The sequence below is a fragment of the Eublepharis macularius genome, chromosome 17 (genome assembly GCF_028583425.1).
Source record: "Eublepharis macularius isolate TG4126 chromosome 17, MPM_Emac_v1.0, whole genome shotgun sequence".
NCBI lineage: Eukaryota > Metazoa > Chordata > Lepidosauria > Squamata > Eublepharidae > Eublepharis > Eublepharis macularius.
This window is the reverse complement of record NC_072806.1, coordinates 31,032,448-31,159,222: the sequence shown is the minus strand read 5'-3', so window position 1 is coordinate 31,159,222 and position 126,775 is coordinate 31,032,448. Positions and strand designations below refer to the sequence as shown.

At 46.3% G+C, this 126,775-nt stretch overlaps 3 protein-coding genes across 3 annotated transcripts; 2 read left to right on the top strand and 1 right to left on the bottom strand.

The window, feature by feature from the left end:
- Positions 1 to 5,388: 5,388 nt before the first annotated feature.
- On the top strand, positions 5,389 to 16,336 carry RFLNB (refilin B). The gene is made up of 3 exons (XM_055002039.1): positions 5,389 to 5,620; positions 9,617 to 9,723; positions 12,890 to 16,336. Exons 1-3 carry the CDS (start codon positions 5,399 to 5,401, stop codon positions 13,218 to 13,220), a joined length of 660 nt encoding a protein of 219 aa, XP_054858014.1. The 5' UTR covers positions 5,389 to 5,398; the 3' UTR covers positions 13,221 to 16,336.
- A 2,468-nt stretch (positions 16,337 to 18,804) lies between these two features.
- LIAT1 (ligand of ATE1) lies at positions 18,805 to 22,683 on the bottom strand. The gene is made up of 3 exons (XM_055001939.1): positions 22,661 to 22,683; positions 20,040 to 20,235; positions 18,805 to 19,454 (listed from the first exon to the last, which is right to left on the bottom strand). The coding sequence occupies exons 2-3, from the start codon at positions 20,182 to 20,184 to the stop codon at positions 19,030 to 19,032; spliced, it is 570 nt and encodes a 189-aa protein (XP_054857914.1). The 5' UTR covers positions 20,185 to 20,235; positions 22,661 to 22,683; the 3' UTR covers positions 18,805 to 19,029.
- A 16,630-nt stretch (positions 22,684 to 39,313) lies between these two features.
- Positions 39,314 to 119,587, top strand: RPH3AL (rabphilin 3A like (without C2 domains)). The gene is made up of 9 exons (XM_055002055.1): positions 39,314 to 39,367; positions 60,783 to 60,895; positions 62,285 to 62,428; positions 66,239 to 66,368; positions 83,588 to 83,674; positions 97,576 to 97,750; positions 108,016 to 108,129; positions 112,370 to 112,552; positions 117,372 to 119,587. The coding sequence occupies exons 2-9, from the start codon at positions 60,819 to 60,821 to the stop codon at positions 117,404 to 117,406; spliced, it is 945 nt and encodes a 314-aa protein (XP_054858030.1). The 5' UTR covers positions 39,314 to 39,367; positions 60,783 to 60,818; the 3' UTR covers positions 117,407 to 119,587.
- Positions 119,588 to 126,775: the final 7,188 nt, after the last annotated feature.

The following is a 126,775-nucleotide window of genomic DNA, read 5'->3' as shown; positions in this document are numbered from 1 at the left end:
CTGCAGTGCTGTACAGCAGGCCTGGAGTTGGGTGGGCAAGCTGTTTTCCAACTAAGAGCCAAACTACAAGTGACGCCTAACACAGGTTGGACACTTGTCAGCTTCCCTCAAGTTTTGATGGGAAATGTAGGCAGCTTGGCGGAATGTTGGACAAGTGACAGTTGAAAAGTCCATTGGACAGCAGTCGGAGAGCCAAGCTGCAAGACCAGGACGCCTACATTTCCCATCAAAACTTGAGGGAAGCTGACTAGTGTCCAACCTGTGTCGGGCATCACTTGTAGCTTGGCTCTAAGTTTACCTTGGGAACAGCATTTGACACACACACACCCATCACCACAGTAGAGCATGCAAAGAATTTGGGGGGCTTTCTCTGTTGCAGTTACCTCTTGGATTTTGTACACCATTGTGTCATATGTCATTGTGTGTCTTGTGCTAGCGGGATTCATTGTCACACAATGTGATGAGATGGATGACAAATGGTTTTGACAAAGGAAGGGGGAAATTCATGGAGGAGCGGCCTGGTTGTGGCTGTGAAACCTCTTGTGTACAGAGCTCGGCTTCGGAATCTATTTCAAGATTTAGAGGTGGAAGCCCCCTTCCTTTTTTAAAAGATTTTATTTTTAAAAGAAAAGATATGGAAAATAAGTGCATAATAAAAGGTTATACAGGTACTAGATTGGAAATTAAGTTGAGACTTATACAATCCTATAAACCAATACATATAGAATAGTTTTGAGAGTTAAACAAGCAGTACATTTGAACTGACTGACAAAAACAATCTAAATTTATCATACCTAAGCACAGATGCATCATAATCCTTCCTTCCTTCCCTCTTCTTGGTTAGTTTTAGTTATGCAAACTTCTGTATCAGCTTATTTCTGCCTAAGTAATCAAAGAGGTCCTCCCATTTCCCCCAAAATGTGGCTGTCAGTCTATTGTGTAGATAGGTAGCCAGTTTAGCCACTGATGCGAAAGCCCTCTTCCTTTGACAAATCCTTGCCCTGGCTTCCTATAACCTGGATTCACTCAAGCGTCTTGTCCTTACTTTCAAAATTCTCCAGGGCCTCGCAGCCCACCCCCTTCCCTCCTCATCTCCTACACCCCAAGCTGGCCATCATGGCTTCTTTAGTTCCGCTGGCAAAACAGGTTTCCTACTGATGCCTTTTCTCCCTTGCTGCCTCGTGGACCTCAACTTGCCTGCCAGAACTCCTGGGAGCCCAGGCCTCCTCCTCACTGCCAAACTTTTTGGCACACTGCTTTTGGAGTTCAGATGAAGAGGGGAGCTCCTGTTCAGCCCTACCCAGCCAGGCTCAAGTTAAAGCACCTTCAGCTTAAAGATTGTGATCTCTAAGGGGCCCTAGCAGTCTTTAGGCCCTGGCTGTCTTCAGCCCCTTGGCCCCTTCTCCTCCTTCTCTTTCCCTCCATCTGCCTCTTGAGCGCCTACTCCGATAGACCTCAGTGTTTCCTAGATCCAGTTTCAGCAAAGCCGAGTTCCTGAGCAAGACGCCCATTGTGAGAAGAATGTGGAATTCCTGGAGGAAGCAGCCGGCGTTCCCACCAAAGCGCATAGCTACAAGCCACAGACGCCGCTGGCTGCTGGCTGGCTGCTTGCTTGAGGAGGGGCAAAGGAATGTCTCTGACGACGGATCGGGTTTGCTAGCTGTGGCTGGCAGGCCCAGATGCTTGCAGAGGGTGTGCTTTGACCCAGGGGGCCAGTTTCTACCCTGCCTGTCACCTCCAGAGTCTTTCCCAGCAGTCATAGATCCAGAGAAGTTAGCCGTGTTAGTCTGTAGTAGCAAAATCAAAAAGAGTCCAGTAGCACCTTTAAGACTAACCAATTTTATTATAGCATAAGCTTTCGAGAATCAAGTTCTCTTCGTCAGATGCCTGATCAGGCATCTGACGAAGAGAACTTGATTCTCGAAAGCTTATGCTATAATAAAATTGGTTAGTCTTAAAGGTGCTACTGGACTCTTTTTGATTTTCCCAGCAGTGACATTAGAAAGTTTGCAAAATAGTCAAGAGTAGGGTTGCTAGCCTCCAGGTAGTGGCTGGAGATCTGCTGGAATTACAACTGGTCTCCAGGCCAGAGAGATCAGTTCACCTGGAGAAAATGGCTACTTTTGGGGGTGGACTCTATGGAATTATGCTATGACAAGGTCCTTTCCCTCCTCAAACCCCACTTTCTCCAGATTTCTCCAGGTTTCACCCCCCAGATCTCCAGGAATTTCCCAACTTGGAGCTGGCAACCCTCGTCAAGAGTCCAGTAGCACCTTTAAGACTAACCAACTTTATTGAAGCATAAGCTTTCAAGAACCACAGCTCCCTTCATCTGATGCATTTCCTGCATCTGATGAAGAGAGCTGTGGTTCTCGAAAGCTTATGCGTCAATATAGTTGGTTAGTCTTAAAGGTGCTACTGGTCTCTTCATTATTTTGCAGCTACAGACTAAAACGGCTAACTCTTCTGGATTAGAAAGGTCAATCAGCATTGTGGAAACCTTTTTTAGTAGAAAAGGAAAATGGAGAGCCCAGTATGGGAGATGCAGCTGAATTGGCATGAGTTAAAAGAGCATGTTGTACGGAAGTACCACGCAGTGCATCCATACCTATGGTAAGTGAACACCACCGGCAGCAGCATCTAGTTGTTGTTGTGGAGATCTCAGTGCTTCTCCTGGTACCAACCAGACCCTTTTGTCATATACTCCAATGTTTAACAGTGAAAAATAGGGGCATGCTGGTAATCACCCCCCCACACCTGCTGGAAAACCAAAATTACTTTGCCATTTTTGCCCCTTCTACAACTGCACATCAGAGGCTCTTTGCTGCCTGTTGCTTGCAGAATTGATTTCCACCGCAGGGGCCTGCCTGACACTTTGAAAAGCCAAGCAGTGGCTCATTCTTTTGGTTAAAGCTACGCTTGAAAAAATAACAACTGGACTGCAATCTGTTCTCAATGGGTTGAAATGTACCACAGCAGCTGCGGTGGCGTGTGTGTGTGGGGGGGGGGCAGAGCACCATGTGCTACTTTAGTGTTGCACTCACACACCCAAGCCTCAGAATGTACTTTGGTATGCAAGGTAAAAATGTACACCTTGCGTGATTCACCCAGGACGGCCCCCAAGCTACGCCTCTGTTTTATCGCCTTGGCAAATGGCTCAGCTATTAGAGCAAACATCACGGTACTACTTTGGCCATGTTGCTTCCATCTGATGGTGAAAAAGGCACACCTCTGTTTACTCGAAACTATTGGCGATGGTGGGTGGAAGGTGCAAAGAGCCAATGAATCTGTACAGTCACCCAATTAATTATCTTTGATTGGACGCCGATAGGGTTTGTCATGGAAACAGGAGGCCACTTCTGTTAGCGGCATAGCATGCAGGTCAAGTGCAGGGTCTGCTTATGAGGTGGCCTGAGCTCTGAGGCTGCCTTTCCTAGTGATAAACAATTTACATTAACGTGCTGGAAAGAAAATCTTCACAGGTAGAAAAAAAAACAGCCAGGGGTAATTACCCAGGGGTAATTTTCAAGCTTTTTATAGGGCCATAATGGCTACATGGAACTAGGGTTGTGCACCCCCCATAAATTCAGGTTTCCTGATTTAGGTTAACCCGAAGCAGGAAAATGAATTACCCAAAACCCCAAGCTGAAAGCCACTTTGGATTCAGGTATTTCAATCGCTTCGGTATGCTCTGTAAAGATCGCTTCGGTATGCTCCGTAAAGATTCAGAGCATACCGAAGTGAGGGGGGAAGCTTTGCGTTGTCTTTCTCGCCTTGCAGCGCAAGTTTTTTTAAAATGGCGATGCTGGTGGTTGAACACCGGTCCTTTGGTACATAAAGCAGGTTCTCTCCACCACTAGCTACAGCCTGTTCAGGAACAAACGTTCTGTTCTTCTCATTGCCTCTTCCAAAGCCAAGCTCTGCTGCTGCAAGCCGTTTCTGGAGCTGAGGCCTGAAGCGCCAGTACTGAGTGGAAATTAGCCAGCAGTTCAGCGGAGGGGAGCCTCTGCTGGATAGTCTCCTTTCTCTTACTCAGGGCCTATAAATAGCTCAGGAACTCTGGATCGGAGCCGCAGGGGTCTGTTCTACCAGCTTTATGGGAAACCCTCCCTCCCGCCTGTCAGTAGGCACTGCATTCCTTGAAAAGCTGTTTGACCTTTTAAAAATTCTCTTTCCCAGATAGGTCTGCTGAGTCGAGAGTTCTGTGATTCACCCCCAAAGTGTGAATTTCCAGCAGCCCCCACCCCACCAGTATGGTTTGGCAGGCCTGGTTTTCGTTTGTGAATGCTCCCAATTGCTTCCCTTCAAGCAAGTGTCACTCCTGAAGTGGAGCAGAAAGAGACGGGCTTCCCTCCCGCCCCATCTCAAGTCTTTTAATAAATGAGTCTCAGAAGCAGGGGGGAAGCTGCCAGAAGGAGGGGAACTCCATGTTCTTCATCTCAAAGCATGAACTATAAAGTGCCGTAATGGAAGGGAAACGAGTTGAGCTCCCCAATCAGCCAAGAAGGGTATAATGTGTTAGTTCCATACCTACCTTCCAGGGTTGTTGTGAGGATAAAAATGGAAAATGGTGGGATCATGTATGCTGCCCTGAGCACCTAGGGCAGAAAGGTAAAAATGTGACAGGCTAGCATGCTGCAAGGATTGCCCCAAGAAATAAAAATGAATAGTTGAAGGCCAAAAGAGCCAGTCACAAAGGAGGGTGCCTGCAATGTCTCTGCATAAATGGGGTAGTTAATTCTACCACTGTAATGGGTGTGATTGGCTAAGCTTGGAGAATTATCCTATCTGTTGCATCTCTGCTTGAGTCTCTGCTGAGGAGAAGGGATCCTTTAAGGCACATGTAAGTCACTTATGCCTAGTCCTTTGGGGTGTGAAAAAATTGCATTCAGGAAAATGTACACCCCATTTTGGAAAAAATGTACGTGAATAAGTCTCTGTAGCAGCAGCGTTCACATGTATATCAATCAATAGACTGACAGGAAGCAATGTTGGTTGGCAGACCTGACAAATTCATACTGCATAAAACACGGGGAAAGAAGCTGATGTAGAAGGCGCCCTGGGACGACCCAGCTCCAGAGGAGGCTGCCTTCTGCGTCTCTGCATGCTGCTCTGGGCTCCCTGGCAAGAGAACGCGCTCCATTCCACACATCCCCTTCAGCTCTAGTTTCATGCCGGGGTTCGAGAGACGCCCGAACCAAGCTCAGGCTCTTCAATCGTCTTGCGTTCGAGCAAGCGGATTCCGGTCCTTTGCGCAGACCCCCGCCCCGGACTCCTCTGCTAGCGGCGGGCCAGCCCGGGGGCGGCGCCGGAGGAGGCGCCGGAGGCGGGTCCAGCCGCCCCAAGAGCCCGGGCTGGTCGGGCGCGCAGAGCGGCGCTGGGCTGCGCTCGGGGCGCGATGGTGGGGCGGCTCAGCTTGCAGGAGGTGCCGGATTTGCCCGACGCCAAGCGGCGCGCCGAGCGGCCGCTCGATAGCCCGGATTCCGGCCTGCCGCCCAGCCCCAGCCCCGCCAACTGGCTGCCCGCGGCCGGCGGCTCCGAGCGGGGACTCGCCAACGGGCTGCCGGAGCCGGAGCCGGAGCCGGCCGGGGCGGCGGCAGCTAGTAAGGCTCCAGACGGGGTGAGTTGGGGCACGTGTAGCCGGGGAAGCGCGACCCGGATTAGCGCGCCGGCCCGCTTATCCTGCAGGGGTGCGCCGGTGGAAGGCTGGCAAATGGCTGGGGAAAGGCTGCCCGGGCCGAGAGCGCGCCTGCCTCGTAGGAACGCCCCCCCCCTCCAGCCCCGCGCTTCTGCCGCGTTTAATGAGGATCTTTAGCGTGGGGATTGCTGACTCCGCACACGTTGGATAACACGCTTTCCATGCACTTTAGCAATCGTTTGGAAGTGGATTTTCTGTTTCACACAAGAAAAATTCAGTTCCAAATGATCTCTAAAGAGGATTGGAAGTGCATTATCCAACATGTGCGGAATCAGCCAAGGTCTCGGGCTGGGCATTGGTCTCGCCTTTACTTTTGGCTGTCCCCTTGACAGGTGCGTGGCAGGCACAGATTCGGCAGGACGGAGCAGCCTTTGGCCAGTGCCCCGTTTGGAATCCTTATGCCACGCAATAGAAAAGAGCCAAGAGTCCAGTAGCACCTATAAGATTAACAAAATTTGTGGTCGGGTATGAGCTTTGGTGAACCGCAGCTCACTTCTTCAGATACAGCTAGAATGTGAGTCCGTCTGTCCTAATATCTTGAAGACTACCACAAATTTAGTTAGCCTTATAGATGCTCCTGGACTCTTGTTCTTTTCTAGTGCTACAGGCAGACTAACACGGCTACGCATCTTGATCTATCTTATGCCGCGCAGGATAATCAGAAAGTAAGTTTATTATTTCTGCAGAACCTCTAAGCACTTCCCGTATATGTGATCCTATGCAACAGCCCTGTAAGGTAGGCCGAAATGACTTCATTGCGGTTAGAGGTGAGGCTGAGAGTCCTTTGCCTACAGCCAGCGAGTGAGCGTATGTGGCAGAGATGGGGTTGGAACCAGGGGCTCAAAAAGTTTGCCCTGCTGAAGTCTTACTCAAGGCTAGTCCTCATGTTGGGCTAGTTACCTCTTGTAGCTATTGTGCGGGATGTTGTTGGGCTACAATGGAAGGGGTTGGCCCATGCAGCTCCCCGTGCTTCAGTGGGACACTCTTTCCCTAAAAAAAAGGTGATTCTTACCTCCACCTTTCTTCTAAGTGTTATCCAGGGTGGGATCAGGAGGCACCTCTGGGTGTCCTTCCGAAAAGACAGCTTGTGACTAAGCATATTGGCATATTTCACACCCACCGCCCAAGAAAAGTGTGTGATCTTGAGGAGGGGGACTGTGAGGCCTTGCTGCATGCCAAATATGCCTGTTTCCATCTTCCCAAATGCTCTCCTGGGATTTGGGGTGTAGCAGCACTTCTGGGCGTCCCTTCCAACAGCTCCTCAGCCCAGTAGTATCCTGTTAGTAGTTACTCATGCTGGCAGTTGTTGTGGCTCGCAGGATCACCTTGGCTGGGTAGCGATTATGCCCCGTCCTACCCTCACATATGCTAGGACAGGAGCCGGAGAGTCTCTTTACACAAGACATCTTACATGGGGACGCTCAAGTGACTTACTTTCTGTGTAATCTTATTCTCAAGATCAAGGGTACCCCGTCCCCCTAGCAGTGCACATGTATCCACAATGGGAGAACAAGTGTAAAATCTTTGACTTGATCCTACTCGTGTAAGATGTCTTGTGTAGAGAGACTCTGAGGTGGGCAGATGGATGGAGAAGCCTGTTAACTGAAGGCCTGGGGCTTTGTCCCATAAATAACGCTGTCCACCATCAGATATACTGTATTTCCTCAAATGCAAGATTAGCGTTTCTTTCCCAGTTATGCCATCAAAACAAGAAGAAAAAGAAGGGAGTCGTCTTACATTTGCATATAAGTTATAGTTATATCCAGCAACATTTTTTTGGTATAAATTTCCCCCCTTTATATTCGGCGTTGTCTTCCTTTTGAGCACATATAGTAGACTGGGGCAGTTTTGAGAGTCTTCTTTTACTTGTTGGCTCTCTTGACTAACTGGTGCCACTCCAGATTAGTCTACAGATTCACTCATTAATACATTAATGAATCTGTAGTAGGTCCCATGGTTTGGATATCAGAGTTCGCAGGTGCAGTCCAAAGGCAGGGGAGAATTCCCCTGTCACTGACACTCGTTATACCCAATCTTAAGGGTAATCAGGTTAGCAGGAACTTCACCCTGTCCGTATCCTCCTATGAAACTCAATGGAGATTAAGAAGAACGGGGCACAAAAATAAATTACTTGTTTGCTTACTCATGTTTAGGGGAAAAGGGATATTTTGCTTTGCAGACCAAATGGCTCTTTGTCCTTTATTCCCCCCCACCCTTCTGGTCCTGAGCTGTTGTCCCAGATCCTACTCCAAATCTTCGGAGTCTGGCAGCTGCTAAAAATACCTTGACCCACATTCATTGGTGACAGTGCCATCAGGGTGTTGGGTGGGGGTCACCAGTCAACACTCCTCGTAGAGTGAGCAATATGGAGCGCAGAGGGGCACAGCTGTGGCTCCTAAGAGCTGTGGCTGTTAAGGATCAGGGCCCCAAGCTAGAGCTTGCCCTTGACATGCAAGGCAACAGGTGGAGGAGATGGCCAGAGGGGGCGGTGGCACGGGTGGGGAAGGGAGCGGCAAGGCAAGCAATGGCTATTGCTAATCCACCAGCTGCTTCATTTATGTGGAGCGGTTCAGGGATGGAATTGCAGGTTTTAGGAGCTGGGTTTAGATGGGCATTAGACAAATGCTCCCCCCCCCCCAAGATATTACTGACTCCTTGGTTGCAGCAAGAACAAAGATTAAAGGTGGCTTCTGTGCAACTTGGAAGACTGGGTCAGATTCAGCGGATGGTGAGGGGGCGGTCTAGAATTTGTTCCAGTCCTCTACCAGGACAGGAGCTGCTGTTGCAGCTCTGTGGTAATTGCATCTGTCCAAAAAGTTAAATCTGAGTTATGCTTCTGTTCGACCGCAATCTCACTTCATGGCTTTCAGCAAATTGCTGGGGGAGTTTTTCAGCCTCAAAAAAAGAAAAGTTTATGATTGACCTTACAGGGTCGGCTGAAGTACGGGTGCATAAAAGAGTATAAAGGACACCATTGAAATTGGTGTCCTTTGGGCCGTTTCAAGCATCCTTTTTGATGGTGTGTACAAGAGGACCAAAGCGTGTCACACGGAGACGTTCTGCAAGCACGTGGGGCTGGCCATAGCGCTTTGAGCATTCGCTCATTTGCAAGTTCAGATTTGCTTCACATAATGTGTGAAATGACTCAACTTCTGAGTAAATATGGCTGCCGGCACCTTTATATTCTCCTGTTGTCACTAACAGGAATAGTGCTTGCAATTGTGATATCATTGAGTACTTTTTAAGCGATATTTATTTATTTATGTCATTTATAGTCTGCCTTTCTCACTGAGACTCAAGGTGGATTACATAGTGTGAGATACAATGTTAAGAACGTTACCATAAACAATGTCATAGGGTAAATGAATACAAGTTTACAAAGACATAGCATTAGCAAGGATCCAGTATGGGGTTGAGGAATTGCTGAAACAGAACATAATCAATTCTAGGACTGACATTAAACAACATAAAGCACAGGTAGGATATAGGAGTACATATTTAAAGCAACAGATAATATGTAAGGCAACGTAGTGGTGAAATCTATGGTTTCTAACTCATTAGCGAAACATCTGGGATCCCTTTCCTACAATACCGCCCTCTTAGCTGAGAAAAAGGCCTTTTTGAATAATTCAGTTTTGCATTGTTTGCGGAAAGCCAGGAGTGTGTGTGGGGGGATCTCCTGACCTCCTCAAGCAGACCGTTCCATAGGGTAGGGGCCACCACAGAGAAAGCCCGTGTACGTGCTGCTGTTGATTTCGCCCCTGTACAGGCTGGCACCTGCAAGAGACCCTGGCTTTGCTTTCATTTCTGCCTTTTCTCCCCGATCCCTGCCCTGGTCCCCTTCATGTTTTCTGTTTCACCCTGGCCAGTATGTTGTCTGCAGTGATCCAGTTGTTCTTTGCTTTTGGGCTTTTGCAGAACTCTTCCTCTCCTAACCCTCCGCCTCCGGGATGCACTTCACGGTTGTGTCTTCTGTCATTTGGTGAAGGAGTGGAGTTTGACCCTTTACCTCCCAAGGATATAAGGTAAATATTGCTGGTGTTTTACAGCTGTGTGTGAAAGACCAATAGGTCTTCCCAAGACAGGATATTTGCTGAAACAACATATTTTGATGGTTTTGCATTGAACTGCAGATTAAAGATTACAAGATGATTCACAAAGATACATCCCACTGACATGAAAACCAATTTCATGAAGGCCTGTCAGGTTGGGAAGGCAGTGGCTCTTGTGTTACCTGAAGTGGTCTCCTTGCATAAATATGATTTTATGGGGGAATTAGCTAGCAAGGAGGACGGCTATACGAGAGGCGGTAACTGGAATCGAATCACCTGTGTCTACTGGGTCCCAATCCCAACAAGCCAAGCGAGTCTGGTGCTTCAAATCAATCAGTAACTTTTATTAAAGAACAGAACTTCATGCACATACACACCAATTACTGGGGGGAAATAACGACACACACAGAGTCCTAGGAAATACAGCCAGAGAGTTGGGTATAGAGCCAGAGGGAGTGATTATATCGACCTATCCTGGAGAAGGGGTCCAGTCTATGGAGGAAGAGAGTAGCTTCGAACGCCAGCATCCTCTGCCAAGAAAGCAAGAAGCTTGGGGAAGTGACCCTAAGGGAGAAGCCAGAAAGCTTGCACGATTTGAATGAGCCCAGAGCCCACCTTTATAGGTAAAATGTGCCCTGAGGTGGAGGAGAGTCCTCCTAGCAGTTAGGACAAAGACTCCAGTGGTTAGTTCCTGGGTTGGATAAAAGGTTTGATGGCTCTGGGCAATGGCTGCCAGGTGTGTGAAAGCAAATGCAAAGTGTGTTCCAGCGCTTGCACAAAGGAATAGTTTTCTGATGAAGTACACCAGAGCTAGGTTAAGTGTTTTTAGGGAGGAGGTGCATTGTGCCAAGAACGACTGTACATGCTTGTGAATGTCATTTGTTTAGCTCCTCAATCATAGACAGGAGATCTCATCACGGGAGGAGAGAAAGGAATGTGCTAAGTGGGGGTGACTCTGTGAGACCTTTATTGCTCTCGGCCTTCTGGAGCTTGAGTGGATAGGGAGACCAGTTGCATCACAATACCTCTGCATTCCAATGAGGCGTTCCTTACATGCCTGGTTCTCCAGGGCGGGATCTGACAACGGCAAGGGCTCGCTGGTGGCTGTGCTGCAGCCATTTTAAACCCCAGAGGCTTGTATACTTTTAATATCATGAGCAGTCATATAAAAACTGCTATTAAAATGGTGGAGGCCGGGCTGACTGCTTACCCTTGGTCATGGTATATGTGTGTCTAGAAACTGATCACCTTGCCAAGCTTACATGGCAGTTAGGTAAGCAGTTGACAAGAGGTGGATCTGCAACCTTTTTCCCCTGGACCTTGGGGCTTGCTAGCTTGTCAGTAACACTGCAGCCATTTGAAAATAAAAGAGAGAATTAGATCTCCGGAGCTACTTTTGAAATTCCCATCAGTTTCCAAGTCCCCGACAATAGCCCTGCAGAGAAGATGAGCACATCAAGTACCAATCCATATGCAAAAGAACCTCCTCAGGATACAGTGAAGCCTCCCGCCATTAGCATTCCACGCCCTGGGAAACTCTTACAGGATGACTCAGCCCAAACCCACCCCTCCTGAGTAGATACAAATGACCTACATCTTTTCCACACTGTGACACTGAGAGATCTCTGTCTTTCGGTGCTACACCTCTGAAGATGCCAGTCACAGCTGCTGGCGAAACATCAGGAACTACAATGCCAAGACCACGGCGATACAGCCCAGAAAATCCACAACAACCATCAGTTAATTACCTGGTGGGAAGCAGACCTTAGAGACCAACTAGATTTCCAGGGTGTGAGCTTTTGAGAGTCACACAAAGGGAGCTTTAGCTCTCGAAAGCTCACACCCTGGAAATCTAGTTGGTCTCTAAGGAGCTACTGGATGCAAATTCAAAATTCTGTTTGGCATTTGTAATTAATCACACAGTTTGTATAAAACTGATGGTTCCAACCCAAGATTCTGTGCTTTTCTAGTACGTCTTTATTCCATCCTGCTTCCACGGAGCTCAGAGTGGCACAATGTTTCTCTCTTTCTCATGATATTCTCACAACAATACTGTGAGGTTGGATTCGCCTGAAAGAGTGCAACTGGCCCAAGGTCACCCAGAAAGCTTTTGCACGGCAGAGTGAGAATTGAAGCAGGGACCTGGATAATCTGGCCCTCTTAACCACCATACCGGCTGTCAGTTATCAAGATTCAGTGGCACGCTTTGCTTGGAGTAACTGTGTAGGATTGCTCCGGAAACCTCAGTATTTCCCACTCATCTTCTCAGTGCCCAGAGAATTGGGGAGCACATAACAATAGGGATCCGAGTACCTCTCCCGTGTGAATAGAAACATCGACAAGTTACAACGCTGCCTATTAAAACATTGATACAGTTGTGTGTCCAGCAGTCAGCGAAAAGAGGCTGAAATGCACATAAGCCTGGTGGTAAAGAAGGAAAACTGTTTCCTGTCGCAGGCTGAAGAGGAAATGGGTTTTAAGTTACAGATTCAAGTCGGTATTTAAAACAGACTTCTGTGTTGTAAAAAAGTAGATTGGTTATTGGGGGTGGTAGGAAGCATTCAAATTTAAACTGTAGGTTGAATAAACATCTGGTGAGCTGGGACATTGCAAGGTCGTTAACTCTGCTTTGTAGGAGTAAGTTGAAGGTGAGATAGAATCGTAGGGCTGGGACTGAACAGATTAAATTAATCATTCGGTTAAGCAGGTCTTTTTTCTGGGAAAAGAGGTGGTGGAACTTAGGACCGCACAATGACGTCACTTTGGGTCAGCTGGAACAAGGGGGGAGTTTTTTAAAGTTTAAATCACCCTCAATGAAAAATGTCACATGGCTGGTGGTCCCGCCCCCTGATCTCCAGACAGAGGAGAGTTTAGATTGCCCTCCGCGCCACATGGCGTGGAAGGCAATCTAAACTCCCCTCTGTCTGGAGATCAGGGGGCAGGACCACCAGCCATGTGACCATTTTCAAGAGGTGCCGGAACTCTGTTCCACTGCGTTCCAGTTGAAAAAAAGCCCTGCAGTTAAGCAACATTCGTGAAAGATGTAGGAGAAATGTTTTGAGTAATTATGTAGTTTGAAGCCTTTAGCAATAAAAGATGCTAACCATCTTGCTACCTGCCTCTTATCATCCCCAAACAGGTACACCTCTTCGGTGAAATACGATTCGGAGAAGCACTTCATTAATAATGTTCATATGCCGATGGGGCTTGGGATGTCCTCTTGCAGCCAGACGGTCATCTGTGTTCCTGACAGCACATGGCGAAGCTACAAAGCTGAGCTGCACTTCGAGCCTCGCCCCAAACCCAGGCATTTCGCCAGCACCACCATTGTCTACCCCAAGCACACCAAGACTGTGTACACCACCACACTGGATTACAATTGCAAGAAGGTCGTGCGGCGGTTTTTGTCCAGCGTGGAGTTGGAGTCCACGGAGCGCTCTGGCAGGGATTACAACCTTGATGATTCCTGACTGTTCTCTTTAGCCATCTATTTCCATGGTCTCATTCTAGATGAAAAGGAGTGGCAGCTTTTGACTGTTTTGCCACTTGAATGAATTTCATCTGTAGCTACCTCTGCCCCGGTGCGTACCTTCAGCTGGAACAATCCTGTTGGCCTGCACTAATTCTTGTTCATAGGAATGTAATTTTTTTCCCCTCAAGGAAAAAGTTTCCTTTTTGATGCTACAGTTCTTATCACAGTTTTGCCTCATATGTGATGGAAAATAAGGAAATCTTCTCAAGAAGAAAATTAATTTGCTTTCACCGCCTGGGACATGGGATAGCAGCCTTTCGCTGAAAAACAAACCTTGAATTGACTTTGAAGTGGGGAAACCTTGATGGTTGTCTTGGCATTAAAGATTTTTTTGTTGTTGGAAAAAACTCTTCTGCTTAGAATATCCAAAGCCATAATTTATTTTTACTTGTCACATAACTTCACTCACTATGTAAAAGTATAAAACTCTTAAGTTTGCTGGGGCAGGCTAATCAGGGGACAGACCAGTTTTTGATGGATGTCGTTCTTTTAAATTTTTCCAGAAATAAGCTTTACACCTTCGTTTGTTTGTTCTTCCCATTTGCTTGGTTCTTTGAAAAATTAATTTTGATTAGACAGCCGTTTCAAGTAGTTTTGCATTAACCTGATACGCCTTACTCTTTATCTGTCTCCTTGCCTAGTTATTATACAGGATTTTCTCCTTTTCAGTTAATTTACTGATCTTTTGCCCAACTGTTTGCTGTGGTTCAGTGTACCAGAGGTTTTGTGTAGCCAGTTTTTATAAAACTAAAAATGATCGTGGGAACATCAGGATTCAGGAATGCTTTTTAAAAATGCACAATTTTGTGGACATAGCTCTTCAAAATTGCCATAACTATTTGCAGTAGCACTTTAAACACTGAGAGCAAAGGTGGGAGAATGTTAGACAGTCTCCTCTTTGACCAAAGGGGAAAAGTTAAATACGTGTTCTATAAACATTGCTGAAAAATAGGAGTGAGTTGTGGGAAAGTGTTCTAGGGGAGTGAATAGAATTCAGTTTAGGCGAGAGGTTAATGTAGGATTCTAGCTATGATGATGTGGGTGGAACACCCACAGGTGGGCTTCAGTTAAGTTGCTTCTTGCAAGTGGTAAGTGTTGAGAGGTATTTTATGGTTTCCTCTGCAGAGCCCCAAGGGGGAGGTCAAAGTTGTTGCATGATGAGAAAGGAAAATTATTTTAACTATTTGCTATCATCTCTAATTTTTGTTTTTGCTCCACCATATGGAGTGGGTTATACACACCTTTTCACCATCACCAAGCGAGTCTTGAACTGCTATTTCTACAGCCAAAACAGTACTAGTTTCTGGAAGCCATGAGTACAACTTGCAAAAAAGCTTCCATATTTTCTCCAATGCATGGTGCAAACGAATTGCTCGCTGACTGCAGAGAGTTTGATGAGTTACCTGTGGTTTTTGGACCAGAGCAAAAGCATTTTTTGGAACTATCCTGTATTTCACTGAGTTGGGAGGAAAAATTCTTTGCCACAAGGCATGTCATTCCTTGAAGAATGGCTTTTTAAGGGGTTACCAGAGATTTAACAGTCTGATTGTGTCCTTTCTTCTTGGAATCCAGCAGTTCTTGGGAAATGCTTAGAATGGAAGCGCTACACAAACACTTGTGGTACAGTGAATCATGTGGATATATGAAATTGTCTTATACCAAGTCAGAGCATTAGTCCATCTAGCTCAGTTTTGTCTGCTCTTGGCAGCAGTTCTCCAGTGTCTGTGGTATAGAAAGGTCTTCCCCAGCATCTACTACCTGAGGCCCTTAAGTGGGGTATGGCAATTGAATCTGGGATATCTGTTGTGCAAGGTGGTGCCAAAGCCTCTCCCAAGGGTTCCTTTTTAAAAAATAATATACAAAAGTTGCTTGGGAAATTGATGTGGGAGACAAGCGACCGCATTTCCCTAGCAGCTATAACATGCAGTGTGTGAGAATAGCAAAAGCATTATATGAAAGAGCCATAGGTTACATGATAGAGGTGCAACCAAGAGAGCGCATCTGTATTCCTGACTACCAAAGGGTTGTCTCAGATAAGAGTGTAGCTTTCACTGACCAGGAGTTAGAACTTCTTCACTCAGGCAGTTCCCATTTTGTTACCAAAGAAAGAAAAAGGGGAGTGCAAGATGTCCAGTATGAAGCAAGAATTTTCCTATGCGAGAGCAGTAAAGCATACATACAGGCCCTGTGTGTGGAATATGTTCAGGTTTCAAAGTCTTTGTGTTTTCTGCCTGCAAAACTTGAATGGGGGGGAGTTTGTTGAAGAATTGTTGATCCATTAAGAAAACATTGTGCTGAGTAATATTTTTAGAAGGAAGAATTTGCAGGATTTTAACCCTTTGGTCTAGTATTAAGTTTGTAATAGTAACACGTCACTATAGCAAGGTCTGGGCCAGTGCTCAAACTGTGCTTTTGTGTGGATTATCTTGCAGATATTTGAATGATCTCCAGCTGCTTCTGGGTGATACTTTAGCTTGCAAGAAATCAGTAGAGAACTTATTAAATAGAAGGGCTTCCCGGAATCACCTGGTTGGCCATTGCCGGAAACAAGAGGTTGAACTAGACCAGTGGTGATCAGATCCAGGTGTTCTTAAAGGGACGTCGGCCATGCTGTAATAGACACCTTGGGTCTGTTTCACCTGTAACTTCCTTTGACATCTGAAGTTGCCTCTACAACTGTTGACATGTTTCTTGGCATCACAGAAATGGAGATATTATTCTGCGATAGATAGAACATAGGATTCTTCTGGGCTTGCTTTTCTGGAAACTCACTAATAAAAGCCTCATACTTTCAAAAACCATCCTAGCCTTTGGTTCTATCAGTAGATTAACATGGTTGGTCTTAAATATTATCTTTTTAAATGAAAAAGTGTTTTAAAATGGCGTCAATACACGACAAAAAAAAGTTAACTTATATTGCTGCGTTCTTGGGAACACCTGGTCACCACTTTATGTAGATTCTGTGATGTAATTTCTACCACCCATGTTACTTTTAAATTTGCTTTAATTTTCTCTTTTTTAAAACTAGCAATAAATGGTCCATAATTCTGAAGAAGTGTTTTGTAGTCATTTATGCTTGTTGGTTGGCATGATGAATGCCTAGGTTGTCTCTCCCACTCTGTTGGTTGAGTGTGGGTGTAGATTACTGGCAAAGGAATAAACATATAAGAAACTGCGAACTGTGCTCATTTATCTTGTAAGTAAGTATTTTTTATGTATTAGGTTTTACTGTATTCTCTGCCAAATTTCTGGACAAGCTACTTTATATATAAAATAGGATATGAGCAGGGCTTTTTTTCAGCAGGAACACAGTGGAACAGAGTTCCGGAACTTCTTGAAAATGGTCACATGGCTGGTGGCCCCACCCCGATCTCCAGACAGAGGGGAGTTGAGATTGCCTTCTGTGCCGAGGGCAATCTCAACTCCCCTCTGTCTGGAGATCAGGGGGCGGGGCCACCAGCCATGTGACCGTTTTCTCCGAGGGCAACCCACTGAGTTTCACCACCTCTTTTCCCAGGAAAAAAGCCCTGGATATGAGCATATGGTAAAAGCTATCCGATTTATGATTTAGGAAGGGTTTTTTTTTAAGGATAGCCTAGTATTTTTGTGTACCAGTCTTTCTTGGAATTGCTTTGTTCTGAGGGCCCTGGTTCTGCTGTTTTCATACTAATATATTGCTGCTTGCTAACGTACAAGAAAAAAATTGAAAGTGAAGACACTGGAAACTAACCACTAATTCAACACTGAAAATGTCCTTATAGTTGTAGACTTTTCAGGGAGACGTTTGTGCTCAGAAGAGCCAACCAATGTGTAGCAGTTCGCGTGTTGAACTGAGATGGGAGAGACCTACCCTTGGTTCCTCTCGGCCATGAAACCCACGGGGTGACCCTAGATCAACCACACTGTCTGTCCACTTCGTATCTTTCTCTTTATGGCTCAGAGTTTGAAGATTATAAGCCCCACTTATCACAAGATGGTAACACAGTAAACAAAACAGTAAAATGAAGGCAAATTACTGCTGCATCAAATGAGGCCGGTCCAAATCAAAGTGTAGCATGCTTAAGAGACAAGAGCGGCACATCAATTGCTTCTGTTTACTCCATCATCTTAACCAGAAGGGTGTGACAAGAATAAATAGTTCTCAGCACCCCAGTTGGTTGTAATGGAAAGTTTGCTAGAAGCGGAATGAACTGTACAAAGGGAAACCCCACCGCAATAAGACGACGTCAAATAATAATTAACGTACTTTATAAGTGCTTACTGAAAGTGCTAGGTGCAAAATTCACAATATACTAATGGTTGTTAACAGAAATAAAGTGCCAAACATTTCATGATATCCATTTTCAATGTAACAGTAACAAAGTACAAAACATTTCATTCACTACTCTGTTTCCGATGATTACATATAGGTAAACTCATTATAGTCCATAAATCATTGTAATGTAATGTATTTTTGTTTCTTGTTTCTTTTCAGATGATCTTGATAGGCTGTTGGAACAGTTCAGAGAGACACCCTCAAGGACTTTTCATATCCACAGAAAATGGATATTACGAAATGTTTGGTACTTTATTCCTGTTATGTGAATTTTGCACCTAGCACTTTCAGTAAGCACTTACAAAGTACGTTACATTGTTATTTGACGTCAGTCTTATTGCAGAGGGGTTTCCCTTTGTACTGTAGATTTACCACAATACTCTATTTCTATTAGAAGCTGAATGAAAGCAATTTTGATCAGCACCATTCAGTGGGGCTTATAGGAAAGTTGTCTCAGGATGGCACCCCCATACTCGAAGGGAGCACCCACTGCACTCTCTTAAACAACAGCATGGGGAAATAGAATATCAGCTGGGCCGATTCCGCACGGCTTACCTGAAGCCAGGACGTTGTGGAACATGCCGGCAAAAGATTGCAACATCGCGTAAAACTCATGCGAGAAAACGCAATCTTTCGCGGTTTTGCTGGCATGTTCTGCAACGTCCCGGCTTCAGGTAAGCCGTGCAGAATCGTTACTTAGTGACAAAGCAAAGTGGACCAACCGTGGTTTTATACTGATTTTGTATCACAAACAGCACAGAAGAGAAGTATTGTTCTGGTGCTGGAGGCTTGAATGCATGTTTTAAAAAGGAAAGTATGCCTCACTCAAAAGTTTACCCTAATCTCGATGGCCCAGACTAGCCTGATCTTGGAAGCTGAGAAGGGTTGGACGCACATAGTACTTGGATGAGAGACCACCAAGCAATGGCAAACCACCGCTGTTCCTCTCTGGCCTTGAAAACCCCTTGGGGGTCACTATAAATCAGCTGCAACTTGACTGCACTTCCCATCCCTATGCCCTACTCAGTACTTTCAGTGTAGGTATATTTGAATAAAGCCATATGTTTAAGTTGCATCCAGGATGCAACAAATTCTCATATTTGTAACACTGAAGACTCCCGAGAGGTTTTTTCGTTTAACATTTATGGAAGGGGAAAGTTAGGTGGATGTTATCAAACTCTTTATTATCTAACCATCAATGCAGGGTTTGCAAAATTTAAAAATAATAGTATGTAGGTTTGGGATAATTGATAAAAGAATTCATAATTTCATGAACTTTGAAGAAACAATTAACCTAGCTGGGAATTAAACTCTTGTCTTAGCTTTAAAGAAGAGAAAGGGAGAAGAAGCCAAATGAGAGGGGTTGAAAAGATTTACACAGTTTCCTGAGAAATAATTGGAACTCGCGCAGCTTGCCTCTTCGATGCTTTGGTTATGTCTTAGAATTCTGTGAAGTGGCAAGTTCTGTCTTACCGAACAAGTGGTCACTGTTCAGATGGGCAAATTTACAAAGTTGTGGCAGATGCTTGAGTGTGAGGGACGGCTCTGGAGGCAGGCTTTGCTGGATGTATGCGCCATAGCGTTTCCTTCTGTTCAGTCGATACTGCCAGAGTCTCTCCTCTTCTGCCGCTGGATCGTCCAGAATTCCGTTCCATCGAAGACTCTCGTTAGACTGATCAGAGTTGCCTTCGGTCAACAACAAGAAGTTGGATGTGGAGGAGGAGAGCTGACGTGCTGTCCTGCCTGCAGTGTCTTTTGAAGCATCATCTTCTGTTGTCCTGTTGCTGCATAGATGGAGCAGTTCAGGCGAGGACAGAAACACAGGCTGCTTTTTGCTTTTGCCAGGTTGCTTTTCTGCTGTGGAAAAATGGTATTGGAGAGTGCACCTGAGCAATTTAAAATAGCATGGTAGGGGTGGGGTTGGGTTAAAACTAAGCGTATTAAAATACTTGTGTAGGGAAGATGCGTTAAGAGCTTTTTAACAGTATCAGCTGGGCTATCTAAAGGAATGTTAGCAATGGGACAAAATATCTGAACATTCTTATAGAACCACTCAGTTTCTCCAGCCCAGAATGTTTCCACATCTTACTGCTGGAGAAACTTGATGGCACCTAATGAATGTCTAGTGCCCCCTACTGTTTTGACAAGAGGTCCGCACATGCTTGAAATGACACTCTTCCTTCTCACATTATTATTACTCAACTGCCTAGCCTCTGAGTCCAGTTTAATGAACTATCTTTTCCACCATCACCTCTTCTGCTGAGGAAGGATAGTTAAAAAAAACCCCAAATACTCGGGATCACTTGCAACTGCTATAAACAAAGCACATTTAAGTTATGATTTAACAAATGGTCTGCTCACCCTCCTGAACAAAAGTATAGCAGGGAATTCTGTGAAGGTGGTGAATTGCTGTAATGGCTACAGGCTTTGCAGATTACCTACCGTCTTCCTGCCTAGACTTCTTTTTCTTCTTCTTTGTTTTCTTCTTACCCAAGGTTTGTTGTGCGGGTGGGGGTTCCTTTCCTTGTGGCTTGCTGACCTTGCCCCCCGCTGCATAAGGTAATGGGTCTAGCCAACATGTCTCCATCCTCCCAGCAGTCTTCTGCTCCTGCTGGTGCTGCTGCTGCCAAGGCCGAGCCTGAAATACAGGACAACAGATGAGGCGGAGTCTGGATTCTCCTGCATGAAAAAGTGGCACGAAATTTGATCACCTCGGAAGAATCCTGAGAAGTAGAGCATGAAGATGATGCTGAGAATCCTGTCAGAGATGCCTATGAAATGTCTGTCAATCCTTTACTTCATAACACTCCCTGTTTGCATGAATTTGACTTTTCCCCCTCTGCCTCCCCCACCCATTGTGTTTGGGGTACCTTCAAGTCATAACTGACATATAGCAACCTCTGGTGGGGTTTTCATGGCATGAGCCTATCAAAGGTGGTTTACCATTGCCTGCCTCTGCAACCCTGGTCTTTGTTGGAGGTCTCCCATCCAACTACTAACCAAGGCCAAACCTGCTTAGCTTCTGAGATCTGATGAGATCAGGCTCACTTGGGCTATCCAGGTCAGAGCCCCCCCATTAATCCCGTTTTCCTCTTGGTATCCCTTCCTTTCCCTAGTGCTTCTCCCCTACCACCCCAGCCCCCATACATGAATTGTCCTGTTACCTCAGTAACTTTCCTCCCACATATTACTCCCTTTCAGTATCTCTGCCTTCTGTTGTCCAGTCATGAAACCTTGTATCAATTATCCCCTTTCCCTTCAGTTATCTGCCGCACTCCCGGAGTTGTCATTCCTGCCCTGAGGAGATACCTCACAAGAGTTGCTTCATCCTTAAAATGGAGGGCTTCTCGATCCCCCTTATATTGCTCTTCTTCCCCGCCCCCAAACCCTCCCATAAAGGGCTTTCACCTCGGTCTCACTCTCCTCATTACCCCTTCCCCAATATTAAACTCCCCTCAATATCCCATTCCTCAAGTACTCTTCAAAAATCACATGCCCCACGAATTTCTCTCCTCTCGCTAACCTATCCACTCCCAACAACCCTGCTTCTTTTTATTCCCTCTCCTCCCACCCAAGAAAAGCTGCACTTAAGGTTGCTAATAACATGGAGAAAAACCTCCACCTAGGTTAGCCAACCTCTAGGCACAGCCTGGAGACCTCCGGGAATTACAACTGGTCTCCAGACTGTGAAAGATCGGTTCCCCAGGAGGAAATGCATGCTTTGGAGGGGGGCACTGCATTAAACCCTGCTGAGGTCACTCCTCTCCAAAAACCACACCCTCTCCAGACTCCACCTCCAAATCTCCAGGGAATTCCCAACCTGCAGATGGCAACCCTAAATTTCTCCACCTTTAATAGAGGTTTAACATGGGGGATGGGACAGCTGAAGCTCTTCAAGGTATGGAAGTAAATAATATTCGCTGCTAAATCGGCCTTGAATCTCAGTGAGAAAGGTGGACTATAACTTAAGTAAATGAATAAATAAATAACCGCTGCCCTCCTATTAAGACTTATGATGGGGGAAAGAAATGTTTTTCTTCAAGGCAGCTGGCAACCAGAGTTGCCCTGGTTGCCAGCCTCCAGGTGGTGGCTGGAGATCTCCCAGAATTACAACGGATCTCCAGGCCATAGAGATCAGTTCCCCTGAAGAAAATGGCTGCTTTGGAGGGTGAACACTATGGCATTGTACCTTGCTGTGGTCCACCCCTTCCCCAAACCCCACCCTCGCCAGGCACCATCCCCCAAATCTCCAGGGAATTCCCAACCCCTGGAAATGGCAACCCTAATTCTCCACCTTTAATAGAGGTTTAATATGGGGGAAAGGACAGTTGAAGCTGTTCAAGGCATGGAATAATATTCGCTGCTAAATAACCGCCACCCTCCTATTTAGACTTATGAAGGGGGGAAAGACATTCCCCCCCCCTCAAGGCAGTTGGCAACCAGAGTTGCACTGTTTGTCAGCCACCAAGTGGTGGCTGGAGTAGGGTTGCCAGCTCCAAGTTGGGAAATTCCTGGAGATCTGCGGGGTGAAACCTGGACAAACCTGGAGAAAGTGGGGTTTGGAGAGGGAAAGGACCTTGGCATGGCATAATTCCATAGAGTCCCTCCCCTAAAGCAGCCATTTTCTCCAGGTGAACTGATCTCTGTGACCTGGAGACCAGTTGTCATTCCTGGAGATCTCCAGCCACTACCTGGAGGCTGACAACCCTAGGCTGGGGATCTCCTGGAATGACAACTGATCTCCAGGAGAAATGGCTGGTTTGGAGGTTGGAGGATGGCCTTATACCCTGCTGAGGTCCCTCCCTCCCCAAACCCCACTCTCTCCAGCCTCCACCCCTTAAATGTCCAGGAATGTCCCAACCTGGAGCTGGTAACCCTGCCTTTTCCCTCTGGAAGCCCTCCCCTGAGATACCTCTTCACTGACTGCTTTCCTTCTCCCACCCCCTCCAGTTAACCCCCCACCAGTGCCCCATTTTTCACCCTTTCTTAAGAATAAATCGCCCCCTTCTCCCCCTTGCCCCTTGTCAATCACCCCTCTGCCCCGCCTACTCCAAACGGATTACAGGGACTGTGAGGTGGGGGCGGGGACCCCCTCCTGCCGAGCCAGCTGCTGCCCTCCAGGGACCGAGACCTTCCGCCAGCTCCAGAGCTCCGCCCCGCTCAGGACGCGTCTCCCAGGCAACGTCGCAGCCGGCCTTTGGGTACTTGAACCGACCAGTTCCATCCGCGCAGCTGTTTGGGGACAAAGTAGTTCCCCTCCCCTCACACTGTTGTGATTGGGAATACAGTCCAAAAATCCCCCCCTCACAAACCCTTCTACAATTTAAGATACCAGCGCTAAACTTTATACCACCTTTCCATACCACCTCTTTCTAGGGTTGCCAACTGACCAGAAGTAAGCCGGTTTGGCCTCCTCTGCTGTTCCCATTTGGTCCAAAAGAAAAAGAGGATCACAGTATCAGAAACAGTATAAAGAGAATAGCTGTGAAAACGAACTCGATACCAAATAAAAATACAAGTACACCTGAAACAATACAGTTAAGCTATTATTTAGTCTGTATATCGTGTTTAAGCATTTATTTAGTCTATGTGTCTTATTTGAGGAGCAAGAAACTATATTTCATAACCTGAGGCAAGACTGGCCACTTGTAATCATTAGCGAATGCGGTATGTCGGATGTACAGTAGAGGAATCTCAAAACTCTTAAAGTGCAAGTGCTTATCAATTCAAGTATATCAGAATAAATAACACAGTCTCCTGCAATTAGTAAACATATCACAGAAATTGCATGAGATTGTGGTATTTATTGCCTTAGGTTATGAAATATAGTTTCTTCCTGCTCAAATAAGGCACACAGTCTAAATAAATGCTTAAACAAGGTATACAGACTAAATAATAGCTTAACTGTATTGTTTCAGCTGTACTTGTATTTTTATTTGATATTTAGTTAGTTTTCACAACTATTATCTTTATACTGGCTTCCATTTGTGTTTAGGGTGGTAGCTGGAGGCACGTAGATATGAGTATCGGTCTGTTGGTTTCCGGTATAAGGTGGTATTTATTCGTCCATTATGTAGTTGTACAGTGGTGTCCAGGAAGTGTACCTGTTGTGTAGAGTGGTCCAGGCTTAGGTTGATAGTAGGGTGAAAGTTATTGAAGTCCTGATGAAATCTCTCAAGGGCTTCCTTCCCAAAATCCAACGGGAGGCTGCTGAATTGGAATTCATATGCAAATTTGACTCTGTCAAGCTGGGACTGAATAGAAACTATGAATGGTTATCACATTATCACAGGTAACAGATTTCCTTTACAGCGGTGTGGTTTGGGGGAGCCCAGTGGCGCCTGGTATGGGCTTTTGGGGACCACAGTTCTCTTTGTCAGATGCATCTGGCAGGGAGAGCTGTGGTTATCGAAGGCTTATACTACATAGGAATTGGATGCTTATACTGCTGCAAACTAACACGGCAAACTGACTCCACACCAAAAGGAGATGTTTACATTTACTAGCAAAGGAATGTTTTGGTTGCCTCCCCGCTAATTGCATCTTGTCCCCTTCTGATATATGTCCCCTTCTCTCCCCTTTCCCTCCTCCTCTTCTGTATTTGACCAGTTTGTATCATGCATTTGACGAAGAGAACTTGATTCTCGAAAGCTTATGCTACAATAAAATTGGTTAGTCTTAAAGGTGCTACTGGACTCTTCTTAGGATTGCACTGTGAATGGGACAGGGTGTGAACGGGAAAGTCTCCCAGATTCCAAAGTTGTTTGCTGGGCTGGATGAGCAGTAAGGTTTAAAATAGGAAACCGGAAGAAGCTTTTCTTTTACAAACTGCTCAACTGGACTTCAGAATTCACTGCCACCAGGGCTCATTTCGAGGGGGAATGTGCAGGAACACAGTTCCAGCAGTTCCCCAAAGAGGTCACATGTCAGGTGGCCCCGCTCACCTGACTCTTGGCCATTTTGGGCCTGTTTCGGCCTGGATTGGGGCTGAAACAGCCTGGATCGGGCCTCTGACAGGTGGTGGATCACTCTCCCGCTCAGCAGCGGCCCGATCCTGATCATTTTAGGCCCCTTTTTGCCCATTTTCAGCCCCTTTTTTGCCATGTCGAGCCCAATTTCGGCCCTGAATGGCCAGAATTGGGTCCAAAACAGCCAGGATAGGTGATGTCAGGGAGTGTGGCATATACAAATCAGTTATGCTAATGACATTTCCGGTGATGGCAAGGGGCGTGGTATATGCTAATGAGTTATGCTAATAAGCAATGTTAATGAGTTCCTCCAGCTCTTTTTCTGTGAAATGACCCCTGACTGCCACTAGACACTTTGCTTAAAATCCAGCCAGAGGGAGAGTTCTGTGGCACCTGAAAGCTTGCTCATGACAACTCAGTTGGCACGAGGTGGACCAGAATGGGGAAAACAAGTTGCTGAGCTAGATGGGCCATTGGTTGGACCCAGAAAAGCTCTTCTGTTGCTGTTTCATCTTGTGCTGCTCTTCTTCTTTGGCACTCAGGTACCCTCGCAATAATGACTATCCTAATTTATTTAACACTACTCGAAAGATACCCAGGTCTTCAAAACAGTAATTACCACTGTCATTATGTTTTTAAAATCAAAATATGATCAGCCTTCTGTTCTAATTAACAGGCTTTGGGCTGGCGGTTTTCAAAGGCAAGTCATCCTCTTTGTGTGCGGTGAGGAGGATTTCTACAACTATTCCATCATTGCATTAAAAATAATAATTGCAGCTCTGGTGCAGATGCTGAAGAGAACAGCCGAAGGATCACAGCTGAGTTTTGCTTCCCTTTCTACATCAGAGTAAAGCCTTCTCCCCTCATATGATTCCCCAAGCCACAGCCAAGATATATATATTAGGGGACTCTGCAGGTAAGCCTGAAGATTAAGACTGAATTAAATAAACTGGGTGAAGAACCCTGAAAAACAGGTTGAGGACTAAGTATGCCTGAGGAGACACTGAAAGTTGAGAGACAGTGAAAGGGAAAAGGGCGGGATTCGCATCCCTCCCACACATCCATCATATAGCACAGGGGTGGGCAAATTGCGGCCCGTGGGCCACATGCGGCCCGCTACAGAGTTTTTTGTGGCCCGCCAAGACAGTCAGAAAAATCCGCCTTGAACCGAGATTTCCTTCCCTGATTTCAAAAAAATTGTAGAAAAGTGTGATAGGGTACATTTGTCTCATTAAACTGATTCTAAAATTAAATGTGCTTGCAGCTATAGATGACATGAAATTGGCACAATAAATAAATTGAATAAAACTACCACTATTTTATTTAATTTATATTTATTGATTTTTATGATACAATTTATCCCTTTTCTGAAATGCAAAGTTAACTAATGAATGCAATCATTTTAAAAGGTGCGGCCCTCCGCTAACCTCCGCTCCCACAAAGTGGTCCCTGAGCCAAAACAATTGCCCGCCCCTGATATAGCATATTGTTTTTTAGTGGTGTGACTAAGAATGTCTTTAAAATGAAATTAACTGATGTGTGATCCTCAACGCCTGGTCTGCTGTACAAGGCAAACAGCAGGAAGGACAGGTGAGGAATTATTATTTATGGGAATTATGGAATTATGGGGAAACATGGCAGAGAAGAACTCTGGGGTCGGCTGACTTGCCTTTGATTTGAGGCAGTGATATGAAAAGGTCCTACACCAGCCATTCTGTTGGCCATGTGTACTTCCTGGTTATTTTGACACCATCTCTTCCCCCATTCCATGAGGAAAAAACAAAAGAAGTCAGGATTTTAGTTTAGTTATGATCACTGTTTTTTTTCTGGGAAAAGAGGTGGCAGAACTCTCAAGAAGAAAATGAGGAAGAAACACATGGGATTCTCTGAAATCGTATTATTTTCAAGCACAATTGCCGAGTATTTTCAAGAGGTGCCGGAACTCCGTTCCCCCGTGTGTCCCCCCCGGAAAAAAGCCCTGGTTATGATTAGATAGCAATGTCTCCCTCATTCCCAGCTAAGTTAAACATTAGAACAGTTGGCCGTATTTTTTCTAACTTAGGCTTTATTTCTTACAAAAATGTGATTTTAAAAAACTTTTTAAAAAATTTAATTGCTACGCCAGTGCAAGTATTATCTCCATCATGTAACGTGGCTGAGAAATAGTGGATTACAACAGTCTTGCAATGTAGTCCAGCGGTGTTCTGTTCATATTGGGGGCAGGGGCTGAAGCTGAGATTTTATTGTAACTCTGCAATGTAGCTCAGTGTTATTGCATAGTTAGAAACATCACATCCTGCTCACTCTCTTTCAGTAACAACTGCAGAGAATGCCTGAAGTTCAGTGTTTATTGAGATGGGGGCCAGCAGCAGTACTGAGTGGAAGTGATTTACTCTTTCCTGGTGGGCCTTTTCTGTGATCAAAAGCAAGTTTTGTTTATAGGCCCCAAAAGTCTGCATATTTTTCTCCCTCCTGCGTGTAAAAGCAGGTTATGGACTGTGATTTTATTTGCAAAAGAACAAATCACTCCCCACCCACAAGCTGGTGCTATTATCACCATGGTACCCCTCCACAGCATTTCATTTAATAGAGAATGTGGGGAGATTGAGCCTCAGGTATATATTATATCCTCCCAGGCTCCCACAATGGTAACAGTAGATAGTTAAAAGTTAACCAGAGCCCCGTGGTGCAGAGTGGTAAGCTGCAGTACTGCAGTCCAAGCTCTGCTCATGACCTGAGTTCAATCCCAGCGGAAGCTGGGTTCAGGTAGCCGGCTCAAGGTCGACTCAGCCTTCCATCCTTCCAAGGTCGGTAAAATGAGTACCCAGTTTCCCGGGGGTTAAGTGTAGATGACTGGGGAAGGCAATGGCAAACCACCTCATAAAAAGTCTGCCAAGAAAACGTCATGCCTAAAAGTTGGTGGCGGTTCGTCAGAAATGGGATCTGAAGAACTGTGGTTCGCGAACCACGAAGCGGCCTGGTTCGTGCTTAATTTTGGTTCGTATTTTGGTTCGTGTTCATCTCTAGTTAAAACCACTTTCCACAATGACCAGCCTAATAGCTCTAAGGAGAAGGGAGGTTAAAACTTTGTCTGCAACTGGTGTTCAGAGATCTACTGCCTTGGAACATGGCGATTCCATTTAGCTAATCACCACGGATGTACCCACTCCTACATGAACTTGCCTGTACTCTTTTCTATCCAACTAGTGGCTGTCAGTACATCCTGCCCCAGTGAATTCCATATGGTTGGGGGAACATAAAGACGTAGATTACTTGGCTTTTGGGGAAATGATTGGACAAGCTCATGGAGGGTTATCATCAACAGCTATCATGCATAAATGGAACCTCCAAGTCAAGAAGCAGTCTATCTCTGGATTGCAGCGTCTGGTAATGAACAGTAAAGGTGTGTGTTTAGAGTTCAGATCAGGAAACTCTGGCACTGTGTGTAGGCCATAGATGAGGGTTGTTACCCTGAGGAAACAAGTTTGTGGATCTCAGTGGTCAAAGTGAATTAAGAGTTGGGATTGCTTACACATCTTTTAGTGATAATCAGAAATGTTGTCTCTCTCTTTTATGCCCCAGAAAGCAACCAAAACTCTTCTTAGAAGCTTAATCTTGCTGAGTGAGCATGTTCCTTCAGTTTAAGATGAAAAGTTGTCCGCAGAATATGTTTTTTGGTCTGCTGCCTTGCTGCCTTTGCCTTATCTTGAGAGACTCTGGAAAGAGACGTCACTATTTTCTTAAAACATCTGTGTTCGTAACTCTGCCTGGCGGCTCTGAAGGTAGAGCGCCTCAGAGATGCGGGATGCCATGGCAACCGGCAGTTCTGACTGCAGCCGGCTGAATGCCACAGGCCCGGCACCTGTAACTGTGGCTGCGCCATGTGCGTGTCTTCTGAGATGCTGTCATTATAACGTTCCCCCTGCCAGTTATGGACGAAAGGGTTCTGTGCTTGAAAATGAAACGTTGGGAGATCTGTAAGCCTGAGCTGGAGGGAAAGAAGTTATCTGCCCTTCAGGAAGTGAATAATGGTGGGCCATTGGCCTGTTTTTCACCCAGACAGTTTGGGAATTGAAAATCTTAATGTGATGTCTGACTCCAGATTGTGCTACTACTGCCTGTATTCTTTTATTTTAAAAGTTGAATGTTGCCATTAGCTTCTCTTTGGCTTCTTTTTGTTGCTGTTGTGTTGATTATCCTTTTTTCCCTCGTGTGCTGTTTATACATAATTTATATGCAAAAACAAAGTTTGAAGAGGGGTAGATTTAATAGGAAGAATTAAATGACACGAGGAAAGGGAAACTGGTGTGTGAATTAAGACCTGTGGGTTTGTTTTGTCCAAGGGAGAAATAAAACCGAAACGGGGAGCTTGGAATCGAACCCGCCGGCTCCTGAAATTTAGTCTCCTCAATGCAGCTGCTCAAAATCGACAAGGGAAGGGAGCAGGTAAACCAGATCATGGGGGAACTGGCCCTTTAACTGAAGCATGCTGTGCCTCCCCTGCAGTGCTGGCCACCTTGGTGAAGACAGTTGGCTCAGACCTGGCTGGCAGCAGAAGAAGTGGGCAGAGGCAAAATAGGCAAGCCAAGATGTGGTGCTGCAGGGCCGGGTCTCAGCCAAAGGACACCCCAGGAGAGGCTTGTGCTACTCCTCCTGAGCTCTTTTAATCTTCCACTTTGCGCCCCCTGAGGGCAGCATCTTCTCCACTATGCCCTGGTCTCCTCAGCTTTGGTTTACATCCCTGGAGGAAGAGCGGGTAGGAGAGGTCTGGATTAGGATCTTAGGGGAGAAGCAAGCATGTTTTTGGGAGTCCTTTCTTCTTCTTAATTCACTTCCTTGAATCTGGGGATCAGGGCCGGCGCCACCATTGAGGCGATGAGGTGGGCGCTGTGGGCGCCGGAGGGAGTGCCGGAGGGGGTGCCGGGGGCAGAGGCGCGTGTCATGGAGCTGGCATGGCTGGCCCGCAGCTGCTCCAGCCGGCCAGCCCTGCGCCACCGCCGCCACACACACCTGGCCGGGCACAGCAGCTGTAAGCCAGGCATAGTAGGCGGCCGGGGTGGTGTGTGGAGCACGGGCAGCCTCTGCACGCCACCCCAGCTACCCACCAGCCAATGGGCCCAGCTTTGCTGTGTGATGACATAGTCACGTGATGATGTCATCACACAGTCCGGGTGCACGGGCACATCGGGGTGGCCGTGGGCGCCAGAAACCCTGGCACCAGCGGTAGATCTTGCTCTGATCCTCCTGAACCGTTGCATCCCACCCTTTCCCCCACAGTGTCTTTGTTATGTGTTGTAATGTGTACAAGCAGCCTCTAGGGGACAGCCTTCTGCTTTGCGTGTTCTTCGGCCCTTAAGCGTTCCTGTAGCAAATGGGTGGCTGCTGAGTAAAAATGCAGGCTGAGCCAGAATGAGAGCTGCATAAAAACTTGTTTATTGTATATTATTTATTGTATATGAAGGTTTCCAGTGCCATTGTGGTACAATCTTTTCAGGTGTGGTCTGACACACAGGAAGGGGCGGGCTGATGTTGATGACCCACCTTCCTGCATCAGTTGCACCATCTCTTCCCATTCTGCTCTCCAGGAAGCCAAACAGGGAGGACAGGCGGGCCAGTTTCCCGATTGCTTGCGAGGTGGTTCTGTGCATGTGGAGGGCCATTTGCATTCAACCTCTCCAGTTATCTGCCCCCCTCCCTTGCAGCCCCAACGAGGTGGCTGCTTCCATGGTTGAGATGATCTTGAATTTCTCCTGACTGCTATTCTGAAAACCCCTGACCTTGCTATGCTTCTCCTTACTGCAAATTGAAAATACAATCTTATTTTTGTGCCACTATCGGTCGCCCGGCACTGCATTTTTAAAAGACTACTTGTGCGTCAACGTTTTACTCAATATGGATATTACACTTTAAAACGATGTGCATTGTCTGTATAAACACTGAGCAGGTTACATGTGTGATTTGTCTAGTGTGTACGCTAGCCAGGCACTTATATGGCAAAGCAGCCCCTCCCTTCTGCCCTTTGCTAGGTTGGGCTTTAGGATAACAAAGATTGACTGTGTGCGCCGCAACAGAAAATTCGTATGGGGGAGGAGTAAAAGCCAGAGGAAGCTTTTGGTTGCAAAACGTGGGACTCTCTCTGTTCCAAAGCTTCCCCAGTACATTCTGTCAGTTCCTGTTAGCAACGGCATTATGGAGCATATGTTTTGCACGCAATGTTTGCTTGCAAACAAAATAACCTCCTTCAGGTCGATGTGCTGTCGGCACAGCATCGGTACAGATTAGACGTTTGCATGTCTCGCAGAGCCTATAGAAGCCAAAGATATGCCAGGCAGCTCGATTAGGCAAATCAGTTTTAAGTAACAGAACATAAGGAACCGTGCGGCTTGTCATCTGTGTGTTTTAAAAAAATCTGTGGACATTTCAAGTTGAAAGTGTGGTGCCTATCCCCCTTTGCCTGTGTAGAGTGTTGTGTGAGTGAAGGACAGAAAACTGGGAGTGGTGATAGGAGAAAGCGGGTAAACAAAGGCAGGAATCTCCCCCTTCCCCTTGCTGGCATTGCTCTTCCACTGCCATTCACTCCGAAGGTTGTGCAGCTCCCTTCTGCTGCCAACCCACACAACCAGTGGAATCTCTCTGCTACAGTTCAAAGGATTTGCTGACCTCCTTGCAGTGATGTTCTGACCTCCCCCCGCCCCAAGTAGAAGCCAGGCATACAACCCGCCCCCCTCTTTTGTGTGCCTTCAAGAAGTTGGGTTGCCAAATCCATGTTAGAAAATTTCTCGAAATTTGGGGGTACAGCCTGACGAGGGCAAGGTTTGGGGAGGACCATGGTGGGATATAGTCAGGGCTTTTGTTCCGGGGGAAGAGGTGGTGGAACTCAGTGGGTTGCCAGCGCAGGGGGCAACTCTTGGTGGGAGGTGGTGCCCCTGGTACCACGTGTGCGCGCAAATTGTACTCATGCTCCCAGGGCCAATGAAGTCACTGTGGGTCAGCTTGAACAAGGGGGGAGTTTTTAAAAGTTTAAATTGCCCTCGGCAAAAATGGTCACATGGCTGGGGGCTCCGCCCCCTGATCTCCAGACAGAGGGGCAATCTAAACTCCCCTCTGTCTGGAGATCAGGGGGCGGGTCCACCAGCCATGTAACCCTTTTCAAGAAGTTCTGGAACTCCGTTCCACCATGTTCCAGCTGTAAAAAAGCCCTGGATATAGTAGAGTCCACCCTCCAAGGCAGCCATTTTCTTCAGGCAAACTGAGCTCTGTAGCCTGGAAGATCAGTTGTAATGCTGGGAGATCTGCCTAGAGGTTGGCAACCCTAGCAAGAAGTTTCTGTCTTGTTGAACATACTGCAAAGTCATGTTGCCCGGAAATCAAGCCGGAGCTGTTTCCCAGGAAGGGAATTGGGCACCTATGTGACAGATGCTCTGCATGCACTAAGAATGATGTGCTGCGGCCTACATGGAGAACATATATTCTCCTAGCAGCCCTTTCTTCCTACTTCAACCCATAAAAACACATGGCTTCCTTTGCCTTTAGATGTCAAGGGCAGGCAACTCTGTGACTCTCCTGCTCGGAAGATGGCAGGAGTCATTCTCGGAGGATGAGAGTTGAGATGATGTCATATGCCCGGCAGCTGCTGTTTAGAGGTTGGTCAGCAAGGCATAGGGTTGCCAGATCTAGGTTGGGGAATTCCTGGAGATTTGGGAGATGGAGCCTGGAAAGGGAGGAGTTTGTGAGGGGAGGGACTTCAGAAAGGTATAATGCCGTAGATTCCACCTTCCAATGCAGCCATTTCCTCCAGGGGAATCGATCTCTGTTATTTGGACATCAGTTGAAATTCCGGGAGATCTCCAGGCCCCACCTGGAGGCTGGCAACCCTAGAAGGCAGCGTATTTGTTGTTGTTGTTTGGAAGTATGTAACTGGGGGTGTTTATTCCAAGGAAAGGCAATGGAGTGGGGAGCAACTGGGGCTGGTTGTAGGAAGCCCTTCCCTCTCTGCTTTTGGGCTTCCTTTGTTCCATCTCGTCTTCTCATACCCCTCACTAACTAACCTGCTGCCCCAAATCCTAGGCATGAATAGAAACACTTTTCACAATCCCCCTTCAGTTGCCCCAACACCCATTACATGCCATAACCTTCTCCTGTTTCTTCCACCACACCCATCCCCCTTTCTTCTTCTGCTTTCCTCTCCCCTTCTTTAGGGCAGCTCTTCTTCCTCCTCACCCACCGAGCCACCTTTCAACAATCCCATTCAGCCATCCACACACAGTTAGCAAAATAAGAGGCTGGACCTCAGATAAACTGACGCTGGTTGTGTGGCTACTTAGTGGCGAGGAAACTGCATTCCGCACATGGCCAGAGGTACTCTTAGCTAAATTCCCATTTTCAAAATGGAGTCCTTGAGAAACACGATAACTAAAGAGGCGTCCTCAAGAAGTTTCCTTCTGTGTGAACATTGGTGGGATATGGAAAGCTAGTATGGTATAGTGGTTAGACAGTCAGATTAGGGGAGATCTGGGTTAAAAATTGACAATTGAATATTGTTTTTTTTTTTTGAAAATTTTTTTTATTGGGTTAGGATCAGTTATTTCCATTTTACAATCAATTCTCCCATTTCCCAATTTCTAACCCCCTCCCTTTCCCCCCCTTTTTGTTGACTTCCAACAGTTTTCCAACCCTTTGTCCCTTTTCCCTTACTCCTTTTATATTCCTCTATCTAACCAATATACATTCTCCCTTTAGTCTAAGCAATAATTCTTTAACTATTTCTAATACTCTGTACCCTAACTTTGAGTCCCTTTTTCCATATTGGATAAACAATTTATCCCATTTTTCATAGTTTCAGATATTTCTATAGATCATAAACCATATAGACCATACATTCATATAAGTCAACCAATTTAACTTATGCTCTATGTATTACTCATTCTACATATCTTCTTCTTTCTGCTTTAGTTATATTTAATTACATTATTGTTTTTGTTCCCCTTACATCTATATAACTATCATCATATAATACCAATCAATTTGACTCATATATATCTTCAGATAAACTTATTCAGTTAGGTACATTATACAAATTTTACCAGAAATAATGTTAATTAATCAGTCCTTATGGTTAATCCTTATAGTTAATTATTTTCTATCAATATTCTATTTATTATTATATATATAATGATATAGCTGCTTAGAGATTCTCATTTACCTCTTCTCCCCCCCGGTAAAGTCACCCCCCTCTGCATTTTATTATGTTTCAATAGTTCTCAAACTGCCACAGTTCTCCTCCCACCTCCCATTTCTTCACCAAATATTGTTTCAGCTTCTCCCAGTCTGTGTTGAACTGTCCTGGGTCAAGGTTTCTCAATTTTCTTGTCATTTTGTCCATTTCCGCCATATACAGCAATTTGTAAATCCAGTCTTCGATAGTTGGCACTTCTTGTATTTTCCATTTTTGCGCATACAAAAGTCTGGCTGCTGCTGTCATGTAAAATAACAATGTCCTGTGTTGAGCTGGAATGCCCTCCATTCCCAAGTTTAGTAGCAGGAGTTCTGGGTTCTTATTGATTTGAAATTGTAAAATCTCACTTATTACTCTTATTATTTCCCCCCAGTACTGCCTAGCTACCTCACACGTCCACCACATATGATACAGGGAACCCTCATGTTTTTTACATTTCCAGCATTCGTTAGAGGTGTTCGAATTCCCTAGCGCGATCTTCTTTGGTGTCATGTACCAACGATAAATCATTTTGTAAATGTTCTCTTTGATACTAGTGCACGTCGTAATCTTCATTGTAGTCTTCCACAAGTATTCCCATGCCTCCATTGTTATTTCTTTATTGAAATTTATGGCCCACTTCACCATTTGTACTTTAACTGTTTCATCTTCAGTATACCATTTCAATAGTACTTGGTATACCTTAGAAATTTCCTTCTTGTCATCTTTTAAAAGTGTCTGCTCTAGTTCCGAATTCTCTGTTCTTATACCTCCCTTTACAGAATCCGAGTTGTAGAGATCTCTGATCTGTCTATACTGAAACCAGTCGTAATTAGGTGATAGTTCGTCCTGAGTCTTTATTTTAAGTTTAGATGATTCTATTCGGGTTATCTCCTTGTAGGTTAAACATTGTTGCTCAGTATCGACAGACAATTGAATATTGTTATAACAGTCGGTGTATCAGTGTCTCTGAATCCCCCTCTCTCATTTTAAAAAGAAAGCTTGTCCCCATTCCCTTTTGTTGTGAAGATATGCCTTTCCCCTTATATCTCAGCAACAAAAGGGTCTAAAGACTTTTTAAAAAATGAAATCCAGCAGTTCAGAGAACCTGATATACAGATAATAATGGCCGTCGTCACACGGGCTTTTATTTAGCGCTAAAATGGTGCTATTTCCGGGCAAACACCCACCTTATTCCAACACTGTAGCGATTTTCTCTCTTCTTCTTTGTGCTTGACAGTCGCGCTATTTTGTGCCTCAGTGTGAATGCCTCACATCGATGTATTTCGCCTCGCAACGTCCTATGCCCTCCCTTCAATCCCAGAATCCATTTCTTCCTGTGACTCCCCTTTTAAAAATTTTATTATGTCCTTATAACGCCATAACGACACAACACAATGCAAACTTTCTGCTGAAGTAAAAATGACTCAGTCGCCATGGCAGAGTCTTCAGCGCTGGGGATCAAGTCAGACAAGGAGTTTTCTGCAGGCAAAGGGCTATTTATATAATTTCAAAGTTGGAAAAACAAAAGGGTCGTAATGTTTTGCTCTAACGGAATGTTTATATGCTGTTATTCCGTTACAGCGGAATTAAACGCCAGAATAATTAAAAAAAAGGGGGGGGAGGAGCTGCTTCTTGGCGGTTAGAGAGAACAGAACAGAGTGCTTCGGTGTGGACAGCTGGTGGCGCGAAGAGCCGTTAGGTGACCCAAAGAAACGTTACTGTGCCGATAACAGGTAGGACGCTATATGCTGTAAATTTAACGGAAGAGATGCCCGTGTGACGACGGCCTATATTAAATTGATTTTTTTTAAAGGCCCCCTGGTGTCAGGGAGAGGAAGTGGCTGCTGTGAGGACAGGCGTGTGGGAAATGGCTCCTGAGTGAGCGGGCCTGAGGAAATCCAAACTTTCCATCCTACATGACAGGCTTTGCTGTAATCTTTCCTAAAACTTTGCATCGAAGCAGTTCTGGATAAGAGTGTAGAAAAGCCAGGGAAACCCCTGGAGGCACACAAATGCACCTTGATGTTGTCCAGAAAAAACATCTCCTAACAGCAAATGATTCATGTGGAAACGGCTGGTGCCTCTGCTCATGTACAGAGTGCCTTTCTCCCTCTGATATGAAACAGTACCAGTGTTTTCTCTCCCTGAATGGAGACCATCCCTTGGTCCAGAGGATTTTATAGGAAGCGGGGAAATTAAGGGTGCACTTTGGTTTTTAACAGTCTCTGGTACTGACCAAGAAGATGACATTTTAATAACTGGCTAAGCCAGAGGCAAAGCGAGAAATCTTTGTCTATAAAACACTAATTATTATTAATAATAATTTTAAAAGACGGACTCCTGGAAGTAGTACATCTCTGCAAATGCAGTCAGACTTCGTGTGTCAATTTATTTCTCCATTGTTAAAAGCTCGGGGGGGTGGGGGGGGAACCCCCGTGCTTCTTTGGAATGCTGGTGCTTCCGTGGCTGGTTTCTCTGGCTTTATTGCAAAGCAGCAGGACGAGACTGCTGGCCCATGGGGCAGGAACATCATTGACTGACTGTAATAAAGAATGATTGGTTGACTACCTCCAGGGCTTTTTTTCAGGGAAAAGAGGTGGTGGAACTTAGTGGGTTGCCAGCACTGGGGGCAACTCTTGGCGGGAGGTGGTGCCCCTGGTACCACATGTGTGCGTGTAAAGTGCATGCATGCTTCCAGGGCCAATGATGTCACTTTGGGTCAGCTGGAACAAGGGGGGGGGTTAAACGTTTAAATTGCCCTTGGCAAAAATTGTCACATGGCTGGTGGCCCCGCCCCCTGATCTCCAGACAGAGGGGAGTTTAGATTGCCTTCTGCTCTGCTCCAGCGGCACAGAGGGCAATCTAAACTCCCCTCTGTCTGGAGATCAGGGGGCAGGACCACCAGCCATGTGACCATTTTCAAGAGGTGCCGGAACTCCATTCTACCGCGTTCCAGCTGAAAAAAAGCCCTGACTGCCTCCACGACTTGCTTTTGGACTCTAGTTTTCTTCTTCCTAGAAAGGATTTTCAGCGTTTTCATCACTGTTGTTTCCACCCAAAACATCTCTCTTCTGATTGTACAATATTGATCGCTGCATCTTGGCATCAGTCTTAATCCATATTTGTATTGTATTTAATGTATTTTATCGTATCTATTGTAAGTTTTAAAAAATCTTTTATTGTATGCAGATTTGATGTTGTTACCTGCCCTGAGCCTACTTGTGAGGAGGGTGGATTAAAAGTTTAATAAATCAAATCAGATCAGATCAGATGAAATCTAATTTTTTGAACCCGCAAGATTTTCTCTTCTCATTCTTTTTCATTTCCTTGCACTAAACCTTTCCTGTAAACCTTTAGAAGTTGTTTGTCTGATACTAAGTCAGCGTGGCAAGCAAAACATGCCTGTGGTGTATAAATGACACGGGCCGTTTCCACACATCTTACCTTCTGCCGGAACATCGAGGAAGACAGCATCTTCACGCACGAAATCGCGCCAGGAAGACGCGATTTTGCGCAAAAATCCCGGATGACAGCATCTTCCTGGCGCGATTTCTCGCGAGAAGATGCTGTCTTCCGTGATGTTCCAGCAGAAGGTAAAACGTGTGGAAATGGCCGTGGTGTTATGCAGTATGGATATGTGCCATTAGCAGAAGCCCTGTCTTCCAGCAGAAGGGGAAGACTGCATCTGAAGGGCAGTATATAAATCAAATGTTATTGTTATCTCTTCTCTGGGGAAAGGGCTCCTTCTGCCTATGGAAAGTACCTCCTTCACTGGGGCATAGGACCCAACCCAGCCATTGTAGGGAAGGAATGGAAAAAACAGTTTTTGCCAGTGTTTTTTCATCTTTACTAAGGATTGGTCTTTCTCTTCCAGTTTCAGCTACTCTATCATTCATTCATTCATTCATAGTCCAACTTTCTCACTGAGACTCAAGGCGGGATTACACAGGCCGTCGTCACACGGGCTTTTATTTAGCGCTAAAATGGCGCTATTTCCCGGCAAACACCCACCTTATTCCAACACTGTAGCGATTTTCTCTCTTCTGCTTTGTGCTTGATAGTCGCGCTATTTTGTGCCTCAGTGTGAATGCCTCACATCGATGTATTTCGCCTCGCAACGCCCTATGCCCTCCCTTCAATCCCAGAATCCATTTCTTCCCGCAACTCCCCCTTTTTTAAATTTTATTATGTCCTTATAACGCCATAACGACATAACACAATGCAAACTTTCTGCTGAAGTAAAAATGACTCAATCGCCATGGCAGAGTCTTCAGCGATGGGGATCACGTCAGACAGGGAGTTTTCTGTGGGCAAAGGGCTATTTATATAATTTCAAAGTTGGAAAAACAAAAGGGTCGTAATGTTTTGCTCTAACGGAATGTTTATATGCTGTTATTCCGTTATAGCGGAATTAAACGCCAGAATAATAAAAAAAGGGGGGGAGGAGCTGCTTCTGCGCGGTTAGAGAGAACAGAACAGAGTGCTTCGGTGTGGACAGCTGGTGGCGCGAAGAGCCGTTAGGTGACCCAAAGAAACGTTACTGTGCCGATAACAGGTAGAACGCTATATGCTGTCAATTTAACGGAAGAGATGCCCGTGTGACGACGGCCACAGTGTGAGATTAGTAAAGTCAATATCAAGAACATTTCCATAAACAATGCCATAGGGTAAATAGATACAAGTTCACAAAGATACAGCTTCAGCAGGAATAGTGGCAAGGTCGAATCCTAACTCATTAATGGATCTCTCTAGTATGCACCAGGCCACAGCCATGCTCTGAAGGGCTCTTGGCCCATAACTCACTGCCTCTGTCTTCAGGAAAGCCGGCCAATACGATCCAGACCTGCCCAAGATGTAGCTGCTGCTTGTTCACCGATTTATCTCTAGAGTAATTTTTTTCTGCCCTAAGCTGATTTGGATCCCTGCGGGATATAAATACTTAAATGTGGTGGAGAGTGCCCTCAAGTCATAGCTGACTTAGGGCAACCCCTGGTGGGGTTTTCATGACCAGAGACTAACAGAGGTGGTTTGCCATAACCCCCTGTTCTAACCAAGGCCTACCCTGCTTAGCTTTTGAGATCAGGCTCACCTGAGCTATCCAGGTCAGGGCAAATACTTAAGTAAATATGTATAAATGTTGTTGAATCCGTTGTGTATCAACATCGCACACCGTGCATGCACAATGCAAATGAGCCACGGTGAAAAGTACAGCTCCAAAGCCTTCCCCAAAATTAGGAAAGGAAAGGCGTGCTCCTCTCTAGCTGTGTGCCCTGACCGTCCCCAGACATACCCCCCCCCCCCCAATCCCAGCTTGCCCAGGCACCGCCCGGCTGCTCGACTGTGGCGAGGAGACGGTTTTGCCCTCCGCTCCTCGATCCAGGCCGGGCTTTCGCTCCGGCTCGGCGGTCCGGTCCGCTGGCTGCTGGCACCTTATTGATTTAAGGGCTGAGTAATGCTAGTCGTCTCGAGCACGCCCCCGGGCAGCTGTGGCCGGCGCGCTGCCTGGCGGAGGGGGGGGGGCGCGCGCGGCGCTCCTCTTTGGGCAAGACCACCTGCAGGCTCCTGCCGCGGCTCCCTTCGGACAGGTGAGTCGAGCTGCCTCTCGTGCATCGCTCGCCTTGCCCAACTTTTGCTTTGCACCCCCCCCTCCCTTTAAAAGAAAACTTCAACCAGATTGATTCCTTTCAGAGAGCTGCCAGTCTGGAGTCTGTTTTTTTTTTAGGATTTGTTTATTTTGGGGTCTTTTAAAAATGCGTCGTTCAAACTTGGGAAGTTGCTCGTGGTCTGAAACCCCACTTCTGTATGAGCTGCAGGCATTGCCCCGTCTTGCGCAGGCGCCTTTGCGACTGGGATCAGCAGGCGGTAACCGAGGTTTGGGTTTTTAAGTTTTGCGGCAGGCCGGTGAATCTGGGAGGGAGCACGTTGCAAAGAGGGGTTGTAAATAGCATGGAGTCCCAGGCTTTGAGCTGGAGTGTTTTTCTAAATTAAACTTGGTTGCACGCTTTCCCATTGGGGAGGCTGAGTGCCATCGAGTCATAGCTGACTTATGGCGACCCCTGGTGGGGTTTTCATGGCAAGAGACTAACAGAAGTGGTTTGCCACTGCCTGCCTCTGCAACCCTGGTCTTCGTTGAAGGTCTCCCATCCAATTACTAACCAAGGCTGACTCTGTTTAGCTTCTGAGATCTGACCAGATCAGGCTTACCGGGTCAGGGCACTCTACCATTTCATCTGTTTTTTTTTTAAAATCATTTTACTTTTTAAAACAACCCCATGCTTCCTCCACCGAGCTCTGGGAGGCACACATGATTCTCTCTTCTCCTATTTTATCCTACCAACAACCCTGTGAGGTAGGTTATGCTGAGAATGAGTGTCCCAAGGCCTCCCAGTGAGCTTCATGTCTGAGGAGAATTTGAATCTGGGTCTTCCTGGCCTCCATCTGATGCTCTACTTGCCTACAGTGGCTTGCAAAATATTTTATTAAGCACCTTCTTATCCTGATTTATTACCTTCAAGAAGTCAGGAGCAGCATATCTAATTCCCCATCTTCCATTTTATTCTTACAACAGCCCTGTGGAGTAGGTTAGACTGAGAAGGAACGTCTGGCCTTGGGTTAGTCTTGTGCCTGAGAGTAAGTTATTGTTCGGAGTGCAAGTCATTGTGCCATGCCTGAGCATCAAGAGCTATTAAATCATTCAATTGCACCTGAAGCAGAAGTGTGCCCCTCCCTACTGGAGGCTGATTGGACAAATCACAGTAACTCATGCAGAGATTCAGCAGGCACCCTCAATTGGTGAGTCATTTTGAAACTGCAGGTGCCTTTCAGTTTTTTTTATCAAAACTGCACAACAGTAATTATGTAAATAAATAAATAAATAAATAAATAAATATGAAGGGGGATGGAGTTTGGGGGTCTGACCAGAACTCTGCATCCTTTGCAAACTACAGTTCCCAAGATTCTTTGGGAGAAGCCGTGTTAATTAAAACTGGTATAATGCTTACAGATGTTTGCAGTGTAGATAAATCCTGTGGATTTTTTTTAAAATTAGGGTTTTGCTCTAGGTCCCTTAACTATTGCTAGAGTTTTCCTTGTTTTTTTTTTAAAAAAAGGTATTTTCATGGCATTTAGTTGATTCTGTTTATCTTTAATATTTTTTCAACTCATTTCATTATACATCACTTTTTGAAGTGCATTCTTTGGCATTTGGGTGGACCTTGCTTCTAAGGAAGTGTGTACAGAGTACAGGAAATAAGTTCCTACATGGGTTAAGGGGGGAAGGATAGCTAGCATTTTTTTTCATGTTTATTTAACTCTTGTCTCTGCATGCTTCACACGCTTTATCCTCATAATAGCCCTGTACGGTACACCACTAATATTATCCCCATATTGTTGATGAAGGACTAAAGGTGAGTGATGGTGGCTTGCCCAGGGCCCTTTAGTAATGTCCAGTGTGTGGGCCTTGAGAGTGATGGTGGAAAGTGCTGTCAAGTCATTGCTGACATATGGCCACCCCTGAGCATGGGGTTCAAATCTCCATTCCATCCAAAAAGGCTTATGAAGTTTTTTCTTTAAAGAATTGTTCAAGCACTGTCTCTTCTAACTGACTCGTATCAGCTTCCAAGGTCTCAGGCAGAGAAAGACCTTGCTGACTGAGTCTGTTTTAATGGAAGATGTAGAGGAACAAGATGGGACCTTCTATGTGCAATTCATGAGCTGGTATGTATGTATGTATGTATGCATGCAGGGGTCATTTCGTAGAAAAAGAGCTGGAGGAACTCATTAGCATAACTCATTAGTATGACTAATTAGCATATGCCATGCCCCTTGACATCACCGGGAGTGTGTCATTAGCATAGCTGATTTGCATGTGCCATACCCCTTGACATCACCTGTCCTGGCTGTTTTGGACCCAATCCTGGCCATTCAGGGCTAAAATTGGGCCCAAAATGTCAAAAAGGGGATGAAAATAGCCGAAAAGGGGCCCCAAATGGTCAGGATTGGGCCGCTGCTGAGTGGGAGAGTGATCCACCACCCGTCAGAGGCCCGATCCGGGCCATTTCGGCCCCAATACAGGCCAAAAAGGGCCCAAAGTGGCTGAGAGTCAGGTGGGCGGGGCCACCTGACATGTGACCTCTTTGGGGAACTGCCGGAACTGCATTCCTGCATGTTCCCCCTCAAAATGAGCCACGTACGTACGTACGTACGTATGTATGTATGTATGTATGTATGTATGTATGTATGTATCAAACTTCTTAAGTGCTCTCTTGACTGTATGGCTTTCTTGACAATGGCCCCCAATTTGTGACCAAGGTGAGATTTCAACTTTGGGCCTTGTGGCTCTCCATCACAGCCCATTTAGGCAACCCATTTGGATGCATTCACATTGTTCATATAATTTTCGCTCTGCAGAGTCGGCATTGTGGGGGAAGTTCCCACATGTTTGCGAGTGGACTTATGCTCGAGGGCCCACGATCGACCCATGCTTGCATATCCCTGATGCCCTTTGATGCAAAACCAACTGTCAATGTTAATAATGTTTTAATCACATTTTGTTGCCATGGATGGAAGACAACTATGGTTTTGGTCAGGGCAGGGAGAACCCACGCAAAACCCAGGAGTTTTCATAGGGAAACTGTCCATGAAACTCAGTTATGTCCCTAATGCCCCCTCTCCCCATACTCAGTTCTATTAACATGTAGCTCAATGTTCCACTGCGGATGCATTGAGAACGGGGCATGCTCTGTATAGACGACGTTATTGCTGATGTCTACAGGGTGTCCAACTCAGTCAATAAATGGTTGGCATTGCAAGTTTTGAGATTGTGTTTGTGGAAGAAACCAAATGAGGGCTTGCTCCTTAACTAGTGGATCTTCCCTAATTGACTTTCTCCCTAACTTGACCTCAGCCACACTGATTATGTCACTTGCTCGGACTTCGTGGCTCATAATTTCCTACTGAGCGCTAAGCAGCCTCCCTTCCCTGCTTTGAGTTGCAGGGGCTGGAGAGACCTCTTGGTAGGGGTCATGCTTTTTGAGCATAAAGGATGTCTAATTGCAATTTGAAGTTAGGAAAAAATCTAAGTAAACAAACTTTCCCCCCCTTGTTCAGTGTTTTCCTTCATAAAATAGGCTTCAAAACAGTTCAGAGATATTTTTTTATTTATAGTCCGCCTTTCTCACTGAGACTCAAGGCAGATTACATAGTGTGAGATTAGCACAATCGGTAGCAAGGACATTTCCATACAGTGTCAAGGACATTTCCATACAGCGTCAAGGACATTTCCATAAACGATATCATAGGGTAAATAAGTACAAGTTTATAATGACATAGCATTCGCAAGGATCCAATACAGAGTTGAAGAATTGCTGAAACAGAACATAATCGATTCTAGGACTGACATTAGACAACATGAAGCACAGGTAGTACGTAGGACTGGAGTAAATATTTAAAGCAACAGATATGTAAGGCAACGTAGTGGTGAAGTCTATGGCCCCTAACTCATTAGGACCACTCCTGACCTCCTCAGGCAGGCTGTTTCACAGGATGGGGGCCACCACAGAGAAACCCATGTATGGGCTGCTGTTGATTTCGCCCATGTGCAGGCTGGCACCTGCAAGAGACCCTGTTCAGATGAGTGAAGCTGCCGTGGAGGGACATAGGGAGGGAGACAGACCTGTAGTTATGCAAGGCCAAGGCGGTGAATTGAATTAGCTTTTGAATTGGATTGGCTGCTCTGACATTGCATAGAACAATGTTTCCAGTTTGGATAAAGAGTTTTGTGCAGCTCTGAAGCTTGCTAGTTGTGGGCTGTTCTGCATGGGGTTTTTTTCCCCATCGGTTCTTCTGGCCCTGTACAGCTTTGATTTATCCCTGGATTTCTGCAAACATTTTTTTGCCTTTCATTTTCACTTCTTTCTGTTGTTTGTTTTCCTTGGTTCGCCCTTTTAATAGACCTGGTGCTGAAAATATAGTTAAGCAAGGCTATTCCTCATCTCCTTTATGGTGTAGAGGTCTGGGGTTGGAAAGATTGTTTAATCACAGCTTTGGAATCTATCCAAAACCATTTCTTAAGGAGAATTCTAGCTTTACCAAAAGGTACTCCTGCAGCTCTTATGCGAGCAGAGCTTGGCCTGCCCTCAGTCAGAGCCCGTGTACATCTAACCCTGCTTAGATTCTGGAGGAAGGAGTGTAACGATAATACCAACCTATTACACGGGTTATGTTATGAAATTATGCGTAAAAATGAGGCTGTACAACTAGCCAGCTATAATAATATCCTTCGATATTACTCCATCTGTGATGACTCCCAGGGTGTTCCAGTTGCTGGCTTTAACATTCAGGAATGGGTGTTCCACTGTGACGCCGTAACTGATAGGTAGGCAGTCTTCTATTCCAAATTCTCCCCATGGTTTAAACTTTTCAAGAAGGATTATATTAGAGTGCCCTATTTGGTCAACATCTTCCCTCACAACCTCAGAATAGCCTTTACCTCAATTCGGTTCCAAACTATGCCCACAGCGCTGCTAGCTGGGCGCTATGCCAAAACACCTCAAGCCCTCCACTACTGTATTTGTGGTGCTCACGTTGTGGAGGATTTACCACATTACCTACCATCCTGCCCACTCTCTGCAGAGCCAAGGAATAAATTCCTAGAAGAGTTTTTTAATTGGTTTAAACTCCTCTTCAGACTCTGAGAAGTTTTTTCTTTTGTCTGACACTGCTGCATTTGTTTCTTATAGTCTCTCTGTTCGCCTTAGCAGCCAAGAAAATTCGGGCTAGAGCTGTTTCCAGAAGTAGCAATGGTTTGAACTGATCTGTATTTGCAGGCCCAGCTTGATATGGCCCGGGTGTTCCAAGCAGAATAACACACTGACCCTTGTTTGGAGAAAATAGGCCACAACTTTATTGATTACAGAATAAAAGAGCCATGGCAGCGTAGGGCACGGATCCCAGCATCGGCAGACCCGCCTGCCCACCGATGACTCTCCACCCTATCAGCCCGCCTGCTGAAAGGGGACACTACGGGATGACGGATGAGGAAGCCACACCGGGCGGTAGCCTCTGCGTGGTCCCCCGTCACCTGAACGCAGGCTTGTTCTGTCAGCCCCCCCGAGCTGGGCATACCACTGTCAAGCCTGGTCCATGACCCCTTATGAGGATCCCCTCTATGGGGAAACAGTGCACACAGGCCCTCCCCCCCCCAAGGGATCGGTGCCCAACGCCCAAACTGCCACAGGAGCCACTAAATGGCTCCCCGCCAAGGCTCTCCCTCTGTAACCAACAAAGCAATCCATCCCGAATATCTTGCAACCAAATGTCTTGCCCCCAGCTGGATAGTTGCACGCTGTCTGAGTGATAAAGGGCCTCCAAGCTGGAGCCGACTGCGTCCGGAGGAGGCCAGCCCCGGTACCTATAGATGGCGGGAGGACCTGAGTGAAAACTCGTTCACTCAGGTCGGGCAACGGCTCCCGTCCTTGCAGCTCCCAGCCGGCTGCTCTGATCGGCCAGCTGGGGATACTATAATTCCGCGCTCCCAGCCCGAGGCTGCAAGCGTGTTCTTGCAGGGGCCGGCATGGACGCCGCTCCTGCTTGCTTCCCTTTGGCCGTGTGGGCCTGCAAACGCTGGCCCAGGTAAGTTCGGGGCCGGGGCTTTCTGCCTAGATCATTTTAATCTTTTAATATTTGCACATATGTTTATATGTTAGAGTGTTTTATGTGTTCTATGTGTATGGATTGTAACGGCCTTTGGCCACAAACAATAAACCTACCTACCCTTCTTTTGAGACCACTTTTACCCCTCTTTTTTTTAAAGCCAATTCTCAGTTGCCTTTGTTCTTTGTGCAGAACGCTTCTTTCACTTTTGTTTGTCCTGTCTCCTTCCACCCACCTCCAACCCACTTTCTGATAATTGGTTGTTTATCATAGTCAAACCACACCTCTCTCCATCAGCCTTCCTTCCCACTCTTTGTTTCATTTTCAGTGTTTTAAATCATCAGTTTCATAATGTTATAATGGCCTAACGTTGCAATAATAGACATAAGTTTTTCTGAATCCTCAGCTTTCATTAAAAAAACAAAAGCAAGTCTTTAGTCCATTTCATTGCAGAGATATAAGGGAAAAGGGCTATCTCCATATTGGAAGGGGATAGAAACTTTTATTTTTAAATATTCCAAAATATTTTTATTTGATTTTCCAAATATTTATACAAACAACAATTTGAACAACTTATTAACAATAAAATAATTAGCCATAATAAATATAATATCCATTAAAGTACTGGAGAAGTAGAGAGCTGAATTACACCGTATTAGTAAAGGACAAAGTCTGAGTATTTTTTTGGTAAAGGAATATATGTGATGCATAACTAGTTACATAATTAAAAAAAGGAACCATTTTTCCAGGAAACAAGGTTGGAAGTTGAAGTTGTCATTCAATATTAGCTGTTGAGATATCTTATCCATTACCATTACATCCCATATTTTTTGTATCCACTGTGTAATTGAGGGAACTTTATCTGATTTCCAGCTCTGTACAATTAAAGATTTGGCTGCATATAGTAGTAATGAAATGAGATTTCTTCTCAGTGGTGGGACAGAAAAATTGTTCCAAAGATTTAATGAAATGAGTTCAGGATTTAGTGGTATGTTATACCCTGTTATTTTTTCAATGTTATCTGTGACCTTTCTCTGGTAGGCTTGTATTTTTACAACAGGACCTCCAGCAGTAGATAAAAGAGCCATTCTCCTTACAACCTTTCCAACATTTGGAAATGTGTAATGATCAGAGCTTTTTTCTGGGAAAAGAGGTGGTGGAACTCAGTGGTGGAATTCAGGACCACACAATAACATCACTTTGGGTCAGCTGGAGCAAGGGGGGAGTTTAAATCGCCCTCGGCGAAAATGGTCACATGGCAGGTGGCCTCACCCCCTGCTCTCCAGACAGAGGGGAGTTTAGATCGCCCTCCAGGTGTGGAGGGCGAGCTAAACTCCCCTTTGTCTGGAGATCAGGGGGCGGGGCCACCTACCATGTGACCATTTTAAAGAGGTGCCGGAACGCCAGTCCACTGCATTCCAGCTGAAAAAAAGCTATGGTAATGAGACAAGTTCAGAGGTGTTACACTGCTGTATCTATTATTACATTAGGTCTTTATGAAAATGACGTTAAAAAATTGCAAAAGTCCTGTGGGGGAGGACCGTAAGCATATGCTAAAAATTAAAAAATAATATCACTGGTGATGAGTGCACCTGCACTTGAAAATCCTGGTTATTTAGGGCCTGTGAGGAAGAAAATAAACCAACTCCACAATCGTTCAAACGCAGAGAGAGGGCAGCTGAGCTGAAGAACTGTTCCCAAACGGATTTCAGTGCTTGTGCTTCAACTGCTAAGTTGAACGTGCAGAAAAGCTATAGATGAAGCAGTTGGCAACATAAAAACAGAATTAACTAGAAAAAATACAGTGTTAGGGGAGGACTGTTTCATCAGATGTCCTATTACAATGGATTTTGTGTCTATCTCCCCATAAAAATAAGCGTGGGCGGTTGAACAGGCATTTACAGGAGAATTGTAGAGTGTTATTGTGAATACCCGCACCAAATTTCATTCTGTTCTGTCACCGCTCAAGGGAGATAATGTGCTGCAAGTCTACAAACCGAGAAATGTCAGCCGTCTAATTAAAACTTTGGCCTGCTTTGCACATGGCAGAGATCTGAGTTAGTAGAATAGACTGCGCCAGTTGAGTTTCTATGATGGAGGATCCCCTTTTGAAAATGCCCCCTGTAGATTAAAACCTCCCTGGAAAAAAGAAAATAAGCACGGCAAGTCAAGAGGAGGAGAAGAAAACCTGTCTTTGTGCTGTGCTAGAGCCAAGCCACAAGTGAGGCCTGACACAGGTTGGACACTTGTCAGCTTCCCTCAAGTTTTGATGGGAAATGTAGGCGTCCTGGTTTTACAGCTTGGCTCTCCATTTCAGCTGCAAGACCAGGATGCCTACATTTCCCATCAGAACTTGAGGGAAGCTAACAAGTGTCCAACCTGTGTCAGGCCTCACTTGTAGCTTAGCTCCCAGTTTTGTGTTTTGTTAGACATTTGTTGCTATTCTTAGTGAAGGAATATTCAAAGCTGGATCTACCACCTGCAGTCTAAAGCGGTACAGTCTGCTAACCTGCTTCAGAGCTTGGTCACATGTGAAGTAAGCGTAACCTCTTTTCATGGGTTCTATGGGGCATAGGAAGCAACTTTCACACAATTTTAAGAGTTTTTCTTTGTTTCCCCTTTTAAACTTTTTAACAATTAATAAAATACAACTTTAAAAAAAACTAACTCGTAAGTGCTACCATACTGAAAACTTTAAATCAACAATGTTTTTGAAAAGGTAAAACAGTTCAGTATTTCACGAAGTGATGAGTCCTCTTTCATTAATTTGAGGCAACTGTATCCCAGGCTTCTGTCTTCTTGTTGGAGAATTACAGCCAGGGCTTTTTTTCAGCAGGAACGAGGGGGAACGGAGTTCCGGAACCTCTTGAAAATGGTCACATGGCTGGTGGCCCCGCCCCCTGATCTCCAGACAGAGGGGAGTTGAGATTGCCCTCTGCGCTGCTCAGAGGGCAATCTCAACTCCCCTCTGTCTGGAGATCAGGGGGCGGGGCCACCAGCCATGTGACCATTTTTTTTGAGGGCAACCCACTGAGTTCCACCACCTCTTTTCCCAGAAAAAAAGCCCTGATTACAGCCCTGCAAAAATAATACAATCCCAGTAACACCAACCAAACACAACACACAAATACCACTTTAAATCATATTGTGTACATACATTTGATTACCTTATTCAAGGTGATAAGAGGATATAAATTATTAAGCTCCCCAGCAACCAGCCTCCTCCTCCTCAGCAGCCTGCCTCTCCTTCTGATTCCACCCCACTGGACTAAACCAATTAACCTCATAGGGGTTAAACAGGCGCCAGGCAGTGTTTGAAATTGAGGGACAAAAGGCCAAAGTCAGTTATACCCTGTAGGGCACAGGGGCCGTGCTACCACGCTGCTGTTGCAAATTCTGCATGTAATGGATGAAAATGAAATTTATGTCATTTATAGTCCGCCTTTCTCACTGAGACTCAAGGCAGATTACATAGATTAGAACAATCAGTAGCAAGGACATTTCCATACAGCGTCAATGACATTTCCATAAACAATAAATAAATACCAGTTTACAAAGACATAGCATTAGCAAGGATCCAATATGGAGTTGAAGAACTGCTGAAACAGAACATAATCAATTCTAGGACTGACATTAGACAACATGAAGCACAGGTAGCATATAGGAGTACATATTTAAAGCAACAGATAATATGTAAGGCAACATAGTGGTGAAGTCTATAGTCCCTAACTCATTAGCGAAGCATCTGAGACCTGCTTCCTACAATATTGCTCTCCTCTCTGAGTAAAAAGCCTTTTTGAATAATTCAGTTTTGCATCTTTTGCGGAAAGCTGGGAAAGTGGGGGTTCTGACCTCCTCAGGTAGGCCGTTCCACAGGGTAGGGGCCGCCATAGAGAAAGCCCATGTGCGGGCTGGCACCTACAAGAGACCCTGTTCAGAATCCTGCCCGCAAGTCATAGTTGACTTATGGCAACTCCTGGTGGAGTTTTCCTGGCAGGAGACTAACAGAAGTGGATGGCCGTGGCCTGCCTTTGCAACTCTGGTCTTTGTTGGTAGTCTCCCATCCAATTACTAACCAAGGTCGACCCTACTAATCTTCCAAGATCTAACAAGATCAGGCTCTCCTGGTCTATCCAGGTCAGGACATGTGGGAGAGCCCTTGTCAGTTCAAAGGTGAGCATTGCTCTGCGCATGCTCACGTGCACCCTATCCATTCTGAGGAGTGTACGTATGTGTCAAAAAGAAACCTTTCGCAGGGGAAGTGCCAGAATCTTTGGGTGAACTTGAAGTTCTGTAGCTTTTTGGATCTTGGCCTGTATTCAGTTTTAAGATACTTGTAATGTAGCTAATATGCTTTTGAAACGCCTTCTAAATAAACCTACAGAACAATTGTCAGTCATCAATAGCAGCCGCAGTGAACCCATCAGTAAATAGAATTGCTAACGTTCATTTGCAAAGCTGTGCAATGCATCAGTGATGAAAACCCCAACTAGCACATGTCTTTAATGCAGGCTTTGCAGGGCAAAAATAATGGGGAGTGGGGACTGAGAGTCTTGCTACACAAGACATCTGACATGTGAAGAACACGTGTCGGGAGATGCAATGGTAGCCGGGAAGGGTAGTTTAACAAGACACAGCCAGCGGCAGGGCAAAGGCTTTGCTATACACTGGAGCAGTATGAAGGGGATGTGAAATGCCAGAAGGGAAACTTCAGCCCATTATAACCTCTCCAGGTCCAAGCCCAGCTCTGGAAGGCAGTTCCAGCCCATTTCCATTCCTGCTGCCCTCTGGTTGCCATCCCACACCGTTTTAGACTGGAGAGGTGAAATTGACAGAGCCTTCCTGGCAGCGAAAATGAAATTAAGAAACCCTTTGAGGAGCAATCTCTGCCTGCTCTGTCTTTTAAAACAACGTTTCCTGGCTAACATGGCATCTCCTTACACTTGATGAACACGCGCTGAGGTGTCTCATGTAGAGAGACTCTGAGACAGCTGTGTGCGTAGGCTGTTTTGTCTTCTATGCAAGAGAGGAAACAGCTGTATACAACTTTGTCCCAGTTTATTCCTCCTGTGGGTGTCCTGACACCATCACCTAGGATAAAATTGCAGTATTAAGTTCTCCATCAGAAGAAATAGGGATGTTTTAAAATTTCAGTGATGCTGTTTCACTTTAAAAATTCCCGTTTGTGGCCTGTTCAGACTGAAACTACAGTTGTCTTATTTTCCTTACCCCACTAACGCAACTCAGTAGAAATCTTACAGCTAAAACGGCTGCCCGTTTTTGCATGAAAAGGATATAAAGCAAATTTGCAAAACAAGCATGCTGGCAGAGAAATTAGGCAGCACGGAAATGCATGAAAAGAAACGGAGGAAACGGCGAGTTCATGAATGCCTGGAAATGAATGGGAGCTTCTCAAGACCATGTCATGTATGAGAGATTTTCCTCCTGGGTGTTGGCACACACACCTGATTGAATAACTTGAGCCTCAGCTGCTGATGGGACATCTGCCCTCCTTGCCTTTAGCATCTGCTTCTGAGGACGGGCATGAATCTTTGGGCCTCTCTTGCTCTCTTCGCCTGTTGCTTCCTCGTCATAGCAACTGAGTGATTGTTTGTTCGGGTTGCTACGGTTTCTTCTTTGGCATAATCAGGTCTGGCTTACGCAGCTGAAGGTAATTACACTGCACCGGGTGTTGGTGGAAGGAAAAGCAGGAAGGGACTCCACCTGGCCTGAAGTAGGAGTCCTTGGGAGGTAGTGGAAAACTGACAGATAGTTGTGAGGCCTGTAGTGGCGGAGGGCTGCTTTGGATCAATGCAGCATGCCTGTGTACTTGCCACTTCCTTGGGGGTTGTGAAGTTTGGGGTGGGGGGGGCAGTATTAACTAGAGATGCTACCAAAGGTTTTCTTTCTCCTTTGTGCCAGTCAAACTTTTGTCTTTGGTTATGGTTTTTCGCCTTTTTATTTTCCTCGGTCAACTTTATCTGCTAACCAGCAGAATTCACCATTCCACTTTGTCCTTTTTTGGCATATAACTGGCGTGTAAAACGTGTCTCATTGCCTGTGAAAAAACAAACCTTTGTGAGTCGTTAGTTTTGCATTCCATTCTGCCCCTTGCCTTGAATTTTTCCTGAAAATTTGTGTAAATCAAAATATTATTTTATATTAGTTGGATATAAATAAGCAAAAAGTGGTCTCGTTATGAATGTGTATAGAAAAAGAGTGAAAGGGCATATTTGTTCATCTCTTGCGCTGCCTCGGTTTGCTTTCTTAGAGGATGAGTTTGCATTGGAAATTTATAGTGATTTTTATATTATGTTATTTATTTTTAAAAAAACATTTATACCCTGATTTTCTTCCCAGTGGTGGCCCAAAGTGACTTAAAATACCATTCTCTTCTCCTCCATCTTATTTTTACAGCAACCCTGTGAGGTAGGTTAAGCTGACAGCATGTGACTGACTTGAGTTCACGTAGCAATCTTCCATGGCTGTGTGGAGATTTGAACCTGAGCCTCCCAGATCCTAGCCTGGCAGTCTGTTGACTTTCTACTTACTGGTGCATAGTTAGTATTATTGACAGACAGACAGACAGACAGACAGACAGACACACTCTTGCAAAATAGTGTATCCACTACCCCACATCTGATCCCCAGAAAGACTGAGCCTGCACTCCAACGTGCTCCGTCTTCCAATAAATCATAGATTGTGCTTCTTCTATCCCAGACTCAGGGCCAAACTACAAGTGACGAATGACACAGGTTGGACATTTGTCAGCTTCCCTCAAGTTTTGATGGGAAATGTAGGCAGCTTGGCGGAATGTTGGACAAGTGACAGTTGAAAAGTCCATTGGACAGCAGTCGGAGAGCCAAGCTGCAAGACCAGGACGCCTACATTTCCCATCAAAACTTGAGGGAAGCTGACAAGTGTCCAACCTGTGTCGGGCATCACTTGTAGCTTGGCCCTCAAACTGCTGACTGATGTTCTTTTTCTCCCCCCTCTTACACAGCTCTGTTTCCTCCCTTCACAGCAGGGACACATCACCTTCTCCAAACTCTGATCAATTCTTGAGCAAGAACGTGAAAGAGTAGTGTGGAAACAGGTCAACGTTAGTGCCCGTTTCCTGACTACCTTATATTCTGATAGTCAAGCTTGGCCCATCTGCAGATACTTAAATCCACGGATTGGGGCCACAACAACACAAAACAGATACCTTCTAAACATGGGGGACTTCCCAAGTTTGCAGAAAAATCTGAAAATTTTTTAAAAATACATTGAGGGGGTTCAAATCACCCCCTCCCAAACAACAAGCACAGATGATGGGGCCACCTCTAGGCAACCTGGCAACTGCAGGGGGGGCAGGTAAGCTGAGGGGGGCAGGCAGAGCAGGGCACTGTGGCGGTGGTGGCTGCAAAGCTGGGGATGGCTGGGCTGGGGGGAGGAAGATGAAATCCCCCCTCACTTGTTAGCTCCTAATGAGGAAACATAAATAGTCATTAAGGAGCAGTAACAGCTCTTTTTCACAGGCCTCCAGCTTTAATGATAGCTCTGTTAATAATAATAACAACATTCAATTTATATACTGCCCCTCAGGACAACTTAATGCCCACTCAGAGCGGTTTACAAAGTATGTCATTATTATCTCCTCAACAATCACCCTGTGAGGTGGGTGGGGCTGAGAGATCTCTGAGAGAGCTGTGACTGACCCAAGGTCACCCAGCTGGCTTCAAGCGGAGGAGCGGGGAATCAAACCTGGTTCTCCAGATTAGAGTCCCACTGCTCTTAACCACTGCACCAAACTGGCTCTTGCCAGTTTGACAGTCCTCCAGTCAAGATAGCAGTTCTGGTTAGTAGTCAAAGTGTCAGACTAGGCCTGTGGAGACCTGGGTTCGAATCCCTGCTCTGCCACGAAACTTGCTGAGTGACCTTGGGATAGTCATTTTCAGCCTGGGCATTTTTACAGGGTTGTTGTGAAGACAGAATGAAGGAATCCATCCCTCTGGCAGAAGGGAAGGATACAAATGTGCCAGAAACCTGTTTGAAGGGCTTGTCTCACAAGTTTCAAATTAAATGTATCTGCCAACCACCCTCTGAAAGGGAGGGTTTTTAATAGTTCCTTTTCCATTCCCTGTTACGTTTTTTTAAAAAACCTTTCTCTCACCACAAATGCCACAATTTTGGTTTGATGTTTCCCAAACATCTGGGAGCCGAGTGACTCTGGTTTACCAATATGAAAATTGAAGAACCGCTCTAAAGATTTACTTCCAGAATATGAAAGGGGAAAAGGACTGGCCCCAGAGAAGCTCCCACCCTTCATGTTTATGCCTGAGTCAGTAATCGGGGGTGGGGGTGGGGATGCCTGGTTGGAAGAGGCAAGCCTGGAGCAGTGACTCAGGCAGAGAGATGAAGGGCAGCCTCCTCTGTGAGTGGATAATTCTGCTAGATTTGTGCAACTTGCGAGTTGCAAATCACACTCTGAGATAGAAGGCTGTGTGATGTAATGGTTAGAGTGGCAAACTACAACAAGGGGACCCTGGTGGAAATCCTTGCATTCCAATTCAACCCTGAAGCTTCCTTGAAGATCTTGAGCCACTCCCTCTCTCAGCCTAACCAACCTCACAGGACTGTTGCAAGGATTAAACAGGAACTGTGCATGCGGTTGATGAGCCACAAATATTTTAAAAAGAGAGAGGCTGCTTTGCAGTGAGTCATGCAGATATGCGGCAGGTCACCTTCTTCTTCAGCTTGAGGTTCACAGGTGCCTCTGCTGGAAACTTGTGCACTGTCTGTCACTATTCATGGTCTTCCCAGTGGACAAATAGCTCCCCCTCCACGGGTCATTGCAGGTTTGGAAAATGGTGTAAGGGAAATAGGGTTGCTACTTCCATGTTGGGAAATTCCTAGAGATTTCGAGGGTGGAGCCTGGAGAGGGTGAAGTATGGGGAGGGGAGAGACCTCAATGGGATATGATGCCGTGGAGTCCACTCTTCAAAGCAGCCATTTTCTCCAGGGGAACTGACACCTGTGGCCCGGAGAGCAGTTGTAATTCTAGGAGATCTCCAGCCACCACCTGAAGGTTGGTAGTGCTAAGGGGAAGGCTTATGACCCCTCTACTCATATGCCATGATCCAGGGAACTGAATTCCAAGCATGAATCTTAAAAGTTTACATCCTCGGGACCCAGGGAGGACGCAAGGAAAACAACATGCAATTAAGCCCCGGGAATTTGAACCCAGGTCTTCATTGCATGATACTGTTCCTCCGCAAGCTTTCAAAACCTACTAAATATATCCTTAGGCATGTTCTTAAGATGCTGAATACTTGGCCAAGTTCCCCAGTCTTGCTAGATGCTCCCCTGTTGGCTGAGCCACAAGAACCACTGGAACCTCAAGTACAAGCAGGTGGATTTGAGGAAGAACCCATTTTTGTGTGGTTGTGTGTGTGTGGTTGGGAGAATATCTGAGGAACCCTGCGGGGATACCATCTTCATCTTGACTTCATGATGGAAGTAAGAAGAGGTATAAAAGCAATGCATAAACCCAATCCTGTTGAAACTGGGTTTCAAAAAGCAAGCGTCTAGCCTTTATAGTATACGGTGTGCTTGGAATTAGGCGGGCCAGAAGGAGGTGCAGAATTCAGCTTCTTGGATCCAGGGTGCGGCTGGGGTGGCGACAGAAGCAGCAGCCCCCCCGGTAGAAGCTGAGCAGTTCTAGGTTTGGTCAGCGCCGGGGAGCTGCCTCCTAAGAAGGCCACATGCCCCGCCATGGCTTCCAAGGTAGAAAGGTAGTGTGTGTATTTAATAATTAACTAATTAAATTTATTTATTACATTTCTCTAAGTGTAATAGCATAAGTTTAATTCATGTCTCGTGTCTGGAAAATGGGGGTTAGGTAGAGGTCCGCGAGTTTCGTTCTGAGTCTGGCTGGGAGCTTCACTGAAAAGCATCGTCCTGCAAACGTCTCAGTCACATGAGCTGTCCAAACCATGCAGAGCTGTGCCAGCCGTCCTGGGAATGTCAAGTTCAGAGGGTTAAGGAAACAGCAGTGATGTAACCTGCGCCTGTTTGCTGTGTTGAGGTGAAACAAGGAACAGAAAAAAAAAGAGTAATAAAAGGGCTGGGAATGTGAAACTGAGTGGAGTTTTGTCTCCTTTGCTTCCATCGTGTGTAGATCGTAACCTAAAGAGATTTGGATGCTATCAAATTTTGCTGCTGTTTCCAGCTAAAAAACCCTGTTTCTGTTTTTGCTTCTTCCTTGCATGAACTGGTGCACCAGTTTCTGTTTCCCCATGCCAAGAGTTTCCTGCTCAGTTTAATAATAATAACATTCGATTTTTATACTGCCCTTCAGGACAACTTAACGCCCACTCAGAGTGATTTACAAAGTATGGCCGTCATCACATGGGCTTCTATTTAGTGCGAAAATGGCGCAATTTCCCAGCAAACACCCACCTTATTCCAACACTGATGCGATTTTCTCTCTTCTGCTTTGTGCTTGATAGTCGTGATATTTTGCGCCTCAGTGTGAATGCCTCACATCAATGTTTTTCGCCTCGCCACGCCATAGGCCCACCCTTTTTTTCCTCTCCTCAATCCCAGAATCCATTTCTCCTGTGACTCCCCTTTTTTTTGTAATAATGTCCTTGTATCACTATAATGACATCACACAATGAAAATTTTCTGCTGAAGAAAACTAGTAAAAATGACTGAATTGCCATTAGAGACATTTTTATTTTAACCCAAAACCACACCTCGCTAAAAATGGCCATGTTCAGTCATTTTCCGTTTTTTTTAATTATGATGTCATAGCGATATAATGCCTTTATTTTTTTGCACGGGAAAATTTTAAACTCCGCAACCGTTCTATCCGACTTCCGCTTTCAGTTTTGCGTTACCGAGAGGATCTGAGGCACGGAAGACTGCAGCCTCATCCAGCTGACAACAACTTCACTTGTGCACACGGATTTCGGATTATTCAGGAAACAGCAGTAGATTAGGAAGCTAATGTTATTCCGTTATAGCGGAATTAAATGCCAAAAAATTTTTTTTAAAAAAGGGGGAGGAGCTGCTTCTGCGCCCATTAGAGAGAACGGAACAGAGCGCTTAGGTGTGGACAGCTGGGAGCGCGAAGAAACGTGAGGTGACCCAAAGAAACATTACTGTGCCGATATCAGTGATGACGCTATATGCTGTAAATTTAATGGAACAGATGCCCGTGTGACGACGGCCTGTGTTGTTATCCCCACAACAATCACCCAGGGAGATGGGTGGGGCTGAAAGTGCTCTGAGAGAGCTGTGACTGACCCAAGGTCACCCAGCTGGCTTCAAGTGCAGGAGTGGGGATCAAACCTCTGCTCTTAACCACTACACCAAACTATTAAACATTTTTTGCATCAATTGCATGTAAAAGGAACAAATGAATCCAGAATTCCAGCAAGGAAAAATGGGCAAAACAGACAGACGTGTGCAGCAACATACAGAAACTAAAAAGAGCCGAGGGAGAATTTAAGGGAAATGTTGAGAGCTTGTGTGGTGTAGTGGTAGGAGTGTCGGACTAGCATCTGAGATACCCAGGTTCACATCTCTGCCCTGCCGTGGAAACTGGCTGTGTGCCCTTGGGCCAGTCACACTCTCTCAGCTTAACCTACCTCACAGGGTTGCGTGAGGATGAAACGGGAGAGGAGTATTAGGTAAGCTGTCCTTGGTTTCCATTGCAGAGAAAGATGGGGGGGGGGGTATAAATAAAGTTAATAAATAAATTTTTGGCATAAGGGGCTTATTTTCACTCTAGGGTGCTGCAGTTGCAGCTGCTCTGGCATGTCTCTCCATATATTATCATCGACAAGCATTGGGGGGGCACCATCTTGTATCCTGACTGTAATAGCCATGTGCACCTGACAGTTCTTCTCACAGGGTGAAACAAAACGGCTGATTCCGCACACGTTGGATAATGCACTTCCAATCCTCTTTAGAGATCATTTGGAACTGAATTTTTCGTGTGTGAAACAATCCACTTCCAAACGATTGCTAAAGTGCATTATCCAACGTGTGCGGAATCAGCTGTCTCTATGCATGCTTCAGTTGTGACCCAAATTAGAGATCCATCCCTAATTCCTCCTTCCACGTTACTGGAGTTTATGCTAAGACCTGATTTGCCTCTCCTTCCTGAAATTTCCCCAGGTATTGTGTCTGTAAGGTGCATGCATACACCCTTGGGTCTTCTTTTACACAACTGAGGTCTAGAAGTCGGGTGTGTTCTTTTCAATGGGAGCAGCAGCTTCTGGATTCTGACCCTAAAATCTCATCCTTGTGCTTTGCAGAACACGTGGCCCCCATTCTAAGCTTGCCCTTGTAGTAGGGTTGCCAGCCTCCAGGTGGTAGCTGGAGGTCTCCTGGAATTACAACTGATCTCCAGGCAACAGAGATCAGTCCCCCTGGAGAAAATGACTACTATGAAGGGTGAACTCTATGACATTATACCCCACTGAGGACCTCCCCTCCCCAAGCCCCACCCCCCAAATCTCCAGGAATTTCCCAATCTGGACCTAGCATCCCTACTTTGTTGGGAGTGGAGAAATCATTTGGTAAGCTTCTCAGCTCTTCCAGTATATTTAGGATTTTTTAAAAGAGAAGTTCAGGGGACTGATACTGGCGTCCAATTCCTGATGCTTTGTGTTGGACGGGAAGCGTGTTTTGCTTTTCAGGGTCAGAGCCAGTGGGTGTTTGTGCTCAGACTTCTTCCAATGGAAACTGGGCAGATGGGAAGTTATATTTGTACTTGTATTTTTCCTGTCTGAAAAGGGGCCAAGGCCAGGCTGCCTTTTCCCTAGTTATGGGGCCTTGTGTGAGAAAGCAGGCAGCGAGAGTAGCTTGCCCAAGGCTCGAGGGAAAGATGTTTTTGGCAATGGAGGCTGGCTGTTTTTGGGTTCAGAGGGCAGCAAAACTGGCTTTTTAGCATGTGCTAGGTGAGTGGCAGGCTGTCCTCCTTTTCTCAGGCTGCCTCCTGCAAATCTATATTTACTTGCTGGCAAATGTCGCTGCCAGGAAATGCAAATATTGAATATATATGCCTCTAAATATTTAATAGGAAGGCTTCTGTGAACAGCTGCGCAGAGCCATCCGGCGGGTTGTGGAGTCCGTTCTGGGTGAGTCTTGTTGCTCTTGGTGCAGTGCTGTTGTGCTCATTTCCCATCAAAACAGCTGGAAGAAATGGGTGTTGGATCCCATTAGGGCCTTGCTGGATCAGGCCCACCTGGCCTAGTTTCTTGTTTCCGGCCAAATGTTGCCAGAAAACTCACAAGCGAGCCATGAAGGCTAAGGGCCTCTTCCCCAGAGGGAGATTACCAGAATCTGGTAAGTTAGAGGTACACTTCCTGTGCATATGAGGGTTTTAATTAGCTAGCAGGGTTAAATCTTCTTGGAAGGGCTTGGTGAAGAACGTTGATGGGCTGCCGTATTTGGAAAACCAGTAGTTAAGCGTATTATGTTCTGGATGTAGTCCGACCTATGTGCTAACGGTGAAGCTTGCTGGGAGAAATTTCTCATCTCTGACTGAACTAACTTTGCTCTGACGGCGAGGGGAATACAAATGGGGGCCATTTCTTTTCTTCTTTTTGAATTATTTATTTGATTGATAAAATCCCATTAAAAAGAGGAAAAGAAAAGAGAAAGAAACTAGAGAAAAAGAACAGAGAAAAATGATACATATGGAAATCATTTTCAGTTTTCTCTACAACACCTGTAATATCCTTACAAACATTGTAGTAAAGAGTCCAGTAGCACCTTTAAGACTAACCAATTTTATTGTAGCATAAGCTTTCAAGAACCACAGCACTCTTCATCAGATCCATGGAGCCTTGTTCCATGCATCTGTGGTTCTCGAAAGCTTATGCTACAATAAAGTTGATTAGTCTTAAAGGTGCTACTGTACTCTTTACTATTTTGCAGCTACAGACTAACACGGCTAACTTCTCTGGATCTCCTACAAACATTATACTTGAAGTCTTAATGCCGTAAAAATCTACCTTTTCTATATTACCCCCCTTTTATTTAATTTGCCCAAATTTATCTTCTTAGAAATCAAATCCACAAATCATCAGTTCATCTTTTCCCGTTTCACGCAGGAAGTCAATAAGGGGTTTCCAGTTTGTTACGAATGCAGAAAATGTTTTCTTATCTCTGATCAAAGCTGTAAGTTTAGCCATCTCTGCTAATTCCATCATTTTCACAATCCAGTCATCCGTTGAAGGCAGTGCTGTACTTTTCCATTTTTGTGCATATAAAAAGCCTTGCTGCCGTTGTCATATACAAAAAATTAGATACCATATTTATTTTCCAACTTTTTGTCCATTAGGCCCAACAAAAAGGCCATTTCTGACATTGCACAAACTCTTCTTATGTCAGAGAGATGCCCCTGGAAGAGGTGTTCTCCTCTTTCACCATGGCACGTGACATCAAAGTTGTTGTTTTGTGTCCAGGGGTGTGTTTGTTCATTTGTTTATTTTACGTTATTTATAGTCCACCTTTGTTACTGAGGCTTATGGTAGATTACACGCTGTAAATCAATACGATCAACAGGATGGGGCATCAGTAAAAAATGTAATAGGATATGCTGGACCAAGTCCGTGAAAAACTTTGGTGTGATAGCCAGTGCCTTGAATTGTGCCCAGTAATTGATAAGTAGCCGATGGAGTGACTGCAGAATGGGAGTAATATTTGTGCTCCTCCTAACTCCCAATAATAGTTGAGCTGCAGCGTTCTGTACCAACTGGAATCTCTGAGTTAACTTAGAGGGCAGACCTATGTGCAGTGCATTACAGCAGTCAAATCTTGATGTTAACCATGACATGGATCCAGGTGGCCAAATCGGCTGTGTTGAGGTAGGGGGCCATCTTCAAGGCTAGACTGTATTTGTAGAAAGCATTTTTTGCAGCTGCCGTAACTTTCTTTTCTAGCAGCAAGGCTGGATCCAGTATAACCTCTAGGCTCTTCACTCACTCGTCAGAGTCAGACGAACTCCATTGAAAGTGGGGAATACAATGTCACTCAAAATCTCTGCCTTCCCAAGCAGTAGCCCTTCCGCCTTGTCTGGGTTCAGTTTCAATTTGTTTCCTTTCAGCCGTTTGACCGCAGCTGTCAGGCAGCCACCCAAGATCTCTATTCCATCCCGCTGTGATTTGGATAACAAGCTAGAGAGCTGGGTGTCGTCTGCCAATTCCATAGCTACGAATTGGCTGGTTGACAGCCAGTTCCATAGCTACGAATATGTTCTCCTAAAGGCTTTACATTAAGATCGAATGACATGCATGCTGTGGCTGCAGGCCCGAAACAATTTAATGCCTTTTCTCTTTTTTGCAGGCTTCATGCGATCTGTCACCTCTGAGGTCCCTTGCCATGGCTGACACAATTTTTGGCAATGGAAACGACCAGTGGGTGTGCCCGAACGACAGGCAGCTAGCTTTGAGGGCCAAGTATGTGTCTCGAGCAAGCCTCCCTTTCGCCTACTGAGTGGGTGGGTAGGGTGGTGGGATTGTTTTTCAGGTCCGTCGTCACACGGGCATCTCTTCCGTTAAATTTACAGCATATAGCATCCTATCGGCACAGTAACGTTTCTTTGGGTCACCTAACGGCTCTTCGTGCCACCAGCTGTCCACACCGAAGCACTCTGTTCTGTTCTCTCTAACCGCGCAGAAGCAGCTCCTCCCCCCCTTTTTTTATTATTCCGGCGTTTAATTCCGCTATAACGGAATAACAGCATATAAACATTCCGTTAGAGCAAAACATTACGACCCTTTTGTTTTTCCAACTTTGAAATTATATAAATAGCCCTTTGCCCGCAGAAAATTCCCTGTCTGGCGTGATCCCCATCGCTGAAGACTCTGCCATGGCAATTGAGTCGTTTTTACTTCAGCAGAAAGTTTGCATTGTGTTATGTCGTTATGGCGTTATAAGGACATAATAAAATAAAAAAAAGGGGAGTCGCAGGAAGAAATGGATTCTGGGATTGAAGGGAGGGCATAGGACGTTGCGAGGCGAAATACATCGATGTGAGGCATTCACACTGAGGCACAAAATAGCGCAACTATCAAGCAAAAAACAGCAATGAGGAAATCACATCAGTGTTGGAATAAGGTGGGTGTTTGCCGGGAAATAGCGCCATTTTAGCGCTAAAAAAAAGCCCGTGTGACGACGGCCCAGGTCTCATGGGGGTGCCTTTAACAGTGCCTTCTCCGAGATCTTTGTAGGTGTGGACAGGGAAGTGAAAATGGCCCTGGAGTGAGTCAAGCTGAGCGGCCCTTGCTGTGATAAAAGCCAGTGCTGGAGGGCCACTCGTTTCAGTGGGACTGACCGTGGGCAGTAGCTCATTCACTGTATCAACCTCCCAAACTGGAAGCAAAGCAGGGGGAGATGCCAACTGCCATTGCTGATGGCCAAGCAGCCCCCGAGGCTTGGGCCGAGTCACTCAGGCTTGGCTCTGCTTGCATCTGACTACCAGTGGTCCCCTAAGCTGGTCGCCCACCTGGGAATTTCCCTGTAAGTTAAATGGCGAGTCTGCCCTTGCAAGGGTCTCCTAAGTCGTCTTTATCCAAAGTTCCATGTATTGGCCCAAAACCAAAGTTTTTCTAAGGCCAGACAATGGAATAATATGCAAAATGGCCATGAACTACAGCGTGTTTCTCAGGAGTATTATATAAACCCTGAACGGGAGAGATAAAATGCAAACTTGTTCAATGTTGATTGATGTGACATTCCTGTGTTTGTGCTAAGGAGGAGCCCCAGAAGAACGTTAGTGGTTTTTTTTTTTTTTAAACAACTGATTGTCCGACTTCCAAATTGTCCTCTTCCTTTTTCCCTTGCAGACTTCAGACAGGCTGGTCAGTGCACACCTTCCAAACTGACCGGCAGCGCAGGACACAGGCCCTCAGTGGCCAGGAAATGGAAGTCATCCTGGAAGTCATCCGACGGGCGGAGAGGCTTGAAGTTATTGAGCAGCAAAGAATTGGGTACTGTTGCTTGCAGCTTCCTGTGTCCTGTCACTTCCCCTTTGATTTATGTCTTCTTCTGGATGACCGATGGGTGGGGGCATGTTCCACAGCTGGTTTATTAATCAGCCATGAGTGCCGTTCACAAAAGCAGCAGCCGGGCAGGGGGAAGGCGTGGGTGTGGAAGTGATGGCGCTTCCAGGATCTCATCTCACTGGGTCAGAGGAGTTAGCCGTGTTAGTCTGTAGTCGCAAAATATTAAAGAGTCCAGTAGCACATTTAAGACTAACCAACTTTACTGTAGCATAAGCTTTTGAGAACCACAGGTCTCTTCGTCAGACGAAGAGAGCTGTGGTTCTCCAAAGCTTATGCTACAGTAAAGTTGGTTAGTCTTAAAGGTCCAGTTGGGACCTCCTGGTGGACTGTAATGATCATGTCTGGCCCCTGGTCTGCTCTCACTGCCTGCTGCTCATCAGGGTCTCGGGTGAAGCCTTTCCCAGATGCCTGACTTCCTTTCCACTAGAGGTGCCGGGGCTTGTGCCTGGGCCCTCCTGCAGGCTGAGCTGGGGAAGTGTCCTGCCCAGGGGTCATTTTGTAGAAAAAGAGCTGGAGGAACTCATTAGCATAACTCATTAGCATATGCCACGCCTCTTGCCATCGCCGGAAGTGTGTCATTAGTATAACTGATTTGCATATGCCACACCCCCTGACACCACCTATTCTGTTTTGGACCCAATCCTGGCCATTCAGGGCCGAAATTGGGCCCAAAATGGCAAAAAGGGGCTGAAAATGGCTGAAAAGGGGCCCAAAATGGTTAGGATCAGGCTGCTGCTGAGTGGGAGAGTGATCCACCACCCATTAGAGGCCCGATCTGGGCCATTTCAGCCCCAATCCAGGCCAAAACGGGCCCAAAATGGCCGAGAGTCAGGTGGGTGGGGCCACCTGACATGTGACCTCTTTGGGGAACTGCCGGAACTGCGTTCCTGTGCGTTCCCCCTCGAAATGAGCCCTGGTCCTGCCACTTCTGTTGCAGCTCCCCTCCCCTTTGCTGCTTCACTCCTGTGTGGTCTGGGGAGAGGGTGACAACATTTGCGTCTTCTTGCTGATAAGAAGACAGCGCTTGCTGCAGGAAAACAAATTACATATTCTGTCAGGGCAGGGGAAGTCTGACCCAGCTCTGGTGGTGACAAATCTGTCACCGGAAGATGGATTCTGCCGTTGGGAACATGACAGTATTCCTGCCGTAGAAAGTTTCCACCGTAGTGCATAATTAGGGCTTTTGCTTCCGGCTTGCAGAGACTTACTTGTGAGTCAGCTAAGATAACTACCTTAATACGCCATTAAAAAGAGAGATTTATTTAATGCTGCGGCCCATTTGGTGCATCCCAAACTGAGCAGGGCTTTATCGGTTCCATGCTGCGAGCGTTGGAATAGAATAATATTTAAGCCATGCTGCGCTCGGAATTGCAAGCTGCCTTTTCCCAGTGGTCTCCTTCATCTCTTCATAATTCTCAGAGAGATTGTTTGCCTGGAGTTGTGATTTGGCTCACCATTTTCTAGATTCCATCCAAAGGGTTTTTTCATTATCTGGAGTTATTAGCTTACTGGCAACATTCTCCCTTCCCCACTAACTTGCTACACCAGTCGCTTGTGTTCTTGTGCCTTCTGTTTAGAGATGTCCCCCCCACCCCCGCAACTTGCTGAGGGCTGGGAATCAGATTAGCCCCTGTAGGGCATCAGCCACCTCTGTACTGTGCCCCATTGGGGAACTGGCCTTCATTCTCTCTGCTCAGAAAGAGAGCAAAATCTTTCCCCCTTCTCCAACTATAGTAGCAAAATCCAGTAGAAATATATACTAGTATCAAAGTGACTTGGGTCTGTGGATACTTACATCTGGAGTTTGGAGCCATGAATGGACAAGATGGATTGTCACATCTGAAAAATGCCCCAGGCTTGCAGAAAAAATTATTTATTTTAACACATTTCTAGACCACCCTCCCCGTCAGACGGGCTCAGGGCGGTCTGAAATCTAAAAAAAAATTACAGTTTTTTTAAAAAAAATGAAAATGATAAAGAGGGTGCTTTAACCAGATGCCCTTGGAGGCTGTTGCTAAGCAACCATAACAGCTTAGCCAGTATTTCAGGCTTGATTTCTGTCAGCAAAAGGCAGGGGGAGGGCCCTTTCCAAGACTGTGTTAACCTTTGAGGGAGGATTCATTGGGGCCAGGCCGAGAAACAACCACCAGATGAACTGATACCACAAGACTTGCATGACTCACTCAGGCCCCAGCGCTGTTCAACAGCAGCCCCCGCCCCCAGCCAATGTAGTGTAGGGGTTAGAGTTTCAGAGTAGGATCTGGGAGAGCCAGGTTCAAATCACCACTCTGCTGTGGAAGCTCACTGGGTGATTTTAATTCAATCACACACTCTCAGTCTAACTTACCTTTTAGGGTCGTTGAAGGATATGGAGATAAGGAGAATGATGTAAGCTGCTTTGGGTCTACATTATAGAGAAATGCAGTATATAAATGAAGTAAATTAGGTGAAGTTGGGGGGCAGATAAGAGGTGGTTTAGTGTGAGTAACACTGTGAGTTAAATCCCTACCCCCCCAATAACAGAAGTAGCAACTGCAACTTGAAGAAAGGAAAGCACTCTGTGGCGGTTGCTAGGCAACCACCAAAGTATTGCCACTTGAAGCCCTGGTTTTGGTCAGTAAAAGGCAAGGGGAAAGAGCAGGGCCTTTTCCAGGTAGCTCTACTCTTAGGCTCAGATTTTGTTTTGTGGCCATGATCAAGAAGTTAATGCTTGGGTTGGCTGTTGTGTGGGAAAGTGATGTTGTTATGATTGGCGGGGGGGGGGGGGGGTCTCACTCCCTCATAGATCTTTGTTTCATTTGGTAGGACTCCACCACCTAAACTGAAACAGGCTTGACTGTTCACTAGCTGTTCGGTAAGCTGGTGAGCCTCTGTGAATGTACAGAGTTCTAGCAGATGGCTGAGGAGAAGACTTGTGGTGAAGCTTGGACACAGCTTGAAAATCAAAGAAAGATCTTTATTGTTCTACAGTAGACTATAAAATACATAGAGCACAAGAATATATACATAAGGAGCAGTGCACAAGGCTTAACTTCTGATAAGAGAAAGAAAAGTCTAATACCTTTGTTCTTTGAGATTTACCAAATAATACCTGAGACATCTTCTGCCACGATGGGTGATTGCGCTTGCGGGGGGTGGAGGCAAGCATGCTTCTAGGGTCCTCTGTTCTTCATCCTACTGAACCACACACACAATAGGCTGCAGAGCCTTTTTGTGCTCTCTTTTCCCAAGGTCGGGGAGAGAGTTCCCTCCCTTAAAACCATTCTCTCCTGAATCCCATGGCTAGCTTGCCCCTTGTCATGCCAGCCTCGTCTCTCATGCCTCTGGTTTTATGATGGGACCCAAAAAACTAGAACAACATCCCTTTATCCATCCCAGGATTTCAGTTTATAACAAATGTGCCGAGATGTTGTCAATTAGGGGGAAAGGTTTCCTGCCCTGCTAAAATGAGATGATTTCCCAGGCTGGTTTTGAAAAGGCGAATCACAGGCCAGCTTGATATCTGTATGCCCTCATAATGACAGAAGATGTTTGTGGTCAGCCGGGGAATTCCTTCTGGGGTGTGTCTGTCGTGTCCCAGGTTTACAAACCTGAGGAATCTAGAAAGACCCGCAGCTGTGGAACTGCCGTCCTCCAGAAGGGTACCCCAACCTGAGCCTTGGAGACGAAAAGGTGCAGCAGGGGCCTTGGTGGATCGAGGCCGTACTTCCTCCTAACAGGCCCTTGTCTTTGCAGGCGTTTGGTGGAGCGGCTGGAGAACATGCGCAAGAACAAGATGGGCAATGGACTTTCTCAGTGCCTACTTTGTGGGGAGACTCTCAGTTTGCTGGGGAGCACAGCTGTCTTCTGTCAAGACTGTAAAAAGGTGAGCCAGCGAATTGCTGTCTGTGGCTCCGGCTGCATTTGACTTCACATTCCGCAGTTTGGATTTTTGGCTCGTTGGTCTCCAAATGGTTTGTCTTAGGAGTGTCTGTATTCCAAGTTTTAAGGATGGAAAAAGCAACTAGAATTTTGCACCAATTCCGTGATCTCTTTAAGCAAGCAAACATTTTATTATTTATTTACATTCTGTGTAGTCTGGTCTTCTAACTGCTATGCAAGGCAGATTACGCAGTGTGAATCAGTACAGTCAATTTCAGGGACATTTCAATAAAGAATGTAATAGGGTATATAAATGCAAGTTTGCAAAGTTTCAGAACAGCAGAAATCTAATAGAGAGTTGAAGAAATGCTGAAAGAGAGCATACGCAATTCCAAGACTGACATACTAAACAACACAGAAACTACCTAGTAGGACCATACTTACAGCAATAGGCAATACATACTAGCAAAGCATATAGCCCCTAGCCTTTTAGTAATGCATCTCTTTGAGACCACTTCCTAACACTATTGCCCTCTTGAATAATTCAGTTTCGCATAGTTTGCAGAAGGCCAGGAGAGAGGGAGCTTTCCTGACCTCTTCCGTAGGCTGTTCCATAAGGCGGGGGCCACCACAGAGAAGGCACATGTATGGACAGCTATTGACTTTGCTCACGGTCAAGATGGCACCTGCAGAAGGCCCTGTTCCGATGAGCAAAGCTACCATGGTGGAACATAGGGAGAGAGGCAGTCCCATAGAAGAGCTTTGAGTGACAGCCAGTACCTTTAATTGAGCCTGGTAACTGATTGGTAGCCAGTGGAGTGACTGCAGAATCAGTAGTTCCTGCTATTGTTATCATGCAAATGTGTATAATCCTGCTTTTCAAGATGCGGAGGCATGAGAAGCTCCACGGGATACTAAAATCCTCTCCCAGCCTCTGGCAATTTTATTTTGCCACGCCATTAACTTCGGCAGCTTCCCTACATGCTTTCAAGCAGATCTTCATAAGACTCCGATTTTTTTTAAAAAAGCTGAAATTTCCTGGAAGCTGATTTCTGTCTGCTTCCCTACACACCGTGTGCACTCACAAACCTAAGAGCTTTTTACAAGTTTTTATGCTGCACAACAAAGTTCTCATCGGCAGTTTTTGATGGGGAAGGGCGCCAGGAAAGAAGCCTCACTCCACTGGGTGAGCTCAAACCCAGGGGTGCCCCCTGCTGAGACTCTTGTCATGGAAAACTCCCCAAGTTCTGTGTTATGAAATCGAGCAGTCAGATTAAATTAGGTCAGGGGTTCCCAGCAGTGGTGTAGCATGGTCCAGTGGGGCCCGGGGCAGGAGATGGTTTTCCTCCCCGCACGCACGCTCCAGCCCTGCGCGATAACTTCCCGGAAGTGATGTAATCGTGCAGGGGCCCCCCCTCACCCGAGAGTGCTCCCCTGATTTAGGACACTCACTGTCCCTTACCACTTCGTGGCCCGCCTTCCCACTTGCCTCCCTGCTCACCTCCCCACCTGCTGCGCCGCCGAGGCGGACAGCAGTGCCGACAAAGGGCCAGAGCGCCCAGCTTGCTGGGCACTGAGGCAGGCGGCAGTGGCGAAGGGGCACATCCAGAGGGGGGGCCGTGGACAAGGCGCCCCCTCAAAATTCTGCCTCCAAGGCGGCCGACCCCCTGGCTCCCCGCACTCTAGGCCTCTTGTTCCCAGCATGGCACCCACCAGCACTTTTCCTATTTTTAGAAAGCGGGAAGGTTCCAATGGGCTTTTTCACCGTAGGGCTCCTGTCTGGCCACTGGAGATCATTGGCTGAGCAGGTTTTTAAAAAGTTGCTTTGGCAACAGCTGCCACTACAGCACAAGAGTCTTCGCCGTGTGACCAAAGGTAGGCTGTGTGCATGCAAAAATTACTTTCAAACAATGTTTATTTTAAAAACCATCCTGTGTCCGGAGCTGCTGCTGCAAGCCCCAGACTTAGGGCTGCTGCCACCCCCCACCCCGCAGAGAGTTCTCGACTGCCCGTCCCCACCCCAGCTGGCCCAATGAGCCTGGAAGAACCACAGCCTCGCTGGTTCCCCTTACCTGGCCTGGAGACACCACAGCTGGCGGCGAGGCAGGAGGACGAGGGGTGGCAAAGCAAGAAGGCTGGCGCAAGGTGCAGCTCCATGCTGAGATGTGGGGATGGCTGAGAGCCTGGGAGGAGGAGATGATGCCCAGCTCTGAGAACAGGTGGACACTGAGGTGACCAGGGCCGGAGCAACGGCCCCTCTGGGAGGAGCTAGGGGCCAAAAGGCTGATGGAGCACCATTCCTACCGGCCTAGGCCTCTGCCCACCAACCTTGGGAAGCTGCCCCAGCCTACTGCTTGCACTGCAGTGGCTGGAATATGGCTGCATCCATCACCGCTAGGTGGGCCCACCCAGGGAATGGAGGGACGGTGGTGTCCAACTTCTTCTGCTGAGGCCCCAGTGGGTGCCGGATCAGGAGGAGGGACTGGGGAAGCTTGAGTGACAAAGGTCTAGCCTTTCACTTCACCCATATAGTCATCCCTGGGTGTCAGGGCAGGAAGGGGCCAGGAGCCTTGGGAGATTGGCTGCCCCCCCAGGAGGGGGCGGGAAAAGGGGTTCTATAAAAGGGGGGTTTCCCAGACAGGCTGAGGAGGAAGTCTGAGGAGACTTGGCAGGCGGCATGTCATTGCCCAGTGCGTAGGAGGAAGAACCAGGTGGAGCAACCCTCTTCCCTCCCCAGTGGCCTAGGGAAGCCCTCCCTGAGCAGCCAGCAAGACTGCGGAGGGGCAGCAAAGCAGGGCTCACATCCTGTTAAACTCTGTTGCCTGAAAGGTTGAGGAGTTACTATTGCAGTTATGCATGACCTTACTCCAATATTTTGTGATTGGCTGCAGCTTCTGCAGCAGACGTTTTGTAGTTGCACCCATTCCAATGGTGCCTCCAGTCTTAAAAAGGTTGGGGACCCCTGGATTAGATAATTGAAGTGTTGTTTGTGAATTCGGAGATGGGGTTGGATTTGAGAGGCTCAAAGCCTTCTCCCTACCTCTCTCCTAGGTTGGATCACTCATACTGCCTTGGCCACAGTTTCCCATTTGTTTAATGAGTATGGGAACAGCCTCCACCACATGGCGATGCAGAACAAATGAAGAGACTGTTGGAATGTAGGCTGCAAGGTGTGACATTCAGTCATTATGGGGTTAATGTGTTTACCCAGTGGGCTCTTGTTTTTTTTTTATTTATTTATTTATTTTTTATTTTTCAATATCTAACACACAAAACTACTACATACATACATAACCTACAAAACAGTAACTACAAAAGACTACAATAGCACACGGGATGGGAAGGAAGGGAAAAAAAAGGGGGGGGAGGAAAAGGGGGAGGTAATCTACAAACACTAAACACTACGTTTCATGTTTTCCCTTCATACTGCCATTATTCAAAAGTTAAAGCTTTATATTATATTGATGGAGTGGTTGACCTTACTAAATGCAAATTACAGTTTAATTTCAAATTAAATTTTTCTTCCCCTCCTGGGTCCCGGACGCAATTCTCTCTGAGCAGCTGCAGCCGCAGTGCTCGTTTCCTCCCCCTCCCCCTCAGACTTCTCTTTTTCATCTTCCTTGGTGCACTGGAATTCTGGATTTCTGTCCTCAAAATCCCTTAGTTGATCTTCTGATAATATCTTAAAGGCTTGATCTTTGTGACTGAACCATATTCCTTCCGGGAATAACCATTTGTACTTTATTCCACGTTCTCTCAGAAGAGCTGCAAACTTTTTATACTTAATACGTCTTTTCCGAACTAGAAATGGGACGTCTTTCAATATCTTAACTTTATTACCCAAAAAGTCCAAATCCGCATTGTATGAATTATATAGGATAGTGTCCCGGATCCTCTTAGATGAAAAATCGATGATGATCTCGCGCGGCAACTGACGCTTCATTGCATATTTTGAGGTAGCCCGACGGGCTTCCAAAATGGCGCTTTTTACTTCTTCTTTAGTTGCCCTCGCGGGTGTCGCCAGTAGTTCCGAGACAAGACCCCGTAAATCCTCGTTTTCCTCCTCTTTCACATTCTGGAGGCGCAAAATTGTCTGTGTTCGTTCCACTTGTAGCCCGATCAACTGATTCTCCACCAGTTTAAGCTCTTTATTCGTAGCCTTCACGAGTGACGCACTTTCCCGAGCAGACTTCTCTGCCCCCCCCCTGCTGCTTCCTTGATGGTTTTCACTTCGCTCTCAATTAAGCCCACTCTTTGATCTGTTTCATTCAGCTTGTCAACAAAGGGTTTTATAGCTTCACCAACCGCCCTCCGTACTACTTCCTCCAGCGATTCTCCCTTTAGGGCAGCCGAAACTGACTTGCCAAGGGCAGGACTTTGTTTTTTTGTTGCCATTTTAGGGGGGGGGGGGCACCAACTGAATTTTGAAACTCTGCAAAGGGGAAGAATAAGCCTTCTTAGCTTCAGATCCCACCTCTCCTTCACGTACGCTTGTAAGAACAGAAGGAATTCGCTTACTTGTAGGCTCTCACCTAATTCTGCTCTTTGCCGTTCTCCATGGCCTGGCAGCACTCGAGGCGCCGCGCACGTCCGCCGGCCTCCGTAGGGACAAACGGGCAATTAACCCCCCGCATTGATTCCGGGGGGCTCTTCCCGCAGCGTCCCGGACTCAGCCTCCCTCACTGGGAGTTTTGGGGGCTAATCTTCGCAGATCAGCTGCCCGGACAGGGTGCTCGGGCGCTTCCTCTCGAGCCAGCGAAGAGGAGCGTCCGACATGGCTGAGAAAACGAAACCGAATCCAGTGGGCACTTGTTTGTATTGACCTGGAAGGGAAACCTGGCACAGAGCCAATAGACTTAGCCAAGCTACAAGTGACGAATCACACTTGCCTGGCAAGTGAACAGACTCGCGTGTATTCCTCCCTGTTCACTTGCCATTCGCTTGCACTCCAGAGTGCAAGTGAATGGCAAGTGAACAGGGAGGAATACACGCGAGTCTGTTCACTTGCCAGGCAAGTGTGATTCGTCACTTGTAGCTTGGCTCTAAGCTATCTCAAAACCCGGGAAACTAAGATGTGTTTGTAAACTGTTACTGGTCAATTGGTCAGGTAACTTTTCTTAAAAGCAAACAAAGCGTCTGACTCTCTATTGATTCAAGATCCATTGCAACTCTGAATTTAAATCATTTTTGACCCCCTTTCCCAACAAAGAGCACCTTCATAGTGACGTTCAAAACTGCAGGGGAACCCTTTCCACATGACCCTGTCTGCTTCCAGTGGCTCCAGGGTCCAAATCGGGGATTATATGGAGTTAACAAATAAAAGCCCGTATGTTGGGGTTTGGTGTACAGATATTTTCCAAGATTTGGTACCAAGTGTTCACCATCTAGACCAATTGCTCAGTAGCCCTGCTCTGTGCTCTCGGGCTGGTTATGGCTTTGGATTTTTAAGCTGGAATTTTCCTTGTTGTCCTCTGGTCTCTTTGCCATTCTCGTTGGCCACTCCATTTAGTTTGTTAACCCCGAGGCTCCTTCATGGTCCATAGCACAGGAAAGCATTTGGAAATGCTTTTAAATTACCAGGGAAGCTGATCCATAAATGACAGCTCGGCCTGGGCTGGATGTGCCTGTGAAACCCATTTGAAAGATGGTTTGGGGGCAGATAAGGAACTAAGCAAGTCAGGAGGGGGATGGAGACTGTATTGCATTTATTAGAAGGTGGGGGACAAATTCTTCTGGATGAGCTGCCAGCTTTTCTTTCTTTCTTTCTTTCTTTCTTTCTTTCTTTCTTTCTTTCTTTCTTTCTTTCTTTCTTTCTTTCTTTCTTTCTTTCTTTCTTTCTTTCTTTCTTTCTTTCTTTCTTTCTTTCTTTCTTTCTTTCTTTCTTTCTTTCTTTCTTTCTTTCTTTCTTTCTTTCTTTCTTTCTTTCGTTTTGAATATCCTCATTTTCCCCTTGCCAGAAACAAATCCATAAATCTTGATTGCCCCACCAGTGTTTTTTGTGGGCTGACAATTTCTCCAGCATTCTTTTTGCACCAGCTTCATAAAAGTGGTGTGTGTGTGTGTGTGTGTGTGTAGAATAACTGAAACAAAAGAATTGTCTGGGGTGCAGGTGGCTCTTTTGGTCCTGCTGTAGGAAGAGCCTGTAGAGGCCTTGGCAGAGCTTCTGTGGGGTGCTTGGTTGTCGTCATAGGATGGGCGTTCTGAATTCTGTAATCTGCTTTTATTGCACTCTCTGTCTCTTGGCCTTCTCTGCATCGAGGTTGCTGTTAAAAGCTGTAGTTTGAACCGAGCGCTACCCCCAGCAGGTTTGATGCTGACTTGCGTGTATGCTGAGATTCCAACAAAGGGGCTTATGTGTGTGAACCGAGGTCCAGGATCTTCTCTGGAGCGCCACAGGGAGCAGTCTTGATGCTTAATGGTTTATAAAGCACCTCGAAGTTAAGGTACTATGCAATTTGTAGAGAAAGCAAGTCCTACCTGCTTTCTCCTTTCAGGCATTTTAGCTGCTGACTCCTGCGTGATGAATTTCACGCAAGGGGAAGAAGTGGCAGTCCCCTCAGGTAACAGAATAGAGAGCATCCTTGAGGACTTGACATAGCAAATTCCAGCTTTGAATGTCCATTTGTGTAAAAAAAACAAAAAAACAAAAGAACAAAACACCCTTCCCTGCAAATGGAAACCTAGCACAGCAGGGAGAAAAGCTCCACTCCCTCTCTTTTCTTACTGTGCTGGCTTTCTGTTTGGAGGGAGATTTAGTGGAGGATTTAAAAAAATGGGCTGCTTCCCCTGCTGCCTAAGTGAAACGGTCCATTCTACCACCTCGTTCCCTTGAAAGTAAACTGGCGGCTTAGTCTATCATAGCCATAGAGTCTAGCAGCACCTTGGCAACTGACAGGTTTATTACAGCTTTATTTTATTGCAAATTTATTTAACCCTAGTAATCCACAGATTAATCCAGTACGTGAATGAGCAGCTAGGGAGAAGAGACAGAGAACTGTTTCCACGCCACTTTTTCTTACGGGCGAGCCATTAGCCACCTTCAGAAACGGAGGTGTCTTGTGAAGGGAGAAGGGTTTCAGGTTTGGGGGCTGTGCCAGGGCCCTGTTTGGGACGTGGAGCTGCCAGCAACTCACCTTTGCTCTACGGTTCTTTCTTTTTTAAAGTGCAATGAGCCAAAGGGCACATTACTTTATGAACAGGATCTGGAAATAATTCCTTGCGTCCATTCAAGACCGCTCACTTCATGGATGGGGGCTGGCATCATTGCCTAGTTACGGGAATCCCAGGAGATCATTACAGAAGCTTGATTTATTGCTGTACACCAGTTCCAGTTGGATTCCCCCCACTGCTTGATGTATGCCGTGGGCGGGTGGGGGGGGCCAAAATAGGGCTCTGGCCCTACCATATATAATATCAGTGTACACCAAGTCTGATATTTTTCATGCTGTGGATCCCAGGGGAGATTTTAATTACTAGCATTTTAATCAAATGTAAATTATAGCTTGCGCAAAGCCATCTCCCCCAAGCAAAATGTTTTGATTCCTTGATGATGTAACTGGGCGGGCGGGCGGGCGGGGGCTTTTTTTGCTTAAAATATATGCTGCTTGGTTTAAGTATTCCAAAAGTGCCCACAAGAGGGAGTACTTGGCTGTCATTTCTTCCTCAGGAATGGTATCTTTATAAAGCCAAGCGCCTCCATTCTTGCAGTGGAAGGAGATAAAATGGGGGCGGGTGGCAGGTGACATTTAATTTCTAAGCAGAGAAACAGAGGAGTTAGCCATGTTAGTCTGTAGTAGCAAAATAGAAAAGAGTCCTTTAAGACTAACCAACTTTACTGTAGCATAAGCTTTCGAGAATCACAGTTCTCTTCATCAGATGCATGCATCTGACGAAGAGAACTGTGATTCTCGAAAGCTTATGCTACAGTAAAGTTGGTTAGCTTTAAAGGTGCTACTGGACTCTTTTCTATTAAGCAGAGAAAGGTGCTGAGGTTTGCAAATAAATGAGGGTAAAAATAATGTCCGTCTGTTGGAGCGAAAACAAAAAAAGAATCTTGTGGTACCTTACAGACTACCAGAGTTATTTAAACTGTATTGAACTGTACTGAAAACTTTATTGCTCCTTTTATCTTATATGCTTTATTTTCTTTCTTATTTGGAAAAATAAAAAATATAATTAAAAAAAACCCCAGCTTAGTTATCAATAAATTTGGTAGCCTTTAAAGTGTACCACAAGAGGACTGCTTTTTAAAAAAACAATTGTTGTGTGTGTTGCTGGTGCCCCAAGCCTCGCCCAGAGATGGCTAGTCTTGAGGCCAAGTATGTAACCCAGTCATGGTACCTGTGGATGGGAGAGCCTGAGGTGAACATGGTAAGGGTAGAAAAAGATGTGTGTTACATGCAGCTCTCACTTCTGGTTTCCATGGGATGTTGCCATATGCCAGGCATTGGAGCACAAAGCAGGAAGTAGAAGCTCTGTTGCGCATGTGCTAGGTAGAGTGGTCTGCACATGTGCACGTGTGCTTGTGTGAAGGAGCCCATGTTTCCAAAACGAGAGTCAACAACACTCATATAGCCCTCTCTCCTTCCCTAGCAGGACCTGCTGATTAAAGTTTTTAAACACGGCTAACAAGTAGTAGCGTATACCCAGTCTTAGACTGAGTACACCCCGTCTTAAGTTGGGGGTCTTTCTGACAAACTGATGGGAGTCCAGTGCAAGGTTGGAAGGAAGACAGAGGCAGGGATTTTGTAGAATAATCCAAGGGAGTTTATTGATAAGGTATGAGCGTAGAGTCAGAGTGATATTGAAGTACATTGCAGCACCAGAAATACTAAGGAGCCCACCGATACCTCTGCTCAGTCCTGACGCTTGATCCACAAAGTTGAAAGAAGGAAGAGAATGAAGAGGAGGTGTTAGAGGGAGCGTGTAGGGAGGTGTTTATTGATTCTTTTCTGCATGGGGATGTCATCTGAGAGGGATTAAGGACATACAGGCTTCCAGCAGCCAGAGCAGACCTCAGACTTGCACCAACCTGGAGGTTTGGCATCCCAAGAGTGCCCACATGGCAAAGAGTGTCGAGTGGGGATGTGAGAAGCAGTTCAGGCAGTAAACCCAAAGAGAGATCCAAGCATGGGGGGCAGGTGTGAGGGCAAGAGCTTAGACCCTTAGGGTGCTGAGGCTCAGTTCCAAAGCTGAGCCTGAGATGGGACTGGGTGGGTGATGGGCAGTTCTTGTTAGAGGAGCAGGGAGTAACAGGGGCACCAGTTTTGATTTGCATGGGGCTGGAGGGATAGTTAAAGGAAGGCTCTCGATTGGCTGACAGGGAGGGAAAGGCTCAAGATGGAGAGGAGGTGGAAGAATTGTGCAGAAGGCACACAAAAGAGCCGGGGCATCATCAGGAATAGCCTTCTTTATTTTCCAGTTGAGCTTCTCTGGAGGTAATTTTTCTGCTTTTCTGCATGATGCTTTGATGGGCTTGGCATGTTTTTATAATAGCAGCTACTGAGCTGCGTGTGCTTAATTGAGTCACATGTACTTGAAACTGCTTTGTAGTGGCCGATCAAGGTCAGTCATGTCTACTCAGACTGGCAGCTGCTCTCCAGGGTCTCAAGCAGGGTCTTTCACATCATCTACCAGATTCTTTTTAACTGGAGATGCCGGGGATTGAACCTGGGACCTTCTGCATGCAAAGTGCAGGCACTTCTACTGAGCCACAGCCCCTCCCTCCTCCTACAGTCATCCCTCTAGGGTTGTCCTTTTGTGCCAAGGCAGTCCCTTGCTGTGGTCAAACTAGGAGGCCGTTATACTCCATGATTAAAATTTGGTCATGCGGACGTGATTGGTTGATGCTGATTTTCAGGGCTTTTTTTCTGGGAAAAGAGGTGGTGGAACTCAGTGGGTTGCCCTCGGAGAAAATGGTCACATGGCTGGTGGCTCCGCCCCCTGATCGCTAGACAGAGGGGAGTTGAGATTGCCCTCTGCGCCGCTCAGCGGCGCAGAGGGCAATCTCAACTCTCCTCTGTCTGGAGATCAGGGGGCGGGGCCACCAACCATGTGACCATTTTCAAGCGGTGCCGGAACTCCGTTCCACCGCGTTCCATCTGAAAAAAAGCCCTACTGATTTTCCTGCCCAGTCTTAACCTCCTTTGCCTTGCGTGCACACACACAGCCTCTGATGGAGAAGCATCTAATTCTTTTGATAAACAGCTCTTTCAGAAGGAATGGCCAAGACATTTCTAAGGTGACCAGGCAGGTGAGCTTGTTGCTGATAAAAGAAGAATGGGGATTGGGGCCGCAAAACGGAGGAATAGTGGTCATGGCAGTTGCCAGTTGTTCTGGCCACCCCCCAAATTGCCCGTTCCATTGCCCCACAGCTTCAATTGGGAACTGCAAATGTCACTGCAGTTTCATTGAGTTTCTGAGCCCATCAAGAATGCCCCAGAGGCTTTTGGAGCCTGCCACTCATTCTGTGCAGAAATGTCAGAAGTGGCGTGTGGTGACCCAGGCCAGCCTTGGCTTCGCCCCCAGAGCCGAGCAAAATGGGGGCTGGGGCCAGACGCTGCATGTGAGCCCTCTGTGGGCCGTTTTGTGCTGCCCTATCCCCATGTTATTTTAATGCAGTTTAGATGCTAGTATGATGTCTACTTGATTTTCTGTCACTTCTTTCCCCCCTGCATGAGTTTTTGCACATTTTATCTCCGCGAGTGCCCTGTGAGCTATGTGGGGCTGAGAGATTGTTGACTGGCAACTCAATTATCTTTGATACTTATTGGGAGGTTGAGCAAACGATGAAGAGGAATTCCTTCTTCTTCCCCCGTGCAGCACGCTGCTCCTCTTGAAGTCCAGGTTCCTGAGAATGTCTAAAATTTGTGTGCCGTTTACTCTCGTGGGCGTTGACGGAGCCGTGCAAAAAAGCAACCTTGGTTCCTCTGTATAACTTGGTGCCTTCGTGTAACTTCCCCCCCCCACTCCCAAAGCACTAGAACTCGAGGGCATCCAGTGAAGTTGATGGGTGGTAGATCCAGAACAGACCAAAGGAAATACTTCTTCACATGAGTGATTAAAATGTGGAATTCGCTGCCGGAAGATGTCTTGATGGCCGCAGGCCAAGACAGCTTTAAAAGGGAATTAGATTCCTGGAGGGTAGGTATATCAGTGGCTACTGCCAATGGCTACTAAAGTGAACCTCCCCATTCAGGGGCAGTCAACCTCTGAATACCAGTGAAAGGGGAAGCATCAGGGAAGACCTTGGCCTCTACGCTCTGTGTTGGCTCTTTGGAGTACCTAGTTGGCCACTGTGTGAAACAGGATGCTGGGCTATATGGACCCCTAGTCTGGTCTGATCCAGCAGGGCTCGACTTACGTTCTTAAGCCTGTCCTGGCCCCCCAGCTGTTCCATGGTGCATTGGTCCTTTGACCTTTAAAGGGCAACTATTTCCTATGGATAGAAGTCCGGAAGTCAGATCTCCACCCAGTGACACAGTAGCCATTTAAAGTTTAAAGGTCCAATGTGCTGTGGCCAGTCTAGAGGTGGCGACAGACTTCCTCTTGCCCCCCCCCCCTGCCTGTGCCTGCTGCCTCTGGTGGGATGGTGGTGGCACTTAGGGTCATTACTTCTCTTGGCTGGCATATCAAGCTCTTCTGGCCAAAGGAAATAATGGCCCTTTAAAGGGCCCATAATCTACAGGTTGGCTGTGGGTCCCTATGCACTTCTGCTTCCTCCTATGAAGGGACTGAAGGATGGCACACCTCTAGCAGTCTGTGCAAAATTTGGAAGGAGAGGGGAACTAGAACAGGCATTGGTGGTCCCATTTTGGAAATCTGCAGGTATTTTGGAACTCCAGAATGCACACTGAATAAGGAGGATTTTGATGGCACCCACCCTCATTGAAGCTCTGTCTCCCTGCTGCTGTTTGCACCAAGTGCACCTCATTATACTGAGGTTATGATGAGCGGGATCTACTTTCTCTCTCTACTTTCTAATCTCTCTAATATTAGACATCTCTCTAATATGTGCCATATCCCCAGAACTGCTATGCATAAGTCCACTGTGAAGCAGAGGGGGCTCAGCTAGGCGTAGGAATGGAGAGGGGAGGGGATTCCAACCCTCTGGTTCCTCCTCCTCCTCTCCCAAGACATCTCCTTCCCAGCCTGGGAAGTTCCCGCTTCCACTATCCTTGCCCTGTTGGACTACGGCAGAATTTCCTCCCTGCTCTGGGCATTGATGATTTCCATGTTGTGGAGAGCGAGGAGTATGTTTTACCTCCCTTTCAAGGCTCGCTTGCCTCACTGGGCTCCCAGAGTACATTCATTCCCTTATGTCACTGAGTGGGAACTTTGGTGTGACTGACAGATCGGAAATGAGCTGAAACGTATGTGTTTTGATTGTGTGTGTGAGTGTGAGAGAGTCATGTTCCTTTTTTTAAAAAAAAATCATGCACAGACAGACAAAACCTTACAGAGACACTTTTCTGTATTAGTTCTGGGGAAAACCAGGCAGGATTCTGAGAAGGGATTTTTGCATCTGCACTTTTTCTGCAGGTAGAGATTCCACCAAATACATACTCCACTGCAGACCTCTCTTCAAAGGCTGTAGCGTTCACCAGCAGGCTGTGCCTTACCCCTGCCCCTTGCCACGCTGTGCGGTAGAGATGTCTCCGGACAGGCCGTTTTTAACAGCTTTGCTGGCCCACCTAGTCTCAATCAGTGGCTGTTAGTACCATCTGTGGCTGTTGCAGTTGGATCTGATGCCTCAGTTTGTCCTCCCAGCTACCCCCAGCGTGCCCGAATGGTGTTGTTCTCTTATTAGGAGGATTGATTTCTGTGGCGCCCCCACAGTCCCCACCCCATCTCATTTGAAAGAGTTCTTAATTTGTCTGCTTCAGCAATGTGGATTTGCTTGGGGATTTTCCTTAGGGCTGGGAGGAGCGCGTTCACCCCAAAGCCTTTGTTACTCATTTGGACACCCATGGCTCAATCTAGAGATTGGCAAGAGCTAGGATTTTAGTGGGGGGGGGGCTGGCCTAGCAAGAGGCCCGCTGTCAGGGAGCTGAGGCTGCTCCCTTGACTGGCAACAGTCAGGGTTTTTTTCCAGCTGGAACGTGGTGGAACAGCGTTCCGGCACCTCTTGAAAATGGTCACATGGCTGGTGGCCCTGCTCCCTGATCTCCAGACAGAGGGGATCTCTAAACTCCCCTCTATCTGGAGATCAGGGGGCGTGGCCACTGGCCATGTGACCATTTTCACCAAGGGCGATTTAAACTTTAAAAAACTCCCCCCTTGTTCCAGCTGACCCTAAGTGACATCATTGTGTGGTCCTGAGTTTCACCACTGAGTTCCACCACCTCTTTTCCTAGAAATAAAGCCCTGGCAATGGGTAAAGAGTAAAAACAAACAAAGCAGCGATTTGGGAGCGTCTTCTGATATCTTGTCTTCTCTAGTACCACCTGTAAAAGACAAAGGAAGAAAGTCACTTAAAAGGACATGAATATATAGATTAGCAGTACTTACCTTGAGTCTTTGGGCATTTCATTGTAGAAACTTACCTGTTGGACATCTTCCTAGCTGAAGTTGTTTACTGAACTTGTTGAATTCTTTGCATTGGAATAATTGATGTATGTGTTCACAGTAGTTTATGTTAACTTAGTAATATACTTATTCACTTCATATTTTCAGTGTTCCTCATTTTATTGAGTGAAACTTATTTTTATCACCTTCCATGTGTGGTTTTCACCCTTTAGAGTGACATGAACAGGTAAAGAGTGACATTCACTCCGTTGTGCAAGCAGGGAGCCCCATTACATGCTCCCTTTCATGCGTACCCTTAGACACGTGTAGACTCTCTAACTTGGGTTATGATCATGCTCCCAGAACCATGACCAATTGGGGGAAATTGAGCTTGGTGTCAGGGGAAACTTCCACCCGTTTCCACAGCCTGGCTCGCTTGGAAAACCAACACATGTGCCAGTGAGGGTGCTGGTGGAGCAGAACATGTGGTTTAAGGATCTTTACCAGGATAGCAAGCAAGCTCCAAGTGCCTCTAATAGGCTACCAGAAACCGCAAAACAGCCGGATCGTTTCCAAAACAAGTTTTAGAATGATTGAGGAAAATATAAGGGTATAGGAATTGAAAAGGTACTCAGGCATAAGAACAGCGAGATGGTTGTATGGAGAAGGACATGTGTGTGAAGAGAGAGGAGAGAAAGTGAAAGAGAGAGAAGCCTCTGATTGAGTGAGAATTCTGGGCCCAGGAATGGTCAAAGGGAGGAGTGGTAGAGAGAGGGATTTAAAGAAGGGAAAAGGAGAGCGTTTTTAAGAGAAAAGGAATGAACAAAAGAAGTGTACCTGCTGAACTGGGCAGAGTATATTGTCTGTGTCCATTTTTCAGAGATCAAGAGTAGCAAACTTTAGGACCAAAAGGTCCTGAGCAGGGGTCATTTCATAGAAAAAGAGCTACTCATTAGCATAACTCATTAGCATATGCCACGCCCCTTGACATCACTGGAAATGTGTCATTAGCATAATTGATTTACGTATGCCACACCCCCTGACATCACCTATCCTGGCTATTTTGGACCCAATCCTGGCCATTCAGGGCCAAAATTTGGCCCAAGATGGCAAAAGGGGGCTGAAAATGGCCAAAAAGGGGCCCAAAATGGTCAGGATCGGGGCGCTGCTGAGCGGGAAAGTTATCCACCACCCGTCAGAGGCCCAATTCAGGCTGTTTCGGCCTCAATCCAGGCCGAAACGGGCCCAAAATGGCTGAGAGTCAGGTGGGCGGGGCCACCTGACATGTGACCTCTTTGGGGAACTACTGAAACTGCATTCCTGCACATTCCCCCTCGAAATGAGCCCCGGTCCTAAGGAAATAATAAGGTGTGGCAGGCGCAGCAGAGAGATGCTCCTTTGGGGCAAGAAAACATCCCAGAGTTCCAAAGAAAGAAAAGCCGAATTGGCAGCCAATATGCCAGCAGAGCGGATGAGACGGCACAGTTTTGCCTGGCAGAGCAGCAGCAGTTACAACACCTGGCACAAAGGAATACCAAAGAAATAATTGTAAAGTTCAGGCATTTGGAGGGAGTCCTGGAAGGGCCTCTATGGATTTCCTTGCTCTCGCTGAGTTAAGGCGCGGGGGGGGGGGGGGGGCTTCCCAAAATGGTGACAATAGATGATTTCATCCAGGCTCAAGTGAGCCTGATCTCGTCAGATCTCAGAAGCTAAGCAGGGTCCGCCTTGGTTAGTAATTGGATGGGAGGCCTCCAGTGAAGACCAGGGCTGCAGAGGCAGGCAATGGCAAACCACCTCTGTTAGTCTCTTGCCATGAAAACCCCACCAGGGGTCTCCATAAGTCAGCTACGACTTGAGGCCTGGCAGGGTGGAGGCTTCAGCTGTGCCTGAGGCAGGTTTGTAAGAGACGTTCAGGCAAGGTCATTAAAAGTAATCAAGCCTGATTGGTTGCAGGATAGTAGGCTGTTTCCACACTGCTTACCTTCATCCAGAACGCTGCGAAAAAACCGCAGAAGATAGTGTCTTCTCGCGCGAGTTTTGCACGACATCGTGCAAAACTCGCGCGAGAAGACACTATCTTTTTTGCAACAGTCCGCAGCGTTCCAGATGAAGGTAAGTAGTTTGGAAACGGCCGTAATTTGATTTTGCACTCAAGAAGACTTGGCATTTGCTGACAAAATCACATAGACCAAGGTGGGTTCCTGGTTTTGCAAGCCCGCCTTGCCTATGTCAATGGGAAGGTATCCCGGTGTCCGATCCGTGAATCACTCTCCCATCCAAGATTTTGGCCACTCGTTAGCATAGTCTGAATGCAGCAATCCTTGATCAAAGCAAGGCATGGCTGGCTAGTTCCTAAGGTGAGTTTAGCCAAGTGAGTTGGGGCAGCCACACAGCACGTATCTAGGAAGTGGGACCTTGGTAACAGCATGTTGATGGTGCAAAGGATGCTGGGACAGAGTTTCATGTGACCTGCCTCATCCTCTTATGCCCCTCATTGGCCATGCCTCCATTTTTCTGACTGATATAGTTGTATATTCCCCCTAGGGTTGCCAGCTCCAAGTTGGGAAATTCCTGGAGATCTGTGGGATGAAACCTGGAGAAAGTGGGGTTTGGGGAGGGAAAGGACCTTGGCATGGCACAATTCCATAGAGTCCAACCCCCAAAGTAGCCATTTTCTCCAGGTGAACTGATGTCTGTGGCCTGGAGACCAGTTTTAATTCCGGGAGATCTCCAGCCACTAACTGGAGGCTGGCAACCCTAATTCCCCCCTTCTCCACCCTGCCCCAACGATGCCTTAATAAGTCGTTTTTGGCTTTTAAAATAAATCATACGCACTCTTCTTTAGCCTTTTTAAATCCTGCCTGTTGTCTTTGCTACCAGTCCCATTTTATGGCTTTCCTGTATGGCATTTTAATGTTATAAACAGTTATAATGCAAAAACAGGCCTTGGTTGTAACATCCATTCTACTGCTGAAGCTTGGTTAGGGAAAACCACAATTTTTTCTTCAATGCTGAGAAAACTGTGCAAGAACCTCCAGCTTTGGAATCCAGAATAGACACAAAAGTTCATTTCTATAGTTACCCAGTTATTTTTTCCCAGGACTTTGTGCCAATCTGTATATTTGCAAAGGCCAGCCAGTCTTCAGACAGAAAGGGGTGCTTATTCAAGGAAAAGGTGGGAAAGCATCTGCCAGGAAAAGGGTTGTATTAGGGCCACACTTCTTCGGGATGTAAGGCTTGGGATTGTTTATTCAAATGAACAACACATCCATGCCTGCAGAAAGCTAGAGCATCAAGGAGAAGGGTGTTGTGGGAGCCAGGGCCATAGTGGCAGGACACAACCAGGTGTATGTGTGTTCTAGAAGCCAGGGCCCCAAGGTCAACAGCTGGAGCCTCGAAGCCAGCAAAGCTGCTGCGTAAAGAACAGCAGGCAAGAAGTTACTGCCCTGTAGATTGATCTGAGTGTTTCTATATGGCTTAAACAGTCGGAATAAGAACGTCAGAAGGGCATTCTGTTCCATCACTTTGTTTCTCACTAATCAGATGAGTAGTCACCAGCCATGTGACCATTTTCAAGAGGTGCCGGAACTCCATTCCACCACATTCCTGCTGAAAAAAAGCCCTGCATAAGAGCCAATGGCCACTGACGTATCCATCTTCCTCAGCATTTTTTGTCTTTTGAATGGTGATAATTTTTCTTGTCTCCTTGTTTTCCAGAAAGTCTGCACCAAGTGTGGTATTGAAACTCTGGGGACGTCAAAACGGCCTCTCTGGTTGTGCAAGATCTGCAGTGAGCAGAGAGAGGTGGGTCGACGGTGGAAGGGAATCTTTGGTGTTTGCAAATCCCCCCCCCCTTCCCTGTTGTTTAGCTAGAACCATGGAGATATGTGGGTTTTCACTGGATAAAGGTCAAACCAGTTGTCACATGGGAATACATTACTGAGGTCTTCCACAGTAAATTTAGAAGTAGCTGTGTTGGGGTGCTTATTTGATCAATAATAATGACACTAACATTAATAACAGCAACAACAACATTCGATTTATGTACTGCCCTTCGGGACAACTTAACACCCACTAAGAGCAGTTCACAAAGTGTGTTATTATTATCCTCACAACAATAACCCTGTGAGGTGGGTGCGGCTGAGAGAGCTCTGAGAGAGCTGTGATTGACCAAGGCCCCCAGCTGGCTTCAAGCGGAGGAGTGGGGAATCAAACCTGGCTCTCCGTATTAGAGTCCTGCTGCTCTTAATCACTACACCAAATTGGCTCTTGTGCCCCATGTGTTTAAGCCTTCACACAAATTCTCTGTCCTAAATAGCTCCAAGCCAACTTCAGCTCTGCAGGAGAGTAGGATAGGGAGGCCATTCAAGAAAGAGACTCCTCACAGTTGGATTAATGTAATGTGCTCTACATGGTGCTGCCCCGGAAGATGACATGGAAACTGCATCTGTTCCAGAATGCGGCAGCTGAACTTTTGTCAGGGGCTAGCCATTGGGAACATATGTCGCCCGTTTTGAAGCAGCTACATTGGCTGCCGGTCTGTTTGCGAGTTCAGTTCAAAGTGCTGGTTGTTATAACCTTCACAACCTGGGACTCACATATTTGAAGGACCGTCTCCTTCCATATGTCCTAATGTGCCAACTGTGATCCTCAGGCAGGCATTTGTGGGCTGTCCTACCTCTTAGGGTGGCCTGTCTGGCATTGACCAGAACCTGGGCCTTTTCCGTTGTTGTCCCTGGTCTGCGGATTGTGCTTCCTGAGGAGGTGAGGGGAGCCCCCTCCTTGGAGATCTTTGGGAGGCGCTGCAATACTTGCTTATTTGCCAGGGCTTTTGAGGGAGTGCAAAGGGCAGGCATTTTTAAGGGGCAAAGGGAGGGAGATTCTTGGGGTTTGTCATTTTATTTTGGTTTTAAATTGGAAGTGTTTTTAACTATTATTGTAAGGTGCCCTGAACCACGTGGAAAGGCAAGCTATAACTGTTTTCACAAAATAAATCAATAAAATGTTCTGCGGGGACATCTATCATTCATTTTATTATTTAAGAGATTTTCTGCTTTGAAGTGCTCAAAAGCTGCTAACAATCAGAGTCTGCAAAAAATTAATTCAATATAAATACAGAAAAGTTAAAAAAAAATCATGTTTCAGAAAATGAAAGGCCCTATCTATAATTAAAAGGCAACTGAAGTAATTAGGTGCCTAAAAGAGGTTCATGCTTGCGTAGGGTTTCCAGTCCAACCCTGAGGGCAGGGGATCACCCATTCCCACCCTCCACCCCCGCTCCTGCTTACCTGGCCAGTGGGGGAGGCACGGGCCTCCAGGGGGCATGCTCCCGGGCGGTGTAGTGCGCTCCCATGGGCCCGATTGGCCCGGATTGGGCCTGAACCAGCCTGGAACGGGCAGCTATGGAGCATGGGAGTGCTCCCGTGCGCTACAGTGGCCTGTTCCAAGCCAATTTGGGCCCAGTCCAGGCCTATTCGGGCCAAATCCAGGCCCAAATCCATCCTGATCCGGGCCAAATCGGGCCCATTTCGGCCCCCCACAGAGTGTGGGAGCGCTCCCGGGGGCAGCTGCAGCCCGCGCAATGACATCACTTCCCAGAAGGAGGATGTCATTGCATGGGCCCGGGAGCGAGAAACAGAAGATAAGGTAGATGCCAAGTCCCCCGCCTCCTGCTGGGAGGACAGGGGGACCTGGCAACCCTATGTTAGCGTCAGGCAGGTCTGAGTGGAGAAGGGATTCTGTAGTTAGGGCCCCACCACAAAGAAGGTCCTGTATCTGGTAGCCACCCACCTAACTTCAGAGGCAAGTAAGGGATATATGGAGGGAAGTAAGCCCTCCATATATGTTTGTCCAAAACTATTTATTATTTACAACATGTATATCTGCCTTTCTGACCAATCAGTGCCCACCAAGCAGGCTAACTATTAAAACAGCGCAATAAACATGCATCATAAAACCAATTAAAAATCAGAGCTAATTATGCATCTGAGAAACAATATACAGCAAATCAAAGCACAAGGTAGGAAAGAGGGATTGTTGAAGGAACACCTGTCCAAAAAAAGTCTTCACCTACTGGTAGTGACAGAAGGGGATAGATGAATGGATATCCCCTTTACGGGCATATAGGCCCATATTATAACCTTGAGTTGTACTCAGAAATAGACTGAGCCACCAAAATTCTTTCAAAATTGGAGAAACTATATCTTTGTTTTTATTACTGCCCTCCCCTCAGCAGTTTTAGAGGGGCACTACAAAATGGTTTGGATGGAAGATGGGCGATGTCCTTGTGGTACAAGGTAGATTGAATCTATAGAACATGTTTTATTACATTGCCCTTTTACCAAGAAATCCACAACAAGTTTATCTTCCCTATAATTAGAAGGTACCCTGGTCATTAGGAATTAGTGTATATTGGAATGTTATTAATGGATGAAAACTCAATGGTTACAGCGTGCAATGTGAAGTTTATCGTGTTAGCCTATAAAACTCTCCAGTTAAGGCAGGTATAAAAATAATTGATGAAGTGCTGACATGGTAATTTTTAGTCTCGTGTATTATGATAATTTTTACCTTTGAGCTCCTGAATTTTATGACTTCTGTAAAGTTTTATGCAGCTCTAGGACTGTTTTAATAAAGATTGATTGATTGATTGCCGCAATACTGCTAAAATATGCTGAACTTCACAAAATCCCCTGATTGACTACATTTGCACAAGGAAAATTGTTATTAGTTTGCTCTTTTGAAACATTGCAGAATGGTTCAAATATACTTTGGAGAGGGGGATTTAATTTTGACTGTATCAAGAAACAGTTCTCTGGCCCTGGTTGTAAATCTCTCATCTGCCGTTGAAACCCGAAATCCTCCCCACCCACCCACCCCTGCCTCAGCATGGTAAGATCACCCCACATCTAAATATTTTTTGGCAAAGCTCGGTTATTAAGTCGGTTGGATGCAGCCATTTCTTCGTTCTTGTATCTGCAGTTTTCCAGGTGGATGTTGCCGCATCATAGGTTAAGTCTTCCTTTTGACTTTTGTGAAGTTCTTTTTCAGTTTTATCTGAAAGTCCGTTTTATTTCTCTCTGCGGTGCATTTGACTTCTCCACATTCTTGGAATAATTGCCTTCTTTTAAAATACTTTCTAGAAGGACAATAAAACAAATTCATGATCACTGTGTGGAAGATGGCATTAAAATGTCTTCGGTTCTCAGAGTGTCGTAAACAGTGTGATAACCTTCAGGGTTTTTTTCTCCTGTAACTGAAGTACTAATTCGTTCTTTCTTCTCTTTATCTTCCTTTTCTTTAGGCTCAATTCTGTTCCTTTTCCTTTTTGGCAGTGTGGGGTGCGTGTGTGTGTGTGTGTGTGTGTGTGAGTGAAAGAGAAAATTACTGGGCTGAAGAGAACACATACCCTTTACCAGGGCTTTTTTTCAGCTGGAACGCGGTGGAACGGAGTTCTGGAACCTCTTGAAAATGGTCACATGGCCGGTGGCCCCGTCCCCTGATGTCCAGACAGAGCGGAGTTGAAATTGCCCTCCGCGCCACCGAGCAGCACGGAGAGTAATCTAAACTCCCCTCTGTCTGGAGATCAGGGCGCGGGGCCACCAGCCATGTGACCATTTTCTCCTAGGGCAACCCACTGAGTTCCACCACCTCTTTTCCCAGAAAAAAAGCCCTGCCCTTTACCCTCCAAATCGGAACCCTTTCAGCTTATGCAGTTTAATGCTGACTCCCTCTTAACTGCAGTTAAGAAATCAAGAACCACCGGAGGGAAGGATTGCTCCCTTTCTCCCCTTAGGATCGAATTTTCCCTTTCTTTCCTCAAACACAGTTGGAGGATAAATTGGCACTGTGGTTTAATGCCTGTTCTGGGAAAACTAGGATTTGTAGTTAACAAAGGGAATATAAAAGTTAACAGACTCTAAGCTAAACTACACATTATTTTTTAAACCAGTTGGGACCCTTCACTGTAGCCGCGGAGAACATCGTTTTTACAGCCCATGAAGTTCCGATTTGGCTCAGGACTGTGGTGTGGAGGGAAGGGGGCTCCTGCCTTCCCTCCTCTGAACTGAATCTGGCCCTTGCAGGCTTTAAAAATGACATTTGGAATGGGAGTCAGGTGCAGACCCAAGTTGACTCATTAGACATGTAACGTACAGTCTCTTTACACAAAAAGACATCGGGGCGTTGTCCATCAAGTGTTGGGAGATGCAATGTTAGCCAGGAAGTGTAGTTTTGAAAGACAGAGCTGGCAGAGCTCACTCCAGAGGGGATGGATTCTCCCACGGCCCTCCATCACCTCTGGCATGCTGGACTGCCTCCCCTTTCAGTGCTTTTACCCTGCTGCCCTCACTGCTTAAAACTTTGAATTAACCAAGCCTCAGCAGAGCAAAGGCTCCGTAAGGGGAGATGCTAGAGGGGGTGGAGGGCTGTGATAGAATTTGTCCCCTTCAGAGCAATCTCCGCTGGCTCTGTCATTTAAAACTATTCTTCCCGACTAACATTGTGTCTCCCGACACACGAAGAACACATGTCAAAAGTATTAGATAGAGAAACTTGTAGTTTGGTCCTCTGGAGGAATATCTGCTCTCCCAGTAGTTCTCCGATGTCATGCAGAACTTCCTGGAATCTGGAGTTGGTTACTGCAGAATCTACCGATTCCTGTTCAGGACGAGTCCTCTGTAGGCCTAGCTTAGTGCCCCATGAGCTCCCAGCACGTCTGTCTTGTGTGTTTTTGTTCCCCAGTGCTGTTTTGTCTTCATCTTGGCCACCCATTGCTTACTGGCAGAGTGCGCACTTTGTGTGTGTAAGTTCTCAATTTCTATCCAAGCATGTCCAGTCAGGAAGGACTTGGAGAACTATTGTCAATCAGGGAGGGTATACTTTGCTGGGTGGGTTGGGTATAAGGAGGCTTCCAAAGTTCATACGGAAGCTGACGTCTTCCTGTTTTTTCTCGGAGGAGGCACTGAGCCACTAACAAAAGACAAACATTTTCCACATGGCGTGTTCAAATGGAGCTGAGGGTCGCATGGCAAATTGTGTTTGTTCACTTGTTTGGTTGATTGGCTGGCTTTCCTCCCTTTCAGATTAGCGCAAAAAAAATTGTTTATTTGAGTCTTTTTTGTCCAATGCAGGATTGTTCCAGCGGTTACACATACTGTGCTCTGCTAGGCACCTTTGTGTATATTTTTCAAAACCACTTTTTGGAGGAGAGGCTGACAATTTACTGCTGTGTTTCGATCTTTGGAAGATTTGCTTTTGTATGTGGAGGTGAGGGATTGGAGGCATTTCTTGGCTGCTTGACTGAGTTTGCAAACAGTCCTGTTGCCATTGAAAAGTAGATAGAAATGAAAATTTTTCTCTACCTTTAACCTAAATTAGTGTCCATCCATCACCCATAACCTTTTCTTCAGCTGATGCACACTTATTTTGTAAAAAAAAAAAAATAACACGGCACTCCCCACTATTCAGCCTAAAGCAGCATACTTTTCAGTGTGCAAATGTAAGAATTAATGTCTGTCGCCCGAAGTTTCTGAGCTCGGTGTGCACTGGACGGAAACGGTCACTTGTACAGAGACACAACGGGCACCCTCCTTTCAAGGACAAGCTCTTCTACTGAGCCTCTGCTTTGGGAGTGATAGGATGAACCAGCCACTCACAAAGCAGACAGCCCTGTCCACACCAATAAAAATATACTAATTAAAAGCCAGCCCAATGTGGACTTTGAGGCAGCTGCTGGACTTGGGCTCTTGCTTCCAATTGCCATGCATTTCCCCAGGTGATCTTTGGCCTGTCACTCGTTTTCAACAACTGATCTTCTGGGATGATTGGGAATCTGACAGCACAGGGGGAGTGGTAGATCTACTCCACTCCAGATCCTAAGAGGAAAGATGGCAACAATATATGATAGATCATTGAGGCAATGGAGGGGGGGGTACAGCCAGGCACCCTTCCCTTGTGCCTATAGCCAGTTTTTACCCTTTAAAAACAAAGTAGAGCTGTCCCTCCTTAGAAGGGAAGGGGGGAACAAGCGCCGTCTGAGAGCGAGACCACAAGTGACGCCTGACACAGGTTGGACACTAGTCAGCTTCCCTCAAGTTTTGATGGGAAATGTAGGCATCCTGGTCTTGCAGCTTGGCTCTCTGACTGCTGTCCAATGGACTTTTCAACTGTCACTTGTCCAACATTCCGCCAAGCTGCCTACATTTCCCATCAAAACTTGAGGGAAGCTGGCAAGTGTCCAACCTGTGTCAGGCGTCACTTGTGGTCCCGCTCTGAGCCAGAGAAGTTTGTGGGACTGACAGGTTTGTTGACATTTAAAATCAGGGCTCATTTTGAGGGGGAACGTGCAGGAACGCAGTTCTGGCAGTTCCCCAAAGAGGTCACATGTCAGGTAGCCCTGCCCACCTGACTCTCGGCCATTTTGGGCCCGTTTCAGCCTGGATTAGGGCCGAAATGGCCTGGATCGGGCTTCTGACGGGTGGTGGATCACTCTCCCACTCAGCAGTGGCCCGATCCTGACCATTTGGGGCCCCCTTTCAGCCATTTTCAAACCCTTTTTGCCATTTTGGGCCCAATTTCAGCCCTGAATGGCCAGGATTGGGACCAAAACAGCCAGGATAGGTGATGTCAGGGTGTGTGGCATATGCAAATCAGTTATGCTAATAACACACTTCTGGTGATGTCAAGGGGCGTGGCATATGCAAATCAACCATGCTAATGAGATATGCTAATGAGTTCCTCCAGCTCTCTCTACGAAATGACCCCTGTTTAAAATACCATCTGAAATGTAAAAAGTCCCATTTTGGGTGTGCGCCACAGGATGGGGGCAAAATAACCCCCCAGCAGGGTTTTGTCAGATCCTGCAGATGGAGGTGATTCGGGCATGTGGGCTTGGTGCTTTCTTTCATTTTCTCCACCCCAGCGCAGGACGTGGTAGGTGGATTGGTAGAAAGAACGCTGTTGCAGAGCTCTGAAAGGAAAAGGTCAGCATTCCCCGTTTCCCTTATTCATCCTGCGGCTGGGGAAAGCAAGGGAGCGTGCAGGCTCTTTGCATATTGTGTCATTAATAATAATAATGTAAACTGTTGTACTTGCTGGGCTCGAATGTGCATGACAGCAAATAGAAAGATGGGATTGCCACTGTGTGTCCCGTGCATTCTGCTACTGTTTAAGTCCAGATATTGGTCCTAGATGCAGAATCCAACATATTGATGGTGTAATTGCATGCAGAATCCGCCCGTCGAAACCCACTGAGATCAATGAGTGGAGTGACTGCATAGAATCTTGCATGACGTCACGATGTCCTCATACCCCCCTGAGATTGCTTCTGCACTTCGCACCGGGCTGATTCGGGCTCCAAATGGGCTGAATTGGGCCCATCGGGGGCCCAAATCGACCCACCGCAGAGTGTGTGCATGAGGAGCGAAGGAAAGGTGAGTGGTGAGCCGCCTCCCTCCTGCTGGGAGGGTAAGGGGGGCTGGCAGCCCTTGGCTGGGAGCAATTCCGTTGCACTTCCTAAAGCCATTTGGGGTGCAGAAGTTTCATATGAAGAAGAGCAAGGGAACAGAGATCGGTACAGGGGAGAGGGAAAGCCCTGTAGAGGACAGATCCACCTGTCTTGGCTTTGGCACACCGCTTCAGCAGTGAGTCTACTCAGTTGAGACACTCTAGGCCTTTGTGGCCGTTCTCAATGGTTACTGCACATGGTTTGTTTAGGTCCCAGCAGCAGGCTTTCAGCGCACCAGTGGCGAGCAGAGGAAAGGACTTGGGTGAGCACCAAAGGCTGACTTAATACTGTTCTTGGATGCAGCACTCTGGGGAAGGTTGCCAGTCCCTACACCCTCCTGGCAGGAGGGGGGGACCTGGAACTTACCTCATGTCGTTTGCATGGTCATTCTTTGTGCATGCCCCAGTGTTTGTGTGATGATGTCACTTCCAGAACTGATGTCATCACGCCAGCCGGGGAGCGCTCCTGCTCTCTGCACTGGGCTGATTTGGCCCATTTAGGGCCCAAATTGGCCCCAAACAAAGTGTGGGAACGCTCCTGTGGCCCGTGCAACAATGTCACTTCTGGAAGTGATGTTGCAGTGCCCCCCAGCAGCACGCGCCCCACCTGTGTTCCTAGGGTGCGTGCCGGTAGCGGGCGATCGCGGGGGGGCTTGCCACCTCCTGCCGATTGCTGACAGATTGGTGGGCGAGGGGGCAAATCCCGGGAGTTTGCTTGCCACCAGTGGGCACCTGGGAACCCTAAAGAAAACTCAGGGAATGATTTTTCGGGAACCTAATACATAACTCTCCTCTCTCTCCTTTGGGGAAATTGCATTTTACTAAATGACTATTTCTTTTAGCTGGTCTGTCGGTTCTAGAGCATATTACTGCATTGAAGCAAATTAAAGATATGCTGGACAACTTTGGTTCTCTTTACCATTGCAGGAAATTGGGATGTTATCTATGGTTCTTCTCCCCCCCCCACCCCTCCCTGAGCATGTCTTGCTCTGAAAGTGAACTAGCAGACCTATCTTTTTAGTTTCTTGCACGAAAACTTAAAGAGCGGCTGGCAGAAGACACTTTCGGATAGCGTGAGCCATTCACGTTGGCCCGGTTCTTTGGTTAGAATTCTCAGACCCCGAAGGATCGTTCTGTGCCCACAGGCCAACCTTTCCAGCTTTCAGTAATGAGAATTTGGTTCCTGCAGAGCCATCGTTCCGATGCAGGTGTTCAAAACTCTTTCAATACAAGCTAGGCTAATCAGCCCAAGGTGCCAGGGAGTGAAAATAATTGAAAGGTCAGCTCAGCTGCAAAGTGGGTGAAAAAAGCATTTCTTGCAAATTTGGGCCCGTAACTTCTAAAGTTCAATGCACGCTTCAACGCCAGTCGTTGCTGCTTCCTCCCTAAGGCCAAATTTCCCATTTTCTCTATAATTTTTGTACTAGATGTTCTAAAGGACAGCTTAAGTCAACATCTGAAAGGTTCTAATTTGACTGCCCTATGGAAGCAAGAGGATTAGGTTTATCACCTACCAACAGGTGATTGATGGAATCCATTACATAGTTTGAATGGACTTTGGGGGAGGTGGCATTATGCGTGGGGAAGTATGCAGGGCTGCATTTATGCTGTGATTCTGTGGAAGTTCAGAGAAGCTGACAGCATCCAGTTTCCCGAGAATCTTGCTTTTTTTATTTTTAAAGCAGTTCCTCAGGATTGCAAATACGCGTTTGAAATTGCCTGAGCGTATCTGTTGAAATCGCAAATCGCAAAGGTGGCTGGATGAGGGCCAGATTAGAAAAACACATTTGGTATGATTACCCCGACCAACTTAAAGTCATACATGCTGTCGGGGAACGAATGTTCCCAAGTATGCCGGGGCCTGATTCAGCTTGGGAATGCTGTGTTAGGTCAGGGGCCGGGAGGCTTCAGCCTTCTCTCCGGTGCCATTTTAACTCCCTGGGGCTGAACGTGTTCTGATTGCAGCAAGTGGAGCCCTACACCGGGGCTAACAGGGCCCTCCTAAGCTATTTTGGCTTGGGGAAATGGTGCAGGAAGGAAGGCTGAGCCTCTCCTCCTCTCATGCCGTGCTCCTGAGCCAAATTGGGCCGTGTCAAATGTATTGTCAAGTTTGGCCCTAAGAGTTGAGAGCCAGTTTGGTGTAGTGGTTAAGAATGTGGGACTCTAATCTGGCGAGCCGAGTTTGATTCCCCACTCCTCTGCTTGGAAGCCAGCTGGGAGACCTTGGGTCAGTCACGGTTTCTAGGAGCTCTCTCAGTCCCACCTGCCTCACAGGGTGATCGTTGTGGGGATAATAATAACATACTTTATAAACCATTCTGAGGGGGCGTTAAGTTGTCCTGAAGGGCGGTATATAAACCAAATGTTATTATTATTAGTTGACAGAGGAAGGTCTTCAGTGCGTTTCGCCTCCTTGATGCTTAGGAAAGCCATAAGAAATTATAATCTATAATAACATGTAGCATGTGGATTAAACAAGGGTATATAGAGCATGACTTTCAGATCTCCGGGAAGGTTTTTTCAGGGGGGAGGTGGGATTCCATGACACTTCAGAAGATTATATGGAATGAACATTTTAACAAGTTTTGGTTATTTTTGGAGTGAACAGGACACAAAAGCAGCCCTTCTGCCACAGATTTGCAGATTTGATGTCTCTAGTTTTGCCATCCTTTTGATTTGCAACCCCCCCCCCCATACTTCTCTGATTTCAAGCATCTGTTTGGGGTGCCGTGAATCAGGCCTGGAATGTTACAGCGGATGTTTCAAGCTCAGCTCTGACGCAGATGCCAAATTTGTTCTTGTCTAATAAATAGCTGGATTTGTCATCCGAGGTATTTTTCTTCTTTCTTTAGAAAGGCGGAAACCTTGAATGCAGAGCATCTCAGCAGGTTCAGGTGTGTGTGTAGAAGAGAGGCAGATGATGGGATGAGTTTCAATTTGTCCAGGGCTTTTTTTGTGACAGTACTCGCAGGTACTGAGCATTAGTACCCTTTTGGAGTGTTCTCTCCAGTCCTGCTCCTCGTGTACCAGCCCACCTCAGTCAGCCAGAGAAAGAGAGAATGAACCTTTCCTTTAGGGATGAATGGGTGAGATCTACAGAGGGAGGGGGGAATTGGTAGACATCAAGGCAACCTTATTTATATGAGTGTTGGCGGCTTCCTCTCCGCACACAAAATAGCACTGGATTCGTCAGAAGGCTGCCTTTCCTAGAAATTTAATTGTCTTTGTATTACTAAATGTCATTTCGGAAGTTCTGGTGCAGTCCTATGTGTTCCCTTATGAGCTGAGGCAACTGACTGTGTTTCAAGGCTGCCAACGCTGGCTTGGGAAATTCCTGGAGATTTGGGGGATGGAGTTTGCGGAGAGTGGAGTTTGGGGAGGGGCTCGAGCTCAGCAGGTTATAATCCCATAGAGTCCTCAGTCCAAAGCAGCCGTTGTTTCTAGGGGAGCTGAACTCTGTCATCTGGAAATCAGCTGTAATTCCGGGAGATCTCCAGCCACCACTTGAAGGTTGGCAACCCTAGTTTTGTGATACCTATTTAAGGAAGTAGGTCATTCCCTTTTTCCATTCATCTTTGCATGTTGGCTTTGTGAGCCTTTTTCAGTTTGCCCATTTTTGTTGCTGGCTTGTGAAGATAGAGGTTTCAGTAGCCGCTAATGGGTCTCTCCTCTCCTTTTAAAGCCATCTGTTAGAACCATCCCTGCATCCAGTAGCAGTGAGTTCCAAAACCAGAACTGCTGCTTCTGAATGGCTCCTGCTGAGCTCTGAAGGGGAAAAGGAAAACAGGCTGGAGTTGGGTGTTCAATGGAAAGGGGGGAAAGGTGACGCTTCACTCCAAGAAATGGATTCACATAGGACAGGTCCCTGCACATAGCCAACTACATCTCCTCCTTTCTGGGGCCTTTGTGCTGCATACTTTGGTTGTCATAATGACAGACAACCTGCTACTTATCAAACTTGATTGTGATTTCAAGGTTTTCCCCCCTACCCTCCAGAAACCTCTTTGCAAGAATTCTTGTAATAATACTTTGCATCGTCCAAATAAAACCAATGTTTTGTCCTTTTGTCCCAAGAGGAAAAAAAAACTCTTTTAGAGACTTTTTAATCTTCTGCCTGAAATATTTTTCTAAAGCTTCTGTTCTTCATTTAAAAAAAAAAATCCCATCCTCCTCCTTGGTACAAGGTATCTCGTTAGTTCATTATTAGCTTTGCCGCCAGCCACTGAAGCAAAATTGGGTTTTTGGATATTGCTTCATTTTCTCAACAATTGCCCCCTCCCCCGTCTCATCCTTGCTGTCTTTTCTTTGTAGTAGCAAGCTGTATATATTAAATGTGTTTAATAAGCTCCCTTCATCACAATCTTTCTCTTACAATCTAAATTGGAATGTGTGGCGTTGCCTTATAGGAGCCACAACTCGTGCTGGGCTTGGCTGCGGCGATGGCAGTTCGCCCCCTGTTTTTTGCTTAAACAGTTCTCTACGCTTGACTTCCTTTTTGGCCGAATTTCTTACAGGCATCCACTTAGCATCTCAGAATATGTTTTGTTCTCGTTGTTCTCGCCGTATTAAATACTATATTCTGCTTGTTCTCTGGATTTTGGAGAGCATCACGGCCTGCATGTTTTTGGTAATCCCCTCGCGTCCCTCTGTTTCGTGACTGGACTCTGTGCTTCCGTTTCTCCTCACAGTGAAACCATGGAGAGTAGTCTTTCGCGGCTTGTACACCCAGGCCTGTGTTCTTGGAATTTGGGATAGGCCGGGGGTAGGTAGACTTAAAGCTTAAAGGTTCATCCTTTTCCCCTTAGTTCTGTGGGGTTCACTAGCTGGAGCCAGTGTTACAAACTGGGGCTTTCCTAAAAGGGGTAGAGCCCCTTTTCTGCTGTCCCCTATCATTCCCACAATGGGATATATGCCCATACAAGTATAATTTCCTATCTGAGTTTATTACACAGGAGAGATTCTAACATCAAGCCCTACACATGTGCACACATGGCCATGCAGCCATCTTACAGATGAGGAATAGAGATGGGCACGAACCAAAAAAACCCCAAACCATGAGGTTTGTGGTTTGTGGATTTTTACGAACAAGGAACCACGAACTGGCACGAACTGGGGCAAGTTTACGGACAAGTTCGTGGGGTTTAAATGCCCCTTTCCAGCCACTTAGCAGTGGCAGGGAAAAAGGCATTTGACAGTTTAAAGGGCTCTTTCCTGCCTTGCAAGTGGCAGGTCCCTTTAAACTGCCCAAACTCCAGCCCCACACTTACCTTGCCCTGCAGGCCCGCGGCATCCTCTCCCTCTTCCCATGAGGGGCGGGAAGGCTGTTTTTGGCCTCTTCCGCTGCTGCATGGGCCCGCAGGGCAGTGGAGGAGGCCGAAAAAGGCCTTCCTGTCCCTCAAATGGCTGCCGCGGCCGCCATTTGAAGGGTGGGAAGGCCGTTTTCGGCTTCCTCCGGCGCCATAAACGACCTCCCTGCCCCTCAAATGGCGGCCACCAGCTGATAGTTTAAAGGGATCTGTCGCTTGCAAGCTGCAGGAAAAGTTTATATGGCTATTTCCCTGGGGAAATGACCACTTAAACTGCCCCTTTACGACCCAAACAAACCAGTAGACCAGTTCGTGGAAGTTTATGGATACAAGCACCACGAACCGGCCTGGTTTGTGCGTTTTTTGGGGTCATAATTCGATTCGTGCCCATCTCTAATGAGGAACACTGAGGACAAAAGAAGTGGGAAAGGAAGGCCGCCTGGTATAGCCCCATCTCATCAGATCTCAGAAGCTAAGCAGGATCAGTACTTGGATGGGGGACCACCAAGGAAGAGTCTGCAGAGGAAAGCAATGGCAAACCATCTCTGCTCACTTGCCTTGATAGCCCCTTGCTGGGATTGCCATAAGCTGATTGCAATTTAACAGCACATATGTAAATGTACATGCTTTAGGTCATCCTCCTGCACTCAGTATGCCGTGTCTCCAGGAACATGGTCAGTCCTTTTTATCAGGGTGTCAGAAGAGAGTTTCTTTTGGATAATTTGCAAAGTCATATTTTTATGAATACTGAAGGAATCTCCCATCTATGTCATATATGAGCCCTACCTTGTTTTGGGTGGCCTCATCGTGCAGAACTGAGATTGGCACAAGCAACTCTGTTTACTGTTGGGTGTAGTCATTATTGTTGTCCCTTGCCCATTGCTTTATCCTTAGGTTTGGAAGCGATCCGGTGCCTGGTTCTACAAAGGCCTTCCCAAGTACATCTTGCCCTTGAAAACCATCAGCAGAGCCAAAGAGTCGCCCCTGAGGCCTCACCACGTGGAATCACCGACCCTGGAGGTCAAAGGCATTGGTGCAACTCGCTCGTACACCTGGGCCAGGGGAAGAGGTCAGTCTTTCTCGTCTTGCTGTTGACAGGTAATGGGCAGTTTGGGATAGGGGGAGTTAGCCTTTATCTTCCGTCACTCTTGCATTAATCCACAGAGCTCATTTTGCAATAGAACATAAGAACAGCTCTGTTGGATCAGACAAAAAGACTGTGTGGCATCCTGTTTACAAAGTGACCGATCCAAATATACTTGAAAAGCTTGCTAGCAGGAGCACCGAGGTTCCTGTTGTCTGTCCGGAGTTCTTGGAGGAGGAGATGGCGGAGGTCGCAGAGGGTGAGCAGACCAGGTTGAGCAGGCCAGCGAGTGGACTGAGAGGGAGTCTGGGTGAGGTATACCACCCCTTCTTCCACAGAGCAGGGTCCTGCAGCATCCCTGGCATCCCTCTGACGTCGGGGCCGGCCCAGCCGGCGCCCCACCCAGCGGCAGCGACGGCTAGCGCTGACAGTCTCTAAGCACTCTCATTCATAGGTGGACTGATTCTGAACATGGTGTTCCTGTTTTACAGGAAAAGTGAGATCAGAAGTGAGACTTAAGCGAGGTCTTCCAAGTTTCCCCCACCCCCATGAATAATTATAATAATAATAATAACAGCAACATTCGATTTTTGAGAGAGCTGTGAGTAACCCAAGGTCTCCCAGCTGGCCTCAGACATAAGAGTGGGGAATGAAACCTGGCTCTCCAGATTAGAGTCCTGCTGCTCTTAACCACTACACCAAACTGGCTCTCTTGCTGGGATCATCCCAAAGATGTGTCTAGTCCAACAATCTGTGTATAGCTCTATGAAAGCTTTCTCCCTGCACCTGATACTCAGAGGTATAACTAGGAATTTGGGTTCTAGGAATTTGGGTAATCTTTTTTTTACAGGCCATCTAAGTGTGCGGCCTGTCACCGTATCTGTTGATGTTGAGAAGCTTTATTCCTCCAAATCTCTCAATTGATAACAGAGATGCTGTCCTTTTTTTAGCACAAATCCGCTAAACTCTACCCTTCCCTCTTCTCCTCTACCTCTGTCATGAATGACTCCTGAGCATCTTAATTTGCAACAGCGCCCTGTCCTCCCGATTGCCAGATCAATAGACTGGAATGAGTTCTGTTTGATTTCTTTCTAAATGCAGAGGTTAGAAGTCCTTTCTGGTCTCTGGTTTATCAAGTCTCTGCAGTTGGCATGTGGGAAAGGAGGTTGCTTGCTAATGTGGCTGTTTGGGACAGGGTCTCATTGGCAGCATCGCAGGCAGTGACACAGGGGGGTCTTTGGCTTTATTCAGCTGGTCATTTAACGCCTGTTGCTTAACGACACAATCCCAGCTCAGTCGTAACCGTGTCATTAAGAATGAAAATGACTGGCCAGCAGCTGTGAGCTTTATTATTTTTTTGGCTCTGCTTGCAATCTCAGGTGGTGATAGTCTATTCCAAACGCTTGTTCTCTTTGGGTTGAGCCAAATCAATTTTATTTATTTAGGGGATTTTTACACCTCCTGCTTGAGGCAACTTACAATTAAAAATAATAAATGATCAATTTAAAACAAGTAAGCCATTAAAACATGGAAATTCAGCCCCATGTGACCACTTGTCCCTCATGTTACCCTTTGGCTCAAGTTGCCCAGACTCTTGCTGGTAATATGAGGACTCACTACCTGTCCTTTGGCCCTGTGGAAAATCCTTCCTCTTGGTGAGTCAGTAGGGTTGCCATCTTTGGCTTAAGAAATTCCTGGAGATTTTGGGGGTGGAGACTGGAAAGGGTGGGGTTTGGGAAGGGGAGGGGCCTCAGCAGGGTATAATGCTATAGAGTCCATCCTCCAAAGCAGCCATTTTCTCTCTATTAGCTGAAGACAAATTGTAATTCTGGGAGATCTCCAGTCGCCCCCTGGAGGCTGCCAACCCTATGAGTCAGCCCGATCTTTTCTTGGGGGTTACACTGTTATGTTAACGTTCTCTTGCTGTCAGTTTCCCCCTAAACAGTTCAAAGCTTTCGTAGTGGTCTAAGACCAGGTTGCTAAGCCTGACCCAGAAGTGTTTCTAGCAGAGCCTGGCCAGGAGAATTCAGTGGCCTAATTGGAGGGAGTATAGCTCTGTTGTGGTTTAAGCAGGAAAAAAATGCTCTCTGGCCACTATACCACAGCATCCTTTTCAAATTGCACCAAAGGGATTGTGTTGAGGTGGAAGCTCTGGGAAATTGGTATATTGGTGGCGAAGAGCCTCTGCATACCAACTTTTTTTTAAAAAATGGAAGGGATATACTTGTACTCAGTGCTATAGAGGCATGAATGTGCCTTCACTCTTCCTGCTGTTGCCAAGGAAACCCAACTCACGTTCTAGGCCTCAGCCTTCTCTCAATTTGTCACTGGCCTGATGCTAACAGCAGCATTTGGCTGCATTTATAATTGGCAGTGGATTTTGGCATGTGGGACCTGGCGAAATGTTCCCTATTTTGTTTCTTTTAAAATATTTGTCTATATTTTTGCCAGCTGCTTCAGTTCTCCACTTTTTTTGGTGCTGCTTTTCTAGATCCATTTGTACTTTGCATGAATTTTATACATATAAGGTTCCCAAGTACCTGCTGGTGGCAGGCAAACTCCTGGGATTTTGCCTCCTTGCCCACAGATTGCCCAGCACAGCGCAAGTGCTCCCAACAAGCGTGATGATGTCACTCCCAGAAGTGATATCATTGTGCCAGCCGTGGGAATGCTCTTGTGCTTTGATTTTGGCCCCAAACGGGCAGAATCTGCTCCACACGGAGCTTAGGAGCACTTCTGTGGCCGATGTAACGACGTCACTTCTGGGAGTGACGCCACTGCATAGGTACCAGAGCACACAAAAGAACACCACACTTCTGGCATGCGGTACATGCAGGGGTCATTTCGTAGAAAAAGAACTGGAGGAACTCATTGGCATAGCTTATTAGCACCACTCATTAGCATATGCCACGCCCCTTGACATCACCAGAAGTGTATCATTAGCATAACTGATTTGCATAGGCCACACTCCCTGACATCACCTATCTTGGCTGTTTTGGACCATCCAGGGCCGAAATTGGGCTCAAAATGGTCAGAATCTGGCTGCTGCTGAGTGGGAGAGTGATCCACCACCTGTCAGAGGCCCAATCCGGGCCCTTTCGGCCCCAATCCAGGCAGAAACAGGCCCAAAATGGCCGAGAGTCAGGTGGGCGGGTCCGCCTGACATGTGACCTCTTTGAGGAACTGCCGGAACTGCGTTCCCCCTCAAAATGAGCTCTGGGTATGTGCCAGGTGCCTCCCCTTCCCGGCAGAAGGGTGTAGGGACCTAGCAACCCTATGTACAGGTCTATGTTGTTTATTTATGCTCAGTATACTTTTACATGTGTGTGGTGCTGATTTGTTGATGCACAAGGAATATTGAAAGATGCGTACCTATGGTATACAAAAATTTGGGACCTATTGATTATGGAAAAAATAACAGAAAGCATATCACTGGCAGCAAACCCCTCTCTTGTATCTGATTTATTTGTGGAATGGAGCCCTTTTCTAGAATTGCTCTCCAAAAATGACTTACTATTAACAAAATTGCCCTACCAAACAATTACTAATTTTGAAATATAACATTATCATCCTTAAAGATTAAGGTAAAATATATGGCTTTCAAAAACTGTTGTTTTCCTATACTTGTCATAGTAGAACTGTCTTTAATGACCGCACTCTTTGCAAAATGAAGTACAATGTTATATTACCTACTACTGTAATTTTCATTTATGTAAATTTGAATAAGATTTATTGTTATTGTTACTTGGAAAAGATTTAAAAATACAATTTAAAAAAAAGAAAGATGCATACATTTTTACAGGAAAAAATTCTACAAGGAAACAAAATGACATGAAAGTACAAAATCATGGATTTGATTTGCACAGGGGAGGAATGAAGCAGGGAATTTCAGTCTCACAACAGTATGGAAATCCGATACCTTTTTTATGTTCGGATGCAGCATTATATGCCACAGATTCTTGGCAGACATCATCTGACCTCTCTAAGAGAAATCATGGCCTGACCTCTGGTTTCAGTGCTTGACCCCAGTGTTTGAACCTGCATGCTCTTTGCCTTTTGGCAAATTTCGTCGACCTCCTTGGCGTGGTGCAGTACTCATGCTATAAGTCTGTAGTACCCAACTAAGGCTGATTCCGCACATGTTGGATAATGCACTTCCAATCCTCTTTATAGATCATTTGGAACCGATTTTTTCGTGTGCGGAACAAAAAATCCACCTCAAACGATTGATAAAGTGCATTGAAAGTGCATTATCCACCGTGTGCGGAATCAGCCTGGACAGCTATGCCCAAATTCAGACCTGGAGCAAGTGTGCTGTCACCCAAGCTCCCTAAGATCATTTGCTGCATTTGGGGAGAGGGGCATGAAGCGCAGAAGGTGCTGCTCCATTGACCAAGTGAGGACAAAACGCCATGCTCCAGGTATTTTATGCCAGACCTAGCCAGTTCAAAGACTTCATACTTCCTACCAATTGCAGAATCTGATGTTGGTGGCTTCTGAGCCTGCAGTGGTCTATGCCATTAAACCCCCAGCCTGAACAATTCTGTGTTCAAATCCTAAAATTCCTGACAGTGCTGCAGAGACCTGATCAAAAATCTAAGAAAGCAGTAGGAAGGCATGATTCTATTTGAAGCAGTTTTTTTCTGGGGGTGGGGTCTTTCAATTCTCTCATGTGCATCTTACTTACATCAGTTGGACATGACAGTCACTTGGACAAAGCCGTGGGTGGATTGAGGCTGAGAAAAATTACTTTTGCATCAATCAAGGTAGAAAGCTGGGCAGATCTTCATGTTCCTTTGCAAGTCAACACAGAAGAAGAGTGGCATTCTGAGCAACTGTTTTGTTCTCAGTAGGAATTAAAGTCCGTTCCTCGTGGTGTATTCCGTTTTATACCAGGGCTTTTGGAATCGTTTCTGCGTCTGAGCTGGGGCTCAAATTCCTACCCACCGTGTGAGGACACTTGGGTTGGCCACTGCTGTCAAAGAGTCTTGTGACTAAAAGGGAGAATTCTTCTCTCCCTCTCTCCGCCCCGCCCAATTTCCCCCATCAAACATCTGGCAGCTAAATTTGATTTGTTTTTTCACATGGTGCTTAAATAGCAGGAGCGCTTGCAGTTTTTCACAGTGAAAAGGGAACAACTCACCAATTCAAGTAGCGCCCTTAGATTTGTGTCAGCAAAACTGAAATGTGTTTGTCTCACTTTCCCTTTTCTCCCCTTTGCAGAAACGCTGGGAGAGGGGATAATGTTTAATGAGGCCTGTCTTTAGCACAATCTCTCCTTGGTTTCAGACTGTTCCCTTAAAAAAATGGTCAGAACTGACAGATAATCAATCAAGTGGTGTGATGCACTTTCTCCTTCAAAATCTGCAACCAGATGTTCCCAGAATGGAAAAGTTTGGCCTTGGGTTTAAGTTTCTTTCCTCCTTAACAACAACAACATTCAATTTATATACCGGCCTTCAGGACAATTTAATGTGCATTCAGAGCGGTTTACAGATTGTGTTATTATTATCCTCACAACAATCACCCTGTGAGGTGGGTGATCTCACAACTAAAATTTTGGACCCTGAATTCTAACATTCTGCCTGCTCCCCCACACACCTCCAGAAATTATTTCAGGAACTGTCCGCCTTTTTTACTGAGACTCAAGGCAGATTTCTTAGAATAAGTCAATACAGTCAACAGCTGGGACGTTCAATAAACAATGCAATAAGGTAAGGAAGGCAGAAATGTGAAAACAAGCTGAAACACAACATAAGCAGACTGATATGACATATTAAATGTGGAACTAGCCAGTAGGTGCGTACTTACAGCAACAAACAGTATACAGTATTATACTCTACGAACCCTGTCTCTGTACCGTCGCATCTCTTTGAACTATTTCCTTCAAGCAAAGCACAAGGCTGAACTTGAATGAGAGGAGCACAGAAACAAGCATGCAGGTAGAAAGTGTTTGTCCAAAAGAAACTTCAGTTCAGCACCCAGAATTTTCCAGCAGTGTGCGCCTTCTTCCGGGCCGGACTAAACCCCGTTTGGGGCGTTGTGGAGGCTGCTCTGCCTCTGATGGCTGATGAAAGCTGAGGGATTCTCGTCTGGAGGTAGACTTGGCATGACGCAGGAGGCCTGGCTTTTTTCTGCCTTCCCTCTGGACAAACAGATAGCAGTTTACAGCAGTCTTGTGCTATTTATTTCAGAAGGATGAGACAGCAGTGCAGGGGGCCCAGGAGCAATGCGGTGTTTGTCTAACAGGCATCTGTTCCAACAGCCAAAAGACCGGCTTCACTTTCCACTCTTTTTAGACCAGACAAAACTGCTACTGATTCTACCCCCAGGAGACATTCAGTGTAATCCTAAACTGACTTACTCTAGTCTAAGTCCATTGGAATCAGTGGCCATAGACTGGAGTAATTCTGCTTAGGATTGCACTGTTTAGGCACACTCTGCATGCCTAGGTGCATATTTTTTTAAGCTGAGGTTAGTTATACGTTAATGCTCACCTTGTTCCCATTGCTATTAATGCAGGCCAGCCCAAAACATAAAGGAATTGTTTCTTTTTACTTAATTGGGCTAAACATTAGGAAGAACTGACAGAGCGATCCCTCCGTGGAACAGGCAATTTATTGCTTCCTTAAAAGTTTTTTCCGATACCGGACGATGTTCCATACAACCCTCAGTAGAGTTTATTACTCTTTCACTCCCCTCGTTCCTTGCTGCCTCCATTATCTCCTTGTTATCCTTCCCTTTCAACTCCTCGTTTGACTTGAAATAGGAGCACACTGACCTGATGTTTTCTTTTCCCCTTATCTGTTTGTTCTTCTTTGCTTTTGAGGCTTCCTTGGAATTAAAAATCATTTCCTAGATGGTGTATTTACTTTACTCAGGAAGGGGGAATGGAGCTCCAAACTTACACTGCTGCCATCTTCCGAGTCCTCCCACTTCTCCTTCAAGCAATGCTGATTCTGTGAACCTGGGCAGATCATGAGAGGGAGGGAGGGCAGGAAGGGTTACATCAGTGCTTAGTTCTTGCGGCCCCTTCTTACATGCCCAGGTTAATGCAGATCGCCACTTTGGAGTCAAGAAGCAATTTTCCCCAGACCAGTTTGGCTAGGGATCCTGATGGTGTTTTTACCATCTTTGGGGCATGGAGCAGGGGACACTGGGAGTGTGGGGAGGGGAGGTAGTTGTGAATTCCCTGCATTGTTCAGGGGGTTGGACTAGATGACCCTAGAGATCCCTTCCAACCCCATGATCCTATGATTACTATATAATACAATCATGTTTATGCACACCATACAAATACTGTACGTAGTTTTGCCACGTCAAGAGTGCACACTCACAGAATGGTCCGGTGCACGGAGTTCAGGAAGTCTCAAGTTCCAATACTACCTCAGCTATACTGCTTGACCTTTGAAATGTGAGACGGAAGCTTTGGGAACATACGGGCTGTGACTTTTGTGTACTGTAATGGTATCGGCATTGTAATTCAAAACCATCATTTGGATGGATTTGATAAGGTCTTAACATTGTAAGAAGAGCCTTACTGGATTGAGCCAAGGTACCTTTGCCCAGTGTCCTGTCTCCAACCGTCAAGCGTCTTTGGGAAATCCAGTCTGGACATAGACAGCCTTGTTTTGTGTCTGTTGTACTAATTTTGGGAGGTAGGTTGCCTTTGTACCTGGAGGGTCTATTTAGCTGAGCTGACTAGGAGACCAGTGGTAGACCTTCCTTGCATCTCTGTCTAATCTCCAATAGCCAGTGGCCATCCATCACCACCCCTTCTGGCAATGTTCTTAAGTTAATTATGTGTTGTTTGCATAATGGCTTTCATTTGACTCTTCTATATTTCCAAGCAGTTTCATTTGATTAGAATTATAATTACCATTTTTATGGCACTTTTTTCTAGGAAAAAAATTATGCCCAGGGAAGTTATAAACTAGTAATGCAAAACCAGTGAAACAGTAATCAAATTGTGTGTAATTGCACATTAGATTGTACCAAATGTCTTCCCAAAGAAGGAAGTCTTAAGTCTTCTGGAAGGAAAAGACTGCAAAGGAGCCTAGAAAGGGGAGGAGTTCTAAGAAGCTCCTCCCCCTGTGGGTGGGAGCAGAGTTTCCCTAGACGCTCAAAGGGCTGTTTCACACACGCAGGAGAATGAGGCGGCAAAATCATTCTGCCACCTTACTGGACTGCATTATTTTGGACCGCAAGCTCAGAATCCCATTCAGTTTACCTCCTTTAAAAACTCACTGGAGAACAGAACAAGAAGCAAAGAAGGGGGTAGAACCTGTTTTGCTAACTTTCTATTTGCAGGGAATTCTTTTACTGTAAAGGATCATTTAGAACTAAATCGACCACACAGGCTGAAGTCATCTTTTTGCCTTTTCATTCTGCTGTACGTGTGAATGTAGTAAGTTCACACTCAGGTCTTGTCAATGCAGCCTCTCTTTTTGACAATTTTTGACAATGCAGCTTTTTTTTACATAAATAAGACATGTGGCAACCCATCTAGAACCTTATGTCTTTAAACGTTACAGGGAAGCCTTAGCAATTTGGAGAAGAAGGCCAATATTAGAAATTATTTATTATTAATGTTATTTATAGTCCACCTTTCTCACTGAGACTCAACGTGAATTACACAGAGTGAGTCAGTACAGTCAATTGCAAGGGAATTTCAATAAACAGTGTCATAGGATATATAAATGTAAATTTGCAAGACTTAAAACCAGCAGAAATCCAATACAGAGTTGAAGAAATGCTGAAACAAAGCATTAGCAATTCTTAAGACTGAAGTATTAAACAACATAAAACTACCCAGTAAGGTGATACTTAAAGCAACAGATAGTACATAGTAGCACGTAGTAGTAAAGTCTATGGTCCCTCTCTCTTTACTGATGCATCTCTTTGAGACCACTTCCTTACAGTACAGCTCTCATGTCTGAGTAAAAAACCCTCTTGAATAAATCAGTTTTGCATCATTTCTGGAAAGTTAGGAAAGTGAGCGCTTTCCTCACCTCTTCAGATGGGCTGTTCCCAGGGCTCATTTCGAGGGGGAACACGCAGGAACGATTTCCGGCAGTTCTCCAAAGAGGTCACATGCCAGGTGGCCCCGTCCACCTGACTTGGCCATTTTGGGCCCGTTTCGTCCTGGATTGGGGCTGAAACGGCCTGGATCGGGCTTCTGACAGGTGGTGGATCACTCTCCCGCTCAGCAGCGCCCCGATCCTGACAATTTTGGGCCCCTTTTTGGCCATTTTGGGCCCAATTTCAGCCCTGAATGGCCAGGATAGGGTCCAAAGCAGACAGGATAGGTGATGCCAGGGGGCGTGGCATATGCTAATGAGTTATGCTAATGAGTTCCTCCAGCTCTTTTTTTACAAAATGACCCCTGGCTGTTCCATACAGTGAGTGCCACCACAGAGAATGTACATGTACAGACAGCTGTTGATTTTGCTCATGGGTAAGGTAACACGCAAAAGGCCTATTCAGATGAGCGAAGCTGCCATGGCAGAACATAGAGAGAGGGAGTCAGTCCCATAGATATGCTGGACCAAGACTGTACAGAGCTTTTGATGTGACAGCCAATACTTTGAATTGAGCCCAGTAAGTGATAGGTGCAGAATGGGAGTCATATTCGTGCTCTTCCTAGCTTCCAGTAAGAACTGAGTTGCAGTGTTCTGCACCAACTAGAGTCTCCAAGTTAACTTAGAGGAGAGACCTTTGTACAGGGCATTACAGTAGTCAAGTCCCAGCATTACCATGGCATGGATCTAGGTGGCCAGATTGGCTGTGTCAAGGTAGGGGGCCATCTTCAAGGCTAGACTGTATTTATAGAAAGCGTTTTTTGCAGCTGCTTCAACTTGCTTTTCTAGCAGTAGCACTGGATCCGGTATAACCCCTAGGCTCTTTACTGAGTCTGCAAGGGTCAGATGAACTCCGTCGAAAGTGAGGCCTACGATGTCTTTCAAGATCTGTGCCTTCCCAACGAGCATCACTTCCATCTCGTCTGGGTCCAATTTCAGTTTGTTTGCTTTCCGCCATTTGACCACAGCTGTCAGGTAGTGACCCAAGATTTCTGCTGCATCCTGCGGTGATTTGAATAGTGAGATCTAGAGTTGGGTGTCATCCACATATTGGTGGCATCCAATTCCATAGCTGTGAATCCATATTTATTTATTTTTAGAAGTCCAGCATTTCATGCAATGTTTGGTAGCCACACTCGGTGTGTTACCTTGTCTTGTCTCTTTCCACAGTGGTGTCCAGTGACAGCGAGAGTGACTCTGAATTCAGCTCGTCAAGCCTGGATGACCGGTCTTTGCCTGCCAGGTTGAAGGGTGTCAAGATAAAAAAACAAGGAGAAGAATCAGGTGAGAAAAAGGGCCTGGAGGCAGAGGAACAATGCAGCTTGTGTTCACACAAGCACTCTGATTCTATAGGCTTCTAATACATTTTTATTCCACCCTTGCCCTAAGGAGCTCTGATATCATGCATGTATTTCCCTTGCTCTACTTTATCCTCACAACCCTGTGAGGTCAGGCATAGAGAGAGAAGTTACCAAGTGCACTTCCAGTCCTCTTCATAGATCATTTGGAACAGATCTTTTTGTGTGCAGAACAAAAAATCATCTCAAACGATTGATAAAGACCAATTGAAAGTGCATTATCCAACGTGTATGGAATCACTCAATGTGTCTCCCTTCACTTGAGCGTCCTTGCGTAAGAGGTCTCCTCCAGAGAGACTTAGGACTGGGGAGACCCAGGTTCAAATCTTGACACGCCCATATGGCCGTGTGCGGAATCAGCCAATGTTAGCCGGGAAATGTAGGAGTTTAAAAGACGGAGCCAAAAGCTTCATCAGTTTTACCTCTCTACAAAGAGGCAGAGATTGCTCTTTGGAGGGTTTGTTTATTTCTTTTGCTTCCCAGACTGGGAGGCAAAATTAACATAGCCTTGGGGAAGAGAAGGGGAAATGAACAAAACCTCCAAGAAGCGATCAGCTCTTTGTAGAGAGGTGAAACTTCTCCATAAAGAAACCCTGCCAGCTCTAAAGATGTGAAAATGACGGAGCCTTCCGAGCTGCCTTTTTACACTACAGTTCCCTGCTAACGTTGCGTCTGCTTTCACTTGAGCATTGGCGTGTAATGCATTTCATTTAGAGTGACTCATGTCTGTTTGTCCTAGTACATTTGGGCAGCGTATCTGATTCCTCCCTCACAGCAACCCTCTGAGGTAGGTAAGGAGGAGAGAAAAACTGATTGGCCCCGGCCGTTCAGTGAGCTTTGTGGCAGAAGGGGTTTTTAACCAGGGCTCTTGGATCCCAGCTTAGCACTCTAAACACCACCCTCTGCTGGGTCTCCAAGCACAATTTTGAGCAGATGCTTCTGATTTTCTTTTGATCATAAAATCTTTATTGGTGGGAGAGGGGGTGGAATGCATGAAAAAAATGACGGCCGAGGGGGAAATCCTTCGCAGTTTTCTACACATGAAAGAGAGCATGGCTAGAGTACAAAAACATGGAGAATTTTCCACTAGCTGTCTCAGAAAATCTGCATTTTGACTGCAGAAGTCTAGCAATAAAACCCCTCTTCCACCAGTCTCTCTTTTTTTCAGGAAAGTATCAAGATTTTCCAAGCCATCTGTTTTCCCTGCCTCTTTTTCCATGTTTTCTCATATCTACCAGCTTGTAATACAGGGCTCATTTTGAGGGGGAACGTGCAGGAACGCAGTTCCGGTAGTTCCCCAAAGAGGTCACATGTCAGGTGGCCCCACCCACCTGACTCTCGGCCATTTGGGGCTCGTTTCAGCCTGGATTGGGGCCGAAACGGCCCGGATCGGGTCTCTGACAGGTGGTGCATCACTCTCCCGCTCAGCAGCGGCCTGATCCTGTCCATTTTGGGCCCCTTTTTGGCCATTTTCAGCCCCTTTTTGCCATTTTGAGCCCAATTTCGGCCCTGAATGGCCAGGATTGGGTCCAAAACAGCCAGGATAGGTGATGTCAGGGGGTGTGGCATATGCAAATCAGTTATGCTAATGACATATTTCCAGTGCTGCCAAGGGGCGTGGCATATGTTAATGAGTTCTGTTAATGAGTTCTGCTAATGAGTTCCTCCAGCTCTTTTTCCACGAAATGACCCCTGTTGTAATATAATAGATGGTGGAATATTTAATCTGCTACATGTTTTGGCATTCCTTGATTTGTTTTTGATGAGTTCTTGACTGGTGGATAATTTTATGTAGCATTTAGATAAATGGTGTTATTGACAAGCTCCTGTTCCTGAAAATGGGTGCGTTCCCAGGGGCTCTGCACACTGTTCTCATGTCATCTCGTTTTATTATTTTCAATGCACTCTGGTGGTTTTGTCTCTCCAGGAAAAGCCATGGCTGTTCAAAACAAGTTGAGACATTTTTATTGTTTGGAGTAAAAGGCTGAGCCCTCATTCCAAGGGCCTCCACTAGGGATTCGACTCTCTGTCCATTTTCATTTCTTTTGGATTTTGGACATTGCTCTTCTCATCACTTCTGGCCTGCCTCGTTTTTGTTGCTCTCCTTGGCGATGTCTTTATTTCTTTATGTTAATTATAGTCTCCTTTCTCATTGAGACTCAAGGCAGATTACACAGTCGAAGTCAGTACTGTCAACGGGATGGGACATCCAATAAACAGTGTTATAGGACTAGGATTGTAGAAATCGGAAACAAAGCATAAGCATTAATGTGACATATTAAATGATGCGGATATTACGTAGCAAGAGCATACTTACAGCAACAACAGTACCTACAATATGTCCACAGTCCATCCCTTTACCAAAGCATCTTTCTGAACCATTTTGTTACAGTACAGCCCTCTTACCCTTGTTAAGAAGCCCTCCTGAATACTTCAGTTTTGCATAGTTTATGGAAAGCCAATAGACAGGAAGCCCTCCTAACTCAAACCCGGTTCTGCAGCCCATGCTGTAAGAGCCAAGCTACAAGTGACCCCTGACACAGGTTGGACACTTGTCAGCTTCCCTCAAGTTTTGATGGGAAATGTAGGCGTCCTGGTCTTGCAGCTTGGCTCTCCATTTAATTGAAGTTTACAGAGTGGCAGTCTATGGGAGGGAGAACATGCAGTCGGGAGGGGAGTGCAGGCATCAGGCTCTTGCCGGGCACCCCCCTTCCCCTCTGCTGGGTGTGTGTGTGTGTGGGGGGGGTGTTCTGTAAACTTCAATTAAATGGAGAGATGAGCTGTAAGACCAGGATGCCTACATTTCCCGTCAAAACTTGAGGGAAGCTGACAAGAGTCCAACCTGTGTCAGGCGTCACTTGTAGCTTGGTTCTAAGATGGGGGAGAATGCCCATGTTCTTGATTTTGCATATTTGCAGGGTGGCATGTGCAGAAGGCCCTTCTTAGAGGAGCAAAGCTCCTGTTTCTGTCCTGTAAATATGAAGGACCAAGGCCGTGAAAGGCTTTGTATGTGATAGCCAGTACCTGGTATTGTGATGAGCAGGGCTTTTTTCCAGCAGAAATGTGGTGGAACGGTGTTCCGGCACCTCTTGAAAATGGTCACATGGCCGGTGGCCCCGCCCCCTGATCTCCAGACAGAGGGGAGTTTAGATTGCCCTCCGCGCCTCTCCAGCAGCGCGGAGGGCAATCTAAACTCCCCTCTGTCTGGAGATCAGGGGGTGGGGCCATTGGCCATGTGACCATTTTCGCCAAGGGCGATTTAAGCTTCAAAAAACTCCCCCCTTGTTCCAGCTGACCCAAAGTGACATCATTGTGCCGTCCTGAGTTCCACCACTGAGTTCCACCACCTCTTTTCCCAGAAAAAAAGCCCTGGTGATGAGTAACTGATGAGCAGCCAGTGGAGTGACTGAAGAATGAGAGTAATACCACTATTTTTGTGCATTGTCAATTAAAAATGCATACATTTTGGAGGGGAAAATATGGCATGAGGAAAGGAAACCCTCACAACAATTTAAAACGCGAGTTCTTAATTCTTGTGGAGAAGAAGCATTTCTTGTGGGAAAGAAGCAAAAACAGAACGGTGATATTGGGATTGAATCAACAAGTTGTGAAATTCAGTCTCCTTAATTACGATGACTGTATAATAATGATAATGATAATAATAATAATATTCAATTTATATACCACCCTTCAGGACAACTTAATGCCCACTCAGAGCAGTTCACAAATTGTGTTATTATTGTCCTCCCAATAATCATCCTGTGAAGTGGGTGGAGCTGAGAGAGCTCTGAGAGAGCTGTGACTGACCCAGGGTCACCCAGCTAGCTTCAAGTGGAGGAGGGGGGAATCAACCCAGTTCTGAGGAATCAAACCCGGTTCTGCAGCTGAAACCAACTGGGTGACCTTGGGCTAGTCACAGTTCTCTGGAGCTCTCTCAGCCCCACCCACCTCACAGGGTGATTATTGTTGTGGGGATAATAATGACATACTTTGTAAACCGCTCTGAGTGGGCATTAAGTTGTCCTGAAGGGCGGTATATAAATCGAATGTTGTTGTTGTTAGAGTCCTGCCGTTCTTAACCACTGCCACTGGTGGCCTCTTGTTTATTGTCAAATATGAAATTTTGCACACTGGCTGAGAGTTCCAACCTTCTGTTTTTCCTTTAGCTGCCAGAGGTGAAGCTGCCCGAATCCCCACCAGGAGTACTGGCCGTACCTTGGGGAGCATCTTGTCGGAAAGCCAGAGCAGCTTGGGGAGTGAACGCGGTGGGGTCCTGAGCGCCACCGAAAGCTGCCCCAGTGACCAGCTGGCTGAAGACGAGGATAGTGATGCCAGCCGCGGCCTCTCTGGTGAGTTGAGTAGCAGGGAGGCTGTAGGAGGGACATAGTCCCTCTCTGCAAGGATGCAGCATTTGAAGGCGGGTGGGGCAGTTTGGAACCAAGCTCCTCCCTCACTGGGAATGAGCATGAAAAAGCAAGTGGGCTCCAAGATGTCAACTCCCAGTTGGGAAATTCCTGGAGATTTGGAGGCGGAGGCTGCGGAGGGCGGGTTTGTGGAGGGGAGGGACCACAACAGAGCATAATGCTATAGAGTCCACCCTCCAAAGTTGCCATTTTCTCCAGAGGAGTTAGCCGTGTTAGTCTGTAGTAGCAACATCGAAAAGAGTCCAGTAGCACCTTTAAGACTAACCAACTTTACTGTAGCATAAGCTTTCGAGAATCACAGCTCTCTTCATCAGAAGCGAGACAAAGAGAACTGTGATTCTCGAAAGCTTATGCTACAGTAAAGTTGGTTAGTCTTAAAGGTGCTACTGGACTCTTTTCAATTTTCTCCAGGGGAACTCACCTCTGTAGTCCTGAGATCAGTTGTAATTCCAGGAGAACTCCAGGCTCCACCTGGAGTTTGGCAGTGCTCTGTGGCCATTTCCGCACCTGAGATGAGACTCTAATCCTGAAATGGCAGCTTCCATTTGGGGCTGGGTGTCACTCTGGCCCATCCACGGTGGAGAGTTTCCCGCTATTGCACCAGCGTTGTTGATGTTTGCATCATGCAGGATCTTAAGGTGCAAATTAGCTTGGTAAGAACAGGAAGGTTTTAACAAAAATTTAAAAGTGTGACTTTGTCACACGAGGTGAAAATTTTGTATGTGTTGGCTTTTTTATTGACGGAGGTGTGGAACATTTTTTTAAAACTGGGGCTGCGTTTATACCTGTGGCATCTACATACCAGCTCTCCTGTGCAAAGGTGCCATCCTCTTCCATTCCCAGCCCGATCCGTTTGCTTGGAAACAGCTCCACGAAGAAAGATGGTGGCTGGAGGTTGAGAGTTTTGCTCAATAAGGTTAGGCTAACTGGTGACTGGAGGAGAGGCCGGGCCCACTGCCTGGGTCCTCTAGAACCCAACCTTCTAGTCAAGTCAAGCAAGCCTTTATTGGCATATATAAAATATGAAATGTTAAATATAGAAACAAAGAGATTGAAATTACAGAAAGGAACAGGGCAACAGTGCAGTAAAACCAGTATAGAATATTACTTGTCAGGGCGTATAGCCATGGCTCTGTAGAGAAACTTTGCTAGTATTTCAGTTATTTCCCCATCTGGGTTGTCAAGTAGAAACTTAACCAACCTTCTAACCTCCTTGTGGACTTTGGGGGAGATTAATGGTCCCTTCATCTGGAAGAGATTTTTTTTTGAGGACTGTCACCCCAGAGCATATGGGAAGGACAGCCAGTACTTAACAATAAGGATGCAGTTTAGCAGTTGGTCGAGAGCGTTCAGTATATGAGGCACTCTCTCTAGGTTAACACAGCAGGCCTGCCTATGGCTCTAAGGGGACCTGGGGGTATTAACCCCACATTGTAGATGGGGGTCATCAGCTTGAAAATGCTGAGTTGCGTGATTCAAGGAATTGTCTGGCCCTAAGACGGGCCACTGAGTTCCTCCCTTCGGTTGCAGGTCTCAGATGGGTTTTCCCAGCCCTGCCACTTTGAGACCAGTCAGCAGGAGATGTCAGCAACTGAAACTGGTCCTCAGCCAAGATGGGTAGCAGTCTGTAGCAGCAGAAAAGAGCAAAAGTCCAGTAGCCCCTATAAGACTAACGAAATTTGTGGTCGGATAGGAGCTTTCGTGAGTCACAGCTCTTTTCTTCAGATACAGCTAGACTGTCCTTCACCCGCTATCGTCATTTGGCATCTGAAATCACTCCACTCTCCAGAATATAAGGGCAGAGGGACTCACATTCCAGCTGCTTCTGAAGAATTGAGCTGTGACTCACGAAAGCTCATACCCTACCACAAATTTTGTTAGTCTTACAAGTGCTACTGGACTCTTGTTCTTTTCTGCTGTTCCATAACCAGACCCACGAACTATAGCAAGGGCCAACAGGCACATACCAAATCAAGATTCTGCCCCTGGTTTAACCCACCTGTTGTGACATGGTAAGCTACATTCTGTGACTTGTGTAGCTGACTCAGATTTGCCCGATTTCTTTCAGGCTGCTCAGTTCTGCGGCTGGTCCCCTGTCTTGCTGCTTTCATGTGCTCCTGTATTATCGTGGCAAGCGCCCGGCACTGACTGCAGGCTTTTGTTTTCTCTCCTTAGCAAACCTTTGCAAACAGCAGTCCCTCGCCCTCCCTCTCATTTCAGTCTCCCTCGTCCGCGTGCTTTCTGCTTTCCGCTCCTCTCCCACAATGACTTACTTCTGTAAAGCGTTAATGGACCTTGTTTTCTAACAGCAGCCAGGCTAACAATCCATAACTCTCTGCATCGTTATAGCTCTTAGCAAGCTTTTAATGATTGCCGCAAAGGGTCGAACACCAGCCCTGGAAATGTGGAATTGGAGTGGCATGAAAAGGATCTGTGGGAAGTGGAGCTTGATTCCCTCTGCGCAGAAATGCCTCCCCAAGAAATGAGCGTGCATGATAGAAATGCAGGATTGGAATTTTTTTTTCAATTTGCTTAATTTGCATTTTAATACTCTGCCTTACTGAATAACATCTGAGCTGCTTTCCCAAAAAATGCCATAAGGAACTATGCTGTTTGCGACTTCCTTTACCGGAGGCTTGTGGAGGCTGCTGATCGGTGATCAGCTGGTGTTCCATTAATGGCCACTAATGCCCCAGCAGGCTAGCCTTTATCCCGAAGTCCATTGTGGCAGGTGCCTGAAGCCTCCTCTCTGCAGGTGAAGGCTGAAAAGAATGGTTTGCCCCACATCTTGGAATGTGGAAAGTGGAATGAGAAAGAGCTCGATTGTGGGGGCTGGCTGAAGGTCTGCATTGCATGCTGCAGAGCAGGACGGGATCCCAAATGTGTGCGTTAGCTTCAAAAAGCAGTTGCTGGGGGCCAACTATGGATCGGGGCCGAGATGCTAGGGGGAGGGGGCTTGCCTCTGTTCCCTAACCAGCAGTGGCCCCCTGCATTCCCTACATTAAACCCCAAGAGGAAAAAACAACGGTACCTGTCACACCTGCTATCTTCTCCTGGGGCTAAATGCAGCCCAGGCGAGCCATTTCTGATTGAGGAAATGGCTGCGGAAGAGCAGTCAAACTTCCATTTTTCTTAGTGCAGCATTAGCATGTCAAGGCTATCCCTCTGCTGTATTTTGGCATCAGTGGAGATCCAGGCACGTCTGCCAAGTGTAGTGTCTGACTTGGCCCTAAGAAGAGTGCTCAGAGATGTCTGGCTGTCTTTGTAGATTTTGGGGTGGAGGTGGGGGTTGAGGTCAACGATACTTGCCTGTGAATCTTCTTGCTTCTCACTTTCTCAGCTTGTATTGATGCAGATAGATGGATATTGCAAACGTCTTGTAAATCACAGCTGTTTGCTCTTCTTCACCAAGTAACAAAGTCTGTTCTTAAGTTCCTTCAGCTTAGAGCCGAACTAGACATTACTTTGTGCATGAATCCGCTGTGGGCCCAACTGGTGTTTCCTGCAGCCACGTGGCAGCTGCAGGGAATGGCTTCTTTTACAAAAGGAGAGCCCAGGCTCAGAATGCTTCCCCCAGATGTTTTCCTGTGCAAAAACAGCGTGGGGGAGTTTTTGCTGCTTCAAGTGCCCAAGTAATTCCAAAAGGAGCAGAAACACCAGAGAAATACACCCCCCCACACACACACACGCATGCTGTTTTCACATGAGAAAAGGGCTTGGGGGGGAGGCAGGAGCCTATCCTCCCTCGGAGGCAGCATTCCAAGCCTGTTTGGGCTGTTTGGAGAGCCAGGTTTGATTCCCCACTCCTCCACTTGAAGCCAGCTGGGTGGCCTGGGGTCAGTCACAGCTTCTCGGAGCTCTCTCAGCCCCACCCATCTCACAGGGTGTTTTGTTGTGGGAATAATAATGGCATACTTTGTAAACTGCTCTGAGTGTTAAGTCATCCTGAAGGGCGGTATATAAATCTAATGTTGTTGTTGTTATTGTTATCGCTATTTTGGAAAATGGCTTGAAGGCTTCCCCTGCAGTGGCTTCCCCTGCAGTGGTGTTCTGAGGCTGCTTGAGCTCTCCTTTATTTCTTACAGCCATTTCCGACAGCTGCTATGTGGCTGCGGGGAATCCAAGTTGGGGCTGGGGAACCCAGACCCAACTCTTTAAAAACCTGCACGTCTAGTTTGACCCTAAAAAGGATTCGTCTGAATTTTGCAAGCGTGCTGCTTCTGTTCGGAAATCCCCATTTTGGTGTTTTTCATCTTCTTGTGAGACGATCACTTTAGTTAAATGTATTCCTTTAAAACTGTTTGGTTTTGGTGTTATTTTTGCTATAAGTGGTGTGTAGCTTAAAAAAACCCAAACGTATCAGGAGTCACAACAGTGTAAATGTGAGGTGGGGGGACCAGAAGATTCACAATGACATTTTACAAGATTGGCTATATTGGCTTGACACTAGTAGCAGCCAGCGTGGTATAGAATTTGGGAGACCCAGGTTTGAATCTCCACTCTCCCATGGCAGCCCAACGGGTAACTTTGGCCCATTACTCTCTCTCAGCCTAACCCACCTCACAGCATTGTTGTAAAGACAAAATGAAACAGAGGGTATAATGCTGTTGTAAGTTGCTTTGGGTCGCCATTGGAGTGAAAAGTCGGGCATAAATAAATAGTAATTTAAGCTTAGCCTCCCTGAGTTCCTCTGCGTTTCAGGCTGAATTAATTTTGTTTTATTTTGTCTGCTTCCTTTTAAAAGGGAAAAGGCGTCTCCCAACCGGTCCCTGGTGCTGATGGCAACCGAATACCTAGAGATCCAAGATGTGTTCTTATCAACTCACTACATGGAAGTTTGAGTGAATGGCAATTGCAGACTGTGGTTGCACACCAGCCTTGACGACCCCGCTTTGGCAGTGTGGAGATGGTGCCGTTGCCATCTGTCTGTTTTGTGTTCGTGCCTCCCTTTCATTTCTCTTATTGCTGAAGTGGTTGGGGGCCTTGAGGAACCAATAGGACCACCCTTATCCATCTCCATCAAGCTTTGGATATTGGGGAGGGGGTCTTCCGTTTTTTGCTGTAAGTGCAGAGGTTCTGACGAATCAAGAGACTTCTAAAGAAACTCCTGTTGAATGGTCACAGTGCTGCCTAGTGGCAAGAGAGCAGAGGAGCGACATGTAACAGCTCTAAAGAGAGGCTAACTGGACCGCAAGACTTAATTCTTTGCGTGTGCCTAAAGACGTTTCTCGGGAATTCTCTTTCTTGCATTTTGCCACTGCTTGGCTTCGCAGAAAAGGTGTACAGAAACAAAGAATTTTCAGTTGTGTACAAGGAGGAGGCATTCTGTGGAGGTCTCGTTTCAAAAAGAAGGAAACTTAAGATGTCAGGACAGCAACCGATTGTGTAGGGGGCGGAGATGATGGGGGCTGGGGGTGGTGAGAGCTGCAGTGAACTTGGCAACCAGTTCCTCATCTATGCTGGTCTCTATGTGCCTGATGCAAAAGAGGAGATTGGCCAGGGCAGAAAGGGCAAGGCCAGGAATGCATCACATTTCTGACAACTGCACAAGGAAAACGGTCAAGCGGTGGAGGCCAAACTTCCTGGTGGGAACCTGACTGGGTTGCTTGGACATCACCTGAGAACCTGCAGATTGTTGCTCATAGAGGGACTGAAGGTTGATTTAGACTCCCATCTTTAATGCCAAGCAGTTGTGTTCAGTTTCTGCTTTTGCTCTCAACGACATTGGCTAGTGCTGCCCCCCCCGGACCCTGTACACCCCCAAAGCAAAATGGCATTCAGGCTCACCTTGGTCTTCAGCATGTATTACGTGAATTTAAAAAGCACCTGTTTCCCTTTTGGTGTAGCTTTGTAGGCTTGCCCAAAGGGGTGAGGCCACTGTGCTGTCATAACCAGAAGAACGTTTATCTACAAGTCCCATCTGCAGCAGGTAACCAGGTGGGAAATGTGGCAAGATGGAGCTATTTTGAACAGAATTGCCCTTCAGCAATACCGTCACAGTTCTCGAGTCCGTGTTTTTGTCATGGGGAGAGAGCAGAACTCTGGTGGTGTGTTTATTCCGGAGGGAAATTCTTGGCCCCTGGTAGTTAAGTATTTATTGTAGGAATGGGCAAGTGATCCGTCAAATCCAGTCTCCTGAAGGGTGCCTACCAGTTTGGCCAGGTCCAAGATGAGGAATAACTGCTCCCCTTCCATCATCTGTCCTTAGAGCCAAACTAGACGTTTGCTTTTGAAAACATTTGAACTCTGGTTCCTCGGACCCAGCTCCGCTTCCCTGCAGCCGCACAGCAGCTGCAGTGAATGGCTATTAAAAAATAAAGCAGAGCCAGTTTGGGATCAGCATGTTGCCGTTGAGGGGCTCCTACCTGTCCCCCACAGTCACTTTCTGTGCCAAGATACTGCTGTTCCCCTGTTTTTCCTGCTCCGTGTGCACGGAATGCTTCACACCGAGCAGCAAAAATGGGGAAATAACCCCCCAGTGCTGTTTCAGTGCAGAAAATAGCTGGGGAGGCAGGAGGTCTTCCCCTGCGGTGGCCTTCTAAGCCCAAAGCAGCTCTGCTTTATTTTTAAAATAGCCCTTCTCTGAAGTTCTTGTGTGATGTGGGGAACCCAAACCCAGATCTTTGAAGAGGCGAATGTCTAGTTTGGCCCTCAGTGTTGCTTCTCTGTAAACTTCGTTTCTGACCATGAATGTATGATAAGAATTCTTGAAGTTGTGTCTTTTTCTACCATGCTTGCTGATCTGTAACAGATGCCCATCTGTTTGTTATGGGCGGGGGGAATATAGCGGCATTGGGAGAAGAACAGCTTCCTTGCCAAGCCCTCCTTTGTCAAATCTCCTTACGTGCGCACAGTGTATTTTGTGATGTTTTGTAGGAATGGTTTGTTTTGTTTTCTTGAAGGTATGTGTCACTGTATTCTTTTGGTTTTCTTGATGGAAGGAATATACTTCTTACTTACTCACCCCATGGAACTGTGCATTCTCTTTCTTAAGTTTTTGGACTCTCCTTGGGAATAAAAGTCCAGCATCCAATCTCCCATCCCCTATATAATAGCTTCTTCAAGTTCTTCATTAATGCCCACACATGGAATTTTGAGCCTGTAAAGTTTTGTCTCTTTGTAGGGTTCACTTGCATTCAAATAGCCTAAATCCTGCCTAAACTGTGCGAAATCGCACGAGGAAGACGCTGTAGTTCCAGAAGCTCACCGCCATGTTCCATGACTAGTAAGCAGTGTGAAAACGGCCAGTGAGGGGAAACCCGCACCTTATGAAACTTCAGCTTTTACATCTTCCAAAGTACACCTTTATATTGTGAAATCTGGAGAAAAAATGGGGAGACAAGCTACAAAAGACTCTCTATCCTTGAAACTCTGTGGTTTGGAGGAATTCCCCGCTCTTCATCAACAGCCACAAATTACTGGGACAGACAAGCCATTTAACCCCTTGGTAAAACCCTGAACTTTTACCATGTGGAAATATTCAGCTGGTCTCCAGTTAATGGTCCATTTTGCTCAACTTCCAGCTGCCATTGATGCCAGCAAGGAGCTGGCAGAGAGCCACCTGACAATAGGGATACACAGAAAGATCATTTTTCGTTTCTTTTCATTTTCATATATATATTTGTAGTTTTTCCTTCCCCTCATTTTCCTGTTCAATTTGTTTCTTTTATACTGTTTATGCACATATGAGTCAATTTTCACATCATTCTATCAAAATTCATTACTATAGACAGAGGAGAAAAAAAGATATTTTTTCTTGAGTTTCTGTCGGAAGCTGAGATGTTTAAATCGAAACCTCCACTGAGCTTGTATTTAGCTCCAGCTGAGAGTTCCTCTTCTTCCAGCTTCCTTCTAAGTGCTATTGATGAAGGCAGTAACTATGCCTCCCTCCATCATGCCTGGATCCAGCTACAGAAGACTCTTCACTGGATATTTCTATTGGTGTTTGCTGTTAGTTGCTTTGGGAACGAGGCTTGGATGAAAAGTGGGATAAAAATATGGAGAATGCATGCTCGGGGCTGGGGGAGAACTGACATCATGTTCGAGGTGGATGACCTGATCATGGCATCAGTTTTTCCATCAGTGTTCACCCTTTGAACTGCTTCCTGAGATGGCTAAGGGTCTCAGGATCTTGCGAGGCTTCTGCAAGGATCTAAACCCCTGACTCTTATGTCACATCCACTGGAGGACTGGGGGCCAAGCTAGAAGTGACGAATGACACTTGAACGGCAAGTGAACAGACTCACGTGTATTCCTCCGTAGCGATCGAGTGGAGTGCAAGTGAAATGCGAGTGAACAGGGAGGAATACACGTCTGTTCACTTGCCGTTCAAGTGTCATCCATCACTTCTAGCTTGGCCCTGAGGCTGCTCTCTGAAAGAAGGGGAAGTTTGTTTGGCATCTTTCCAATTTGCCAATCTGTTCAAAGCTCAGAAGCAAGTGTGGATCCAAGTGGAGGAAACGTGAAACTGCTGGAAAAGGAGCCAACTTTGAAACTTCTCTGTCTCCCTACCCTCGGTGCTGTTCATAATGCTTCTTTCGTTGTCCCGTCTTTCGCTTTTCTGCATAAACATCTCCCTCCTCCCCTTCTGCTGCTGAAAACCACCCAGCATAATGTAACTCTTAATCGCAGCTGCAGAGTCGTCGTTCTTGGCCTTCGGCTTGTCATTCATTTCTCCTGACAATGAAAGGGGCCATTCAACATTTCCCACCAAGAAAATCGGTGTATTGTTTGTCAAAATCATATGGCTCTATATATATCTGTACCTTTGCCCTGCATTCAATCTCAAGGCTTTTAATACCTGGCTCCCCCTCCCCTTTCTCTCTCTCTCTCTTACAATCTTTTTTTTTTTACAGCTCTCTCTGCTAATTGCAGTTTGGATTGGTTTTAGCATGGGGAGCAGGGGCTGTTTCGCTGGAGAATGCTACCTTGTCAATCATTCACGGGGTCTGCTGGTTTGCTCTGCACCCCCTCCGGCTTAGCCACAGTTTACCAGTTTGAACCCAAGCATTTAAGCGGGGGGGGGGAGGCCATGTGCTTCTTGGGGTAGAGACAATGTGCCTTGGTATTAAGATCCTTTACATGGTAACATTTTTAAGCTAGCCAATGACAGCGTTTGAGAAGTCTCCTCTTAGATGTTGCGTTGCAATGCGTTTTTGCATTTCCTTCCCCCTTCATTCAGTATATGAAACCAAGAATTGTGTCCTGGGGATGGATATCCTCTTCCATTCCGTTACCCTAGTCTTCAAGGGAAAATTATGAATGTGTGGGGTATTTTGGCATTTTCAGTCATTTTCTGCAGATTGCAAATGATTTAGGCAGGGCTTTTTTTCTGGGGAAAGAGGTGGTAGAACTCAATGGGTTGCCCTCGGAGAAAATGGTCACATGGGCTGGTGGCCCCGCCCCCTGATCTCCAGACAGAGGGGAGTTGAGATTGCCTTCCGCGCCATGCAACGTGGAGGGCAGTCTAAATTCCCCTCTGTCTGGAGATCAGGGGGCGGGGCCACCAGCCCATGTGACCATTTTTAAGAGGTTCCGGAACTCCGTTCCACTGTGTTCCGGCTGAACCCCGCCCCCCTGGGTTTAGGGATTGAGCCAATATCCAAATTTAAAAGAGAATTGTGTTGAAGATGCACATGCCAAGTTGCGATGTTTCGACACTCCAGGGAGAGAGTGCAGTGGTAAGCGCAGTGCAGTTGTCCCTGGAAAAGCACTCTTGAAACGCATGTCGCTGAAAGCAATTGGCGCAGGGGAGTTCAAAATCACTGCAGAATGTTGTCTTGATTATCCCAGCTTCTCCCTGCTGTGTCGCTGCTGCACTTCACTCGGGCACGCTGCACTTCATTCTTATTCCAAATTCACTCAACGTGGACCCTGATCTGTAGTTCAGTCTGACACCAGATTGATCTTTCTGTGGCTGTTCCCGAGGTGCCATCCGACTGCAGTCCTTATCTTGCTGGGACTCCCAAGCCAACTTCCAGCGCGGGCATTGATATCACCAGGATTTCTCCCACCATGGGCAGCCCTGTCGCTTCCCTTCTGTCTCGCTAGAGGTGTATCATCAACCAGTAGTGCCCTGACACTCTTGTGCTCCCAAGTTTGCTAATATCGCTGCCCTGGTAGATGCAAAGCCATGTGTACTTCTGAGTACCAATTGCTGGGCAATGACAGAAGGGAAACTCGAACTTTCATGTTCTGCATGTGGGTTTCCTGAAGACATTCGCTTGTCCATTGTGGAAACATGCTGTGCTAGATGTATCTTTGTTCTGATCTAGTAGGGCTCTTTTTTGGGGTGGGGGGGGGAGATCCATTTTTTTCCTGCCTTTCCTCCAAGGAACTGAGGGTTGCATGCATGGTTGTCCCTTTCCTTACCACAACCTTGTGAGGTAGGGTAGTGTTACGGTTAGGGAAGTTGGGAAAGTGGCTTTCCTGGCTGGGAACAACCTTGGACCAAGCACCCTGGTAGTCACTTGCTACCACTCGGGTACTTCCTGAAAGCAGCTAGACTAATACGCTGGGAAGCTACCCTTCCTGCTCAGCCCTAGCAAACGAACAAAGTAACAGGGAGAGAACCCTGAAAACTACCTTATTGCAAACTGGGTAGCACCCAAACGGTCTGGCACGTAGGGAAGAGAGTCGGAGAAATATCTCAGCGACCAGGGAAGCCAAAAATGCCTTCATAGAAAGGTTTGTTATAGAAAAAAGGGGTAAAGGGTGGATGAATTCAAAGGGGTAGGAAGGAGGACAAAATCCAAAATTCAGGGGAAAGCACTGCCACACAGCACACGGTCTCAAATAAAATAATAACTTTGTGCTAACTCAGCTAAGCACAATTTTTCTAAGTTGTAGCAAGTTTCTCAGAGCATGTACAGAGTTCCTTGCAGTAGCAAGATATTGGAGAAGTCCTTAACCTCTGGACCACTGGTCTTGGGGTCTCCAGATATTTCAAAGTTGGGACCAGAGAAAAACCCAGGGCTCCCAGATATTTACGGGCAATGGAGTCTGACCTAAACCAGATTCCTCGGTAAGATTGATTAGCAAATCTAACCAATCCCAAGCAAAAGCTCCATCTCTGATGTCGGAGACTACTTCCACCAATCAGAGAATTATTTCAGGATGGTCCAGCTATTTTAATGGTTCTGCACTAACATGACAAAAAGGGAATCTGTCCCAAACCGGTCGCCCTTTGTCAAAAAAGGATTAAGTTGGCCAGGTAGCCCTAATGTGGAATGGAGTATAAAGTGTTATATAAGCCTGAGGGGTTCGAGAACCCAGATGCTATAGGTGGCACTCTTGAGCCATACTGAACCTTAGGGTTCTGTCACAGGTAGTCTGACGAATTACACTTGAATGGCAAGTGAACAGACTCGCGTGTATTCCTCCGTAGTGATCGAGTGGAGTGCAAGTGGAGCGCAAGTGAACAGACTCACGTGTATTCCTCCGTAGTGATAGAGTGGAGTGCAAGTGGAGCGCAAGTGAACAGGGAGGAATATACGTGAGTCTGTTCACTTGCCATTCAAGTGTAATTTGTCACTTCTAGCTTGGCCCTGAGAGAAAAGGACTGATGCAGTGAGCTTCACAGCCAAATGGAGAATGTCTCCCAAGTCCTAGCCCAATTGACTAACCATTGTCTGTTTTTTTCTAATCTTTGCCACTGGGTCCCTCCCCCACCCCTGCTCATATTTGTCTCCTGCTCTTTTCCTTGATTCTTGTCCTGCTGTTTGGATTTCAGCATCAACAGGGCTCATTTTGAGGGGGAACGCACAGGAACGCAGTTCCGGCAGTTCCCCAAAGAGGTCACATGTCAGGTGGCCCCACCCACCTGACTCTCGGCCATTTTGGGCCCGTTTTGGCCTGGATTGGGGCTGAAATGGCCCAGATTGGGCCTCTGACAGGTGGTGGATCACTCTCCCGCTCATCAGCGGCCTGATTCTGACCATTTTGGGCCCCTTTTCAGCCATATTCAGCCCCTTTTTGCCATTTTGGGCCCAATTTCAGCCCTGAATGGCCAGGATTGGGTCCAAAACAGAATAGGTGGTGTCAGGGGGGGGTGGCATATGCAAATCAGTTATACTAATGACACACTTCCGATGATGGCAAGAGGCGTGGCATATGCTAATGAGTTATGCTAATGAGTTCCTCCAGCTCTTTTTCTACAAAATGACCCCTGAGCATCAATATACTTCCTAAGTTTTTTACAGGCCTTCTTCATTGGTTTGGTCCCCTGTTGGGTACTCGGATTTCTTCCTGTCACCTGGATCTCCCATTCCTCTAAGCTCTTTTTCTTAGCAGACACACTTGAAATCTGGATCTTCTCAAGAGTGGAAGCTTCATTCCCTGGTTTCAAATCACAGTTGGCACTCTGCCACCGCTGCTGTTGGAAGATGAGAAGCGGCAACGCAAGGTGTCTGCTGGTGGAAGGAATGGGTGTGTGCAATCTGAGCGCACAGATGTTTTCCACTAAGCTTGGTCCCCGCCACTTGTATTGAGAAAATATTTTCCCTTGTTTGCTATAATGGGGAAGAATTTAAACCACCTGGGCTGTGACGATACCTCACGAGCGTTTCCATCTCCTGCTTCTTGACGGTTTTCCTAAAGAAAATTTACAGAGCGTGAAAATCTAGTCCTGTCAGATTTCTCCTCCATTGTATGTCCCAGAGAGAATGAATTGGTGCGCCCCTGAGAAAAAAGAGATGTGTGTTAATTCTCTGGAGGTCTAAAGGAAACTCTCTGGTGTTATATGAAAGAGCCAGTCGGGTTTTAATTTTTCAGATTTGAAAATGGGAGGGCCCTGCTGCTAAGTGAAACCAGAGTGAGTCTACCTGTGAAAGCAGACCGTCACTTCATTGGCAGGCTTCTGCATTTTGCAATGACATCTGACTGGCTGGAAGCAGAATGCTGGCCTGTATTGCCTTTCAGGGCTCACTGGAGATAATCCTGTGTGCTTCAGCCCCTTTCCAAACTCCTAATTATCATGCGTACAGCATTTTAAAGTTGCTTTTACCAACTGTATTATAATTTGTGCCACTGTTGTGAGGTACTGGTCCCCTCATTCACAGTTAGAACCGAGGCTTCACGCAACTTGCATAAGGGAGCATGTCGGCAACGAGAGTGGGCCTCTGACTCTGGTATCCCAGATCCAGGGCTTTTTTTCAGGGGGGACACGGGGGAACGGAGTTCCAGAACCTCTTGAAAATGGTCACATGGCTGGTGGCCCCGCCCCCTGATCTCCAGACAGAGGGGAGTTTAGATTGCCCTCCGCACCGCCGAGCGGTGCAGAGGGCAATCTCAACTCCCCTCTGTCTGGAGAGCAGGGGTGGGGCCACCAGCCATGTGACCATTTTCTCTGAGGGCAACCCACTGAGTTCCATCACTTCTTTTCCCAGAAAAAAAGCCCTGCCCAGATCCACAGTCTCCCTCTTTCTCCTGCTTCAAGTGTACATGAAGTAAGTTTTGAAAATGTGGATCGAGTACATGTGTGGATTCAACAGCTCCCTGATGCAACTGGAGTCTCTCTCCAAAAATGCTGCTTTTGCTCTCTTCTCCTCCGCGGTTGTTATCCTGCTGTGTGTCTAAATCTCTGCAAGATGCTGCTGCCATTCTCTTCCCAGGCTTCCCCATCCTGGCTGAGTTCAGTCTGGCATATGACACCAGCATCGTAGGCCTGTTGTCAGGGTCAGGCCCCTGTGGTCTGGATGCTGCAAACAGCAGGCGGGCACAGCCACAGTTTGAAGGATGAGAGGATATTGCTGTTAGGCAAAGCCAGTGGCAGAATAGATCTCTCTCCTGGGTGATCCAGAAAGAGAAGATCTTTGTCAGTTCTGTATGATTTGCAAGGATTTTGATTGATGATGGGAGAGACTGCTTCCCTAGCCTGATCTTCAGAACTGACACAATTTTTTTTAAAAAAGTCTTTTTGTAATTTTTTTAACATCAAACTGAAGAAGAACAAACATATCATTACAGGTAGATTATGCAATACGGAAGGTGGTTATAATGTATAGCACTTTTAAAGGGTCAACTTGTCCGCAGTGCCAGATACTCCTTAAAGGGTGAAGGGGTCGAGCGAATAGACAAGTCTCGACTTCACAAGGAGTCAAATAGTCAATAACCGGTAACCAGTCTTCCCAGAAGTTTGATTGTAGGTCT

Excerpts from the sequence above, each read along its gene's own strand:
- LIAT1 (XM_055001939.1), bottom strand. The coding sequence starts at position 20,184 with ATGGAGACATGTTGGCTAGACCCATTACCTTATGCAGCGGGGGGCAAG. Across the intron at positions 19,455-20,039 it reads GAAGTCTAGGCAGGAAGACG|CAGAAAAGCAACCTGGCAAA; the intron begins GTAGGTAATCTG and ends ATTTTTCCACAG.
- RFLNB (XM_055002039.1), top strand. The coding sequence starts at position 5,399 with ATGGTGGGGCGGCTCAGCTTGCAGGAGGTGCCGGATTTGCCCGACGCC. Across the intron at positions 5,621-9,616 it reads CTAGTAAGGCTCCAGACGGG|AACTCTTCCTCTCCTAACCC; the intron begins GTGAGTTGGGGC and ends GGGCTTTTGCAG. Across the intron at positions 9,724-12,889 it reads TTACCTCCCAAGGATATAAG|GTACACCTCTTCGGTGAAAT; the intron begins GTAAATATTGCT and ends ATCCCCAAACAG.
- RPH3AL (XM_055002055.1), top strand. The coding sequence starts at position 60,819 with ATGGCTGACACAATTTTTGGCAATGGAAACGACCAGTGGGTGTGCCCG. Across the intron at positions 108,130-112,369 it reads AAAACAAGGAGAAGAATCAG|CTGCCAGAGGTGAAGCTGCC; the intron begins GTGAGAAAAAGG and ends TTTTTCCTTTAG. Across the intron at positions 112,553-117,371 it reads TGCCAGCCGCGGCCTCTCTG|GGAAAAGGCGTCTCCCAACC; the intron begins GTGAGTTGAGTA and ends TCCTTTTAAAAG.